The 144,179-nt window shown below is 32.9% G+C and overlaps 5 protein-coding genes and 1 long non-coding RNA gene across 9 annotated transcripts; 5 read left to right on the forward strand and 1 right to left on the reverse strand.

Annotated features, from left to right (window-relative positions):
• The first annotated feature begins 16,426 nt into the window (after positions 1 to 16,426).
• LOC114175614 (uncharacterized) lies at positions 16,427 to 19,797 on the forward strand. The gene is made up of 2 exons (XR_014993670.1): positions 16,427 to 16,737; positions 18,771 to 19,797. It is a non-coding gene; the product is annotated as an uncharacterized LOC114175614 (long non-coding RNA).
• Positions 19,798 to 36,011: 16,214 nt separating this feature from the next.
• LOC114178978 (protein BASIC PENTACYSTEINE2-like) lies at positions 36,012 to 37,988 on the forward strand. 4 transcript variants are annotated; one of them, XM_028065146.2, is made up of 2 exons: positions 36,012 to 36,178; positions 36,812 to 37,988. In XM_028065146.2, exon 2 carries the CDS (start codon positions 36,817 to 36,819, stop codon positions 37,654 to 37,656), a length of 840 nt encoding a protein of 279 aa, XP_027920947.1. In that variant the 5' UTR covers positions 36,012 to 36,178; positions 36,812 to 36,816; the 3' UTR covers positions 37,657 to 37,988. The 4 variants fall into 4 exon arrangements, with proteins under 4 accessions (XP_027920947.1, XP_085527854.1, XP_085527855.1 ...); XM_085671728.1 differs by having other exon boundaries at positions 36,047 to 36,178; positions 36,360 to 37,988; XM_085671729.1 differs by lacking the exon at positions 36,012 to 36,178 and adding an exon at positions 36,185 to 36,579.
• An 11,784-nt stretch (positions 37,989 to 49,772) lies between these two features.
• LOC114176567 (oxoglutarate-dependent flavonoid 7-O-demethylase 1-like) lies at positions 49,773 to 54,541 on the forward strand. The gene is made up of 4 exons (XM_028061646.2): positions 49,773 to 50,186; positions 50,304 to 50,554; positions 52,392 to 52,716; positions 54,101 to 54,541. Exons 1-4 carry the CDS (start codon positions 49,953 to 49,955, stop codon positions 54,407 to 54,409), a joined length of 1,119 nt encoding a protein of 372 aa, XP_027917447.1. The 5' UTR covers positions 49,773 to 49,952; the 3' UTR covers positions 54,410 to 54,541.
• A 15,477-nt stretch (positions 54,542 to 70,018) lies between these two features.
• IAR1 (ZIP metal ion transporter family) lies at positions 70,019 to 93,824 on the forward strand. The gene is made up of 11 exons (XM_028064648.2): positions 70,019 to 70,579; positions 71,446 to 71,529; positions 71,644 to 71,693; positions 80,496 to 80,547; positions 86,692 to 86,805; positions 89,408 to 89,655; positions 89,938 to 90,072; positions 90,157 to 90,264; positions 92,530 to 92,631; positions 93,126 to 93,170; positions 93,252 to 93,824. Exons 1-11 carry the CDS (start codon positions 70,240 to 70,242, stop codon positions 93,405 to 93,407), a joined length of 1,434 nt encoding a protein of 477 aa, XP_027920449.1. The 5' UTR covers positions 70,019 to 70,239; the 3' UTR covers positions 93,408 to 93,824.
• A 416-nt stretch (positions 93,825 to 94,240) lies between these two features.
• LOC114178634 (uncharacterized) lies at positions 94,241 to 96,290 on the reverse strand. The gene is made up of 3 exons (XM_028064650.2): positions 96,132 to 96,290; positions 95,765 to 95,959; positions 94,241 to 94,690 (listed from the first exon to the last, which is right to left on the reverse strand). Exons 1-3 carry the CDS (start codon positions 96,162 to 96,164, stop codon positions 94,424 to 94,426), a joined length of 495 nt encoding a protein of 164 aa, XP_027920451.1. The 5' UTR covers positions 96,165 to 96,290; the 3' UTR covers positions 94,241 to 94,423.
• A 38,932-nt stretch (positions 96,291 to 135,222) lies between these two features.
• LOC114177632 (putative clathrin assembly protein At1g25240) lies at positions 135,223 to 136,884 on the forward strand. Its single transcript, XM_028063057.2, has one exon. It carries the CDS (start codon positions 135,444 to 135,446, stop codon positions 136,614 to 136,616), a length of 1,173 nt encoding a protein of 390 aa, XP_027918858.1. The 5' UTR covers positions 135,223 to 135,443; the 3' UTR covers positions 136,617 to 136,884.
• The last annotated feature ends 7,295 nt before the right edge of the window (positions 136,885 to 144,179 follow it).

Here is a 144,179-nt window from a genome sequence, read left to right on the forward strand (position 1 = left end):
CCTAGAAGAAGACATTTATGTTAGAACTAGACACTACATATGTATAACCTTATAAACCACCTTCACACACTTACTCTTCATATATTACCATCACATTTGATTCTTGGCCTTTACAAAAATCCAAAACCTTCAAGCCCTCATAAGCTAACTAGAAATTACCCTACAACGCCTTTATAATAAATGAACCTCCAAGTAGGAAAAGACCTGTATATCCTAACCTTATTTGTCTTCCCAACACATCCACACAATGTCCACACCTAAACATTATAACTGTAAATGGCTAAATAAAGCCCAAAAGTGAAGTACATTTTCTAATGACAACAAAATATCCAACATATAATTTTCATGTCCCTAGTTTTCCTATCACCTAATTTTTTTTTTTGCCCAAATAGGAAAATACCTCATAAATTTTGTTGTGTTTGGAACTCCACTTTCTCTAAAAAAAATAAAGTTACTCTGTCCAAGAATAAAAACTCTGAACCTGGGAAGAAAAAGAGTAAAGAAGACTTCATCCTCTATCATCCATAAAAATTAGGCTATAAGACCATTGGTAAGAGATTGATCAGTGGTTTTCTGTCATGAGAAGAAATTCTTGAGAGAACTTATCAAGGGAGATACCAACGATACCTAGAATGAGCTTCTATATAGACACAATTATGAAGGTTCCTCATCTTATGTCGACAATGAAATAGAGCCAAGTGTAAAAAGAGGTCATTGCACCAAGACACACATCTCCTTTGTTACTCCAACATGTATTTTCTCTCTTGATGATGTAACAATTATGTTTCTCAAGGATTAGAATTTTAGTGTAAGTAGTTATCAACAATCATGACCAAAAGGAATCAGAGGACACTACAAGGTTAGAGATGTTGCTTACAAACAGCTATTTTTCTGTTGAGCATTGCCTTTCTCAATTCCTCACCAAAACTATTATTGACTCCAACCATTGTTACGCCATAAAACTTCTAAAGAAGAAAAGAAATGCTTTGTGCATTATTCAAATGTCGTTGAAAAATAAAAGTAAGCAATAACCACCCACTTAAGAACATATAGATGAGATTATGGAAGTTGATCTAAAGAAAAAAGATGAAAGAAAAGGGAACATCGTTAAACAGAGAGATTTCAAATATTTGTTGAATCCTTCACCACTCAAATGCAGTCCACTCTTGTCCATCTACTTCAAACCACAGGATTCCTTCCTCCTCTGAACAGACTCTACAAACCTCAAGCCTTGAAACATTTGTTTACTTTGAACACACTTTAATTTTTTAAAGCTTTTGCTTTTGAAGAACTAAGTTCACTTTGTTTAAATTTTTATCATTATGCAGTAACTCAATTAACCACAAATTTTCTTATCTCTGGTTGTTCAAATTCAATATGAGTGTTTATTGTTTTTCTTACTGACTTTATTTTGAATTATTTATTTCTCATTAATTCTTATAATTATTAACCTTTTTGTTGGTTGACAAAAAAGTGGAAGAATAAGACTAAAACATCTATGTTCCAATATTTTTAATTAAGATACTTAAGTACTATCATACTATATAATCTATACTTTGTTATGATTTATGCTCTATTATGTTGAAAAAGAGAGGAATTTTAAGAATTGGTAGTTATAATTGATATAGTCAAGATTGTTATAATTCAAAAAGTAGTGTAATTACAATAAGTGGTATAATTGGGTTAGTTCCCATTGAAAATCTAAATGAGTTGATGAAAAATATATCATATGGAATTACAACAATGAGCTACTTGTTATGTTTCATACTTATAGTTTTTTTTATCATAAATAATATTATGATTCTTAAAACCAGACGCTACAAAACCCATTAGACATTATTCACCAGTGCAGAAAGGGTAATTGGCAACAATTATTTTTGCTATTCTGCCTCGGTTTCAGAACTGACGCAAAAAAGGGTCAGTTTTTAGCCTCGGGTGTTACCCGAGGCGGAAACTGACATTTCTGCCTCGGTTCTAATGAGAACCGAGGCCATTTGTCCTGTTAACTTTTTAAATAAAATTTTTGTTTTTGGTTATTCCCACATTTTTTTAACCTGCATATTTTTTCAGAAAAGCAAACCAGTCAAACCAGAAACAAAACTATACATTTTATGAAACATGACATCATCCACAATCCAAATACATTTGAAAGTGTCTTGTAACAACAAGTCAATATCTTAATTAATACTATTGTACATTTGAATTATAAATTTGACACATGCTATCCTACCAAACTTTATGGATTTCACGATAATTGGTGTAGTACTCTTGAATGTCTACAAAATAAGAGATTAACTTAAGCAAATAATTAATCACATATACATACAATAAAACTAATACACAATAGATTATAAATTCATAGACTCATTACAAAAATAAGAACCTGGGAGCATGAAAAGCGAAGTGAATGAAATTGGGAGGATGCAATGATACTCACGTTCCCAAAAGTTACACAGTCCCACCACAATGCAACAATACCTGATAAAGAAAACAACCATAAAAACACAAGAAACAATAAAAAATAGGAGAAAAAAAAATAAAAACCAAGAAAATCCCAACAAAACCATAACAAAACGCAAAACAACTACTCAAATCGCAAAAGTAATTATACAAAACGCGAAATAAAAAGAGGGAATCGTGTAATTTTTCAAATTTCAACTAACCACCACACGTAGGGAGAACATGGCGAAGTGCGACGGTGGCTTGCCGAAACAGGAGTAATGGTGGTGCGAGAGACTAACAGACAATGGAGAAGCTTTGTTTGGGGAAAACGAAGAGTTGCTGATGGCATGGAATGGTGGCACAACGGAGGCTGTGGAACCCAAATGACTACAGCAACGTGGAAGGAGGCTCGACGGTGGCTGACGGCGTGAATGGAGGCTGGACAATTACCATTGTGGACGGCTGCGGCGCGTTTAGATGAGAGAAAACGTGAATGTTGCGTTGTAGAAGACGAAGAATAGTGCATTCGCGTTTTGAATCCCTAACTTAGTATATGGCCTCGGTTCAATTTTTAACCGAGGTAAAATAGTGATATTTGGCCTCGATTCAATTTTAACCGAGGTAAAATAGTGATTTTTGGCCTCGGTTCAATTATAATTGAGGCCAAATGTCACTCTCCTAGTTAATTGTTTGCTTTGGGTCAGGGAAACCGAAGCCTAAAAGGCTTTATGGCAGTAGGTCTACTGCAACCGAGGCAGAAAAGTAGATTCTGCTTCGGTTATTGAGGGAACCGAGGCAGAAAAGCTGGCAGGAATTGCAAAAATGCCATTGTGCCATTATATGCTTCGGTTTCCTAATAACCGAGGCCTACAACGCGAGTTAAATAGTCAAAACTGAACTGGTCATTACTGCACCAGTCAAAATTGCAAAAATGCCAACTGTCATTAAAAATAGCTTTTCCTTTTAAAAAAAAAATAATGTTTGGCATTTCATTTTAACCCAAACCTATCCAAAATTTTCCCCAAACCTCATCCAAACAGTTCAAAATCAACATCAGAGAGACATTCAAGTAATTGAAAAATATCAAAATGTTAACAAAAGGATAACTAATCTTCCAACTACTCTATATTCTAAAGTAACATTAAACTACTTTATATTCTTGTATCTAAGGAGAAAATAGGTGGCCCATGCTTGTTGAACACAATATAAGAATTTTGCATCCATGGGACTTTGGTCTTTTAAATTCTGCAAAAGTTAGATTAAGTTAATATTAGTACCTATGAAAGTTAGCATATTACCTCATCCCAACCACTTTCATAACTGGTTAGCACAATGGTCGTTGTCCATTGCATGACATAATAGCCACACTTGAAGCTCTCAGTTTGTTTATTGCACTACACCCATAGTAAAACTATTTAGATAAATTAACTAATAATACAAAAAGTAATTGAATGACACAATATAAATACCTTAAGGGAAATTGTAACATCCCGACCGGATATTACTGAAAAAAAATAACAATTTATATAAATAATACTTCATTTATTAATGAACCATTTTCCTTAACGCGGGAAATTTAAACTTTAAACATCCATAATAAATTATTAATAGTCAAACTATTCCAAGGTTCACCTTTACAATTTAAATAACCAGAAAATAGTAAAATTCAATAATTCGAAATTACATGAAATTTAAAAAACATGCTTTATAAAAATTCCCCATGTCACTGGCCCCACTATCCGCCACTATGCAGCTCCTGGCTCACTTGAAACATCATCTACTCCCGGATAAAAAGTTATCCGATCATCGCCACACACAAACAGATAGGGTGAGCTATGTACATAAATAATAATACATATGAAATTAAATCCCAAGCCCACTCATAAGTAATCATTTTTTTATTTTCAAAACACCTTCTTCCCCACACTCATAACCAATATGAGTTCATGCATGTACTCTAACTCTGGGATTTCATGTGCTTCCACGACCCTCCTCGCTCGTGGTCCAACCTACAAGCCTATCCCGCTTGTAGTCCTGCTTCACGGACTCTCAAGCCCGTCCATCCTAACTCCTCGCTCGGACCCGGACACGCATACCCGCCTTTCCTACTATGAACTCCCTCGCTCATACCATTCCCAAGTTGAGCATGAAATTAACTCCTTTGCTCATTCATCCCAACAAGGGTACCTCCGGTGAACTGAACTATTCACATTCCGCATGCGGTCCACCCATCACGAACTCCTCGCTCGTGACTCCAACCAAGCACATCCCAAATCCTAAGGACTTAGTCCTTCAAGTCCAAACACCACCAACACATGCATGTAACTTCCTATATTTAGGAAAAAGTAAACAAACCAGCTCATAAAGCACATACAAACATAGAAATTCGCAACAACTCGCTTAAGCAAGGGACCCAGCTAATCCATCAGCCTCGCTTAGGCTAGTCCACCTTGCTTGAGCGAGCATGAAACAGTGGTTGCACTACCTTGTCTCGCTGAGGCGAGCCCATCTCGCCCGAGCGAGACCCCATTCGCTCAAACACCCAAATCTCCTCGCTTGGACGAGGATTCGTGCTTAACCACATACATAACTCTTCGCGTCCTCGCTTAGGCGAGCTACTCTCGCTTGAGCGCTCGCTTAAGCGAGACTTCGTTTCACTCAACCCAAACCTTGGTCGCCTGAGCGAAATGCTTGAGCCTAACCTCTGAATGAACTCCTGCAACTCTCGCCTAGGCGAGAGGGAGTCGCTTGGGCGAAACATGCAGAGTTTCGCCACTGTTCAAGCACGAAAACAACCAAAACCATACCCAAAAACCAAAACAATCTCTACCAAGCACTCCATTTGATCAAGCAACCACAAGAACATGTTTTAAATAGGTTTGAATCACCAAATCTAAAGGTTTGGCCATAATTAACCAATACAGTTCTAAAACCCTCATCCAATTCATATAAATCACCCCAAAACTTTATGCACAATATCAATTTCTCCAATTCTCAATCATAGTGCCTATAATATGAAATTAACATTATGCCACTCCATTTGATCAAGCAACCACAAGAACATGTTTTAAATAGGTTTGAATCACCAAATCTAAAGGTTTGGCCATAATTAACCAATACAGTTCTAAAACCCTCATCCAATTCATATAAATCACCCCAAAACTTTATGCACAATATCAATTTCTCCAATTCTCAATCATAGTGCCTATAATATGAAATTAACATTATGCAGAATCAAATTGAGAATAACACAAACACAGAATCACAACAAAATTCGTATGCACATAAGGACAGCTCCCTTAACCTGGAGTTCTTGATTAAAATTGAGAAGAAAAGAATGCTTCTCCTCAAGCCTTCTCCCAATTCACCTCTTGTGCACCCAAGACTCACCACTCCCTCTCCAATTTTCGTTCTCCTCTCAAAGCAAAACAAAACAATTGTTGAAACCCTTCCTTCCACCTAAAATTTGCCTTTTATAGGTGTCTAAATGTTGGGTAAAAAGCTGAAACGAAATTGGGCTTGGGCTTTATTATGGGTTTAAAGCCTATTCAATGGTAATTACAAGGTGGTTTTTCAGACCCTATTGGTTGCCCCTTCTGCTAGGGTTCCCTCTACCTTTTCACATTCATTCCAAGCTAAAATTTGCAAAAATAAAGGTTAATTCTTGTCTATCAAGGTTTAAACTCGTGACCTTCCACTCATAAGGCCAAAGCACAAACATATTATCAAAATAATAATAAATCAAATAACACACAATAGTTATTGACATACATAGGACTCAAACCCAAGTCCTCTCAACACAATCAAATACTTTCAACCACTTGAGCTAGTACTTTTCCATGTCACATCAAACAAGATTTAATTCCATAAAGGCTCTTCATACCCGCATTTATTAATTAATTAATTAATTTTCACGGGTCTTACAGAAATCCATGTGACCTTTTTAGTATTGGCAATTGATCTACCTCTCAATATACTATGTCCATTAAAAACACTAAAAATAAAACAATCAATGTTAGAAAACATGATATTGTATATTCAAGGTGAATGTAATCAAAGACATCTCTTAAAATAGACTTACGTACTATACTTTTCAAACAAGGGAGAGGAGGTTTATGCAAACACGTTTAACAAATATTTTAAATCATGAACTAAAATAGACAAATAATAAATACTAATTAAATTAACTAAACATTATCTAAGAATTCATACTCAATACTAATTTAAAATACAATTTGCATGCATACAAACCCAGATGGACACATTTTATCAAAACTCAATATTAATACCAACACGTTCAATACGGATATACAAAATTTTAAATTTTAAAAATATTGAAAAGAAATATCCCTACCTAAAATGCAATACAATACTAAGTCAAGATAAACGAAAGACCCACAGTTCCCCAAACCCTATCAATGGAGAGTCGTGACAACCTAAAAGATTGAAGAAGGTGCAGGAAGAAAGGAGGGCGACGGTGCTGAGCGGAGATGGTGTTAAACGGAGGAAGAACAAAGCGCATTGTTGCGGCGACCAAGAGTGGCGATGTTGGTTGGCGGAAGAATGGAACGCGACGACGAGCAACTTTGCAGCGATGACGAGCAGCACCAATGGTTGTTGTGGCAACGAGGAGGGGCACACTACGATGAAGATGGCGAAGTGCAATGATGACGGTCTAGTGGTTCAGTGGAGGGAACGGTGACGATGACGAAATGGAGAAGAGAACATTGTGCATGCAGGGGCAAGTGGAAAGGATAAAACTTTTTAAGTTTGTATGAATTATAACGATGGTTGTGATTTTTCCAATTCAATGATGATCTTGCAGAAAAACCATCGTTATAAAGTTGAACTTAATTACAATGTTGTCACCACCAGTGACATAAACGTCATCATACAGCATCGTGGTATAGACTTTTTGTATTAATTATTCTAAAGTGTTTTATTTCAGAATTGTTTTTGAAATATGTAATTCATAATTTCTTTATATATTCATGATAATGTGTTTTCTTAGCAATAATTTATTTTGATAATGGAAATCATTTTTTTTCAATATTAAAATTTTCAAATGCAGATTAATTTTAAACAACGAATATCGGAATTTTATAATACGTAGAGATCAAATACTTATGAAATTCTGTCTTTTTATAACAAAATTCACTGAAAACAGTTCCGAAGCAGACAAAGATTTAAAAAAAATATATTTTATCATTTTAGAAAACAGAGGCATAAGAATAAATTAGGGACAAAACTATCAACAAATAAGAAGACACGGCTTCGATTGGGGGGAATGGACTTCTCTAACCTCAAGTCAGAAGTGGCCCAAACATGGGAATTGTTGGGCCTCGATATTCAGAGTGGCCCAACATCTCCGAGTGCTACCATTATAATTTTATGAAAATGATATCTATGAATCTGACATATAAAAGGGGAGAAATATTTCCAAATATTAATTAACGTTTTTTTCTTGGTAAAGTCCAATATTTTATAATCTCTTTACTGAGTTCAATGTGAACGGGTAGGGATGGCAACGGGGCGGGGCGGGGACGGGTTTCGCTATCCCACACTCATCCCCGCATAAAAAATTCATCCTCATCCCCATACCCAAACTCAATGGGTATCAAACTTTTTTTCCATCCCCATCCCCAGCGGGTAATGGGTATAATCTCGTACCTAGGGGTGGCAAAACGGGCTGGGCCCAACGGGCCAGCCCGTCAGCCCGTGCTAAAAGGAACGGGCTGGGTTGAAGATTTCAACCCGTCAGCCCGTTCTGGCCCGTCCCGTCCAGCCCGTCAACTTGACGGGCCAAAGTACGGGCTGGCCCGTCCTGGCCCGTTGGCCCGTTTTAAAAAAATAAAATAAAATAAAAATAATTAAAAAGATTAACTTTTTAGATTATATATTTTAAATGTAGAAATATATAATAGTATTGTAATTTAAATCATCAACACCTACAAATTAATTTTTGAATTATTAGTTATAATTGAATAATTTAATATGTAAATTTAATAATTATTTTAACTTATCTAATTAAAAACATTAACTAATCAATTAAAATTTAAAATAATATTTTATTTGATTAAATATGACTTTAATAATAATTTATATGTATAGATAAACAAATTTAAAAAATAAAACAAATTAAAAAATTTGAAAACTAATTAAAAAAATTAAAAAAAAAACTAGACGGGCCAGCCCGGCCCGGCCCGTTAGCCCGTCCTATACGGGACGGGTTATGATTATTGGCCCGTTTCTATTTGACGGGCTGGCCCGTCCCGGCCCGTTTTTTGACGGGCCACATACGGGCCGGGCCAAAACGGGCCGGGCTGGCCCGTTTGCCACCCCTACTCGTACCCATACCCGCACCCGTGTTCTAACTACTTCAATATTAATTTTTATAAAAGAAAAAAATTACAGTAAAGAAAACATAATATTATGAAATATTCAATATTAGGAGGATTTTCTTCGATGCCAAATACCTTAAAATAAATTATAATTGTTTACATTTTATATTAGAATACCAAATAAAATTTCATGTGAACCAAAACATTTATTAAATTTGCAAACTACAACATTGATGAACTTAGTTGATAAAATTAAAAAATATTTCAAAAAAATATAAAAGGAAAACAAATATTTAAATTAAAATATATTTTAAATGTTTGTTTACTTCAATTTTTTTAATTCTAATGAATCTCTTTTTTATACACTAATAAAAGTTATAATATATCACTTGATCAAAATAACACAAAGAACAAATAATAAACATAATAATAAAAGGAAAACAAATATTCAAATTAAAATATATTTTAAATGTTTGTTTACTTTAATTTTTTAAATTATAATGAATCTCTTTTTTATACACTAATAAAAGTTATAATACATCACTTGATCAAAATGACACAAAGAACAAATAATAAACATAATAATAAAATTTTGACATAGATTTTGTATCTTTTGAACTTCAATATATGTTGGATAGCAACAAAAAAATATTCATAGCAATTACATTAAATTTTTATATTGTAGTAAATAAAAGTTATTTATACAATTAAAGTGAAAAAAAATTACAGTATGATTAATAGTGAGTTATAAAATAACAAATAATTAGATAGAATATATCGAAATATTATTCTACATAATGAAAATAAACAATAAATAAAAATATTAAAAAACTAACAAATGTGTGTTTTAGAAATAATTTGAGAGACTATCGAAAGAAATCGCACAAAGAAAATCAAATGTATAATTAATGTATGATAAAATGAAAAATACCTTAGAGAACTAATTATTAAATTATGTTTGAAGTGGTTAAAATTAAATAGAAATATCATTAGTGACCAAAAAATTTGTCATTAAATTACAAATAAATTAGTAATTAAATTGGTCACTAAATTAAGTACGGATTCGATCATTGAATCGGTCAGTAATTTAGTCATTGATTCAGACAATAAATCAACTACTACCACCAATGACGAAAAATAGTGACTGATATGGGTTACTGACTAAATCAGTCACCATTTCATGTTTTTCTTGTAGTGAATTATCATATACTATTCCTAAATACCATTATATATATATATATATATATATATATATATATATATTTTTAACCATTTCAAACAGAATTTAAAGTGAAAAAATTACATTATGATTAATAATGAGTTATAAAATAAAAAATAATTAGATAGAATATATCGAAATATTATTCTACATGATGAAAATAAAAACAATAAATAAAAATATTAAAAAACTAACAAATGTGTGTTTTAGAAATAATTTGAGAGACTATCGAAAAAAATCAAATCAAATGTATAACTAAGGTATGATAAGACGAAAAATATCTTAGAGAATTAAGAAAACTTTTCAAATATCAACATATATACTTAATGGTTGAAAAATAACGAAAATTATTTTAATGAAACAAAAGAGTTCCTCAAATTAAACAAAAATTAATAATAATAATAATAAGTAAATAATTTTTTTATATTACCTTAAATTGAGAGTATAAACATTCTCATGTGAAAGGAAAATTTATAATAAATAAAAATATTAAAAAATAATATAAATATTCAAATGTGAGGCATAATTTTTTTTTAATTAACATACATCATTTTAACATAATTACATAAAGGTTATGATAAGATAAAAAATATATTGGAGATGAGAATGAGTTTCATGACAAATGAAATAATTAAAAGAAATAAAAAATAGAATATATATATATATATATATAGGGGTTACTTGATTAATTGTGAATATTTTAATAATTTAAACGAGAATGGAGATATGGCGGGGACGGGTATTATGGCGGGTATATGTACATCCCCATATCCATCTCCATACCCAACTGAAAAAATTGGGGATTCCCCATACCCATACCCATACCTAGTCAATGCGGGGATTCCCCGTCAAAACGGTGACGGGTTCGGACAATACCCACGGAGACGGATTTATTTGCCATCTCTTTGAACGGGTCTAGAAAAGTAACTGTGAGACCAAAATAACTTATATGATAAAGTTAGTGCAATGGGAATGTTTATTGATACTTAAAGTGTAAATGGTCAAAAATTGCAAAAGGAAATAAATGGCAACTAGTCACAAACTAATATATCATGGAATTTTGAATGATTTTTGTGAAGGTATATATTAAGTCTGTGTTTGTATGACCAAAATTAATTCTTATAATTTCTAACTCCATAAGTAAGGTCAAGTCCATAAAGGTTTTAAAAAGAATCCGAAGATTTGATGACTCCAATAATGATATAGAATCCAAAATAATTTTGTTAAATACAATTTTATACATGGATATGTTATAATGATCTTGTAAGAAGAATATCATCTTATTTCTTATTTTTAGTCCCATCATACGATTATTTTCTCTATGTATGTTTGATATTAGATTTTATGAATAAAATGTTAGTTAACTAGGAATAGCTATGGTTACTGACAAATAAACTCATCAATTATGAATCCCAACAAATATACAATTCTTTTGAATTAAGACAATTATTCAAAACCTAAAAAAAGTTTAAATTTTATTGAAACCCATGAAGAAATCGAGATCTAAGACGTTAGAAAAATAAAAAATTTTCCATTAACCATCATAATAAAAAGTAAATTTTATTTAAAATATACAAAAATAAATATTTTTTAATTCATTTAATACTTCTTTTAGGTCTAAATTGTTCAATATTTTTCTTTATTTTTTTACTCAAAATATTTATTAAAAGAAATCGATGCGATCATTTCCATTAGACCAACATTTGATGACATGAAAGAATGATATACGTTTGTGTTTCTACAAAAGCAAAAGTGTTTATATAATTCAAGTTATCACCATTTAACAATATTAATATTAAGATTAAAATATACATTTAGTTTTTATTTTTGTTCAGTTTTGTCAATTCAGTTTTAAATTTTTTTTTTCAATAAGATCCTAATTTTGCTCTATTTTATTCAGTGTAGTCATTTTTGTTAATGTCATTTAAATAATTAACGGATAGTGAACAATATAGGTTATTTGTCAGTTTGTGATTTTTTTTAATTTTAATTTTTTAATTTTTGTTTAATTTTTCCTATTTTTTTTATTTTAAAAAAATCTCCCATGTCAAGCAAGTATTATGCCACGTGGAAGTGTGAGAACCTAAAGAATCTTATTTTAAGAGTGACTATATTTTAAATAGTGAGATGTTATTATTATTTTAATAATAAAAAGTTCACATATAAATAGAAATTTCATAAAAGGATCTTATTATTTAAAAAGTAATTCATCTCTCTAAAATACGTCCTTCTATAACTCTTTCCATTCTCTCTAAAGTCTCTCACCGTACATTCATCTTCTTGAAAATCGAAGACCGCTAGAATGATCACTATGACAAGATCTTCATGTCTGTCCAGTCAAATTTCTAAATTGAGTAAGTTGTATTTTTGCTCTTTTCTTGGTCAATTGCTCCTAAAAGCATGCATGTGATCAATTTTGCATCGCATGTGAACTATGAGTTTTCCATGAGAATCTATGATGCTCAGTGGTTCTAATTAGGGATGAATAAAATACCCGTGTCCGTGCGTATCTACGAATAAAATCCGTAGCGGATAATAGTTTGTATGCGTAGGTATTTATTACTCGCGGGTAACAGGTATTTTTATACTCATTTCGAAACGGGTCAGATGCGAGTATCATATTATCCGTATCCGCGAGTATCCATTACCCGCAAAAAATTAAAATTAACATTAATTTATATTTTATTAAGTTAAATTTAATTAAAATTAAAATTTAATATAATTTTATTAGATAAAATTTAATTAAAATTAAAATTTAATTTATATTTTATTTCATTTTTTTTTGTAATTTTATTTAAAATTTAGTTTAAAAATTTATAATATATATATATATATATATATATATTTTAAATATTGGGTATCCACGGATTTTAAAAAACTCGCGAGTAATTTTTAAATGGGTACCCACGCAGATAGCGTGTGGATTTTTTTTGTTGTGGGTTGAGTTGGGGATAGACACTATCCGCACCCAACCTAACCCATTGCCATCCCTAGTTCTAATGATGTTCTCGGATCATGTTTTTGTTGTTCTTAGGTTGAGTTGTGAGCTTTGTTAATGAAAAAGGGAATTTTGGGTACTCTATAAGTCGTCTGAGTCATTTGTAGGTAAAGGAAATTAATTAGACTGTTTGAATTTCTGAAAATTATGAAATTGATAGACTTTCATATTGTTTGAGTTTTGACTGTTGAAATTGAGTTTTTGATTTTTAGTGATGAGTACGCATTTACAGGTTAATTATTATGTGAATTTCTTAGAGACCTTGTGAATTTACTATGTTCGGATTGTCTAAATTACACTAAATACATTGGTAAAAGTAGAATTTTGGTGTGCAACTAATATGTGTGAAAATCCACTATTTGGGAAAATTGAGTTAGGGAGAAGAAATCAACAGAATTATTGTTCTGCAGAATTATACAGACTCGCTGGGCGAGTAAATACTCATTGGGCGAACTATGAATCAAGGATACCTCTGATTGGGGAGTCATTAGGCAAGTAATTCTCGTTGGGCGATATCCAAAACAGAGATACCTATGATTTGACATTCACTGGGGGAGCATTTATCGTTGGATGATTTATTGAGGAATTATTCCCCTAGACTCCCAGTGAAATACTCGTTAGGCGAACCACCTGGTCGCTTGTCGAAATATGTTTTTCGCCTAGCGAGAGGATGTGTTCACTGGGCAAGTCTTTATGGTTCTACACTTATATAAGTTAAATTGAACTTAAATGGTTTATATGTTTTATATATTGATTTATGAAGATACGTGAATTTACTGGTGTGTGTATGAGAGCATGGATTGGTATGTGAATCATAGAATTTCAAGGGAAATTCTAGATGGAAGTGGTTAATGTATATATTGGCATAAGGGTTCTTTATGGTGATATTCATTCTCTAATAACTACTCATACTCAAATAGAGCATAGTAGTTTATGTCGTGAAGAGATGTAGGAGGTCCTAGCCACTGGACTTGATCAGGTCCTAAGCGTGAAATGGGCTTACCTTGTGAGTGGTTGGGTAATAACTCCTTGAGGCCAAACTGCAGAGTTTGGGAACTACCATAGCTACACATCACCATGAGTTTAATGTTTAATGCATGTATCCAGATAATCGAGTCTAGAGTCATCTATTTCATGTAAAGATGTATGCCTTGTGTGTTTTACTAATGAATACGATTATTCTAAATGTTTAATCTAGCTTACATTAACTTACCCTTTTACTTATTTTGGGTTTCTGTTTATGTTATCTCTTTTGCAATGATAACTTAATTGAGCATAGGGAAATATAAGTGAGAATATTCCTCTCTTGGTTAGCAGTGAGTTCACTTAATAAAGAGACATGATCTAGATATTGTCTAGTTTGTTAAAAAGTCTTAGAATTCTTGTTTCTTCCTCTAGTGTTTTAATTTTTCATATATATATATATATATATATATATATATATATATACATGTATATATATATATATATATATATATATATACATGTATATATACATATATATATATGTGTATATATATACATGTATATATATATACATGTATATATATATATATATATGTATATATACATATATATACATATATATACATATACATGTGTATACATATATATACATATATATACATGTATATATATATATATATATACACATGTATATGTATATATATGTATACACATGTATATGTATATATATGTATATATATATACATATACATGTATATACATATATATACATATATATACATATATATATATATATGTATATACATATATATATATATATGTATATACATATATATATATATATATATGTATATACATATATACATATATATATATATATATATATATATATATATATATATATATATACTCGTTTAACAATTTATTTTGTCTTATCAATGTGCAAAATTGTGTTTAGTAGTTTATGACTATTAAATGGGATGTTACAAGAAGTAGTGATGGTCAATGATACATGTTAGTGTCAATGTCACATGTTAGTATCTTATATTCAATCTTGTCTCTATATTTATTATTTTTCTTCAATTTAGTCTCCTCTTTTCTTTAAATTGAGCAATTTTGTCAATTTTTAAATTGAGACAAAATTTAATTTTTATATAAATGTTATACAATTTTTATGAAAATATTCCTAATTTAGAGTTAGAATTAGTTTAAAATTAGAATGAAAATTTTAAAGGTGGGAAATAACATCATTGATTTAAAATTTTAAGAGTTTAAAATTTATATAATCTATTTAATACTTTATGTGATTTTTAGGTTAAAAATCAATTAAACTATTTAATACTTTATGTGATTTTTAGGTTAAATTAAACTATTTAATACTTATCTGATTTTTAGGTTAAAAATCAATTAAATAGTCTAAAGTAAAAATTTGTATAACATTTATATAAAAATTAAATTTAGCCTTAATTTGGAAAGAGACAAAATTACTCAATTTAAAAAAAAAAAGGTTAGGGTTAAATTGAACAAAAACAACGAACATGAGAAGCAAATTGAACATAAGACATTGACATGTGACACTAACACTAACACGTGGTATTGACACTAACACTAACACGTGGTATTGACACTAACATATGACATTGACACATGTCATTGACCTTGACACATGGCACTACTGTTGCCACGTGACATGATGTTGGCTTGACATGTGCACATTGTTTTTGAATTAAGAAAAATTAAAAATTAAAATAAGATTTAAAAAAACCACAACCTAACAAGTTGTGTACACTATTCACTATCTGTTAATTATTTAAACTGCATAAGAAAAAGTACTAAATTTAATAAAATTAACCACAATTGAAATTTTATTGAAAATAAAAAACTAGAATTGTCAAAATTGAAAAAAATTAGAGAATAAATATGTATTTTGACCCAATATTAATTTAACATAAAAACCATATTGACACGTATTAATAAATATTGAGACCATATTAAATAGAAAAACATTAAACAATAATTACTCGAAAAAGATATTAAGCATTTTTTAATGTTATGGAATGTCTAATTATATTTTAAATTTGTGGTAACATATTTATATTATAGTACACGATTAGTTTTAGTTAATGATAACGATTTAAAATATTGAAACTTAAAAATTATAAATTAAAATAAAATAGAGGTTAAGATTTTTTTTAATATCTAATTAAAGATGTAAGGCCCTTTTATTTCAGCACTAATATTTAATGACTGCCCCAGAATCTAATGGGCCTAAGGGCTGACTCATAGAGTGTCCAAGACCCCTAAGGCTACATGTGTCATTTAAGCCTTTCACCCACGGGCTGACCTTAACCCCCTTTAAAAATAAACCTTATATTTTTAGCCCACTCAACAGGGGTTTTTTTTAAAGCCCCACCCCCTTGAACCCCATATAAAGTGGGTTGGGACAGGGTTACGGTGTGGCCGACCCTAAGACTAAATTAATTCATTTTCTCTTCCGCTTCTTTCCAACAAAACTCACTTCTTCTCGAATCATTACTCATTCATTCCTGTAAGTTTCGTCATTTTCTCTCTTTCACTCTCTTTCACGATGGTGTGAACTCGTTCTTGTAAGTTTCGTCATTTTCTCTCTTTCACTCTCTTTCACGACGGTGCGAAGGGCTCACTATCCTCCATCATCTTCGAGTGTTGTGGATTCCTCTTTCTTCTTTTCTCCATCATCTTCGAGGTTCTTCTAGAGAGTTCAAATTCTCCTCTGATTCTTGACTATACGGGTTCGTCAAATTCTACTCCATCTTGTTTCAATAATTTTTAGAACTTCTAAAAATGATTGGGAAAGTTATATATACTTTGATTAGAAAAATCAATTAATGGGGTTGTTATGGAAAGATGGGAGAAATGGGGCTACAGTTTATTTTTCCTCTTTTAATTAAAAAGAAGATGAGGATGAGGCCCTGTGTTATATTCATTCTCGAAAGGAGTTGGTATTAAACAGGGTGAGATGAAAGTGACTAACCTATAATGTTATCCTCATTTGCTTTTTGTACAATATACCAACAGATTTTTGAAGTACTTAGTTTTAATGTATATTTGTAACTTCCAATTCATAGGAGAGAATTACTTCATAGTTATGGATTTGAGCACGTAGCAATGCTAAACAATTTAGAGAAAGCTAGACTATTTAATGCTTAAATAGTTGGTCTAATTAACGATTGCTAATTTTGAATGTGTAGTCTCTGATTGACTAGCATCCAAGTCTATGGTATAGTCAAAGCTTGAGAATCTTCCTAGAGTACATTGTGAACCACCCTTAAAGATAATTTCAGTGCCTGGTTCCTATTATGAGTCTGATACACTATTATGAGTTCACTTGCTAATTTGACAACCATCAATTTTACTGTATGAATTAATATTCTTTTTCAAATATGAACAGTTTTGGTGCTTTCAACTAAACTTGTTTTGGAAAAAGACAAAGAGATAAATACTTAGTGATATTTTTTACACTGTTGTTAACTTGATCATCAAACCAAAACTCAAAGGTTGTAGGTATTACTTGTTCTACACTCTTTTCAACTTTTCAAATATGTAAAAAATACATCAACTGAGAATTAAACTCACTGATTTTACTCATACCATTCCTGCTTTAGTTCATATCATATTTATGGACTTTGATGTTAGTCCATGCTGGTAAACAAGAGTATGTGTTGGGACATTTTAGGACTTCAATTACAGAAGTTAAAATTTTAGAACAGATACTTTCTTACTGGGACCTAGAAGTTAACGTATAATTGCATTCTATGCCTGCATTCATAGCAATTTCAAATACAAAACATGGGAATTGCCAATTCTATCCCATTCACTCCAAAAGTAAATGAATTATCTGACAAAGTTAATGCAACTGGCTACATTCCATGTTGTTCACATAATCAGGGGTGAGACCCCTGAAAAATATTTAGCTAAAATTCCTTATTAAAGTGAAAGAAAAGTTTGTGTAAGGAGAAAGAGTGGACACCTGTGTTTGTGCATGTATGTGTGACTTTTGTTTATTAAGTTTTGAAGATACATTTATTTTTCTACTTTTTTTCCCACACCCATTTGTTTTTTTCTTTTACTGTTAGCCTACCTCTGAGATGAGTTTGGGATTCTAAATAAAACTGATGTTAGCTTGTTGAAGTAATTTCTAAGTATGGAGCATGTCTAATAATTTCCCTTGTGAAACACTGTAAATTAATAAAGTCCCCATCTTTCATTGATGATAACAGCTGCACTAAACTGGATATGGAAATCATTAACTCTCCCCATCAGATATGACACAAAACTATTGTATTTTGAATAACAACATCAATGTAAAATAGCAATTCTATAGGTTTAACTTACATGCTGCTACTGGCTTTCCTCCAAGTGAAGATCTACGTGACTTGCTTGGCAGTGGTGCTTGAATCCCAGTTAGAGATTTTATCCTCTTCGTTTTCTCAATAGTTGAAATTGGTGATTTTATAATGCCCCTGATGGGTGATTTTACATGATTTCTATGGCTAGTACCCTATAAGTTAAGAAACTAGAAGAATTAAACATTGCTTTTCTTTTCTCGTAATCCAAACACAAGAAAAAGTTATTTAATCGTGTCTTTGCATTGAAAATATTTTCTTTTCTTATGTTGATATCTTATCTTGATTTGCAAAATGTGTATTTGATTTGCAACATAGTGTTCTCTGGATATGCACCACTCAGAATTCGACTGGTCCAGCATGTCATTCGGTTTGGATGATCAATTAAAACATTAATGAATGTTATTGATCTTTTTTAGGCATCATGTTCAAGAAATTTTGAAGCTACTACCTGGACCACATCTAGAAACGAAGGTTAGTACCTGTGAACTCTAACTGAATGTTTTTTCTCATGTAATGTTTCTATTGTTGACATGAGAAGCCAAGGTGGTTTGCTTCTTGAAGATTTGATGAAGATTGAATGAAGCTCTTTTGAACTATCTTGAAGCCATAAACATTGGAATGAAGTCTACATTGATGAAGGAAAGGAGATTTGATGATATCCATGGTGATCAAGGCTGGAATGTGTGCTCTCCATGTACTTACATCATTAAGAAAGTGTGCTTGTAGTTTGTAATTCATGTTGTAGACCTTAAAGCATTAATTAGATGTAGTTTGGTCTTTGGTGTGTTTTTTAATCTGTTGAATGGTTTTTCAACAGGTTAAAATGTCTCTTTTAATCTGTTGAATTGCTTTTTAACAGGTTAAAAGGTTGGTTGTAGTAGTCTTAAACTGCAACAAATTCAATCAGTTGATTTAGTTTTTAATCGACTGATTTCACTTAAGTTAAGTGAAATCAACCGATTGATTTGAAAATCAACCTGTTGAATTTCGTAACAGTTTGACTATAAAAGCTGTGATTTTCTAAAGAGAGGTAGGTTGATCATTTTTAGAGCACGAATTGGTTCTGGAAACGTGTGGAAACTCTCTCCTTCGTGATCATAGGTGTTGCAACTGTTGAAGATTGATCTTGGATCAATTCTTGAAGCTTTTGGCTTAGTTTGAAGCTTGGAGAAAGTGGTTTGTGGTAGGCAAGGCTGTGCTACCACTAAGGTTTGATCTTTCTCAAGCTTTGTGTGTGTGCCTGGTGGTTTTCCAGGTCTGCAAGAGAGTTCTTGCTGTGCTGGTGTGATTCTTGTGTGATTCAAGAGTCTTTTGTGGTGTTTTTGCATATTTTGGAAGTGTAAGGGTGGATTCTTTGTAAAACTTTTGAAATAGTGCAAAGTCAAGCTCAAGTTGCCTTGACAAACTGGATGTAGCTCAAGTTTGAGTAAACCAGTATAAAAATTTGTGGTGTCCTCTCTTCTCTAACCTTTCTCTCTTGCATTTTCATTTTAAAGTTTCAAGAACTTGTGCTTTAATCATCTTTTTCATGTTCTTGCATGTTTTCATAGCATCTGAAGCATTGAGCATGTTTGTATAATCATTTGGAACTGATCTTGATCATTCTTGAGCATTGTTTCTGGTTTAAAATTCAAATTCATATTTCTGCATTTTTCCCAGTATTTCAGTCGACTGTTTTTCAATTTCAATCGATTGATTATACTAGAACATAATCTGTTTAGTAAAATCAATCTGTTAACTCTGTTTTTGATCGATTGAAAGTGTATAGTTCAGTACTGTTTGCATCCTAACTTGGTGATCTATTTGATTCAATTAAAGGAGGATTTTAGCTTGCAAAAATAGCCTAAAGTTTTAACTAGCCAATTCAACCCCCCCCTTCTTGGCTTTTCAACCATTTCAAAACTAACATCTATGCTATTTATAACTGTTTGAATCAAAGTCACATATTAATAATATTATCCCATTCACCTTTCTTAGTCGTTATATTTTATTGTACATGGCTAATTTTCTTAGCAATAAATTATTTTGTTTTGATTCATGCACATTAGTTTTGTAGATTTATTTATTTATCCCTTCTTTCCTGGGTTGGCTTAATGGATACATAAGATAATGATAATTTTTTTATTCTTTCAGATGCTTGCCTACCTGTTACATTTTTATTTGAGTTTTAGATAGTGGGTTGAAGAGAGTTTTAAATATGGACCACCCTAAGAGTAACCCTTTAGTTTTGGTTGATGATCTTGCATCTGAAACTCCTGGTCCATCTGAAAGTGCAACCACAAATAAAAAGGAAGTCTCAAATGTTTGGAATTTTTTCACAAAAGTAGGAAAAGACAAGGATGGCATTGAAAAGGCTGCTTGTAAGTATTGTGGCAATAACTATAAAGTTGGAAAAATCCTATTACTAAAAAATATTATGGGACTTCGCATCTAAGTCGGCATGTCAACGTGTGTAGAAGTATTCCAAACACAGATATGGATATGAATCTTTATCAAGAAGGAAAGTTTGGGACACGAAGAATCAATCAAAAGATTCATTGTAAGTTAATTGCAAGAGCCATAATCAAACATAGTCTTCCTTATAATTTTGTTGAATATGAAGGAATTAGAGAGTGAATAAAATACATTAATCCTAATGTTGACATGAAATATAGGAAAACTATTGTTTTAGATGTGGAAAAGGAATACATGGAAGAGATGGATAAAGTTAAGCAAAGCATATATAGGATTCCTAATAGAATTTGTTTAACTTCTGATGTTTGGACAGTAGTTACTTCTGAGGGCTATATTTGCCTAACTGCACACTTTGTCGATGAAAACTGAAAATTGACAAGTAAGATTCTTAATTTTTGTCGAATGAAACCACCACACACTGGTGTTGAACTAGAAAGTGTTGTGTTTGATTGCCTAAAGCAATGGGGTATTGAAAAGAAAATTTTCTCAATTACCTTGGACAATGCTTCTGCAAATAATATCTTGCAAGACATTTTGAAAAGCCATCTTTGTGTTCATAGAAATTTATTATGTAACGGTGAGTTTTTCCATGTACGATGTTGTGCTCACATCCTTAATTTGATAGTTCAAGATGGTTTAAAGGTATCTGACAAAGCACTTCATAGTATTAGAAAGAGTGTTAAGTATGTTAAATCATCAAGTGGAAGAACTCTCAAATTCAAAGAATGTGTTAGCGATGCTGGCATAAATATAAGCATTGGTTTGAGATTAGATGTAACTACAAGATGGAATTCAACTTATTTGATGCTTGAAAGTGCAATCAAATACAAAAAGCCTTTTGAAATTCTCAAAGTGGTTGATAGGAATTATAAAAATTGTCCATCTTTTGAGGAATGGAATAGGGGAGAGAAAATGTGTCAATTCTTATAACCATTTTATGAGATCACAAATGATGTCTGGTTCATTTTATCCCACTTCAAACTTGTATTTTATGCAAATTTGGAAAATTCAGCTTATCATTGAAGAGAATTTGTTGAACGAAGATGTCACCTTAAGGAAAATGACTTTGAATATGAAAGACAAGTTTCAAAAGTATTGGAAGGGGTATAATATTAGGTTAGCTTTTGGAGCTATTCTTGACTCACGACTAAAGGTTGATTTTATAACGTATTGTTATAAAAAATTGGATCCTTTGACCTATGGAGAGAAAACAAAGAAAGCGTTAGAGAAGTTCAAGAGGTTGTTTAAAGAATATGTAAAAAACTTGTCTATTCCTAGTGTTTCTCTTTCCCAATCACCTACTGAATCCATCTCAATGTCTCAATCTAATATTGAAGGGAGAAAGTTGAAGAGATCGAGGATTATTTCTGTAAGCATTTTATACCTAGTGTTCATTGTTTTCAATTTTTTCTTGTTTCATTTTGATAATTAATATGTAATGCATTGTAGGATTTTAAAATGTATCAAAATGAATCAAAATCTATCGTTGGCAAGAACGAGATAGATGCTTATTTAGATGAACCAACAATAGATGATGATGAAGACAGAGAAGATTTTGATGTACTCAAATATTGGAAAACTAGTGAGAAAAAATTTCCCATATTGTCTATAATGGCTCAAGATGTGCTTAGTATTCCCATTACTATAGTTGCATCAGAGTCAGCTTTTAGTAAAGGTAGGCGTGTACTCTCTAAATATAGAAGCTCCATTCTTCCTGATCATGTGCAAATGTTGATTTGTACTCAAAATTGGTTACATGGATTTTCTGAAAATCCTAGTGGTAAGTTTATATGTTGTTAGTTTTAAAGTCATTTTACATTAAATAATTAACTCTAGACTAGTGATTTGATTGTATCAATTGGTTATGTGATAAATGAAGTTATTGAAGATAATTTTGGCCATGAGGGAATCATTGATGAGTCTAAACTTCTTGAAGATGTTGAAAGTCACCAACAATGACACTTCTTCAGGTTCTCTTATATGCTTTGTCCATTATCACAATATATTTGGTGTTTAATTCTTTAAGTCAAACATTTCATTTGTAAAATAGATTAATGTAAAGGAAATGTTGAGGATCTTCCCAAACATATTAAGATTGAAGTTGAGAAATCACTTTCAGAATTTAATTGTCTTAAAAAGACAAATTCTTTGAATATCAATTACCTTTTACTTTTTAAATCCATGGTGTTTAATTCTTTGAGATAAACTTATTCATATTGTGTGAAATGTGTCTAATGTTGACATAAAACTGCACTATTTTTTAGATTATCACAATTGAACTTCTGGACAAGTATAAAAAAAAAAGTGAAGCTAAATTGGAAGTAGTGGATGTGTTGTTTTAAGCTATTTTTTCCTGTGAAGTTATGTAGAAGAGTTGGAATTTAATTTTGTATTGACTAATGTTGTTTACGGTGCAATAGATTATTAACATTTTTTTGCACTTTTTTTATCAGGGAGGAGGGATCTACCCTATGTCACATGGAATGGGGAGGAAAGGATGATTTTTTGTTTATTTCTTCACTTGAAATGTTGATTTTTGTTATGTGTATGTTGTTTTCCTCTGCAAATGTTAACTTTTGGTGAATTGGAACAAGACTAAAAAACAGTGAAGATGCATATGTTGTTTTGTTGTGTTTTTTATTTAGTTATTTCCATTTTTTCTTGTATTCAGAATGAATATTTTTTTCTAAAAAAAAGGCCCATGGGCTGGCCCTATACCATAGGACTTTGTGGGCTTTTTGATCTTGTGGGCTTTTCCAATGAGGGGCTTTTGGGCCCTGTGGGCTTTTCTAACCCCAGCCCATGTGGGTCAGGGCCAAACCATGAGAAATGGGCCAATTTGACAAGTCTACCTAAGGCAGCCAAACACTTCTCACTCCTGCCATTCTTGCAAAAAATAGTACCTTACTCTCTCCTTTTTTCCCCTCAATAGAAGCTCTGCTAGGGTTTGAATCTCCTCCATCTTCAAGCTAGCTCAACTCCGTCCTATGTCACATAAGTTGATCTCCAACCCGTATCCCCTTCCCTCTAGCTATATTTTTGTGTTTTCAGTTAGGGTTTACTGTAGTGAGCTTGTCTTAAATCTGTTCCTCTATTTTTCCAACTTCTTAGTCCATCCCTAGAGCTGTTGTGCTCACTGTTTAGCGTCAAAGTATTTTGCTAGCTATTTCTAGGTAAGGGAAGCTAGAGTTTCACACTTTAATATATATATTGTTTTATTTCAGTGTTGTTTAGTGCTCTTGGTGATTGTGTGATGTTTAAAATGATATGAACATGTACTGTGCGTTATTATGGGTGGATTTCTATGCTGGCATGCATGAACAGTGGAGCAGATTTGATAATCTCGCCCAAGCGAGTGGGTCTCACCTGAGCGAGAGTATCAGAAAACCCTCCCAAGGGTTGTGCAAGTTATCGCAGGCGACGAGCTCCAATCTTAAGCGAGAAGTCATCTTGCTCAGGCGAGGAGGTCTTGCCTAAGCGAGAGAACGCGACGGCACCACTGTTCCTTTTTCGAGCTTTCACCTAGGCGAAGGGAGCTCGCCTGAGCGAGACCTTTCTGCCTATGCGAGAAGCTGGGCGAAAGGCATGCTGGCTCTGTTTGTTTCTCTGTTCTTGGTTGTTTACCATATGTTTGGAATAAATAAACTTGTTAAAGCATGAGATGAGTGAACATGCATGAGTAAAGTGGTTTATGGGTTGTGGATGATGAGTATGGCATGATCTTGGCATGTAATGAGTATGGAATGGTTGGTTATAAAAGTAACATGGAATTGGTGTGAGCATGAATGTTATATTGCTTAATGAAACATGTTGTTGGTATGGTTAGGATGTAACATCCTAGCCGAAAATTACTTATTAAAATAAAATAAAAATAAAACTCAATAAAACAACCTTATTTATTAATCATCAATTTCGCAAAACGCGGGAAATATTTAAAACTTTACGTTCAACGCGCCAAAAATAGATAAAATGTTTCGCATTAAGACTGTATTACAATTGAAATGATCTATAAAATTATTACAATAACACCATGGTCCAAATACAATAAACTAGTGAGGAAATTTCCCAAGAGATCCCCACTACGTCCCTATGCACCTGTCCGCTCACCTGCATCAACATCTGCTCCCATGTAACAAGTTACATGATCATCGCCACACACACACAGATAGGGTGAGCACATTTAAATAAAACCAAGCAATAAAATATGAAATACAACATCAAAACAGTTAAACCCCGGGTTAGTATTCTTCTTCCTCTTTCTTTACTTCTCCACTTCCAATACTTTCATTAGATGTCTATCATTTCTATACCCTTTAGGTGAGAACGATGATCGATCTTTGCTGCACGAGTGTCTACTCGCCCCTCCGACTACAGGCCACCACCTGATAGTCCACATGTGGGAATAACTTTGCCACAGCATCTCACCGTGACACCAAGTGGAGCTCCCCGAAACAAACATAAAGTTTGTAACTGTTCCAGACTACCAAAACTCTATCAGAATCACTCTGAAGAGGGCAATCACCCGAACCTTGCCGTACGAGCCACAACTCGCACATTCCACTGGACTTCCTAAACCACTAGGCTACAACCTTGAGTGGTCACGTGTTACCCTAATACAAGATTACACTCGTAACTGGGTCCCCAGCCAAAGCATCGCATCATGAACATCCACCACGCCGCCAGGCACCACTCGCCGCCACCGCCTGACGCACCTGCCCGCGCCGCCAGGCGCCACTTCACCTTCAGGACCTCTGCTATGTCATACCGCCTGGCGGAACTACCCCTACCACCAGGCGCCAAGCGTCAACAGTGGCCACTGCCACTAATTTGTTTCCGTCCGCCTGGCGGCTCATTCACGCCGCCAGGCGCCATACCAATAGTGCTTTGTTACTGATTTATTGGCACATTAAACAGGTCCCAAGGGACCTCAAATCACACATACCACAACTCACAGCACATGTACAATTATCCAATTATGCTAAAATGACTCGATCAAAATGCTCACATCTTTGTCAATGCCAATAAATAATACTTTCATGTCAAGGATTACATTCTTTTACAAGTGCTATTTAAACATGTTGTAACACACTCCAGAACTCAAGTCACATACCTCAGTAGTTGAATACTAATTTATCTCATACCAATTCATATACCAATGTTACACATAATTCTGACATTACTACAAATAACGTGCCATAATAGCTACCCCTAATAAACATAATTCTACTTCGTACCATCTCTTCACGATCACCACATTCTAGTTCACATTTTTCATTTTTTTACTATATTATCCTACTTTCTGGAATATATCTCAGCACTTACAGCTTAACCTTTATGGCATCCATCTCATTATATCACTTTTCCCACCCTCGTTATCTCTAATCTTCCTTAATTCCGAACATACCATATTCATATAAATTTTTCCATTTTATACATATACATTTATAATGTATTTCTGATTGAAAAGCCAACACCACAAAACCCATATTAACCAACCAAAATAAGCTACACTGTTAGGCCGCCTGGCGGCAGCTCATGCGCCGCCAGGCGGTGCATGCCAATCTGGGTTTTGCCCAGAATTTCCAACACTGCACTATGCTCAAATATCCTAATTTTATGATACTTACCTTCGTCCTAACATTTTGCTATATGCACATGCCATACAGTGTTCATACAGTACTCATATTATCGTCAATTTTGGATAATCAATACACCTTTCATTACAACACTTCAACAATCGTTGTCCCCGATCCCAACATGAATTCCACAACCCCAAATTCACACAACATACACAACTTCAATATATCATGATCATCTGCAGACATTCACCATATAATATTCATGTTCGTGCATATAAATTATCATGGCGCATCACAGGAAACATCAAGAACATCAAAACAAAGAAACAGCGTCACAGTGCTTGTGCCGCCTGGCGGTTCATCCTCTGCCGCCAGGCAGTTCATGGAGAAAACCCAGAAAACATTTAGATTTGCATGTGCCGCCTGGCGGCAGTTCATGCGCCGCCAGGCGGTTTTTGGAAAAATCCAGAATACGTGAAAGAAAGCAGAAAGTGATGTTTTCCCCAATTCAAGTATGGCCCAGAATACATCTTCATATAATACAGAAATAAACATGTAATACGAACTCCCCTAACCTAGAATTCCTTCGCTTAAAATGGCACGTTTGTCTTCTTTCCTTGAACTCCAACAACTCCTCAAGCTCTCCCGCTGTCCAGCCCTTCAATCCCACTCTCTACTCACTGTTTCTCTCTGAATTCGTACAACCCTCAATACCCTAATTGTGCAGACTCCAAAACCCTCCTCTCTCACACAATTAGCCTTTTAATTGGGTCTTAATTATGGTTTAAAGGCATAAACGAAATTGCTTGTGATAAGTGTCATTCAAGACGATTATGGGATTGTTTTTCAGCCCCTTTGAATGCCTTAACGTGGCTGTTGGTGTTCTACCTCCTCTCTTCTTTGCCAAAAATCAAGTTTAGCAAAAAGAAAACTTATTTTAGGTCTCACCAAGGTTTGAACCCCCAACCTTGCAATTATTAAGTCAATGCTAAACCATCAAACCGATTCATGTTTCTTGCTAAACTAACATAACTAAATTACTATATTCTTACTTAACATGCACTTTCATAATATTAAAACAATAATTAAATAACACATAATTGGCATACATAGGACTCGAACCTAAGTCCTTTCACACAATTAAAGTACTCTCAACCATTTGAGCTAACACTTGTCCACATCATATCAACCATTATTAAATACCATAAAGGCTTCCACAACCCGCATTTATTAATTAATTATTTATTTAATTAATTAAATTTCACGGGTCTTACATAGGACGTAATTCCACGATAGTTTCGTGGTGGTGCCTCATTGATTAGGATGTAATTCCATGAATCTCTAGGTGAGATCTTATGGTGGTGCCTCATTCGGTCAGGATGTAATTCCATGACCCCTGTTAGTGGGTGTTCATGGTGGTGCCTTATTTATATAATTTAGTAAGGATTCAAGGTAAGGATTGCATCCTGACACTCTAAAGAGTCAGTTAGTCTCACATAGAGTGTACTGACTTAAGTGGTGAGAGTACCAGGAGGCCTGGAACACTTTAAGGGCTAACCTTGTGTGTGGGGGATGAAACACTGAAACAATCAGCTCGGTATAGCAGCTCGGTAGGGCAGTAAAGGCCACCACAAGTGCAAGCATCCGCTGAATCTGACTAATTATATGTATCCGGATGATTCGTGTCTTGAGTCTTAGTGTATTGTTTGCAAGTCATAACATGTGTGGTTGACGTGTGTATCTTGGAATATGAAAGTGTATGTAATTGTATGATAAACCATTTTCTACTATAGCTTACCCCTTTTGCTTGTTTGATTGTTATGTATGTGGTCTTCTCTTTTTGCGATGATCATCAATTTATTGATGTGAGCAGATGCGAGAAATCCTCGTTGTCAATAGGGAAATAGTGACTCCGCTGCATAGCCTACCTGGGCTGGATTCCATTTAATTGGGCTTTTCTTTTAGGGCTATGGCCCATGTATTGTCTTGCCTCTGGGCTTTATTTTGAATTACTGTTGATACTTTACTATACTTTATTATTGGCATCGTGGTGCGCCCTAGTTCATTCCTGGTTCCTTTTGGGATAACTGTAAGATGTAACGCTTATACTCCAGGTCCTTACTTATTATACTTTCCCGTGTGACATTTCTTTTAATTAAAGTTATTAATTAAATGGGGTGTTATAGAAGAATTTCGTTATTTAAAAAGAGAAGTACCATTATTAAGTAATAGGCTCCTAAAATACTCAACATTTTTAAATCAGTGTACTAAATTTTGGGTTCATGTACCTTAATACGATATAGTTCATAATTGGTATTGAGTTCACATTCAACATGACTTTGACATAATGAAAGCATGGCATATGTTTTGAATTTTGAACATAAATTAAATTAAAGTTCTTTCAGTGTATCTACTTATGACCTCATATTAGGGATTACAAATAAATTTGTCTTGTGGATATTATACCCATAGGGCTGTACGTACAAAGAAATATAATTTTTTTTTTTTGCAAAAAGCAGCATAAGTCAGGTACCACAAGTCGAGAAGTCAACATCCAGACGCACATGATCGTACCTCACAATCTTAAATATATAAACATGTTAAGATTGGGAGGCTGATGTGTTGTACAAAGACATGGTACCCCCTTCCCCTCCCAAGGTACACAACATAGGGGATTGATGGTAGTACATGACCTAGGGGGCTAATAGGACCAGGAACCCACCCCCATCCTTGATGTACATGGCGTAACCTAGTAATGTAAGATAACATGTACTCTGATCATGCTGATTTGCCAAGTCAGTATAATCACCTCAGATGAGGTAAATCCAAGGTTAATTAGGTCATTCTCATTAGTAGGTAATTTGGCTAGTTGAACTAAATCCCAACCAGGTAAGACCCATGAAACCTAGTATAAAAGACACATTTTACGAATTACATTATTATGTTTTATTCTGACATCTTACCCCATATATATATCGGACTAACTTTGGCATCAAAATGTCTTTTGAAGGCATATGCCCTCCTTCGTTTGAGACTAGAAGATGAGACACCCTTGAAGCTTGTTTAGGAGACTTTACAGGATATACTTTGACCTTGTAAGAACAATTGGCGCCCACCGTGGGGCAGAAAAATATTTTCTAAAGACAACTATGAAAGTTAGAAGATTTGAAAGATGGTATCTATAAGACCCGAGAAATTTATTAATTAAATAAATTATTAATTAATAAATGCGGGTAGTGGAAGCCTTTATAGTAATTAATGGAGTGAGCCTAGAGTAGAATAAGACTCCCTTTTAAACTCTCAACTCATATCAGGGCAGGCAGGGAAAGACTGAGACTATCGATACCAAGTCGGGGTTGATGAAAGATCACAGGATGGATACCCTATGGTTTGGTTGGTCTCTATGTCTGCTTCACTTCGTAGCATTAAGGGGATAATGCAATGAGGGAACTTTCCAGAAACCGCCTGGCGGCATTGAAGACCCGCCAGGCGACACATGTGACTTATACTGGATTTCTGGGTTTCTGTTAAGAATCGTCTAGCGCTGAAGAGCTACCATCAGACGACGTGTGTCAGTGTTCTGTTCATGAAAAATGTTATTTTTTTTTGTTTTCGTGTTTTCGCGAAGTAGGTATCACCGAACGCTGGTTTTGTACCGTCAACCGCCAGGTTCCTGACATTTGGGAGTTGGGTGCCACAGATTTTTCTAGTCTGCGCAGTTTTTATAAAAATGTGTTTCCTGATTCGTTATCTGTCTGATTTAGGTGAAATTTTGACAAGCGATTCATAACATGTTTTTCTTCACTTTGAACGTGGAGATTTGCATTGGCTATTTGCAGCTGGAGATATACGTCACTCATGATTGGTTGTTTCAATTCCCTAAGAGTGTGATTATTAATGGATGATTAAGTGTGCTTAAGTGCTAGTATGACCTTGATTGGTGAATGTGTATATATATATATATATATATATATATATATATATATATATATATATATATATATATATATATATAAGAGTATATAGATGTGTGATTTATGAGTATGTTTTTGGAAGTGCTTGTTGAGCCATATTGAATATATGAATCTATATATGTTAGCTCGAATGTATAATGTTATAAGTGTGTGAAAAAGGCCACTATTGATGATATCACTATGGTAGAGTATTGCATTATCATGATGGGTTTTAGGCAAGTATGGGAACATGATAATCATACTTTAAATGTAATGGAATTGCGGGGGCATGCAGAATAAGTATATAGCTTTGATTATGTCTTATGTGGTGTATGTGAATTGTATACATGTAAAGGGTTGGGAAAATGATAAGTAGAAAATAACATGGTTTGGACTTATCTATGAATGTTTTAAGGAGCATGAGTTGTGTTTGCTATCTTATAGTGGTTCCATGAAAATGTGTGCTGGTTGGCAAAATATATGTTTTAATGGGTGATACTTGTGTACATGTATGCTAAAGCAATCTAAATTGAGATTGTGCATGTGAGTCATGTTGATTTCTTAAATCCTATATTCTTGACTGTGGATATGCATAATTATAAGAGTAGGATTGATCTTACTCTGTTTGGGTGCTAAAACCAGTAAAGTTTCACTATTGATATAACGCTTGGCGGCATATGGGAGGCTGCAAGGCGATAGGACAATCAGAGATATCCCTAGAACGTGTGGTGCCTGGCGGTGAGGAGTGACCCGCTAGGCGATAGCCTTAAAAATAGTGGGTCAAGATCTGACTAGCGCCTGGCGGTGAGAGGTACCCATCAGGCGATCTGTGCTGTGATTTTTCTTGGCAACGCTTAGGCAATGCCAAGCGATAACATAGAGAGCATTGTGCTCTGTTGGTTTGCGTTTTGTGTGTTAATGATGTGAGACTCAGACCAGGAGATGCTTGTTTGTGTCATGAGTGGGTAGGTTCATGGCTGGTGGTGAACACGTGATAATATGAGCGAGGAGATTCATATTATGATGCTTTTGTTTGAGTATATGAGCGGGGAGGTTCGCATGTTTCATGCTCACACTTGAGGGCTGGTGTGAACGGGGAGGTTCGTAGTTGTTGGATCACGTGTGTTGGACTATGGGCAAGGAGGTCCGTAGAGTTAGACTACGAGCGGGAAGGTTCATAGAGGCAGAACCACGAGCGGGCAGGTTCGTGAAAGCATCATATATCCTAGGTCCATGGCCAAGTAATTGCTTGGTGATTTGGATGTGCGTGGCCTACGAGGCTTTGGGTGAAACCTTAAGGATGAACTTTGCTATAGCATTCCTTGAGTTGTGGCTCAGAATGGTATCCCTTGAGTTGTGGCTCGGGATATTGGGTAAACACGTGGCATTCCTTGAATTGTGGCTCGAAATGACATCTCTTGAGTTGTGGCTCGGGATGATGGATGAACACGAGGAACTCTTGAGTTGTAGCTCGGGGTAACGAGTGTTGCCGATGTGAGTGTATGAGTTGTGGCTTGTACGAATGGGTCCAGATAGATTGCCCTCCTCAGTATTTGGCTGGCGAGTTTGGTAGTCTTGAGACGTTACGGACTATGTTCGTATTGGGAACTCCACCTAGCGTTATAGAGTGTGGTCTGTAACAGGTTTCCCGCACGTCTTCTACAAGTTGTGGCTTGTAGGTAGAGGCAGCAAATGGTATCTTGAGGTTATCATCTAAAGACGTAGAATGCGGGTAACATGGTGGTGGCCATGTGATATGAAATCAAAGGATAGAATTCCTATGGTGATCTATGTTTATATATTTTGAATATATATATATATATATATATATATATATATATATATATATATATATATATATATATATATGTGTGTGTGTGTGTGTGTGTGTGTGTGTGTTTTTATATACTATTAGCTCACCCTATCTGCTTGTGTTTGGCGATGATCGTGTAATTCATTACACGGGAGCAGATGATGTTGCAAGAGGTGTGGGTGAGGCATATCATCAAAGAGAGGGTTAACTGGGAAAAGCTTTTATTGGGTGTTATAATTATTGTTTTTATGAACTTTGTAAACAATGTTTTACTGAGTTATGAGTTTGGATATTGTATTGGGTTTTATAAATTATGGATATTGGATAATTTCTGATTTAATAAATGTTTTAAAATTTCCTGCATTTTTGAAAAATGAAGTATAATAAATGATGTTTAATATTTATTTCTATTTTATTTTAGTTAAATTAGTAATATCTGACCGGGATGTTATAGTATCCACCATAAGCAGAGTTGTGGAAGCAAGATGGGTGAAACCCTTTACTAATCTGGCACTATATTTGAGGACCAAGCAAAGATGCAACAAGAGTTTGCCGACTATAAGAAACGCAATGATGAGAAAATGGAAGCCTTGAAAGAGATGAATGCTAGGCTAAAGAGAAAAGTCGAGGTCGACAGGCAGCTCAAAGGAAAGGAAGTCAATGACACTGTGCATGAAGGGCAAAGGATGAGTGCCCACGAGATGAAGGAAGAGAGCGAGTATAATCCTACCCAAAGGACCAAAGGAGTAACCAATAACTCCTTAGTCAGCAAAAAAAGTCATCGACACCCTTTCGTTGATGGAATCACCGAGACCACTCTTCCTAAACAATGGAAAGCATCCACAGTTTGCTATGATAGCTCCACTAACCCTAACAAGTACATATATGTGTATACAACTAGATCAACATCTACTCAACCAATGATGTCGTCCTATGTAAGGCATTTTCTTCTAATCTAGGAGGACCTGCCCTAGATATGTTTGCCAACCTACCACCATTCTCCAAAGACTACTTTGATGTGTTAACTTCTTCTTTTTCCACTTACTTCGAAACGAGCCGATGGCATGATGTCACCTCACTCTCCCTACTTAACATAAGACAAGAACAAGAAGAGTATTTGAGAGCCTACATAGATAGATTCAGAATGACCGTACTCAAAGTTAAAGATTCAAACTCTAATAGCACATTGCACTATATGATTAATGACTTGTAGGTTGGGCCATTCGCTAATGAGGTATGCATGTACCCCCTGTTAATATGAATGACCTAGGGTTGAGGGTCACTAGGTTTCTTGCAACTAGAAGACATGAAGAAGTACAAAGCTCAGGCAAAGATCGACATTGTCTGGTTAAGAAGAAAAAAGTCGAGAAGCCACAACCCCTAAAGGTAATGCATGGCCACAAGAGCGTAAACCTGTCCAATATATGAACTACACACCCCTCAAGAGGCTCTTTACAAGCCGACCTCATCTGATCCCCAAGAAAGTTTTAGAGCTCCCCGGATGCATACATGAACAAGTATTGCAAGTATCATCATAATAACGGTCACAAAACAAATGAGTGTTAGGCCCTTAGAGACAAAGTGGAAGAGTTTATCAAAGTTGGGCATCTCAGGCGCTTTGTCAAAAGAGAAGATGAAGGAACGAGAAGGCATGACGGGGTTGGGTACCGCAAGTACGACAATAGAAGGGACGATAAAAGAGGAGACGACAGGAGACAGGAATAAAGAGCAAAAAGGCTACCACAACAAGACAATAGGCAGAAAGATCACCAAGATGAATGCTTTACACACACCAAACCAACTTAATCCAAACAATAGCTAACAATTTAAAATCACATCACCAGTGAACCAACCAACCAAAGCACAATCAAAGCACAAGAAATTAAAGTTAACGTCCCTTACCTTAGTTAAACAACCTTTTCTCTCAAAGATGCTCTCTAAAGCTATATCTAACATAGGAAAGTCTAACTTGACAACAAAGATCTCACTTGGTAATCTAAGCATATCACCTAGATCATTGAGCAACATAGATTCACTAAGTGCACCTTTGAGTCACATGCATAGCCTTATAGCTCACATGCAACTTAGAGTAAAAGTACCTCAAAAGGGATATAAAAAAAGAACTTACTTTGTTCTATTATTTGATCGAGTGATTGTGTATATCTATTTGCTACGAATGATTATACAATCTTTTATCTTCAAAAGGATGAAGGTAGCGATCAAAAATATCGAGAGAGGATAGAGAAAAAATTTAAGGAGTAATGATTTTATAAAAATGAACTTTAATTATTAGAAAATCTATTTATAGTTTAAACCTTTTATTATTAAAATATTATAGGGTTTTTCTTTTAAAAACCTTTAATGAAATTTTTAAGTTTTCACGTCTAGACAAAAATTAAGAAATTTTTAAATATTTTCATATTTTTAAAAGCATTAAGAAGTATGTGGAATATAAAAAATAAAATAAAAAATCATATTTTTATTCTTCGATCCTTGTGTCACTTAAAATTAATATTTTTTTATGATATGTATTAATCCTTTTCGCATGTAAGATTATATATACAAGTTTTATCTCTCACATTGATCGTATTAAATTTAAACATGATTTTCTTCCATGTACGATACCTATGATTCATAACAAAACTGCAAAAAGAAATTATAAAATAAGATTTGTGTAGCTGTCTTATTCAAATCGTATTTTATAAAAAAAAAATATTATATTTAACAACATAAGTATTTAATTAACTTCTCAAATAGGAGATAAAGAGAATCACTGACAAAAAATGTTATATTTAAAAAAAAAGTGTTAAGAAATATAATATTTTCTAAGTACACACATTTCCCATTTGTTCTTTAGATTGTGACTATGTTGTTTCCTCACAACCCTTACATTTCCATTTTTGGTTCACCTTTTCTTTTTCTTTTCGTGTATTTATTTTTTCCCTCTCAATTGTCTATGTAAGTTTTGTTTAGGATTCTTCCCCATTTTGTGTCCTACTAATTTTATTTGCTTGTTCTTTTTCATCTTAATTTTGCTAAAAGTGTGTTTTAATTTTCAGTACTGTGATTTTTTTACATTAGTCTTTTGGTTAAGGTTTAAGATGACTATTACAACTTATTGAACTTGTCTTGTTCATCTTGATTCCTATTTAGTTTATTTAATTAGATATTGATTAGAGTTATAGTTCATTTTTGCGTCATACCTTTGCGGAGACTTTTTCTTTCTTTTGATTTTCTATAGTTGATTGCTGTTTTTGTTTTGTATTTGATTTTCCTTAGATGTGTTTGTGGAAATGCCTCAACTAAATTCTATTAAAGAAAAAAAAAATCACTACTTTATTTTTTTTCCTTTACTTTTCTAGTTTATTTTTCTGGTGCATATGATTAAAGACGAGAACAAAAAACTGAGAATTTAGTGAAATATAACTTAAAACCAAACATGTTTTGGTTTCTTTCTTTTTATGCTATAGTATGCTTTTTGATGAGGTGTGGAAAAATGGATTATCTTGTAATAAAACTATGATGATTCATCCCTAAAAGGGATTGAGATTGACATGAGATAGAGAGATACACGTTGAATGGATTGAGACAATGTGGCATGAAGAAGGCAACTTCTAAACAAAGCCCAACATTTTTTTTCTCCCAATTTATGTTGTCCACATCACCTTTCTCCCAAATTTTAAAACCCTCTTTCTGTATGCGTGCTTACCGCACCTCCCAAAACTCAAAAGTAAGTTATATACATAGGTAGGTATAAATGAATGAATTTTGGACTTTCAAATTTCTATTAATATTAATATATGTTTATTTTATTTTTCTTATTTAGAAGGGGGCGTGGCAAAGTATATTATATATGCCCATACATACCCTATTTTTTAGCACTCTTTCTCTCTCTCCATTCCTATTGCGACTCTCTTCTCTCTCCTCTCTCTTCGCCTTTCTCTTTCTCTCTCTTTCAGATTTCTGTCTCTCTCATCTTTCTCTCTCCGGAAGGGCAAACCCTAAAGACCGTTTGCACCCACCAAGTAAGTTTTCTCTCTCCTATCTCCTCTTTCTCTCTCTTTCTCTCTTTCTTTCCGCTTTCTCTCTCTCCCTCTCTTTCCTTAAAAATTTGAATATGGGTCCTCCTTCTACCGTTCAGCTTCTGCCTCAATATAAATCATTTGTTGTGTGAATTTGTTTGTCTTCGTCATTATTACAAGCCAGATCTGTTCCCAAATTTTGGAACCCTAAAATGGGAATTGGGGATCTTCAAGCCGGGCTCCACTTTTTTGTGTGTTCTCTGTGGTTTATGGAAAAATGTAGAAACGATGATGGCGTTCGGATCGTGGGGTTTTCATTTTGCGGCGATTAGATCGAGCAAGTTCCGATTTTTTAAAGCGGAAGCGGTAAATCTGGATTTGTTTGGGCCTGATTTGATTTTGGGGTTGGTAGTCTCGGACGTTTTTGTTTTTGTTGAGTTTGGGATTTTGGGTTGCCTGTATTTTATTTTCTCAGTTTTGAATTAATTTGCATGCAGTGGAGTTTTATTTATTTTTTGGTTATGCTTTAGTTCATTGTATGTTGCCTTGTTTGAGATTCTAATGACGGGCATTGATAGAAGAAGCATGAGGCATGTTTTGAAACTTTGTGATCCTTTTGTTTCCTGTTGTGTGTAGTTGCCATGGATGATGATGTGTTGAACATGCCCAATTGGGGTTATTATGAACCCTTCAGAGGGGGACATCTTGGTCTGCAGCTCATGCCTGGTATGACTGATCGAGACACAAAGCCATATCTGCCTGCTCGTGATCCAGCTGTGTTAATGGGTGCTAATGGAACTTTTCACCCTAGAGACTGCGTTGTTTCCGAAGCACCAATGCAGTTGAACTATGTTAGAGATAATTGGACAAGCCAAAGGGATAGGTATTTCAGTATGCAGCAGCCCACAAATCCTAATTATGCTGTTCTTCCTGAAACATCAGTAGCTCCGAACTTGCAAATTATACAACCACCTGATACATCGAGAGATGAGAAAGTGGATAGAATTGAAGAGTTAGTTGTCAAAAAGGAAGGTGGCCAGTCGAAGAAAAGGCAGACTAAGGGTGCTCTGACGACCCCAAAAGCTAAGAAACCTAGGAAGCCGAAGGATAATGGCAATGTTCCAGTTCAACGTGTGAAGCCCCCGAAGAAGACTATGGAGCTTGTAATTAATGGAATTGATATGGACATTTCTGGTCTTCCCATTCCAGTTTGTTCGTGTACCGGGAGTCCTCAGCAGTGCTATCGTTGGGGTTGTGGAGGTTGGCAATCGGCCTGTTGCACCACAAATGTGTCGATATATCCTTTACCAATGAGCATGAAAAGGCGTGGTGCTAGGATAGCTGGGAGGAAAATGAGCCAAGGTGCGTTTAAAAAGGTTTTAGAGAAACTTGCGGCTGAAGGTTATAATTTTGCTAACCCTATTGATCTGAAGACTCATTGGGCTAGACATGGCACCAACAAGTTTGTTACCATCAGGTAGATAGGCGTTGCCGAGGACCTGAGACACATGACAGTTGGTCTGTTTCACCTGTATATACACCTGTGTGGTCTTTCACACAGATGTTGAGTTATTTGTTATCCAAGAATTTTCTGTTGTGGTACTTCTACCTAAAATTTGGATATTCCAGTTCTTTTGTTCTTTTTCCCTCTTCAGCTTTTATGTGATAAGGGACAACCATCTTATATGGCATCAACATTTATGTAGATGAGTTATAACTAGGTAGACTAGTTTTGGATAATTCTCATTCACCTTTATTTAAATTTGTCAAGATTTTACAATGCTTTGAATTAACTTCTCTTATTCCTTTGGTTTATTGGTTTGTCAATTGCACATTGCCCTTGTTTGTTTGATTTAGTGCTTCAGTTTTTTTAGTTGTGTATGGTTCATTAACAATCCTATCTGTGGATGCTATATGAAATGTGCTGCATTAGGTGTGCATAATCTTTCAATTGAGTTCTAGTAGGCCATGGTTTAACCTGACAATTCCTCTCGAGAGTCCTTCAGGGTTTTAGAGGTTGCACAATTGGGGGTAAGACCTACTTCTCTCCTATAATCACACCCTATATGATACGAATGTGACCTGGACTCGTAGGATAGAGATCTGTGGTATTGTCCATTGAATTAGAAGGCTTAGTGAGACTTAATTGAATGAAAAGGATGTTCCCCTGAATCTTTTTGAGCAGTGTTTAAGTAGAGAATCTAAAATTTTTTCATCAGTTCTTTCACACCCTTCCAAAGCCTTTAACACATTTGGAAGAAAATAATCATGTCTGTGTTATCTTGGGTTTCTCTAGTCCATCACTTCTTTTCCCTGTGCCTCAAAATGCAGAGTACTGTCACAATGAATTGGAATAAATGAAGACAACAGTCATGATTAGATACTAGAGATGATCTTTTTACTCTGAATAGAATGTGTTATTCGCCTCTTATTTTAGTAGTGGCATTTAGTCAGTTATTACCTGATGTAGAAATTGGTCTACATAGGTTGCCTTGCTTCTTAATACGAATAGGTTACTTTCATGTAGAAATAGTCAGTACCTGATGCCAATAGTTAGCGATGCCAATATTTCACAATTTTTTTATTTGAATGATCTTCTATATTTTGCACCCTTACTTTCTCTCAATGTTTAATGTCTTCAAACATTTATATTCGTTCAAAGCGTTTACACTAGTTCGTCGGTTCGGTGTTACCTTAAGAGATGGTCCATTTTCACGAAAAGAGATTTGTGATTCGACCCGCGAATTTAAAATAAGCAAACCTTTGTGGTTCTGTTTTATTGATAAATTATTCTTTGGTTTTGTATGCTTTTTGTCTTATATATTACATCAATCATAAAAAGGTTTCTTTAAAGAGATAAATACGTAATATAGGGTTACTTTTACTTAAGGTCCATTTGCTCGAAAAAGTCACATGAAACATGGGATAAATACCCATGCCAGTGGAAATTATAATGCTAGGGAGGGGCCTTCTTCAGAAATAAAAAAAAGATGCGCAGCATTTGTCTCATTAGAAAAAAAGGTGAACCTATTTAAAGTTCATGATTATGATTAAAAAAAGAAATAAAGCATATGTTTCACTGGCTGTTTATGCAAAACTTCATAACTAACTTTAAAACTTGCGTTTAATTATTAAGCATGGATTTTGTTTTTTGAGTTCTTCCACCCATCAACATAATGGTTTACGGAGAAAAGTTTATACCCTTTGAGTATATATTATTTTGGGTCTACTTTAAATATGTTTATATGAAAAACCTATGAGGAAGTTTTCTTATTTAAGACCACATGAGTTGGAATTTGAAAAAAATGAGGGGAGGATAAAAATTAAGTAAATATTTACACAAATTTGATTTATTAATCTTTTGTTACTTTTTATAATTATAAACATTTTAATTTAGAAATGAAATATCTGTTATCCTTTTTCTTTCCTGTTAAATCCAGTTCTTATGTCGTTAAAAAGTTAATAAGCTTTTGGCGATAATTAAAACACATTAGTATCTGGTATAAAATAAAGTTAATAATAGAAAGAATTAAAAAAGGAAACAAAAATGGAAAGTAATTTTTATGTATGTTTTATTATTGATAGGAATCAAATTAATGGACGACCATTAATTTATAATACTCTAATTTAGGTGTCTATTAGTAAGAGATATGTCTCATTAAAACTTTATTAGAAAAAAAGTTTTGGGATAAAAACCTAAAAACCTAGTGAAGAAAAAATAGTATATCATTAAGTATTCTTTAATACAATATTGTTCATCTCACATATTCTATTTCTTACCCTGATATAAACTTACATCATTAGGATGGTGAAGTCCAATCTTATGAATTCGTTGTTCAAAAGTTCTTCTTTGGTAAAGACTTGGTAAATAGATTTGTTCAATTTTTACATGAACAAATCTTTTGGATATCTATATCATCATTTCCATTGAACAACGAACTATTATCTTCATATATGATTGTTGAATACATTCTTCTTGAGGATAGACCACAAGTTTGTTGCACATGTTGAATTATAAATCTTAACAAAACACATTCATGACTTACCTCATGTAATGCTAAAATTCTGCATGATTTGATGATGTTGTTGTTGTGGTTTGTTTCACATCCATTCTTCTCGAGGATAGACCAGAAGCTTGTCGCACATGTTGAATTATAGACCTTAACAAAACACATTCATGACTACCTCATGTAATGCTAAAATTTTGCATAATTTGACGATGTTGTTATGGTTTGTTTCAGAGATCGTCATAAAATTATTGTGCTACCACATGTGAACAAATATCCTATTTGTGATAAACCATTATGACATTGTGTGGATCTAATAAATAACATGCATCTATATGACCCATTAGGACTGATTTTGAATCATTTGGATAAAATAATCTAATCCAATGTCTTCTTGTAGGTGAAAACTATATCTTGCTTAAGAAATTTACAACAAGTGCAATATTAGGTCGATTATAATTAGCAAAATACATTGGTTCTTCTATAACACTAAGATATGATACAAAGAAGTTTCATCATTTTCTTGGGGTTTAGAATAGCCTTTATCAACATCTAACAACCTCACAACCATTGGAATGCATAATGGGTGTAGCTTGTCTATTTAGAACCTTTTAAGCACCTTCATTATATAAGTCTCTTCATGTACAAAAATAGCTTTATTTAAATACTCAATTCCTAATCTCAAATAAAAAATTTCCCTTCCAAGATCCTTCATCTTAGATTCTTTCTTTAAGCAATCAATTGCATTTGTGAGCTTATTAGGAGTTATAACGATGTTTATATCATCTACATACACAATAATTATGGCAAATTCATTTACTATATTTTCATATAAATACAAGGACAAATATGATCATTTCTATACTCTTCTTTAAAGAAGTACTCATTAAGACGGTTATATCACATACATCCTGATTCCTTTAATCAATAAAGCGACTAGTTCAATTTATTGAATAATACTCTTTAGAATTTGCCTTGTTGGGAAAATTAAATCCTTCAAGAATTTTCATATAAATATCATTCTCAAGAGAAATAGGTTGTAATATCATTCATTAAATGTAAATGCAGACCTTTTTGTGAAACAAGGATAATCAAATATCGAAATGTTATTGTATGTAATACTAGTGAATATATCGTTTCACAAATCCATTTATACCCAATAGGTTTTACACCTTCAGGTGTGTGAACTATAGGTCTAAAAATCTTTCATTTAGCAAGCAAATGTAATTATGCTTCTATTACATCTTTTCATTTTGGTCAATCATTTCTTTGTCGACAATCTTCAATGATAATTGGTTCTTAATCCTCATTGCCACTCATAATTTTCATCGTTTATAAGCAAAAGTCTCGTCAGTGTTGACTTCATTTTGATTCCATATTATTTTATCCATGATATAATTTATTGAGATCTCATCATTTTCAACAATTTCAGGTATTTGAGGTTCTTCTAAAACTGAATCTTTAATTATGTGAAATAAATCTTTTGGGATTTCCACCCCTTTGATTAAGTCACCTTATATTTTAGCTTATTTTCTCATTCAAAAGTTTTTACCTTTGGAACTAATAAGCCTACCACGTTTCAAGAGTGGCTTTGCAACCAAAAGACCTACCACGCTTAAGGCGTATTATGAATTAATAACAATTCTATTTGGAACATTAGCAGCTGATATTTATGATTTAATTACCCTTTTTCTGTCAGTAAAAACATATGATAATTGATTGACTAATTTTGTAAATGAATTAACCTTTGAACTTCTAGTTCCCATTCTTTTGTATGAGGATCAAGACGAGATAATGATAATTCATTTCAACCAATATCTTTTTCCAATTGTTTTCTTTCTCCCCCTAATGTTGGAAAAACTTATTCATCAAAATGACAACCGACAAATCGAACTGTAAATAAGTCTCATGTTGATAGTTCAAGGTATTTTATTATTGGTGGAGAATCATATCAAACATACATTCTCAATCATCTCTGAGGACCCATCATAGTCTCCTTTAGTGGGGGAAATTTGGAACATATACACCACACCCAAAAATTTTAAATGAGAAATATTAGATTACCAACCAAAAACCAACTACATAACATAGTATTTTTGATAACTTGTTGGCTCGATGCGAATCAATATTGCAACATACAAAATTTCATATAGCCAAGTAGCCAATGGAAGATTATCTTTCATTAGTAATGATCTTGTAACTAGTTTTAAACGTTTTATGAATGATTTTGCAAGTCCATTTTGAGTATGAACGTGTGCTACTAAATGTTCAACAAAAATGCCAATTGATATGCAACACTCATGAAAAGCATGAGATATAAATTCACCAGCATTATCAAGACAAATGCTTGATTGCGAGTTGATAATAAACAGATGGTTAAAATATTTTTTTGGTCCCAATTTTCGTCATTTTTTGTCAAATAAGTCCTAATTTTGGTTATGTATTCTATTTCCTTTGAATTTATGATTAAAATATTTATTAAATATTTTTTTTTATAAATATTCACGGGTACCATGGATATCCGTGAATATTAAAAAATTATGCAGGTACCCGCATAACGGATACCTGACGAATATTGGAACGAATATTTATCTAGCGGGAGACCTACTACCTGTACTCTATCCGCCCTGTTGACATCCCTAGTTAGAGTTGAATTTGATAAACAAAACTAAGAACCAACTTAAATAATCTCAATTTATGATCCATTAAGGAAATCTTATGAAAATTAACCCCAAAGCTTTAGTAATTAAAATATTTCTAAAAGTATTTTACTTGTTTATGTGTTTTTCAATTATTTCTTTTCAAAAATAAAATTCACAATATTTAGTGGTTGTTATTAGTATTGTCTTTATGAATTAGTAATTGGTACTCAATTCGGAAAATACTTAGTTATTCCCAATTTTAATTATTGTAAATAAGCTGATAAACTATTACAATTCGGAAAATACTTAGTAAAATATTTTCATTTTTTTATTGTGCTGTATATTATAGAATATTACTCAATAATATATATGAACCTGTAATATTTATTTTATTGTAAAATACATTGAATTATACTATAATATTATAATTTTCTGATATATATATATATATATATATATATATATATATATATATATATATATATATATATATATATATATATATATATATATATATATCAAATAAGAAAAGTGACAAATACATCAAGAAAAGTAAAAAAGTTATATATAAGACTCCTCTATATTACAAAGTATCAATTTGAGATATTTTATTTTTTCTCTTTTTATTTTTCATATATATATATATATATATATATATATATATATATATATATATATATATATATATATATATATATATATCAATTTTAAAATTTATTTTCCGTGCACAGTATAAGTTCAAACAACGTTTATAACGAGTAGTTGCATTATGTTTTAGAGTGATATCGCGGCCTAACTCTTAACGAAAATATGTTTTTTTTTTCTTTTATACGTGTAGGTTTATTTTTCTAAAATTTTCATTGAATTCTAGATAGATTTGTAATGGTTTAGGCCTAGGAGATCTATTCTATGTATTGCCAAATTTGAATATTACCTCCTAACTTGGTAGGCTTGCGAGACAAATACATACACTTACATGCCACTCTATAAACGTACAATTTCTTACTCTATTTTTGTTGTAGTTAATGCATTGGGTGAATGTTTTAGGATATTCATAATTTCCTACTTCCATATTTATTGCTCCTTATTCATCTAAATTTGGATAACGGTTTGACATTGTTTATCCATGCTTACAATCCTTTTTAATCTTCAAAATATATTAATATTAAAGTATCAAAAATATTTTTAATATATTTTAAAATATTAAAATTAGTGTATTGTAAGAACGCAGTAGAATTATAACACCAAAACCTCATAAGAGAATTTATTTATTTTTTCTTTGTTTCGTCTCTTACTTTCCTAGTATTATTTAATTTCTGTTTCAACTACTAATTTGGAAACTCTAATAGTTTTAGTCTTCACACCTTTGCTCCACTTCGTAATATTTTCCGTGTGAGACGTTTAGAGCATTGTTCAAAACACTTTGCTTCTCCTCTTGCGTGTTGGGGTGGTTTTTTCTCCAGCAATTTGTACTTTAAGTGTCATTGGTTTCGATTCTTTTTTCTTTAACTTTGTACGTGGATCCCGACACAGCTTTCTGCGATAACACAACCACGGGGACTTCTTTTTGCACCCCTTGATTTCTTTCTGCACCTCTGTAAGTTTGAAAATCTCAAGTTTGTCATTGTGGTATTACATGGCAGCAAATTGGGATCGTGGGATTGTAATGTTGTGTTTTTGTGCTCTTGTATAGGATTCATGTGTTTATCATTGAATAAAAATAGAATGATATTTTCAGACATTAGTCTACATCAAATTATATGTATTAAATATGTACATGGTGCACATTTTGATTAAGTATTTTATAGTATATGATGTCATCTTTTACATGACGATTGTTCCATAGCAATTGGACATTTTGTGATCTAGTTATTACTACCTCGAATTATTTTATGGTAGTTGGATGCAAGCATTTTCGCAACTACTTGGAGTTACAAGTATGTTAGTCAAGCACATGATTAACTCGTATTGTATATTGGTTGGACTATGTTTGTTATGGAATAGCTTACAAATTTTTTTTTTCTTCATATAGAGATTACTTTTCGCAAAAATTATGAATATGGATAGATTTTAAAAAAAATTCATAATGGGTAAGTCCTAGGAGGGAGTAACGACTTTCAACGAAGAAGTCGTGTTGCCCTTGATGATTTTGATGGTATAGAAGGTCAATTTCGATCAAAAGTGGAAGTCATTGTTAATCAGGAATTAATTTGTCTTCTTAAATATTTTGATATGATTTTTCAATAATAAGCTACGCAATCATAAATTGATTTGTTTTCTCTAATTTTAGATTATAGGATATTTTGATATGATTTCCTAAGAATAAGTTAGGCAATTATAAATTGATTTGTTAATCATAATTTGTTTTATCAAGTAATATCTGCGTAGGGTGTTACAACATATCCGTTACAGAAATCCAGCTTAGCATCTCCAAATGTCGTTTGACTCAATTTAACAAAAAGAGCATGATTAATACTATTTTTCCAAAATGGAGACCCAATTGAGACACATAAAAATAAAGGGACCAAGTCGATATTTCTTTTTACAAAAATAGGAACCAAAGACATAATTTAACCAAAATTCAAAGAAGAAAAAGGTCCATTTCTAGCACCTGTATCTAATGAAGAGATCCTTATGCTGCCAATACTTCTAATCTTTATGGATATGTACCACCAACATATAATAAATTAAGAGCTCCTTTACTTTCAAAAGAAAAAAGTCACATAGAAAATCTTTTACAACCCACAAATTCATAGAATCATAAAGGTTTGGCAATTGTTAGTGAGGAGTGGAGTAATCCTCAAAGAAGATCACTTATAAATTTTATGGTTATCACTAAGAGTGGTCTAATGTTTTTTAGGTCAATAAATGGATCTGGTGAGATGAAGAACAAAGATTTTACTACTAAATACATGAGAGATGTAATTTTGGAGTTTAGACTGAAAAATGTGGCACAAATCATAATTAATAATGCAACTATATGTAAGGCAACATGTATGCTCATAAAATCAAAATTTCTTTCAATCTACTAGACTCCTTATGTAGTGCATACCTTGAATCTTGCATTGAAAAATAGTTGTGTAGAAAAAATTCTGAAAATATAGTGATACTTATAAAGAATGTTCTTGGATCACACAATTTTTTGATGATTACATTTATTAAAAACTTTATCATGGGACACCCTATGAGATTTTCAATGTTCAATATCTTTAACTCATTGAAGTTTCTTTTTGTTACTTCAATAAGATTTCCTTCAACCATTATCATGCTCAAAAGGTTTAAAAGTTTGAAGAAAGGACTCCAAGAGATGGTTATTAGTGATGAATGATCTTTTTACAAAGAGGATAATGTCGACAGTGTGCACAATTTGTGAAAGAAACTTTATTGACTGATAATTGATGCATGAAGATTGATTATATACTTCACTTTATTGCCCCTATTTATGATATTCTTATAAAAACATATACAAATATGATTACTCTTCACTTAGTATATGAAATGTGGGATTCAATGATTGAAAATATGAGAAAGATCATATATCAACATGAAAGAAAGACAAAAGTTGAACATTCATCCTTTTTTGAGGAAGTAAACTCAATATTAATTGATCCTTCGACTAAGAGTAGTACATATCTTCATTGTCTTGCTCATTCTTTAAATTCAAGGTAATTGTATAGTTAAATTATTTTATGTTAATATTTTATTGTAATTTTGACAATTCACATTTAATTTGTTTTTATTTTAGTTTATTTTATATTTTATTGTTATATTATTTTGGATTTTATAAATGTTTTCGCTATATTTTCAAAATAAGTGAAAATCTCAAAGATTTGGGAAGATTATCAACAAAATCAATGGAATGTTGAATAATCAAATATTATCAACTGTATCAGTTATCCACAAAGTTAGTTACTCAATTACAAGTCAGATGAATGGAAAGAATAATTCAAAAATATGAAGTTCCAGAAGATTAAAAAGATATATCTAACAAGATATTCCCGTATAAAACCAAGTACAAAGTTGTAGGTCCAATTTAGTTTTCACGCCATTCGCCCAGCAAATCCACTTGCGTAGCAAAACATGCTTTCTTTGCCCAGCGAGTCAGTTCGCTCAACGAATTGCCAGCTTCAGAAATTCTATAAATTGAGGGTCTAGCTAAGGTCAAAACACACACTTGGAGAGAAAGAAACTTGATCTAAATATACTTAACAGTAGAAGAACATTCGGAAGGTTGGAGGCACTCAATTCCATCATCAATCTAGTGTTCAATATGTTTAGGAGTAATTAACTACCTCTTTCACGGGGGTTAGGTGTAATGTATTATTAATTCTCTATGATTTCTTCATTCAATATAATTCTTTTTCATCATGTCTTATGTTTTATTCTTGTTTTAACTACATAGTCTATGAATTTTGCACATACGGGAGTACCAACTGATCCAAAAGATAGTCTGGGAAACATGATTATGATCTTCAACTTGCATGTTATAGATATGGTGTATATGTGGGAGTACCGACTGATCCAAAAGATAGTTTGGGAAACCTAAGTAGGATAAAACATCTAATTGATTTCACATGCTATACATAGATGTGATCATTGGTCATTCTTAAACATTAGCATATTGGTCATTAATGCAAACTTAATAGTAAAAATTGTTACACATAGTTTTTATTATTAAAGTTTAGGTTTGTCTGTGACAAAATCGAGGCTAGATACAAAAGATATTGTTTGTTGTTTTTACTTTGAATAGAATCATGAAACTCAATCACGGTGAAACTTTTATCTTATACTTTTCGAAATCAAGTTCATTTGTTTCCATTGTGAAAAATTCTGATTAAACCTTAATTTTATTTCTAAATTTATTTTCTTATATACACTTTTTTTATTATTTGTACCCTTGATTGGTAAACAATTCATTACTTATACGATTTGGTACACTTGTCAATTTCATAACAAATTTATAATATTATGTTAATATTTCTTTATGTATTTTTAATATTGTAAATATTATAGTCTTGAATGGTTAAGTGAAAATTTACAAAGACATGTCCCGAATCAAGATGTGGAACTTCCTCATGAAAGGAAGAAGTGTTTTAAGACGTACTTTGATGATGTGGATGTAAGGATACAATTAAATATAGAGTTTGCAAACTTTTCAAGTGGAATGGAATATTTTATGGATGTTGACTCTTTAAGGGATAGAGGAAAAATGAATGCAAAATTATGATGGATTGTTCATGGATCTCATACACCAACACTTCAAAAGATAACTCTTAAGCTACTTGGACAACTATATATGTTCTTTTTCTTGTTGTGAAAGGAATTGAAGTACCTACTATTTTATACATTCTTTAAAATGAAATAAAATGACGCCTTAAAGGAAAGAAAATTAACATTTTTCCATATTAATTTTCGTCTTTTCTCAATAAATTCCTGAAAATACAAAAATAAAAGTAAAATAAAGTGTGAAATATTGTCAAAGACAATGAAATTTTTGAAATTGGTAGCTTATCTTTTGAACCAGACTTAAAAATTGTAGTTTTAAATGAAAATGAATAAATATCAAACTCAAACATTATGATTTTTTTTATAAATGTTTCTCTTAATTTTTTTAATTATAAAGTATATATATATATATATATATATATATATATATATATTTTCGTATATCTGTCTTATATTTTGTCCATTTAACTGTATTTTTGGGTATATGTGTATGTGAATGTGTGTGCGCCATAGCTCTTAATTGTGTCTGGATCATTGGGTCTGTTCGGATCGTCGGGCCTGTCTAGGTCGTCGGCCCGTTCGGATCGTTGGGCTCGTCTAGTTCGTAGGGTCCATCCGACTCGTCGTGCTCGTCCGGATTGTCGGGCATGTCCGGATTGTCAGGCATGTCCGGGTTGTCCGGCCCATCTTGGTCGTCGGGCCCGTCCTTGTCATCGAGCCTGTCCTGGTCATTGGGCTCGTCCGGGTCATCGAGCCCATCCGGGTCATCGGGCCCGTTCGGGTCACTCGACTTGATCTTTGACTCTGGCTTAATGTAGTATTATTTGGGGGTTAACCCACCTTAGCCCTAACCCTAATAACCCACTAGAGAGAGGATTTTGGGGGCTCAGACTTTTTTTTTGTCCCCTCATTTGGAGACACCCTAAAAAAAAACTTTATAAAGAGTGAGTTAGAACTGATTCATGGACTAAATGTCAAATTGACACCTCTAGTGTAGATCGTTTTACTACCGTGTTAGCAAAGTCGCGTATCGTTCCCATAAGACTACCGTGTTGTTTTTATTTTTGTGGGTTGTGCATGAGAAGCTTCAAGGTCTGACTTTGACTATTGAAGCATTAGGTGACAAATCCCCCGATTTGATGGCTAAACTACAGAGTGAGGTGAAAGTTGTTCTGGAGGATGTCAACCAAATGGTTGAAGCTTCTCTGTTTTAGTCATTATTTAGCTATGACATGTGGTACTAATTAATTTTATGGACATCCACATCTGTAGACTTTTCATTCTCATGGCAGTAGTAATCAAACAACTTTTTCTTATAAAAAGGTTTACACAAATATTTACAAACATTTACAAACATTTAAAGAAATATATTTAACTCTTAAAATAAATACTTATTCAACTATGTTCAAATATTATATACAAGGGACTAATTGATCCTAAAGTTAAAGTACGAAAAATATAATTTAAACAATTATTTGTAAAACATTTTTTTAACAAGTTATTCAATTAAAGTTTCCTTAAGACACATTCATGGCTCGCAGCATATTAAGGATATGCATATGGACAACAAGATACATACAAGAAACTTGTCGGCACGCTTGTTTAGATTATTTTCGAAATTTCAGAACATACTAGTATTTGGCCTGCTTAAACATTTAGTTTAAAATTCCTAGGTTTGCCATCACACAAACTTACACAAGGAGGCATAGTTATTCTAAAGGAGATATATTATTTAATTACACTATTTTCATTCGTTGATGAAAAGTAAAGAACAGAAGTGATTTCATAAAAAAAGAAAATTACGCTATATATTTTGTAAACTTGAGGAATTCTGGTTTCTTCTATTGTGTTGTGAAGTAAGAAAACAACCCAAACATTCATCTTGAACTGTGTGCTCTGGTGATGGATTCAACTTCTCTTACAGTGCCCTTTGTCCAAGAAATTGCAAAGGAGGCGTTGACGAGTGTTCCAGAGCGTTATGTTCGTCCACTTCATGAACGACCAACATTATCATCTACCACCACCCCTTTACCCCAAGTTCCCGTCATTGACCTAAGCAAATTGTTCTCGCAAGATCTCAAGGAATCTGAGCTGGAAAACCTGCACTCTGCCTGCAAAGAATGGGGTTTCTTTCAGGTTTGTCATCAACGATTTGGTGCAAAGAATTGTCCAGATTAAAGAGTTTTGATTAATTATGTGTGCATAGTGGTTGCTCGTATTGATCATATAGGAGAATCCTTGTTCCACATGCAGTTGATTAATCACGGAGTGAGCAATTCATTGGTGGAGAAAGTGAAGAGAGGTGTGCATGAATTGTTCAATCTTCCAATTGAAGAGAAAAAAATGTTTGCGCAGAGAGAAGGAGAAGGTGTGGAGGGATATGGTCAGGCCTTTGTTGTTTCTGAGGAGCAGAAATTAGAATGGGCAGATATGTTTTTCATGCTCACTTTGCCACCGCAAGTGAGGAAACCCTACTTATTCCCCAAACTGCCCTTACCATTCAGGTTCCACTCTCTCCTTCTCTGTTCACTGTTATGCTTTCTGCTTTTCTTTTTGTTCATTATAATTGTTTTCCTCCGTTTATATCTTTGGAATTATCATGTTAAATCAGTAACTTAGTGCAGAAACAATTATTAACGATCTGATATCAAGAATAAACAAAGTTCAACTTCAAATCCGGAAATTTGTATTCTGTCTATGCCAAGTTCTAGTTTTCATCACGGATAAACTTAATAAGATTTAAGAGGCGAAACCTTGACGTTCAAGGAAACATTAAAAAATGTTAACATTGGTTTCAATAAACCAGTTTGTTTAATATTACTTAGTTTTTTACTCTATGAATTGTCTGATGGAAAGGGTCATATGCAGGGACATATATTGTCTTATAAACCATATCTATATTTTAAACTAACAGAATTAATGTAAAAAAAAAAAAAAAAGAGTGTCAATGTCATACGTTTAGATTAATTTTTAACCTGATTTATGTAATTATTTACAATTTTTTTCTATATATAACAGCGTTATCTAGAATGTAATAATAGCCTTGGTTGCTTGAGGGTTGATCATGATGAGAGAGAATAACATTTGTTTTTTTGGCTCTCTGACATAAAGGAATTTGAATTTGAATTCATTTACTTTGTTATAAGATGTAAATGTAAGTTTGTTAGGGAAAATGAAATAATTTTAAAATTGTATGGATAAAGATAAAAGAAAAACTGCTCATAATTAATATGATAAAATAGATTAGAGATAATATAGGCTGAGGCAAGGAGGGTGTTATCTTTAGAGAAAAAATGTCTCGATTACACGAGTGATTAAATGATTGTGTTTTCCTCTCCGATAAAAACTCATTAGATAAATCCAGTACAATTTTTAAATCTTACAAACACCAAAGTCTTTCAAATAGCAAAAATAAGGAGAGGACTAAAGTTTTTTTTTTTTTTAATGTATCTTGGTACTTTTTCTTGAAAGATAATATTTATTTTATGACTCAATAATACCTACTTTTTCCCACTCTTAATAGTCACTTCAAAATATGAAACTACATGCGACATAAACTAAATAGTAAATGAATTGTTACTTTGTTTTCATTGAACATTGAAGATACTAATTTGCATTTTTCTAATCATAATTACCATATTCTCCCACATAATTTTAAAAAATGGTAAAATAACTTTGTATTGCATTTTAGTGTAATAAACCTAACTTTATTTTAACAAATTGAATAAATATGAAGAACATGTCTCATGTGTCATGTATTATGTTAACGTGATTGAATTATCCTAGAATTTAGACAATCATTTAGTGTGAGAGAGTAGGCTTAGATTATAATATAAAGTTCATCTTATGTACTCTTATTTCTTTTTTTCTTGTTTCTTATTATTGGTTATATATGAAATTTATTGTTTGAAACGTTTTTGGTATCCATACTTATAGGTGTTTTTGTCCATAAATTCACAACAAACATAATTATTAACTTAAAAAGATTTTTTTAATATAAAAATAAAGTTTATAATAACGATGTATGCATTACAAGAAATGGGTGTTAAAAAAATTAGGTTAGGATTTATAAGTTGACTATACTTTGGTCGTGTATGGTTGGAAGTTGGAGGCAGATCACTTTCATAACATTTTTTGTCATAATAACTTTGGGTCGTTTTGAATTAATTTAATACAACTCACTTTCATTAATAGTGTACTTTTTTTTATATTAAAAGTAAAATATAAAAAACTGATAGGGCAAACCAAAAACTAGAGGCCAAATGAATGTGACTAAGTTGTTGATAATGGCGTCGCATTTTACTACCTTGAAGATGTTTTTTGTGTGGGTGTTGATTGCAGAGATGATTTAGAGAGGTATTGTGGCGAGTTGAAAAAGCTTGCTATGAAAATCATTGAGCTTATGGGAAGTGCATTGAGTGTGGAGAGAAAGGAAATTAGAGAGTTGTTTGGTGAAGGGGTTCAATCAATGAGGATGAATTACTATCCTCCATGTCCCGAACCAGAGGTAGTTATGGGACTGAATCCACATTCTGATGGTGGAGGCCTCACTATCCTTCTCCAAGCCAACGAAATGGAAGGTCTTCAGATCAACAAAGATGGAATGTGGATCCCTGTAAAACCCCTCCCCAATTCTTTCATCATCAACCTTGGAGACATGCTTGAGGTACTTAACTCATTCATCACCAAAACAATCTATCCTTGTCAACTACTCCATTTACAAATATATTCATCTATACAAAATTATAAAACATAAGAAAGGTTAATTAAAATAACTTTAATTTAAATATTTTGAACTAAATCGTTATTATACTATATAGGTGAAAATACATGTGTAATGCATGTGTATTCACTTTTTTATAGTAAAAAAATAATAAATTAATAATAATCTTTTTATTATTATAATTATAAAATTAAATAGAAATAATTTTGTCATAGATAATTTTTTTAATTAAAAAAATATTAAGTTTAAAAAATAGGTTAAATTGAGAAAAATTGTTAAATTAAAAAAAAATGGTTATTTGATTTGAAGGATAAAATTGGTAAAATAACAATTTTAATTTTTAAAAAATTTTATTTAAAGGGAGAAACCGGAAAAGAAGATGTGAATACCGAAAAAGTATAAATATTTTGTAGTTAACTTTTTAATTAAGAAATTATTAAGTTTCAAAAAAATGGTTAAAGTGAGAAAAAACGTTAGAAAAAACGGTTATTTGAAAGGTAAAATTGATAAAATAATAATTTTAATTTTTAAAATTTTATTTAAAGGGCAAAACTAGAAAGAAAATTTGGACACCAAAGATAAATTTTCTCTTTATAGATAGGTGTAGATAATTAAAAGATTTAATTAAAATAATTTTAATTTTAATATTTTCAATTAAGTTGTTATTATATTTTATAACAAAAATACTTAATTAAAGTAACTTCAATTTGAATACTTTAAATTAATTAAGTTCTTATTACATTGATTTTATCGATTAAATATTTTAAAAAAATTATATTTTATAATTGAGCGAGTGTTGTGATTTCTATCTTATGACAAGATTATGTCTTTCATGTTGACTTACAGCGACCAAATGGCATCGTCCTCATCACTATTAATATGAGTGTTAGTGTCATTTCCTATTTAAATAACATATTTATAATAAAAATAATATAAGTCATTCATCATTTTATATCATTCACAATATCTTATATTATTTAAAAAATCTCACACTTTTAACATTTGAAGTTAAGCAGAAAAGATGACAAAAGAGACAGGTCAACTAACATAAACTTAATATAAAAATATAATTTTTTTAATATAATAGATAAAAAAAACTAATAACAACTTGTGTAAAAGTATCTAAATTTACTTCTTAGAACTTAATAAAAAAAATCAAATTTATGACTTTAACCTTATTAACTTTTGACGAATCTTTCATTATTTCTCAAAATTCAATAAATCCTTTTAGCGTTTAACGAATCAAAGCTAATTCAATTAATTAATGATAACTAAGTTTTCGCAAACATGTTTGATCTTAACCTTATTATGAAACAATTGTGTGTAGATAATGACAAACGGGATTTATCGAAGCATCGAGCACCGAGCAACAGTGAACTCAGAGAAGGAAAGAATTTCCATAGCTACATTTTACAACCCTGGCATGGAAGTAACTTTAGGTCCTGCACCAAGTCTTGTTACTCCCAAAACACCACCACTTTTCAGGTCAATTAAAGTAACCGAATACTACGCAGGATACCTCTCCAGAGAACTCAAAGGGAGATCATACCTTGATACCATGAGGATCCCAAACAACGATCACAAAACCTCTTCTCATTGTTTTGATTCCAAACACACACATTCCACAAACATATGAAAAGTACACAATAGCTTCTGCTGCATGCATATTTATTGAGTTTCTGCTATACTTTTTTAGTTTCATGTGTGTTTCGCACATAATAACTTATGATACCTTTGACTACTATATGAATGATAAGCTTTTATGTCATCACAATTATCAGACATTATATTATTTTTCAGAGTGAAAATTAGAATAGAGATTTGTTTATGGTGGACATTGGTTTGTGAATTTTATTTATCTAAAATAAATATTATTTGTGAGTTTTTTCTTTTATCGGACTATTAATTCTAAGATTTTTTATTTATTTAGATGATATTACAAATTAATAAATTTTAGTTAGCTTTTTTGTTTCTAGTTTTTTGTCTTGTGAAAAGCATACATGTTATACTCTTGCTTTACCTTGGTACATCAGTATTTAATTGTCAATGATTTCTTTTTTTTCTTTCTTTCTTCTTTCGCTAGCATACATTTCTTTTTCTTTCTTTTTTTCAGTTTTCTATGTGATATCTTGTTTTAATTTCTTGAAGATGGAAATTCCCTCTCTATTATGATATCAAAGTTGTTTTTAGGAACCATTTTTTCTTGGCCTTTTTTGTTTCTGTTTCTTTTGTCTTGTATAGAGTATACATGTATACTCTTTCTTTACTTTTGTACATCATGATTTGATTGATTAATTATACATTTTTTCTTCTTTCTCTTTTCTATTTTCATTAGCTTTCTTTGTGATCTCTTGTTTTCTTTTCTTGAAGATGGATGTTACCTCTATGTTATGGTACCAGAGCTCTTCTTAAAGAGTTATGCGACCTCTACTTCTTTTTCTTGTTTTCTTTCTTCCGTTCTAAGCTTTCTTTTCTACTTTCTTCCGTGGCAGAAGAACTACCTCTCGTAAATATTTGTATGTATTTCTATCTCAGCGAGAATCTAGTTACCTGCCTTGTCTTATCCATCCTTGATGAGAATAATTATGTACCACTGATAGAGCATATATATGAAAATTGCATTAAGTGCTAAGAATAAGCTAAAGCTTGTTGATATATCCATGTCTGAGCCAAGAAAAGTTGATAAAACATATGTGGCTTGGTAGAGGTATAATAAGATGGTTGCTTCTTGAATTCTTCACTCAATTTCTAAACACATTCATTAAAAATGTCTTGTGGATGGATAGGGTGGTGAACATATGCAATGATTTCAAGTCCAAATATTTCTAAACTTGTTCCGCATTTCTAAATTAAACACGAGTGTTGTTGCGCTTAGACAAGGCAATTTCACTATTACTTAGTATTTGACAAAATTGTGTGTTAAATGGGATGAATTAGACAATTTGCTGCCAAATCCTGTGTGTATATACTCGACCAAATGTTCTTATGGTATATTTTATTGTCATTGCTTGAAGGAAACGTGAAGACGAAGTTTTGCAACTTCTGAATGACCTTAATGAGCAATATTCCAATGTGAACATGTGTTATTGATGGATCCTATACCCATCATAGCCAAAAATATTTCCTATGTCTTGTAACAAGAAAGGAAAATCAGTGGAAGTGTTCTTCAAATTATATAAAGATTAATGGTGTTGGTTCTATCAATTATCTTAACTCTCAATCGAATAACTGTAATTTTTCTTGGCGTGCAGGACACATGGAGGCAGTTCATTTCAACAAACATGGTCTTCTTCATCAAGAAAATAAAAGTGGTAAAAGCAAGAAGACGTGTGTGAATTAGGGAAAGAATGGCCTCACGGTTGATGTTTGTTACAAGAAACATGGATTTCCCCTTAGGTTGAAATTCAGCAACGCCATAAAACATGTAGGAAGTAACACAAACAACATTGAAACTATTTGTAAAAATACCAACGAGAATGCTAGAAATTCTATGTTGCACAGTGCCAATGATTTCAATACTTTTAGATTGTCGTAACAATAATATCAAACTCTCATCAACCTAATACAAAAATTTGAATCTGATAATAACATTTAGTTCTTGAACAAGTTGAGTCAATGAACACATGTGTCAAAGGTAAGCATAGAGGTAAAATCCTCTTTGTCAATACATTTAATAGAAATAAACATTGTTGGATTTTGTATTCGAGGGCTTTTGACCATGTTTCTTATTTTTTAGATAATTTCTTATCTTTTGATGTTGTTGAACCTATCATTGTTAAATTACTAATGGAAAATATGTTAACACTACTCGTAAAGGAGATGTTAAAATTAGTGGAAAATTGTGTTGCATATCCTAATTTTGATTATAATTTGATTTATTTCTATCAATTAACCTCTTCTCACAATCTTCGACTTATCTTCTTTTCAAAAACTTGTATTATTCATGATTACACCAAAGAAAGGATTGGTGTAGTTGATGTGGTATGCTATATGTTTAGATAATAATCTTTCATGGTGTTTGAATACTACTGCTCTAAGTAACATCATTGATATTTGACATCTAAGATTGGGGCATTTATTTGGTGAAAGACTATGTATTATGAAAAGACAATATCCTTTTATTGATAGTATAAGTAATTTAGTTTGTAAGACTTGCCATTTGGCGAAACAAAGAAAATTTTCTTTCAATAGTAGTAGCTCTCAAATTGAGTGTAAATTTAACCTTATATATGTTCTCACATTTTTATGAACGATAATAGATTTTTTTTCCTTTACTACAACACCCATTTTACTTGGATATTTATTTAGAAAAATAAATTTAAAGCTAGGAATTGCTTGGTTGATTTCATTGCATATGTTATGACTCAGTATCATAAAACTATTAAATGCATTCAGTCTGACAATGGCCTAGAATTTAACTTTTATGAGTCTCGTGGCATTGTTCATCAAACAACTTGCATTGAAACCCCCTAAGTAAAATGCTATCATGGAGAGAAAACGCCAATATATCATGAATGTTGCGAGGACTTTACTTTATCTTGCTAACTTAAGTGAACAATTTTGGTGTTTTTTTGTCAAGCATGTTGTGTACCTTATCAATAGAATCCCAACTACTTATCTAAATGAAACTTCTCCTTTTTGAAAAAAAAAAATCATGACTTTCTAATATTAAGGTTTTTGTTTTCTTATTAGCATTATCAATACTCACTAGAAAAGCTTGGGCTATAATTACAAAGGGATATTAGTGTTCAATCTGGTTAATCACACCATAGATGTTTCTAAAAAATTTTTCTTATATGAGAATGTTTTACCTTATCAAATTCATAATCAAAAGAATGATAATAAAGTATGTTGCCTTTGTTTGACAATTTTAACAATATGTTGCATAATGATCCATTTTCTATTATTTTTTATAATAATGATCAACAAGTTGTCCATACTAATCATAACAATGTTAATGATTTGGTTCTTGTTAATTATCGTGTTGCTCGGGTGAGAAGTCCTCTTTCACATATTAAAGATCATTAGTTCCCTATAAGTTTTGTTAACAATTGAAAGACTATTCATAATACATACCTCATATATGATTTCATGACTTATGAAAGGTTATGATTGAAGTTTAAACATGTTATTCTTGCTATTGATATTGGTCGTGAACCTAAAACTTATCATGAAGCTTTCAATTATCGTCGTTAGGAGAAAGCTATGAATGATGAGATTGTTATCATGAAGAGTCTATAAAGATTTGATTTGATGAATCCATGAGCAGCACTTGAAGACTTTTTAAAGACCAATGGTAGAAGGCTCGTTGGTGATTCAACTCTATTTAGGTCCTTGAAAATGTATTAGGGTCTATTAATATGCTAAAAAGGTTTTTTTTCAAAAGATTAATTCTATTCTCTAAATAAGATATGTAATGATCATATCAATCAGTTGAATTAACTAACAATCAACTTATTTCACCAGTTAAGTAAAACAATTGATAGGTAGTCAAAAAATTGATTAAATATGCCAGTTGACGTATCCCTAAATTAGAACCTTGGCTCAATGAAAAGTGAAAATTTTGAAAAACACTTTTAGAAATTTTATGAAGTACTTTTATATTGAGAAACCTTTGTTCTCTGATCTAGGGGGTGTTTGTGATTGTATGAGGTTGTGGTTGCTCACACAACTAGTTTCTTTAGGTAAGATCACATATCTTGAAAAATTTAGGGGAATTTTTAGGTTTGATCGTTTCTTTCTTGTATTGTGTTATGTTTCCCTTTTCTAGAGGGTGTCCAAATTGCAACATGGTGTTGCATAGGTAGACTGCTTCTTCACTAACACGAAACATGCTTTTTACGTCTATTATTTTTGGCTTTTTACGTTAAACCAAGATCATATCAATCGGTTGAATTAACTAACAATCAACTTATTTCACCAGTTAAGTAAAACAATTGATAGGTAGTCAAAAAATTGATTAAATATGCTAGTTGACGTATCCCTAAATTAGAACCTTGGCTGAATGAAAAGTGCAAATTTTGAAAAACACTTTTAGCAATTCCATGAAGTTCTTTAATATTGAGAAACCTTTTTTCTCTGATCTAGTGGGTGTTTGTGATTGTATGAGGTTGTGGTGGCTTACATAACTAGTTTCTTTAGGTAAGATCACATATCTTGAAAAAGTTAGGGGGATTTTTAGGTTTGATCATTTCTTTCTTGTATTGTGTTATGTTTCCCTTTTCTAGAGGGTGTCCAAATTGCAACATGGTGTTGCATAGGTAGAGTGCTTCTTCACTAACACGAAACATGCTTTTTACGTCTATTATTTTTGGCTTTTTACGTTAGACCAAGATCATATCAATTGGTTGAATTAACTAACAATCAACTTATTTCACCAGTTAAGTAAAACAATTGATAGGTAATTAAAAAATTGATTAAATATGTTAGTTGACGTATCCTTAAATCAAAACCTTGGCTGAATGAAAAGTGCAAATTTTGAAAAACACTTTTAGCAACTCCATGAAGTTATTTTATATTGAGAAACCTTTTTTCTCTGATCTAGTGGGTGTTTGTGATTGTATGAGGTTGTGGTGGCTCACACAACTAGTTTCTTTAGGTAAGATCACATATCTTGAAAAAGTTAGGGGGATTTTTAGGTTTGATTGTTTCTTTCTTGTATTGTGTTGTGTTTCCTTTTTCTAAAGGGTGTCTAAACTGCAACATGGTGTTGCAGGGGTAGAGTGCTTCTTCACTAACATGAAACATGCTTTTTATGTCTATTATTTTTGGCTTTTTACGTTAGACCAAGATCAAACTTAAATAAAGGAGATGTAAATTTATGTTTGTTGTTTGACCAAAAAACGTAAAAATTGACCAAATTAAAAAAAATGATAACACGTGATCGTCCCTTTCTTCCTCTTCAAATAACCCATACCAGATCTTCTTTCTTCCTCCTCCATTCTTTGCATCACTATTAGTTCGTAATGGTGAAGTTTGGTGTTTGTTGTAACTTATTGTGGTTTGATGGAGATGTTTCAATGAGCTTTGTGATTGTGGGATAACATTTTTGGTGGTTGCTTTGTGATGCATCTAGTTTGGTTTAGGTGTGGGACACAGTGGTTCACACCTTTTTGCAATGAAGTTGCATGGTGTTGAGCATGGAGGGGTTGTGTGGTTTGGTGGCTATTGGTAGGGCGTATCTCCAAGCAAAATGCAAAGTTGCAATGATAGAGAAATAAAAAATGTACCTTGTGATTGAAAGTCTGCAACAAGAAGCCCAAACACAAAGCTACAACGATGAGTATCACAAAGGCAAACCCAAACGTCTTTGATGCAAATATTTTCTTCATCAGAGTGTTGGATCGTTGTTGTTGAGAGGGATGAAGAAAAAATCGCAAGGGAGAAAGTGATTTCTAGGTGGTACTACAATGCTAAAGTAAACAAATTTATGTCTTATCTGTTGACATCAAACATAAAAGAAACTTTTTTATGTTTGACCTATGTACATCAAACGTAAGTTTACACTTGTCATGATTAGTCAAATGTAAATTTATGTATGACATGCATATGTTAGACATAAGAAAATCTCTTGTATGTCAAATGTGCACAAATCATACGTAAATATTGTCCAATTAATTACAAAAATGTCATCGCATATTTTCTTTTATGTCTAATGCCTTAATGTCATATGTAAACTTGGTGACGTGGAAGAAAACTTTTGTGTCGGTGCTTGTAGGTTTCAAGAATTGTGTTCGATATTGCAAGATATTGTGTAATTGTGTTTCTTGTTTAGTGGAAAGCTATGCTAATTACATAGTTAACCGGATTTAGGTCGCAAGAGTGAACCAATATAAAAATTCACATGTCTTAATATTTTCTTTTGTTAATTGATCAAGTTCTTTTATCTCCCTTGGTTTAAATCAAGACTTTCATTTTACCACATTCAATGATGTTTAGCGTAGTTGTATAAATACAAATTGAAAAAATAGTTCATTGTTATTGTTTTTTTATCAATTTGCATTAAGTGGTAGAGCTTTGACTGTTTAAAGTTTGAATAACATGAAAAGTGTGATATTGGTCCAACCTTTTAATCTAGTGATTGTATTTTGGAATCAATTAAAATGTTCATACTTTATAACAAAGGTTCTGGAATTCCATTGATCAATTGGATTGAACAAAAGTTTGTAAATTTTTTCAATAAACAATTGATTTATCAAGTCAAAATTCAACCACCCTTTTTTTGCCTTAAACATTTTAATTCAATAATTGGTTTCTAGAGCTAGTTCTTGTAATTTTCTCAAGAATAAATCCTAAAAATTTGTTTTCAAAACCATAGTCGAGAATAAACTCCTTTTTGTTGAATGTGTCTTTATTCATTGACATCCTATGTTTAGTGATGTTAATTACACATTTTGGAAATTAAGGATGAAATTTTTTATTTAATCTATTGACCAAGGAATTTGAGATGCTATTATGAATAGGACATTTGTTCCAAAACATAGTCAATAATAAGCAAGGATGCAACTCGTGGAACCTTTGGACCAAGGAGGAGAAAAAGAAAGCACAATATGGTTGCACTACAAAGAACATCGTCATGTTTACACTTAATATAAATGGGTTTTTCATAGTATCTTAATACATTTGTGCCAAAAAAAAAGTGGGACATGCTAGAGGTAACTCATGAAGGCATGGGTGATGTGAAAAAAAGCAAGAAAGCATGCACTAATTCAAGAATATGAGTTATTAGTTCTTGTAATTTGCTCAAGAATAGATCCTAAAAATTTGTTTTCAAAACCATAGTCGAGAATAAACTCCTTTTTGTTGAAGGTGTCTTTATTCATTGACATCCTATGTTTAGTTATGTTAATTACACATTTTGGAAATTAAGGATGAAAGTCTTTATTTAATCTATTGACCAAGAAATTTGAGATGCTATTATGAATATGACATTTGTTTCAAAATATAGTCAATAATAAGCAAGGATGCAACTCGTGGAACCTTTGGACCGAGGAGGAGAAAAAGAAAGCACAATATGGTTGCACTACAAAGAACATCATCATGTCTACACTGAATATAAATGGGGTTTTCATAGTATCTTACATTTGTGCCAACAAAAAAAAAAGTGGGACATGTTAGAGGTAACTCATGAAGGCATGGGTGACGTGAAAAAAAGCAAGAAAGAATGCATTGATTCAAGAATATGAGTTATTCAAGATGCAATTTGGAGAAAACATTACTAATCACTATAAGAAAATTCTTCATTAGTAACCAATTTTAGTGACCAAAAGTTGTTAGTTACTATAATTACTAATTGAGATACAAGTTTACAAAGCAAGAAAAGTATTGGTTACTAAAATAGTTACTATTATGGATAAAAAATTATAATTGGTCACTAAATTGGTTTTTAAAATTAGCTACCATAGTTTTGGCTACCAAAGAAAACTGGTCACTAAAAATTAGCTACCTAAGTTTTGGCTACCAAAATAACTTAGTTACTAAATTGTTCTCTAATTGATTAGTGACAAATTTAGTGACCAATTATAATTTTTTATTTATATTAGTGACTATTTTAGTAACCAATAAATTTTAATTTTGTAAATTGGTATCTAAATTAGTCACTACAGTGACTAACAACTTTTAGTCACTAAAATTGGTTACTAATAAGACATTTTCTTGTAGTGAATGTGTAAAAGAAATTTACACATATTGTAAATCATTTTATTGGTCTAGGGAAAGACTTTGATAAGGAGGAACTAAATATTAAAGTGTTGAAATGTCTTGATAAAAGCTGGTAGCTGAAAGTCACAACCATTTCAAAGTCCAAGGATCTTTCCACCATGATTACAACTTCATTGTTTGGCAAACTCAAAGAGCATGAAATTGAAATGAATAACTAAATGAGCATGGGAGTCATGAGAAGAAAATGAAGAGCATAGCCTTGAAAATTAGTGCTCTTAAAAATGTGGGTTCTGATGAGGAAATAGCAAAAATCAATGACAGTGAGAAGTTGAATCTCCTAGTCAGAAAATTTGGGAAATCCCAAAGGGAGAAAGGTTAAGATAGAGGTAATCCAAATAAGTATATTTCTTAAAGAACATATGCTAGTACTTCAAATTTTACTTGTTATAATTGTGGAAAACAGGGATACGTTAGAGTTGAGCGTCGAAACTTTAACCAAACAAAAGATATGAATGTTGACAAGAGACAAGAAACTAAGATAAGAGAAAATGGTGTTGGAAATATTCAATATAATTTAAAAAATAAATAATTAAAATAAAATCATATTGTTACTCATGATTTTATGGACTATTGATTTTATGGATAAATGTCATTTATGGGTAAAAAAAATTAACTTTATTAATTTATTTTGTTTTAAATCAGATTTATTCCAATTGACTCGCAAATATCTCTCTTATACCAATAATACCACTTATTTGCATAGGAAAAAGACACAACAAACACGCTAGCTCATTAAAAATTGTTTTTAGTTTTATGCTCTATATTGTCTTTTAAGACATTGGTTTTCATAAGGTTCAGATATCATTCACTACATTATTGTTATTATTATTATTATTATTATCATTATTATTATTATTGTTATTAATATTATTAATTGTTGTTTAATTTTATGAATTTTTTGTTATCCATATCTCTTTCTTATTCTTATTATCATATATAATAATAATAATAATTGTTATTTTTATTAATATTTTCCTAACAAAGAGAGCCTTTATAGTACGGGGGATAATAATGATTCAATAAGTTGTTCATCACAAGATGAAGATGAAGAGACAAAGTTGTCTTATGATTGGATGTGAATCATCATCTAGTCAAACAAGTTCTATGTCTTCAAAAGATAATATTCTTATGATGAGAAAGATGATGTTATCTTATGTTGGGAAAAACGCATCATCAATTAAGAATACTACCGTCTTTACCCCCAAGAATCACCTATTAATAGAGAAATAAGATTAATAAAAAGAACACAAGAATATAATTTGGAAACTCCGAATACAAAGAAAAACCACAATCGTAGAAAATAATCACTATGTGTAAATTTGTACAACACATAAAAAACACTCTCAACCTTTTGACCCCAAGTACACCCACACCCTCCAGAGCAAGAATTTAGCTACACCTCACAACACTCTATTACAAGAGAATAAGAAAAGCCAAACACTAGCTCAAAGTGTCTTTGACTTGGGGCAAGGAACATCATGGACTTAAAGTTCATTATATAGTCACTAAGACCCATCCCCTAGGTTATCCTAGGTGATATGAGACTTATCAAGACATGTTATTTTCATCATCTCAACATTCTCCACTTTGATTAAAATAAACACATCTTCATTGCATATATCAACAATCATACTCCACTATATAGAGTATCACTTGGAATCAAATCGTCCCAAGAATTTTCATTTGGAATCAAACTATCCCAAGAATTTTCACTTGTAATCAAATCATCCCAAGAATTTCCACTCGGAATCAAACCATCCCAAGAATTTCCACTTGGAATAAAACCATTCAAAGAATTTTCACTTGGAACCAAATCATCCCAAGAATTTCCACTTGGAATCAAACCATCCAAAGAATTTCCACTTGGAGTTAAACCATCTCAAGAATTTCCACTTCGAATTAAGTCATCCCAAGAATTTTCATGTACCTTGCATCAATTCTAACTAATGCTCGTGTATAATCACTACGCATAAACACCATATACCCTTCGTTGGAACCATGCCACATACCACGACGCAAAACCACAGAACCTTGCAAAATCCCACAGATTGAACGTCTGCATTTCACAACCACCGTGCCGTTTGACTCCCTCGCCAGAGACGCAACACCTGTCGACGTAACACTTATTGACATAGCACCACTATTGACTCCCACCAGAGCGGATCTATAAACCGCAAAGCACTTCCTCCACACATATGTCGTAAACTGTGACTCACACAAATCATCTCTATTGTACATCACTCACCGGGCCATGCAAGCACCAACTATAAGATCCGCTAAATTTAATTAATTAATAAATGCGGGTAGAGGGAGTCTTTATGACATTTAATTTTGACAAGTATGATGTGGAAAAGTACTAGCTCAAATGGTTGAGAGTACTTGATTGTGTGAGAGGACTTGGGTTCAAGTCCTATGTGTGTCGTTTATATGCTATTTAATTTTGCTAAAATTAGTTTTGGCATGAAGGTGAAAGGGTAGAGAAAACCCTAGCTAAATGAGCCTCCAAGGGAGGCTGGAAAAATAGTCCATAATGACTAATTGAATGACAATTATCATGAACATTAAGCCATTTTCGTTTTAGCACATTAAACTACCATTAAGGCACCATTAAAAGTCAAATTTTGAGTGGGAAGGAAGGTTTTCTATGCTGCCATAGTGAAAAGAGTACGAAATTGGAGAGTGTTATGTGATAATTGAGTGAGAAGGAGAGCTAATGTGGGAAAACAAAGGGCGTCCATTCTTATCAAAGAAGAAACCAAGAACACCAAGTTTAAGCGAAGGAATCCATGTTAGGGGAGCTTTACGCGTTAAGATTATGTTTAAGTCTGATTGGCATGTAAATATAGTATGATTATGCTTGAATTATTTTATTCCGTTTAAGCTAGTATTTTTGGAAATTTCCAGAAACTGCCTGGCTGGCGATGAACTGCCGCTAGACTACTCCTTCTTTTTCTAGGCCATTCTGGGTTCTTGTAAAGGAACCGTCTACCAACAATTATCGTTAAATAGCCTTTTTGACCAACATTGACCCGCCCTTGCCCATAGTTGACTACTGACTAGTTTTGACTCTTTGACAGTCCATTGAGAGGCTGCCACGTGTTAGAGTAGTCTCTCTCTCTCTCTCTCTCCATTAGGGTTTGGCTGTCGTGAGTGGTTCAGGCGAAATTATGGCGGTTGTCGCAGTGGCTACAAAGTTGACGCAGAAGGTGTTACCAGGTTCGCGGTTGTCGCAAAGAAGTGGCTTCAAGTTCGCGTTCTCAAGTAGGGATGGTGGTTGCACGAGGGGCTCGTGGCTACAAGTCACGGTGGTGCTGCCATTGAAGGATCGAGCAGGGTGACTTCATATTCGTGAATGCAGGTGCTGGCATGAGCGCGTTCGTGACTTTGAGTTCATGACTTCGTGTTCGAGCATGGTGTTGCCATGAACGTTGCTGCGATGACGAAGGTGCAGACCGTGAATGGTGGCTTCGACAGCGTGCTGAACGAAGACGGTGGTGGCGCGAAGACGACGCAATGTAGCTCCGCGTTGGTCGCTGCACGTATCGTGAGCAATCTTGGTGTCGCAGTGGTGGGCCTCGACGTGGTGCGATGATGGTGCAGCCATGGTGATTCAGGCGGGAGAACGACGATGGTGGCAACGTGATGAACGGGGAAGATGAGGCGCGAGTGCAGGGCTGCTAAAGGTTCTCGTGCCGGAGATGTCATGCGAGAAGATGGTGGTTGGCGCAAAGGTGCTGCCGGAGGTTCGCGTGCCAGAGATGTTGTGCGATAAGATGGTGGTTGGCGCGAAGGAGGCAGGTCAACGAAGGTGCGGTGGCGACCGACGGCAAGGGCGACAGCTGCGACATGGAGATGGTGGGAGAGAAGGAATATTAGGGTTAGGGTTTCTGAGTGTGTAAGGAAGAGAAGGTTATGAGGTGTCAAGTTGTAATTGGTTATTTTAGTGAGTGGAGGATTGATGATGTGACAATTTTTAGTGGTTATTTTAATGAATGGAGGATTGCCATGTGACGTAATCTGGTTGAGTGGAGAGTAAGTGGTATGAGGGGTGCAAATTAGTCAAAGTAGGGGTGCAAAACAGAGTTAGATGACCCAATTGCAGGAGGGGTGTGTAAAATGAAAATTGGAGGTGTATTGAGCTCCTGAAATCTTCTTTTCCAGAATTAGATGGCCCAATTGTAAAAGGGGTGTGTAAAAATGAAAATTGGGGGTGCATTTAGCTCTTGAATCATTCCTCTCCAAATTTCTGATTTGGGTCTTATTTTGTAACTTGAAATATTCCAAATTCACACTCTTAAGGACTTAATTAAATTTTAGTTGCATTATTAAATGATAAGAATATCCAATAATATATTATGCAACTAAAATGAATTCTTAAGCGCAAAAATGATATTAAATCCCTAAAATTTAAACACTTAATGAGGGCAAAAGTTCAAACTCATCACACCCTTCAAACGGTTTGGAAGTGGAAAGTGCATGGCGTCTCATGAACAGTGCCAAGTGATATTGTCGCAGCAGAATCATGTTTTGCTTATTTTGATGTGCGTGGTCTACAAGGCTTATAAGATATCTTAAAGGTCGGCTTGTTGGTGTTCATTGAGTGGTGGCTCGGAACATATCCCTTGAGTTGTGGCTCGAGATAATGACGTGTACGAATGGGTCCAGTTAGATTGCCCTCCTCAGTAATTAACTGACGAGTTTGGTAGTCTTGGGACGTTACAAATGTAATTCTTATTGGAAACTCCACCTAGCGTTACAGTGTGTGATCCGTAGCATGGTTTCCCGTACGTGCTCTATCAGTTGTGGCTGATAGGTGTGGCAGCAAGACATCTTGAGGTACTTCCTAGAACATGTAGAACATGGTTGACATGGTAGTGGCCATGTGTGTGAAATCAAAGGATGGATTTCCTTTGGTGAGGTTGTGATATGTATCTGTTATATATATTTGTTTATTCTGTTAGCTCACCCTATCTGCTTGTGTTTAACGATGGTCGTGTACGTGGTACACGGGAGCAAATGATATTGTAGGTGGATCTGGTGAGGCCTAGAGACGGAGCAGGGCTAATATTGGGATAATATTTTATCAGAGTTTTACTAATTATGTATTTTAAGAATTTTGTAAACATTTGGAGTATTTGAGCATGGTTTTTATATATTTTGGAATTTTATGAATTATGAAGTTTGAGTTACATTATATCATAATAAAGTTTTAATTTTTCCACGTTTTTGGGAATCTAAGTTATAATAAATGAAATTTTAATTTTTATTTCTTTATTATGTTAATTAAATCCGTAATATCCGGTCGAGATGTTACACCAACTACGACCTCCTCCGCAGATCTAGGAACATCTCACCACACATAAACTCCATTGCAAATCCAACACGACTCACAGTCCTTGCACCTCCACGAACCCAACTGCAGATTCAGTGTGTCAACACAACACTGACAATGATCCTTCCATCAAATTTCTTGTTGCAACTTCAAGATGATTTTCCAACAACAAAGAATTAATCTTTTTTGATGTGGAAGATTAAAGTAAGCTACAACCATAGAGCATACTAAGAAAAAATCCTACCGAACCATAACTATTGATACCACTTGTTGGGAAAAACACATCATCAATTAAGAATATTACCGTCTTTACCTTCAAGAATCACCCTATTAATAGAGAAATAAGATTAACACAAAGAACACAAGAATATATCGTGAAAACTCCAAATATGGAGAAAAACCACAACAGTAGAGAATAATCATAATGTGTAAATTTGTACAACACAAAAAAAATACTCTCAACCCTTTTACTCCAAGTACACCCATACTCTCCAGAGCAAGAATTTAGCTATGCCTTACAACACTGTATTACAAGAAAATAAAAAATGCCAAATACTAGCTCGAAGTGTCTTTGACTTTGGGTAAAGAACATTTTGAACTTAAAACCCATTATATAGTCACTAACACCCACCCCTAAATTATTCTATCCTATACAATGTGAGACTTTTCAATACATGTTATTTTCTTCATCCCAATATCTTATCTTATGATTAGTCATAGTTACAATCCACAATCTTGTGAGATACACCTTACTTTTATTTATTTAGAGACACAATCTTTAAAATAATATTTACCCGGCAAAAATAAATAGACAAGTTAGTTAATGTTTTATAATTTTTAGGTTAAAATACTCCGTTGGTCCTCGTTTTTGTTGCAGAATCTCAATTTGGTCCTCGTATTTTTATTAGTCTCAATTAGGTCCTCATTTTTGTAAATTAGTATCAATTAAGTCCTTTCCGTTAGTAGATAACTAACACCATTAAGTAGGTGCCACGTGTTAGCTCCTTGTTTTTTTGAATTTTTTGAATCTTTTTTGAATTTTTTTTAAATTTTTTTTTAAAAAATATTTATGCCACATGTCACTTATTAGTGTGCCACGTGTCAATCTAATATAGTGACACGTGTCAAATTATTATATGAATCTCAATTTGGTCCTTATATTTGTTAAATTGATTTGATTTGAGTCCCAATTTTTTTAAAAAAATTTCAATTTTAGGCACTCCAAATTTAGACCAAATTTTACTTTTATATAATGTTATGATTATTTTTATTAAAATTGATATTTTTATTAAATATTTTAATAATATTAATTATATTTAATATTAAATATATTTATTTTAATTTTTTATAAAATTATTTTAAAATTTTACATTTGAATTTATAAAATTGTTATTTTTAAGCCAACTCTAAAATATTGTTGATATTGAATATTATACAAATATTTCGAATATAAATTTATTAATCTATATATTTATAATTTTAAAATAAAATTTAAATAAAGTTTAATGTAAAATATAAATTTAAATAAATTAAATTTTGTTAAAAATATGTAATAGAAATATCACTTGTAATAAAAGTATCATCATTAGATCTATAAAAAAATTAAATTTGTTCTAAATTTGGAGCACATAAAATTAAAATTATTTTAAAAAAATTTGGGACTGAAATCAAATCAAATTAACAAATATGAGGACCAAATTGAGATTCATACAATAATTTGACACGTGTCACCATATTAGATTGACACGTGACACACTACAAACCTGACACGTGGCATAAATATTTTTTTAAAAAAATTAAAAAAGAAATTAAAAAAAATTAAAAAAATTGAAAAAACCGAGAAGGTGACAGGTTACACCTTAGTTCTCTACTAATGGAAATGACTTAATTGATACTAATTTACAAAAATGAAGACCTTTGAAACTAATAAAAATACGAGAATCAAATTGAGATTTTACTACAAAAACGAGAACCAACGGACTATTTTAACCTAATTTTTAAGAAAAAAAAATACCGATTTACCTATTTTACCCATATAAAAGTATAAAATGTCTTCTAGAATTACCACTTAAAACTTAAGGTAACTTATAACAAAGACACAAGACAGTAAAAAATAAATAAAGGTAGGGGCAGGGCAGTCTACGGTGCACCGATGCGTTGTCCCCTGCAGCCTCAACCTGAATCAGGAAGGGAAGGGAACCTGAAATTAATGCCTAAAATTTTGAAAAGAAAAAGAAAATGTTAGATTGGTAGCACACACTCTAAATATGGATGTCGTAACGTTCGGAATCATAGTGGGCATTATAATCCTTTTTTTAGTCATTGTTTGCTTCATCACAATCGAAGGCACTTGCAAGTCCCGCTCCTAATTCAACTCTATACTAACGTTCTCTTCTTCAATTCTTTCCGATTCCATGGCATTGGGTAAGAAGAGTGTGGATTATTTGGCATTCCTTTTCCTCTGTTTGGCTCTTCTATCGTGTTTGGATCTGGGAATAGCGCATCAGTCTCACTCCCATTCCCATTCCGGGTTCTGTGGATCCGATGTCCATCATCACTGTGAAGAGCACCATGACCATGACCATCATCATCACCATGACCATGCGCATGACCATAAGGACAAGATTGAAGGCAGGTCGAAGCTTCCCGAAGAGTTAGCGGAGGAGGAGGATATGAAACTATACGGTTTTGGCTTTCCGCATCAACATGACCATGACCATGACCATCTCGATACTTCAGAACTATCGGGTTTGAGTATGTTTATGGATTTTAACTCACGTCTTTCTCACCCTTCCGTTACTTTTTTTTTTGGGTGTTTTCTGCTGTGCGATAAGCCCTATGTGACGATTTGAACATTCGTAATTTCAAAGGCAACTCGTGTGAAGTAGGTCAGTGAGATTATTTGATTGCCAGATTAAAGGAATTAGATCTTAGAAGCTTCGAGGGGAGATGTTGTCCTAGCTGATGTAGCTTTTTTACGTGCAGAGAGTATAGAGGGTTTATAGACTGATGTAGAATGCTTTGTTGTCATTGTAGAGTTGAAATGATGAAGCCTGTGTTTAGTGCAACTTGTGATAGTATTTTTAATTAGAATGACGCAATTGGGATTCAACAAATGTACGGCAGAGGCTTAAATAACATGTATAAAAGTCACCAAGTTAACGTAAATATTTCCCTACGAAACTTGGAATTTTTTTTTGTTTGTTTAATTTATGTTGTATAGTGTGGTTATTCAGTGAGAAATGACTTTATGGGATGAGGGACTACCAGCCGAGACCTCCAATTAGGGGAAAACTGTCTGTTTATCTCAGTCCTGTTATGGCAGATCAGTATGGTTTCACATGTTCGACAGAAGTGCAATTGGATCAGTTCAAGTTGAGACACATACACTTTTGCAATGCACATAGAAGTGTAATTGGATCAGTTCAACTTGAGACACATACACTTTTTCAATACACATAGAAGTGCATAGTTCTGTCTATTAAAAACAGATTTCTTTTAGCTAACTTGTCATCTCAGTAACAGGAAAAGAAAAGTCCCATTCATGGTATTTCTGGAAGGTTGAATATTCAGATTGTTTCAAATTTGATGTTTATGTAGTTCATTTATTTTTGTTGTAGGCCTTTGGTTGAATGCGTTGGGCTGTTCATTTCTGGTGAGCATGGCTTCTCTTACTTGCCTCATTGTCCTGCCTGTAATTTTTGGTAAGTAGCTTTTGTATTTTTCCTTTTGTACAGTATAAATTATTTATTTCTCAATATGAAAGGCTTATCTACAGTAAACAAAACTGAATGCTCTGGATCATTCATCTATTTCAGTACAAGGGAAACCATCAAAGGCTGTTGTTGATTCATTGGCTTTATTTGGGGTCAGGTTTCTTCTACCTCTTTCTTTGGTTTCATTATCTTGAATTCTCTTTTATTACTTTTCTTTTACTATGTATATCAATTGTCACTTTCAGTTAAGTGTCTACTGTCTAGTTTGTAAATTGATTGAAACTGGATCAGATCTAAGAAAGAAAAAAACTGTATACGATGTATATTTATTGCTTCTGACTGAAGTCAGTATCATCAATTCAGGTTAACAAAAAAATGACACAATCTATGGAAAGAAATACAGATAGCTACTAGTCAATCAAGGGACCTTAATCCCTCCAATTCTCTCTACATAGTTCTTTCTTGACTTCATTCTTTCTCCTCGTTTCCCCTTTCATTGTCTCATTTCCTTCTTACAGAATTCTCCCCCTGGGTATCTTATGCTGCCTGCCTCATGTGCAGGTGGTTATTCCCTTTCCCACCAGTTGCATTTCTCATGTCAGCTTCTAATCCTCTGTTTTGTCGTCCTTTCTTCCTGTGTTATGCCTGTTATAGACAGTCTGCTGAAGAAATGTATTTGTTTTACCCTGTGGCAGATAGGATACTTACTAATCATTAAACTGCACCACAAAAGGCCCTGTTTTTGGGAGATCAATGGAAACTCTTTTGATGCTTAATAACTTCTGAATATTATCTCTATTTTAGCAGAATTTTGGAAAAACAAGAAGAGCCTTGGTACTTCAGATTTCAAACATGTTGGATTTTAAACTGAAGATTGATTTTCTTTCAAGTATGTCATGGGAGCAATTTGGGGGTAAAATTAGGCCTGATAAGCTATTGTAGTTGCCTCAAGCCTATACAAATAATGGGTTTCCTCTCTAGTGTAGTATAGAGTCAACCAAGAATCAATCCAAGGATATAACAAGCAATTAAGTAATCAAAGTGTACGTGATGTGACTTGAGTGGGGAAAATTAGCTAAATCTAATATAACTGAACCATATACTATCTAAATGCATAGTGGATGATATCCTAAGAATGATAGAAATGAATGCAAACTAAATCTGACCTATGCTACTGTCCAAAATTCTAGATGAACTAATTTCTTCTATTCTAATTCCAATGCGAATGCAATGTGTTGAATAACATGAAAATAGGTTAGGATTAATTTCCCTTGTGTAAAACATACACAAAGGATAGTTTTATTTATAATCAATGGGCCAAACCCAGAAATACATAATGGGCTGAGCCCAACTACTAAGAAATACTACATTATCTAACATTCTTTCTCAAGCTGGTGCATATAAATCGTATCTACGAAGCTTGTTACAAAGATAGTCAATTCTAGGTCCTTGAAGAGACTTAGTGAAAACATCTGCTAATTGATCACTCAAATTGACAAACCTAGTCTTGATGTTCCCAGATAGAATTTTTTCTCGAATGAAATGACAATCAATTCAATGTATTTGGTCATCTCATGAAAGACAGGATTGGAGCTAATGTGAAGAGCAACTTGATTGTCACATATGAGTGTCATTTGAGTGACATCTCCAAATTGTAATTCTTGAAGCAATTGCTTAAGCCAAACAAGTTCATAAGTGGCTGAAGCCATAGCTCTATATTCTGTTTCTGTATTGGATCTTGCCACAACACTTTGTTTTTTGCTCTTCCAAGAGATCAAATTACCACCAATTGAGACACAATATCCGGAAGTAGAATCAGAGTGAGTTAGGCCAACGAATGATGTACCTGTGCGTGCAACAGAGACAAATGTAGTGGAATTAGAATTCTGACAATCCTCATACCATCTGAGAAATTCGTTGAAAATAACAAAGTTTCCTGTGGTATCAGATGAAATACGATCCACAGTTGCTGATCTAGGAGGAGGATCAGAGTGGATCATCGTAATAGACCGAGTAGGATGTCCATGAAGAGTGTTAGTTAATGTAGTATTTTCCCTAGTAGTTGGGGCTTAGCCCATTCTGTATTTTTGGGCTTGGCCCATTATCATTATAAAGACACTATCCTTTGTGTATGTTTTACATAAGGGAGATTAATCCCTAAACCCATTTTCATGTTATTCAACATGGTATCTAGAGCTTAGGTTAGTTTACTACTGTAATCGTTTTCCTAACACTCATCGTTGCTGTTTCTGCTGTCGCTGCCGCCGACGCCACTGTTGCCGCCGCCGTTGCTGTCCTTCGGAGTTTCTGTTTCTTCCGATGACCACATGGTTCTATTCGTCTTGGCCAGGCAACCCCAATGCTGTTGAGATTGCTGCCATTAAGCTCTCACGCGCCGCCGCAAGCTTTGTCAGCAATCGCTTCTTTGCCACGCATGACGGCGTGTCACTGGCCGTTTGCCTCTCAATGGCTTCTTCCACTGCCTCTTCCAGTGTCTTGTCTTCAAGCACCCCTGTGTTTGACCCTTTCGTCTATACCAATTACGTCAATGTACATTTATCCATTGACAAGTTGGATGGCACGTATTATGTGACGTGGGTGTCCGACATCAAACTTTGGCTCTAGAATCAGGGGTATGAAGATCATCTCACCCAGGTGTGACTACTATTGCTGCAGATGAAGTTTCCCACTAGACGAAAATTGATGCCCAGTTATGCATCATTATCAAGTCCACCATTAACTCTTTGTTGAAACAAATGTTTCGTTCATATGAAATATGTTCAGATGTATGGACACAGGCAAAGTTATTATGTACCAATGACACTCAACGTCTTTATGGTGTTTGTGAGGATCTTCTCACTGTTGTTGCTCCGTGAAGTCCTAGTCCTGTGGCTGAATATTTGGGCAAAATTCATGCCATTCTTCATGAGTTTAATTAGCTATTACCTCCTATCTCCACTCCAGTCGAAGAACTTGAGCAACAATCAAAGTTATTCATGTTGTTGGCATTACATAGACTTTTTGATGAATATTCCCATGTTCGTGAGCTGATTTTGGGTTCTCCTGTTGTGCCCAACTTTACCGCTACTAGTTCTGCCTTTCTTGCGTGTGCCAAGAAATCAAGTCATTGATATACTTGCTTACGCTGATGATTCCTCAGTCTTGGCCTCTCAGCGGGATGATTGCAATGTTTCTCGCTAATCAGGGAAGGGACGCCCCAAGTGTGACCATTACGGCAAGTTAGGCCACAAGATTGACAAGTGTAGAAGCGGAATATATAGTTATGACTTTAGCCACTTGTGAACTTGTTTCGCTTAAGCAATTGCTTTAAGAATTGCAATTTGGAGATGTCACTCAAATGCCACTCATATGTGACAATCAGGCTGCTCTTTATATTAGCTCTAATCCTGTCTTTCATAAGAGGACCAAACACATTGAAATTGTCTGCCATTTCATTCGAGAAAAAATTCTATCTGGAGATATCAAGACTGAGTTTGTCAACTTAAGTGATCAATTAGCACAGATTTTCACTAAGTCTCTTCGAGGACCTAAAATTGACTATCTTTGTAACAAGCTTGGTACATACGATTTATATGCACTAGCTTGAGGGGGAGTGTTAGATAATGTAGTATTTTCCCTAGTAGTTGGGGCTCAACCCATTCTGTATTTCTGGGCATGGCCCATTATCGTTATAAATAAACTATCCTTTGTGCATGTTTTACATAAGGGAGATTAATCCCTAAACCTATTTTTATGTTATTCAATAAAGAGCATAACACTTGTCAATCTTGTGGCCTAACTTGCCACAATGATCACACTTGTGATGTCCCTTTCCCGGCTTGCAAGAACGAATGCGATCCTCCCCATTGAGAGCCCAAGACTAAGGAATCATCAGCATGAGCAGGTATATCAATGACTTGTTTTCTTGGCACATGCAAAAGTGCAGAACTAGTAGAAGTAAAGTTGGACACAATAGGAGAACCCAAAATTTGGTCGCGAACATGGGCATATTCATCAGAAAGTCCATGTAATGCTAACAACATGAAAAACTTTGACTGTTGCTCAAGTTCTTCAGTTGGAGTGGAGGCAAGAGGTAAGAACTTACTAAAATCATAAAGAAGGGCATGAATTTTACCCAAATATTCAGCCATGGGACCAGGATTTCGCGGAGCAACAACAGTGAGAAGATCCTGAGAAACACCATAAAGACGCTGAGTGTCATTGGTGTATAATAACTTTGTCTATGCCCATACGACTGAACATGTTTCATATGAGCGAAACATTTGTTTCAACAAAGAGTTAATGGTGGACTTGATAACGATGCATAATTAGGCATCAATTTTGTCCTGTGGAAAACTTTGTTTGCAACAACAGTAGTCACAGTTTGGGTGAGATGATCTTCATACCTCAGACTCTTGAGCCACAATTTGATGTCAGACGCCCACATTGAATAATTCGGGCTATCCAACTTGTCAATGGACAAATGTACATTGACTTAATTTGTATAGATGGAGGGGTTAGACAAATGGGTGCTTGAAGACGAGACACCGGAAGTGGCAGTGAAAAAGCCATTGAGAGAGAAACCCTAAAAATTCAAGGTTCTTCGATTGACACAACAACCACATATCTAGAAAGAGGGCAAATGTCCTGCGACACGTTGTCATGTGCGGCGGAGAAGCGACGGCTAGTGAAGCTTGCGGCGGCGCATAGAGGTGTGTGAAGGCTTTGATGGCGACGATCTCAAGGGCGTTGGGGTCGCCTGGCTGTGACGAACAAAATCGTGTGGTCGACGGTCGGAACAACAACTCCGGCGGCGGTGGTGACGGTGGAAACGACTGTTGTGAAACTAACCTAAGCTCTAGATACCATGTTGAATAACATGAAAATTGGTTGGGATCAAATTCCCTTGTGTAAAACATACACAAAGCATAGTTTTATTTATAATGAGTGGGCCAAGCCCAAAAATACAGAATGGGCTGAGCCCAACTACTAGGAAATACTACATTATCTAACACAATGTATAAAATAATGATATGAATGTATAGAATATTTATATTTATATGAACTATTCCTAAGTTGTTCTAGCCTCTAACAGCACCTAAAATATATAGAAAAGTAAATTTTACAAACGGTTTGATAAAAGTTTTAAAAGAAGACCTAATTCAATGCAAGTTTTCGATGAAATGTTTATGAGAATTTAAATGGAATTTTACAGTGCTGAGCTACAAGACTATTCACAACACTAAATGCAACTAAGACCCAAATTCAAAACCACTGAAACATATATACATCACTGAATTCGAACTAAAGTGCAGACACAAATATGAAAATGAGCTATGGTATGGCTCGTGCATGAACGGGATGCAATTTCCTATGTATGAATGGTCAAATAGGTGGAATGAATGATGAGGAACACTTTGGTACGAACACAATCACAAATTAGAACTGGAAATATAAGAAAATAACATGTAAATAAAAGATCCCTAATTCCAGAACCCAAATTAATTGAATTAAGTACCAAACTGAAATTTATCAATTCCTAATCTTAACTTGTTCGTATTGAGTTTTAGAAGCATGTGAAACCTTGCAAAGCCTAGGAACAACACAATTTCGCAGATAGAATACATGAAACAACGAAAAACATAAATCATGAATATAACAGTGCACGTTAACTGTAATAACTGTCAAACCAGTTTTCATCTTCAATTTGACTGCGAATTTATTTCTGCTTTTGTTGTTCAAGAGTCTCTTTGTACATCTTGAATGAAGAAATGGCCACTATGTGCTCACCGAATCATAGCATTGACTATGCATGTGCTATAATTCAGCATGTTACAAAAGAAAAGTGTCATTTACTATCAAATTGAAGATTAAATCTGAGTTGTGATGAAGGAATGAATAAGAAACAAGATTAGACATTGGATTGGATGAGATTAATCGGTGTAAAATAAAGGAAACACATCATATATGGATTGCATCACGAAAAATACAGAAACAAACACCGAATTCCCAATCTAATCACTCACTATGTAGGCTTTAGATCATGAATCAGCAAAAAAAGGTTAAAAACAGCAAACCTTAATTGCAATTCCTCCTAGCTAACTGTGTACTCCAGACATTCTTGCAAACTCAGAAAAATGCACTGATGAAGGAAAAAAATGGAATCTGCGAGTTGTGTGCTCTAGTCTTCGTGTTCCAACTCTCTTTGCATATAGCTTTTTGTCCAAGCTTCCCAAAAGCTCCTTACAAAGTACAGAAAAATCCTATATATACCTAGCTACCTCTAAACTGGTTCTATCTATAATTACAAGTAATTAAAACTTCCTATAGCAGGTCAGCTCTAGTGCAATTTCCTCCCTTTAGTTCAACTTATTCTTTCGCTGCAGCAGGTTAGGAGTTCCTAGGTCAGCTATCTACTTTTAGAAATGACCATTAGAGTTCTTGACTTGTTGCAGCAGGTAGCATCTTTCGGTCCAGCCCTTTACAGGGCATATAACAGCAGGTTCAGCAGCTGGTACTTCTTCACGTAGGTGCAGGTTTACGTCCTGGATTCCTATCAGCTTAAGTGCCTTGTTCACTTTCAATTGTAGGTCACTTTTCTAGCTTAAATGCACCTGAAGACTTGGCAAATGTTAGAAGAAATTCTTGTGATAAGGACTAAACATGCTGCTGTAATTATGTAATAATAATATAAAAGGAAGTATTAACTAAGGAAATATGCTACATAATACTAAAAGGATAACAGCATAACCTGTAAAAGAGTAAAAGATACTAAAACTTATTTAACAGCAACTATTACCAAAACTAGAATTCACATTTAACTACGTAAAGCTCGATAAAACCCTAATCTAGAAACAGCAAACGGATTTAACTACTATATATTCAAAACAGCAATTAAAATGAGAAAATAAATCTGCACTAAACCAAACAAACACTGCTTAAACTACTATAGGCTATGCTAGGATTAACTAAAACTAGACTAATAATGCAAATTTAGTAAAACTAATACAAAGACAAGAAAACTTAAGGAAACAACCTATTCTATTAATTAAAGATTTGACTATAACAAATTAAACTAAGAAAGTTAAGGATGATACTACTCTACTCTAGATTACCGCTAAACTAAGCCTAAAAACTACCAATTACGAGAGAATACAAATAAAAGTCTATCTATCTAATCTACACAAAAAAATGTCCTTAAACACTAAGACTCACTATCAAGCCCTTAAAGAACTGATTTTAACTTGGAAAAATCCTAGCACTTGGGAACTCATCAAGGTCCTACTATAATTCTTTACATGTTAAAATTTAAAATGATGAAATATTCTGCAAATATAAATTTGATAGGATATTCTTTATTTTTTTAGCTAAACAAAACAAAAAAATTCTTTGATTTACCTGAGAACAAAACCTTCGTACAATTACTATATGCTTAACTTAACATTTGTTACTGCCTGGGCTTGGGGTTGCATTATTTGGCATTGTGCTAATCTTGTATGCTGTTATTTTATGATTTCATGTATAGAAGGGTGTCACTATTTTGATAGATCAGATTTTTCAGCTCTATTTGAAGAATATATTGATGTTCTTACTTCCTACATGGGGGGATCTGCTTTTGGCTATTGAGAGGGGTTTCATTGAACATACATAAAGGCTGACAAGCTTTGGCTAGCTGGATGCCTTTCTTGATTGTCACTGAAAAAACAAAAAGGCTGACAAGCTTTAGTTTTACTATAACTAGTTAGCTTGATCTCTTCTACTTTTCCTTTTCTTTCTAATTATTGCTTGTTTCTTATTTTATCTATTAAAGTAGTCCCTTAGAGTTATGTCATCATTCTAGAAAGCTCCTTTAAGCTGTCCCCAATGAAAACTATTTTCCTGAATTCTACATTGACACTATTCATTATGTTATTTCTGTGCTTGATATGACTGGAGCCTGGAACTTTGAATCTTGGCTACTTCACCACATGAAACAAGGACTGTAATTGATGGCAAACCAAAACTGAAATTGCAAAAAGGAACATAGAACATATGAAATATGGTAATACTGTATTATTGGATTGGATCAAAAGGCAGAAGGGAAAATGCAGGAAACAAAATTCCTATATGTAGAGCAAAGCTTCTACATATAGGTATTTCTCTCAATCCGTAACCAACTCCAAATAAATGATTGGATTCCTCTCTGTCGTTACACTCCCTTTCCAGCTAATTGGTCCCACATACAATGTGTGCATCACTCTCCCCAGCCAGCTCATCATTACCTCACTCTGTCATTCCTCGTTTCATACATTGTCCAAATAATAGACTTACTAGCAATTTGAGGAAAAGATACCGGTCTTTGGGCCTTAAAGGTTTATTTGGGCTGCTAGAAATTATGAACCATTTGCTTTTTTTGTTTTCTTTTTCACAACAATGACAATAATTACCTGTTTTCCAAAGCAAATATATAATAATTATGTTCGCATTAAGTGCATCCTGCCCAAATTTATTCTATAAGAAACAAATCTAATCATCCCGATGTATTCTCCATAACATTTACATTCCTATTTCATTCAGTTCATGCATTCTTATATACATGCCTACTACGTTAAAGGACATCTTAGTGTGTGTTTTCTATGTTTACTGCACATCTTTCTCTGTGGTGTTGTTGATGACATTTCTGCTACAGTACTCTACTTTCTAGATGCATGATATGTGGTTGTTATGGCACATCTCATGGTTTTTGTGTTTAAATTCTTGAAAAATCTGCAAATGACACTTTTTTTTGTTTCTGGTTATCTTTGGTATTATTCTTCCTTATTTCCTTGTCATGATATTTTATACTTTTGTATGGTTTGGAAATTGTGACTGCCAGCACAATGGAAAAGTTACTAAATCACCTTCTGTCAATAACTTTGTTAAATATCTTCTTTGTTTCTGATTCATTTGATTCTCATTGTCCATATCTTTTGCAGGCAGGAGCTATGTTGGGGGATGCATTTCTTCACCAATTACCACATGCTTTTGGTATAAAACACATCAGAACCTGTCTTCTGTTCAAGTTTTTGTCTTTGTTGATTGGTTTTGTGTTGTACATAGGGGGATCATTAGAATAAAAATATTTTAAAAGTCTCTTAAGTAATTAGGAAAAAAATATCCTTAGAATCTTCACATTCATTTCACCAGATTTTATTTCCTTTTTCAATAGATGTGATTATTACAAATAGAGGAGTTGAGAATGTAATTAGCATAATTGTTATTAATATTATATTTCTTTATGTCTTCTCATTATTCAAGTTGGTACCAAAACTCCTAATCTTGGGGGGTTTGTTTCTGCTGCCTCAGTTGTTGCCATGTCTGCCATTGTCCTTAAAGATGTACTTCATGTACCAAAACTTATGTGTCAAACTATTTTAGAACCTTTTTCTGTTCATCTCACTATGTTTTTCAAGATTTTGCCATGAGTAGGACGACTGAAATTGCGAAGGAACAAGTAGGGTTATATTGCCTTAAGAACTTGGAAACCAAGGACAATATCAGTAGACAAATGACTTCCTCGTATCTCCAATCTTGCACTATTTTTTAGTCCTCTCAAATCTGACTTCTCCTTCGAAGTCTAAGACATCCATCATTTTATATTCTAAAGTCTATTTCTTTATTTCAGAAAGTTTGTTGAGTCATTCAAATGTAATGTATGTCAATTTGCAAAGCATCACTGAGCCTCATATCATCCTAATAATACAAAAAGATCCTTTTGATTTGGTTCATTATGTTGTATGGGGGTTAGCATAAAATTCTATAATATTTAGCATGAAATAGTTTGTCACTTTTATTGATAATATACTTGTGCCACATGGATTTTTCTCACAGAAAAAATTGAAGTTTTTGTTATATTTGTCAACTATTTTTCATGATAAAGTCAATTTGGAAAGTCAATTAAATGTTTATGTTCTAAAAATGGAGGGAATATGTAAGCCATGACATGCCTAAATTCCTTTTGAAAACATTGTTCATGAATTCACATGTGTGTATACATCACAACAAAATGACATTGCTGACTATTTGTTTGTCCCTAAATGACATTGCTGACTGTTAGAAACCTTTTCTTTCAAATGTTTATCCCTAAATCTTATTGGGGTCTGGTTTTTGTCATTATCGTATGAATCCGGTTATCGTCTCATGTTCTAGATGGAGTTAGTCCTATTAAATATATTTCTTCTTTCTTGCGCGCATGTTCCCTTTCTATCTTGGTTGTATAGAAGGGTTGTTGGGTGTGTTACATTTGTCTATGTTTTGTCTTCACGTGTCTCACATGGATGCTTTTGATGCTACTCTTGATAAGGGTAACTTTGTTCCTAAGTGAGGATCAACTCTAGAAATTAGTCGTCCAAAGAATTTCTTCCATATACAATGTTGGATGAGATAGAAACAACCTAACTTGATCCAAAGACAACTTCAATTGTTTGAGTCAAGGGTAAGCATTCATACTTTTGATGCTTTAGAACCTTCTGAAGATTCCTTAAAATATAATTGTGAAATTGGACAAGATAGAAAGGTAGTAGGATGCATACATATTTCTAATGTAAAGTATACATTTGAAGGCACATTGAATCATTAGAAAAACGATGTTAGTACGAGGAGACATTTGCTCAAACAAAAAAGATAAATACCATTAGGATCATTCTCTTATTGATAGCTTATTTTGGTCGGCAATTGAAATGATTTGATGTGAAAATTGATTTCTTGCATAAACATCTAAAGGAAGAAGTTTACATGGAGATTCCTCTAGTTTTTTGATCTCTTGGAAGGGAATAAAGTGTGCAAGTTAGGGAAAGCTTTGTATGAATTGAAGTAGTTACCTTATGCTTTGTTTGATAGACTTACTCAAGCTATGATCTCCTATGGTTACCGACAAAGTCAAGATAACTGTACCCAATCCATCAAGCATTTCTTAGAAGGAAAACTTACTCTACTCTTGAAAGAAAATTTGTTGCTCAATTTGAGATAACAAATCTAAGAAAATTAAAGTACTTTCTTAGGATAGAAGTTGCCTACTCAAAGAAAGACATCTTTATCTCCCAAAAAAAAGTATGTTATTGATCTTCTCAAAGAAACAAGTAAGATTGATTGCAAGGCCACTAGAAGGTCCCACATAACAAAGTCATAATATGAAAAGTGATGAATAAGGGCCAACCACAAGTAGTGGGGAAACTTAGCCCACACCACACCTAACATATCTTATGCTGAGTGTAGTTTGCCAGTTCATGCATGATCCAAGGGACCAACATTCATAGGCTATGAACATAATCCTTCAATATTTGAAGACAAGTCCAAGAAAGGAATTGTTGTTAAAGAGGAGTGGACAAAGTCAAGATACCGTACCCAATCCATCAAGCATTTCTTAGAAGGAAAACTTACTCTACTCTTGAAAGAAAATTTGTTGCTCAATTTGAGATAATAGATCTAAGAAAATTAAAGTACTTTCTTAGGATAGAAGTTGCCTATTCAAAGAAAGACATCTTTATCTCCCAAAAAAAAGTATGTTATTGATCTTCTCAAAGAAACAAGTAAGATTGATTGCAAGGCCACTAGAAGGTCCCACATAACAAAGTCATAATATGAAAAGTGATGAATAAGGGCCAACCACAAGTAGTGGGGAAACTTAGCCCACACCACACCTAACATATCTTATGCTGAGTGTAGTTTGCCGGTTCATGCATGATCCAAGGGAGCAACTTTCATAGGCTATGAACATAATCCTTCAATATTTGAAGACAAGTCCAAGAAAGGAATTGTTGTTAAAGAGGAGTGGACAATTAAATATGGAGATCTATAATGATGCAAATTATACAATGTCTGTTACATATAGGAGGTCTACCTTAGGATATTGAATGTATTTGGGGGGAAACTTGGTGATTTAGAGAAGCCATGACAACTGGGGGTATGTGAATTGTTGTGGTTGAAAATTATTTGAATGATTTTAAAGTGAAATGTGAAGAACATATGACTCTTTATTGTTACAATTATAAGTTATTTGCATGCTTTCACTCCAATCCAACATGACAGGACTAAGCACATAGAGATATATGGAGACTTCATTAAAGAAAAAAATGAGATATTGGCCTTATTATTACTTCTTAAGTCCTATTTGGGTTTTAGCTAGGAGATATGTTTACAAAGGGTTACCCCGAAAGGGTTTCGTAATCTTAGATGCTAGTTGGGAACTATAGACATTCATTAAACAACTTGAGGATGAGTGTTGAGTTAGAAGAAAATATTTTATTGAATTACAAGGACATTTTAAATTATTAAAAGTGTGGTGTTGTAAGATATTAGAAATCATTGTAATCATTAGTCAATGGGATAGAGTTCTCTCTATATGTCCTCTTTTATTGGTTTATGTTGGAAGTCTCACATCGACTAGAGATAAGGAAATTTCATAGTATATAAGTGGTGTGCAAAACTCACCTTACAAGCCAGTTTTGTGGGATTGAGTTAGGCTTTAAGCCCACTTCTAAGATGGTATCAGAGCCACTGTTTAAAAAGCTTATCCTAGCGAGATTTCTTGGACATTCTGTTCCACCCGCTATCGAACCGCTAACATGCCACCCATTTCTAGACCCACGTACGAGATGTATATACCTCGGCGTTAGGGGGGTTGTTGGAAGTCCCACATCGACTAGAGATAAGAAATTTCATAATATATAAGTGGAGTGAAAACCTCACCTTACAAGCCGGTTTTATGGGGTTGAGTTAGGCTTTAAGTCCACTTCTAAGAGTTTACACGAATCAATTCAATCAAGGTCTCTTTCCCCTCATATAGTTAATCCTTTTCAAGTCATCTAATAGATGATAATACTTCCATCTTTGTTCATTTCTATTGGACGTTCTTGAATTGCCTCTTTCAGTTGCTATTGGGATTGCTTGTTTGAAAATAAATATGCATAGGCCTGTTGGAAAATAAATGTGACTATTTGGGTTGCTTAATAGTTATTGAGCATAAAAGAAGAAAAAAAGTTGTGGGAGCAAGGCAAAAACATAGTAAAGAAAATAAAGATAAAAAGGGAAGACAAACAATAATGGGTGGATGGTGGCAACATGATGATGTGACAGAGGCAATGGTGAAGTTGATCTCCTCAAAGCTAGATTGGTGGCCAAAGGATATACTCAGATATGTGACCTTGATCATGGTGATATGTTTTCTCTTGTAGCCAAATGACTACTATGTGTTTCTTCTTTGTCATGATAGTTATACGTCATTGGCCCCTCTATTAATTAATATAAAAAATATTTTCTTTCATGGTGTTCTAGAAGAGGAGATTTTCATAGAGCAACTTCTTGGTTGTGTTGCTCAGGGATTGTTTAACTTGGTTTGTAAGTTACATTGGTCTTTATGATTTCAAGCAATCTCCTTATGCTTGGTTTGGAAAATTAGTCTCATTGTTCAAACTTTGGAATGTAACATAGTGAGTCAGATCATTCAATTTTTTATTGTCATACCTCTTTTAAAAATGTGTTTGCTTAATTCTCTATGTTGATGACAAAATTATCATAGGAAATGATGCTATTAGAATCTTGCAGCTCAAGGAATGCTTATGTAATCACTTTTAGATTAGATGTCTCAAATAATTTCTAGGCATTGAAGTGGCTCAATCAAAGGAAGGCATTGTAGTTTCTCAAAGGAAAGATGCTTTAGATATCTTGGAAGAAACAAGTATGACTAACTATAGACCAACAGATAACCCTATGGATCCAAATATAAAATAAATAGTAGACCAAGGTGAACCTCTCTCAGCCTCAGAGAGATATAGAATACTAGTTTGGAAACTTATTATCTCACTATTACAAGACCTAATCTATATTTTGCTTTGGGTGTTGTTAGTTAGTTTATGAAAAATCCTTGTATTGATCATTGCAATGCTATGACCCACATCTTTGGATACCTTAGAAAGGCTCTAAGACAAAGTTTGCTTCATGAAGATAAATGGAATACCCAAACTTTTGGCTATTGTGGTGCTGATTAGGAAGGATCTTTTATGGATAGACGCTCCACTACAAGGTATTGTGCTCTCATTGGAGGAACGTTGTTTCATGGAAAAGCAAGAAACAAAATGTGGTTTCCTAATCTAGTGTTGAAGCTGTATATAGGGCAATGGGATCTCTCACTCATGAACTTGTATGGGTGAAACAATTTCTTCAAGAATTAAAATTTTGTGAGATCTAACAAATGAAGCTGCCCTCCACATTGCTTCTAATCTAGTGTTCCATGAGGGAATTAAACACAACTCGATTGCCATTTTTTCTAGAAAAAATTGTACTGAGTGTGTTAGATCCAATGATCAACTTGCAGATGTGTTAACAAAATCCTTAGAGGGACCTCAGATTGAATTTATTTGTTCTAAGCTTGGTACATATAATTTGTATGATCTAGGGAGAGTGTTAGAATTGGTATAAAATATAGGTAGTTAGTAGTTGTATTGGAAAATATGTTGTACTATGAGTTGTTTACTTATTAGCATTAATTACCTAGATATAGCCTTTTTCTTGTACCTATGGGTATTCTTGATGTAATCTTCATCCATAAATAATAAATCTCTTAGGCTCTTTTTATCATATTTAGTCTTTGGTCCTTGTAGGATGTGATGACATTCAAATTCAAAAGTTCTGCACTCTCCTTTGTACTTGTGGATGTGTTTGATACATTAAGGTACAATACAAGGAGAATAGCACAAAACGAATACCAAGTTACAAGACAACTTTTTGTACCTTTCATTATTTGGTGTGTTTACTAATGTAATGTAATTTATTTAATGGGGTGAACGTTAGTTGATAGATATTAGTTGTGCTTGTTCCGTGTACGACAAATTTCTTCATTTTAAAGGTTTTGAATGAACAGATTAAGGATGTAAGATATTTGATGTTGTTTACTTTAGTCCATAATTTATTGTGCACTTGACTTTAGAAGCAAGTTTCTATTTTATGATTTGCATAGAGATGCCTAGGCTTGTTGTGTTGTTGGTTGATTTAATTCCTTTCGGTTATCTTGTTTTTTCTTTTTGTTTTTATAAGGATATCTCATCCTTTACCTAATTCATCTGTCCCTTTCTCTTTGTAATATTTTTTGTGTAAACTATTATTATTCTTTGACAAGATATGATTCTTTTATTGTAGGTGGAGAACACTCCCATTCCCATCACAACCATGAAGATCATGACCATCATGGGAGTTCTGGACATGGTCATTCACATTCTTTGGCCGATCTCTCCATAGGATTATCAATCCTTGGTTAGTAATGATATGCTTGATGTTCTTATCGATAACGTTGATTATTATTCACTTTAAATTATTGGTCTTCTTTTTCTTTGACAAATTAGTTAAGCAATGTAGTCAAAATTGAGATCTTACTTAAGACCGGAAATGGAAGTATGCATTATAAATTGGGTGATCATAACATGGATAGTAAGATCCCAGAAAATTTATAAAATTCATATATACACACACTATATCGTTATATCTCACTTGAAACTCGTATTTGAACATCAATTCAACATGACAAACAAAAAACAATAGAATAAACATATAAAACACTAAGTCAGTATATGTAACTGCCCCATCTTAGTTATGTAAAGAGTGACCCCTTCCTAGTTACAAAAGGTAAATCGATAGCTCCATCCTACTTCCAAAATAGGAATACTATTCTAGTTGCAAAACAATAATCCATCTAAGGCAAATAATCTTGCAAGTTAAAATCATAATCGCAATAGAGACCTTTAACTCATTTCTTTCTAATTCCATCTACTTCACCATTCAACTCAATAATGTCTAAACCATGTTTGTCTATAGGTTCACCCTCCTCAACTTGGTACTTAAGCTCAATTTTCATCCAAATCCATGTTGTCTACTTCCAAACCGAATACAGCCAAGGGATAATGATAAACTCCCCCTGTTATTTCTGGCAGTATTTTCATTGAAGTTTCCTTGTATCCCCATTGACTAAAATACAATGCTTCCCAGCTATATCACTCCTATTTCCTAGATGGGACCATGAGAACAGCAGTTTGAAATGGATTTGAAGTCATTTTAATGACTGGGCAAACTGAAAATCTGACAGGGATAAGTAATTGGTGATGCAGTGCAGATTATTGTGAAGGAAGAGCATCACAGTGAGATGGGAATAAATAAAAGGAGAAAGATGAGAGTGAGTGGAAGTGTTATTAAATAGCCAAATGGAGAGCAAAAGTCTCTTTTCTTTGGGTACAGGGAGAGCGACAAACATGACATTTTTTGGCTAACGGGTGCATGAGGTTATGTGGTGTTTTTAGGCAACTGTGAGCATGGGGTTAAGTATTTGGGTTTTGAAGGAATAAAAGCTCGGGCTTAAGTTTCGAGTTATAAAATTTGGTCATGTGACCCAACCATGCAATAACCTAAAAACAGAGAATGGCTGCAGGAAGCATTACTAGGAGCGCCTCTGTGAGGAATGCCATGAGGACTGCCGCATGAAACACTAGTCCCATGCTTGCAAGGAACATTGGTCCGAAGCCCACTAGGAACATCACTCACACACTCACAAGGAATGCCCCTTCAAAACACGATTTTGACTACCTTGCGATTAAGTGTGTATTTTATCTTGTTCAAATAACTAATAATTTTTGTTTGAGTGAAAGAAAGCTTCTTGTAGCCTTTTAAAATGATGGTTGTGTTAGGAACCAAGAATTGAAAAGGGAAAGAAAGAAAAATTATATTGGATAGGATGAGAGCACTATCTTCTCCAAGGGTTTCTCCTTCACAAAGGATGTTTCCTTTCACAAAAAGCCAATGCTTAATTTATAGTAACAACTCTCCTGCATTTACCATAGCATCCTCCTATTTATGATATGACGGGCCTGACCTTGATATCCCTCTAAATGTTAACTACTATAATTCCCTTTATTCTATATGCTAAAAATACCACTCCCTCATAATCAACCTTGCTCTCAAGGTTGTAACTCGGAATAGTTTCTTCCAATACAGTAGGATTTGAAAATAGTTGTCTTCTCCCAGATCCCACTGTTGGAAGCAAAATTAGCCAGCTCTTTTTTCATGAGCCACCATGCTGGACCACAGGTATTGCAAAAGATTTGCAAGCTTTCCCAAACTTGCTAGAATTCTCATTTTGCTGTGTTTTACAATTGATATTCTCATGTAGTTCATCAAACTTTCCTGTAGCATCTTATCTATCATTCTTGAATCTCTCCATTATATTCTTGAAATCTTTATCTGAAGTTTGCATTCTTGGGTGCACCATCAATCGCATCCCAAATTCGTCGGCTATGATTCAAATGTAAAGAATGAGTTGAATATAAAGGAAAGTATTTAATAAAGAACTAATCTTTATTATTTTACTCAGTTGGGAACAAAATATCCCTACTGCAGTAAAAAGATTGTCGAATGTTTTATAGGAACTTGGGAGCCTAATGTCTCCCTTACAACAAAAGAATACCTCCCTCTCCAAACTTTCATTTCTCCTCCTCCCTATTATTATATACAGTTGGTTTTACTAATTACTGGACTTTGGGCTTTTTGGGCCTGAATGCCTTGCCTTTCTGCCTCTTCTTACTTAAACTCTACAAATGGGAGGTCTGTTGCTAACAGAAACAGTAAAAACAAACAACTTCCATAGCTGTGAGGAAAAGGGTTTGGATGGGGAATTCTAGGTTGAATTTTCTGCTTAAAGCTATGCGTGTAGCTGTGATTGATCACTTTCTTTACGTCTGTTTTCATATTATTCTCTTTTTCTTTCATCTATATATTTCTCTCTAGTAATTTTTAGTGTTAAAAAATTGGGGTTATGTAGATGGGTTCTTTAAGAACCACTGTTTCTTACAATGTTTTATGGTTCTTGCAGCTGGAATTGTACTCTTTCTTCTTGTCGAGAAGGTAGTGAGGTATGTTGAAGAAAACTCGGGAGAAGCTAATTCATGGACACATGGACACCATCACCATAACCACAATAGCAAGAAAAAATTGAAAGACGATAACTTCTCTAATGATGCAAAGGAGGACAGATTGCTAGATGAGAGAAAAGATGATCAAGTGTCATCTGATGTTTTAAAGGGAGATAATCCTTCTCAATCTGAAACCTTGCTCAGAAAGGTAAGATGAGCAATGGAATGTCACTTCAGCACCATTGGTTTGGTTTGAAGCATTTTGATGTCACACACGCTATTACTTTTATTTGGAGACATTGATGTTTTACTCTTCAGATGTTTGACCAGTTGGGCTGGCAATGCAATTTGTAAAGGGAATAAGATAATAAATATGCAAAACCTGAACAGCTGTAATAGTTTGTTTACTCTTGTATAATTCTGTATTACACATTTAGCTTGAACGGGAAAATTTCGTCTAATAGTTGACATACACAAACTTGTATCACAGAGAACTGGAAGCAATGTGACCAAAAGTACTGTTGATAGTTCCTCAGATGATATAAAATCTTCAAATGTTGAGGAACCAGTTAGATTACCAACAAGCCTTGTGTTTGGTTATCTCAATCTTTTCTCAGATGGAGTGGTAAGCTATATAGTGACCTTTTATTGGCTGTAAAATGAAGGAAAGCTTTCAAGTGTATTTATGTAAAATATGTTAATATTGCAGCATAATTTCACAGATGGAATGGCTTTAGGAAGTGCATTCTTGCTTTATGGATCTGTTGGTGGCTGGTCTAGAACTCTGTTTTTGTTGGCACATGAGCTTCCTCAAGAGGTGCAAAATCATCTTTGTTCTGTCACATGTTCAGTATTATGTTATCTGCATAATATTTTCATCTCATTTTTAGCCATAACTTTAAATTGTAATGTGCGGTTTATTGTTTGTTTATGGAATTTATTTTTGTTGATGGAGTTTATTTTTCTTATTGCCTAATATTGGCTAGAGGTGATTAATTCATTTTATTACTCGATTTTAATAAGAAAAATTTAGGATTTACGTGCTAAAACCTGCAAGATTATTGGCTCAAAATAGCCAAAACACATGATTCACATCATCGCACTAAATTAAATTATATATTTTTTTATAATCTTCACTGTTTTGTATTTCTTACAGGCACAAGGTACTATAAATTTTTTTGAAAAATGTTATACATATTTTACCTGGGGATATACATGCACATATATGTGTGCATAAATATACATTGCCGGTTTATATTCAGATTTGAAATATATGTCTAAATTTCTCACCTATAGTCCTTGTCAATATTCATCTGGTTACTTTTATGAAATATATGTGTCATTTGACTTGCTGTGCATTGTTATTCAATACTATTCAGTTCCATGTTATGATTCTGTTTCTTATATGATTCTTTTAAACTAGTGTTTACTTGAATCTTGGACATTTTTAAGCAATGTTGACATTCTAGTTTCTCGGGAGTCTTCAAACTGTTTGAGTCTATGAACAAGTTCAAGAGCTAACTAGGTGCCAGTATAAACTGTGAGAAATACTCATACTAATTGGGAAAAATAATTTGGGGACATCAGATGCATTATTCATTGTTGTTTTGCAATGCTCTTTACGGAGTTCCATATTATTGTCAAATAATGATTACCTTTTCTAGTTTATCTCTTTAAAGCAGTTACAAGTCTTGAAATAGCTCCAATGTTTATTAGCTCTTCATTCTTGATCTTATGTTGACTCGATTTTATTCACTCTGTTCATGTCGGCTTGTTTTGTTTACTTATTTTATCCCTGTGATCCATTTTGTAAAGGGCTAAAGAAGAAGATTCTTTGTATAATTTCAATTTAAATGTGTTTATATTGAGCATTACTTACTGATGCTGTCAGCTTTGAAGAAAATTAAGAGAAAATATGAAGCTGGCTTCTTCATGCCAAGGAGGTGCACTAAATATTGCACATCCTTGCTGGGCACATCAAAGGCATATTTTAATGTTGCTCGTATATGTGTACTGCTTAACTTGTGGCCACGGAGAGAAAAGCATTTCTGATGCATTTTTGTTCTGTGAACTTCGAACTATAGCAATTTTATTCCTCTTGTTTGTGGCACACAATGAACACATAATTTCGGTGAAACCCTTTTTTTAAAGCTTCTAGGGTTCTCTTCAGAAGTTAAAAACTAAAAAGAAGTGTATTTTGTAAAATATATTTTCTTCCAACTTCTGAGTTTTATTAAAGTTGATGAAAAATAGTTGCTTTTTTTCCTGTGAATGGTTGAATATTTTCCTTGCTTTGCTGGCCAACTTCCTTCTCTATAACAGATCCGTTTTTACATAGATTAGCAGGCCTAGTGCTTGCTATTGCTTACTCGGATCATTCTCGCTGCTTAACCATTAGTGATTGTTAAGAATTGGACTTTAAGTCTAACTCAATCCCACAAAACCGGCTTGTAAGGTGTAGATTATACCCACTTATATATTGTGAATTTGCCTTATCTCTAGTTGACGTAGAACTTTCAATGTACCCCCTCACACCGAGGTATATATATTTCGTGTGTGGGACTAGAAATAGGTGGTCTGCTTGTGATCTGATAGCGAGTATAACAGAATGTCCAAGAAATCTCGCTAAGATAAGCTCTAATCAGGTTCTGATACCATGTTAAGGATTGGGCTTCAAGCCTAACTCAACCCTATAAAAACGGCTTGTAAGGTGATTATTGTACCCACTAATATATTGTGAATTGGCTTTATCTCTAGTTGATGTGGAACTTCCAACAGTTACAAATTTACATACTCAGATCTTAAGCATCATCCATCAATGACACATTTAGGGAAATATAAGTTGAGCATTCAGTATAAACATTTCCTAATTGGTGAAACAAAACTGATGCAAATGATCATATTTCTGCAATTTTGAGTTTCATGCTTTGTTATTGTCATTTTATAATGCTTTCAGCTTAGTTTTTCTTTTTCTGTTTTGGTTTTATTTATTGTTCATATCTACATTTCATTGGTATTATTGGTTTGAGATTTTACTTTTGTCACCCAAAAGTTTTATGCTTTTACTTTCTTTCACATACAGATTGGTGATTTTGGCATTCTCATTAGATCTGGTTTCAGCATACCAAAAGCTTTGTTCTTCAACTTTCTGTCAGCACTTGTAGCACTTGCGGGGACTGCATTGGTGAGTGTTGTCTTCATTAATATTTGTCATGAGTGAATTATTTTGTGGATCCTCAGACATCTTTTCCACATAATTAACATTGATTTTTTGTTGTTGTTGTAACTAAGTCTCACTAAAGATTATATAGTCTGTACTGAATTGGCGATTAGAAGAGAGCATAGAAGTAAATAAGCACAGGAGAAACAAAAGGACTGGCTAATTACATATTTCTGAAATAAAAAGTTCTATTTATTTCTCTTACTAAATTAAAATGAGCTAAAATCGAATAGAGAGATTCATTATGCCTTAGATTTCTGTACAGTAACGTTAAAGCTGTCGAACTTTTATGTACTATAATTCTGCTGAATCGTGCTGTTGAGGAATTTGCTGATTGAGTTAGGTCTTGGATAATTGTCAGTATAGTTTCTACCATACATTTCAAATCCCCAGTTCCCTTTATTTTTATCCACAATGAACATAGAATGAAATAGAAAAACTCACTGTTCTTGGTGCAGGCGCTGCTGTGGGGGAAAGATCCTGGACAGTCATCTCTAATTGAGGTAAGGAATGTCTAGTAACGTATTTGCAGGTTGATTTCAAATTTCATTGATTTTAGCAATAACTTGTCTCTCTTTTGACAGGGATTTACAGCAGGTGGATTTATATACATCGCAATTGCTGGAGTACTTGCAGAAATGAATAGCAATGGGAATACAAAATTTTCAAGTACAGTTGTCCAAATAATCTCGCTGGCAATGGGCATGGCTGTTGCCCTAGGTATTTCTCTTATAGAATGAACGAAATGTTGTCACTTTAGGACTTTCACCTCTTCATTCCTGATGTGCCAATTATTTTTAAAAAAATGTGACCGAGCTACAAATGTTTTCTTTATATTTTGCTTTATGCTAAACGGTGAAGCAAGAAAGAAAAGGCTTTGTAAGGAAGGCGAATTGAGAAAATGATGCATCAATCAGATGGTCAGGCTTTAACACCAAATGATTCCTTACTCCCTAACATAGTGTAAACTTTGTACAGTAGATGTAATTTTCTATCGTCATTAATACTAACCTATCACAAGCCGATTGTCTTTGTCAAACTGTATTTTGTGACATTTTTCTCTCTTTTGAGCTGTATAGCAGTCAAAATGCTTTACTCTTTCCGATGCACATAAGATGAAGACACTAATTGTGTCTGATTGATATTGTACCATTTTCCATCCTTGTCTTTATATTTTTGGTTTATGTTGTCTTTTGACTTTATTCTCATTCAACGGAAATAGAGCCTGCACGCCTTCATTTGGACAAGGGTGGTTGATCTTTATAAAGTTCACTGCACATGTTATGATGGGTAGTAAGTATGTAGGTATTTTGAATTCTTAAGCTGAAGACTTTTGATTTGCAGTTATTGACGTGCCTAGTTATGGACAATTTTCTTTACAAATATCAGTAGTATAACACACTTTCAACAGATCTGTTAGAAATCACAGAATAGTGTATGTTTTATTCATGATTTAGAATTTCATTTTCGATTTCGTAGTCTTCCATAAATTTTAACTGGTATGAAGATTAGGAAGAACTTATCCAACATGCCACTGGACGAGGAATTGTATGATATGCACATTTGCAAACACTGAAGTATAAAAATATCTGGATATAGTAGAAAACGAGGTACATTTTTTTTCACGACCCACACAAGATGAATACTTGGGATCTTGCTTCAACGTTTTTCCTCTTGCTCTATTGAATCTTACTCAGCTTATAACCAAAATGCATCCTTAGTTTCATGGATTGTTGTGATAGAATTTATTTCTCTGTTAAGACTCAAACTTGTCCACCTGTTGCAGCACCTGAAAGATGGTGATATTCTGGGATGGTAGGGGAGGGAGAGGTGGCATTCTCATCAATGGAGTCATCACAAGATCTCCGCCTCCGTTTGTGAGGTTATGATGCCTCTTTCGTACCCCTCGAGCTGGAGGTTCTGCTTCCATGGAAGTTGTTCTTTCCCCATCTCCGACGACCCTTGTTGTTTCTGTTCTCTTCTTTAAGCTTTCTGCAAACCTCTTTTCATGCATCCTTTCATCCTACAAAAATCACATTTATGTCAGTTTCTTCCCTCAACTTCCCATTCAACTTCAAATATGGAAGTACTCCTCATGCTCCGCGTTTCCTGAGGGCCTTTGGAACAATCAGTGAAACCAAACATAAAAATTAAAACATTCTGGTTCTTAACTTCCTTTTTTAACCTTTTCTACAGAAACCAATAATTAGATTCATCAGGATATATCTAGTTTTCATTAACTTCAATTATTTATCGTTTGCAGAATAATTCTGGATGTGTTTTAATAAATGAATAACTAAATGTGTTTTATTTATTTATTTAATACTCGAAAATATACAGCCCTTCTCTAACTAAAATAAACCTCTAAATCTTTTCCACTTGACATGGATATTTAGAAAATAAAATTGAGAAATGTTGTATAATACTTTCTTACTAATTTTTTAAAAATGTTATAACTATCTTGAGAGAATCAATATTAAAAATGTTTTAGGACAACTGAAATTTATTTGATAAAGGTCAAATATACCTTTGACGAACATCTTGCTAGATGAGAAATACATTATCTCCGTATACAAGATTTTTCTCCTTCTTTTCCTTTATTTTTCTTTTATGTTTCAAAGCAAACACCTGTGATACATTATGAGAAATATCTGCACGTACTAAGGGTCAATTAAGATACAAGTTCTTTTCTTTCAAAAGCTTCTAGCTTCCTGTTTTTGTCTTCGCCGTACTAAACCCTTAAAAGACATTCTCCACATCTGTATTCAGAGCTAGAAAGAGAAGCTCAGAAGGGTGTACCCCTACTCTAGTATATACGTCTTCCAAATATTTCAGGCCAAAAAATTTTATGTTTAGTATACCAAATTCTTGCGATATATAAAGTACATCTCCAGAAACTTTACATGTCGGTCCCTTAGCAAGCAAGAGACTATTACGAGCACAAAACTATAAGACAAATGCAGAAACAAGGAATCAACATGGGCACAAAACAAACATTAAAGCGAAGCTGCATTGTTTTTCCTTACCATGCAAAATCCCTGTTTGTCATGCCATCATATGATAAAATACTAAAGAACCAAAAAACATGTATGCTTACATTAATAACGGAAGACTCCGGCATTGGGCATTTTACCGGACGATCTTCATCTGGTGGCTCCATAGGGTGTTCAACTGGGAAAAAATCAGTGCTTTTTTCAACCCCTTGAAGATGATGAACTTCCATGATGATACTATTTTGTTGTTGTGTTGCACTGGCTTCATCTATCAAGCGAAACTCGCTCTCCTTTTGGTCCTAATATTTAAAAAGTTGTTTTGCGTAAGCACCACATGCTGAGTGTCACAAGAATATGGAAGAAGAAAGGAAGAAAAAAAAAAGAGCAAAGATTCTTCACCATTAACACATTCTCCAAATACCATTTTATGAGGGAATAGGTTGGAGAGAGAGAAGGTTTAAGAGCACTTACAAAATGATCCCCAAATGAAAATCCCATCAACATATGAGCTCATGCCAGAAGCTGAGAAAATGTTGGTTTGTCTGTCTGTTGTGTGTGTTTGTGTCTGTGAGAGCGAGAGAAAGAGAAAAAGATAGGAAAAGAGAAAGACAGCATAAAAAGGTGTAATAGAGCAGAATGAAAGAGAGAGAGAGGTGGCAATGTGGGATCACCTTGTACAGTTGAAGGGGAAGAAAGATTCCCATTGGGATTTTGCTACTGCTTTTAAAATTTTAACCTTTCGCTTTCTTTTATTTTTATTTCATTTTTTTAATTTTCATATGGGTCCTTGTCTCTTGGCGAATCAGAGGCATGGCTTTTCTTTTCTGCTTTGCTGCTTTTTAAGAAGGGTAGCAGTGTAGTTGGGTTGAAAATGTTGGTGTCTCTCTCTCAGTTTCTCTCTCTATCCCACACACACTTTCTGCTTTACTTGGATATTGCAAGAAGCAAATAACCTACAGATTTTGTGCTTGCTGCTAAGTTACATTACACCCATCGTAAAGAGCAAAATCAAAGCTTAGAAAATGAGATGTGGAGAAAGAGAAAGCGAGAGCCGAAAGCAAAAATATCGCGTCATTGCCATGACTTTAGTCTTCACACTTTTGAAGTAGCCGTTCGTTTATTTCGATGCATGTAACATTCATAAAGTAGTACGTATCATGTAACAGTTTCAATGTCAAGCTACAGCTTATTATGTACTATTCTTTTGAACATGTATAGTATTAACTCAGGAATACTTTGAACATCTTCAAGCTTCAACCATGAAAGAGAAGCTCTCATTAAACATAAAAGAATATACATTAAGGTTAAGTTGAAAAACAAAAATGAATTCAGGAAGCAATGAGAGCATACACCTCCTTAACCTTAAGATAAGAATAAAATGTAATTTCATGTAGATGTTGTATGAGATACTCTACTTTTAGGACGTCTTTCCTAATGTATTCGTTTCAAAAGTCGCATATCGTTAAAAAGATATATTGGGGTGTCATAATTTTTTTTATAAGTATATATAAGTTTGGAAGGATCAAATATATTGAAATTTAGTAAAATTAAAAAAATACTTTTATTTATATACTATTTTTTGTTTATGAAAAAAAGTTTGCGAGGGAAAGACCTTGTAATTAACAATGAAGTTTCTTCAATGTGTTTCAATATATGATCTATTATCAAACCATCATCACATAGATATACTAGTGAAAATCACTTTTTATAGCGAGTTTTTATACCAGGTCAACTTTTGATTTCTTTGCAGGACTTAGTAACAACAAGAGTGAGTGTTAAAGCTTGGTTGAAGAAGCTATTGAGGTTAAACACAAATTTGACCATATTCAGTAGCAAGAGATATTCAAGCTTTGTATAGAGTCTTTCCTAAGCCAATACTTTGATTTGTGAGTTCATTACTCATTACCCATTGTATTGGAATTTTGAATTTTGCATTGTAGAACTAAAGAAAAGGGTAACATAATGTAGGCTTGGGTTGCAACATTCTTGAGCCTTCTCTTGTGTTTTCCTTCTATTAGAATAGTTAATAGAGAGAAAAATACTAAGAGGCAAGAAAAAAGTATTGTTTATTTCTATTTTCAATTTTTTTAATTGGTTTATTTTTAGTTCTCACAAACAAACTTAGTTAGAATAATCATAACTTTAGATCTTTTATGAGACGAGATTCTTCCGTATATAATGATGATTTAAATATGTACTTGACTTACTTATTCATAGATGTCTTATATGTATTTCAATCCTACTTGAATGAGAATCTACTATATTTTAGTTCTTGAATGAATGCAACTTATCTTTGTTGAGAAGTTGTATATATTGTGAAGCCTCTTTAGAAGACATCTTCTAACTCTTGCAAGAGTGATCTCATTCTCAGAAGATTAGGTTGCAGTTGCATTTCATTGTCTTCTTCATTCCATTTTCACATACTCCAACACTTATTGAACAAATGTGCCACAGTGTATGTCATATAGGGTGAGGGAATTTAAAGTCTAGGAAGATATTCATCTTCCTAAAGAATATATAACATATTAGATTCTCATCCATTGTGAAGTACCCAATGAGATATTCATCTTTTCAAGTCTTATGACTTTTAACTTGTTAGCAACATAGAATATAATGACAATGAACTTCGGAGAACTTGTTGGCCTCAAAAGGTTGTATGTGAAGTTGCCACCATTGTTGCCCTCGCATGAGTCAAATAATGGAGTGTAAATAAAACGCAACACTTAGCCTCACCTCGCTCACTTCTATTTCTTTCAAACTTCACCTCTCCCCATCCCTGCATAAAATTGAAATCTGGGATTCCATTTAAATATTTTGAATTGAGGTGTAAACACCTCAATACATGGATTAATTGTTTGGGTTGTCGTGTGGTGGTAATGTTGAGTTCATAATTGAAGGATTGTGTGTTTGGCTATTTCTTAACACTAACTAAAAGCAGAGGTGTTGGTTTATGCACGCATCAATGGATTGGAGTTGGATAAATTTTATACACACAACAAATGAATATCAAGAGTGGAGTAGAACAATTTCTTGAATTTGCAAAGATGAATGTTTCGAACAATAATGGAAGATTCTATTTCTCATGTGTTAATTGTTTGAATGAGCGAAAACTACCAACTGAAGTTATTCGGAAGCATGTTCTTTGTGATGGTTTCCTAAAGAGCTACACAAAATGGACATGGTATTGTGAATTAATAAACATGCCGAGTGTACATGTGTTTAAAGCATAACTATAAAAAGTTGATTTGGAGATCGATGTCGGCTAGAGGAAATGACTCGTGATGTTGGCGATCATTCCTTAACGTGCTCATGTGTATGCCAATTTGTGTAGTGACACGGAAAAACCTCTGAATGCACTCAATATATTCGATTGTTAGTGATATTAAAATTGTTCAATGTGAAAGCATGAAATGGGTGGACTAATAAAAGCTTCACATAATTACTTGAGTTGTTGAGAGATATGATTCCTGAAGGTAACACATTGTAAACACACAATTATGATGCAAATAAGATATTGTGTTTGATGGGTATGTAGTAAAAAAAAATGCATGCATGCTTAATCATTTGCGTCTTGTACAAGAAGGAATATGCTAAGTTAGATCAATGTCCACAATGTGGGGTATCAAGATACAAAGAGAAAGATGAAAATTTTGAATATAATAATAAGGGTCCTTTTGCGAAAATCTAGTGGTATCTTCTTGTAGTTCCATAGTTGAAATGATTATTTTGTAATGCATATGGATGTACCATCAAATGGTTTTGCAATGGAAAAAAAAGTGATTTCATGTTCCCGATTTTCTCTGATGATTCAAGGAACATTAACTTTTGACTTGCTATATATGGAATGAATCCATATGGTAACTTAAGCAGTAAACATAATTCATGGCCTGTCTTGTTAGTGATTTACAATTTACCTACGTGATTGTGCATGAAACGCAAATATGTGATGTTATCCTTGATGATCTCAAGTCCAAGACAACAAGAAAATGACATTAATGTTTATTTAACCCCATTAGTTGAAGATTTAAAGATATTATGAGAGGAAGTTGTTGATATGTTTGATTTGGTGGTATGGTTCTTACGTAAGTGCATGGCATTGTTTCTTTAGTCGTGGGTCCCACTCTTTATTAGAGAATCTTTATCCATGGGTCCCACTCCTTATAGAGGTAGTCTTCATTCCTTTGGACAAATTACATCACGTGATTTTTGGGGTGTAGCCATTCCTTTCTTTAGTTTTTTTATGGGGTGATTTCAAGAATTGGTTTGTTGATTTTATAATTATAGTTGAGTTATCTTTGGGTTATTAAGTGATAAAAAAAATAAAGGTGGTGATATTATATAAAAGGTTAAACTTAAATATTCAAAATTTATTTTAGAGGGGTATAAATTATATTAAAATATTATATATATATATATATATATATATATATATTTAACGTTATATTTTTGTCTCATAAATATACAATTTAGGTGACTAATATGAAAGTGTGGTTTTGATATTTAGGATTAGTGTTTTAGTTAATTTATTATGTGGTGGCATAAAAAAAGTTACAGGGGCATGTTTTATTATGTATTGGCTGCATGTAGTTGACTACTTAGGTTGCTATTTTTCTTGTGTTGTTTTAACAATGGAACAATTAATATATTTCATATATGTATATATAAGAAAAGTAAAATAATATAATTGGTAACTAGGAGTGTTACCTTTTGATATGAAGTGAGATTCATGTAATTGGATAATTGAATATACTTGAAATTAAAATAAGATGCAGGCGATAAGCCACAAATAACAGGGTCACTAGGTGCATAGCACCTGGCGGTAGAAGAACACCATCAGGCGATCTGGAGTACGATTTTGCCTGGCGGCGCTTAGGCAGCGCCAAGCGACAATGTAGGGGTAGGGGTCCATTGTAGATGAATTTGCATGGATGATCTTGATAGTTGGTCAAGGATATGCTGGATTAGTTACGAGTAGGAAGGTTCATAACAGAGATTGGAAATGCATGTTTTATGCGGGCGGGGAGGTCCATATCTTTTGTACTCTTGTGTGGGGATACGAGCGGGGAGGTTTGTATGTTCCGTGCTCACACCTGAGGCTACTATGAGCGGGGAGGTTTATAGCAGGTGTTCACGCATGTTGGACTACGAGCGGGCAGGTTCGTAGAGTTGGACTACGGGTGGGGAGATTCGTAGAGTTAGACCACGAGCTGGTAGGTTCGTGGAAGCATGATAATCCCTAAGGACCAAGGTTGTGAATGGATCTTTGATCGAGATCGTACTCGACCAAATTAAACATGTAAATGTAATACTTAGTAGTTGAACCAATGTTGTCTCTTAGTGATCATCCTCTCATTCAAAGCCTTTCAGAATTACAATTCAACATGCGGTGGGGGGTTTGGCTGTTTTACAACTTCAACACACGATTAAAACGTAATTGCAAATTTGATTAAACAGTAGCAAAAACGACATTTATTCCTTGCACTAAATAGAACTTCACCCATCCCAGATTATAAACTAAATTGGTTTTGTTATCCCTCATGAAACTCGTCATTAACTAGCTAAGCAAACGTTAACCACGACTTCAACATGCAATTAAGCAGTGGATACATTCATGAATATGTCACAATTAAGCATGAACACAATCAACAAATTTCTCACTCTGAAAATTAAGCAAAAACAAATTGGATTCTTTAAACGCAAACGCAAATCCAAAACGAAGAAATAACAAAACCCAACCGAACAAAACATTAATCTCAAGGTTTCATTTCATTCAATGCAAGGAATCAATGCATACTAAAATTAGTTGCCCATGAAGGGGAAGAGAAGAAGACAAAAAACACAAATTTAAAGAGAGAATGTGCAGAAAATGTTACTATTTGCTCCAATGTGTGGAAGATTCAACAAAATGCATAAACCCTAACAATGGTGCTCTGCCAAAACGCAAAATCAGATTGTGGGAGAAGAGAGAGTTGCTACTACTCTAAGAAAACCTAAAAACACGTGGTCACATCACCACAATTGCTCATAATTACAAAACGGCCATTATACCACTCAGAATTACAAAAATGTCACTATGGGCTGAAAAATGGTGGCCTAGTGATGTGGACAAGCTAAATGACAAGGCATAGACGTGGCAATGATGTGAAAACTCTATCTTCATCTTAAGATTAATGTTCAAGCTACAAAATTTGCTCCACAAAATACCTAAAAACAATTAGAAACAAAAATTAGACCAATTAATGTCAAATTACTCAAAATTCATAATAATGAACCAATGAAGCTCAATTGTGAAAAATGCACTAACAAAAGATAATTAAGCATTAAACAACCCTCAAGATGGGCACAAAAAGGCAATGAAATAAGGAAAAATAATGAATCATCAATCTTTCTCATATAAGTTATGAGATTGGGGTGAAACTTCATAAAGGAGTTGATGAACTAAAATTGGTTAACATAACTGGGTGAGGGTTAAATTCTTATTATTTATTTATTGTGTTATTTTTCTTTCTCGACTCACCCTTCTTGTTTGTGTTTGGCGATGATCGTGTGACTTGTCACACGGGAGCAGATGAGAATCCAGGTGAGAACGTTGACGCTTAGAGATGGAGCAAGGAAAACCATGGGGGTTTCCTTTATGTTTGAATTATAGACATTTTGTAATGGGTCTTATTTATGTTTTATTTTCTATTAAGGATTCGTAGCGAGGATGAATTGCACGTGTTTGAACTTTTGCGCTATAAGTTTTAAATTTTCCCGCATTTTGGAACTTTATATATTATTTCAATTCCAAAGCAATTATATGATAATTGCTTTATCTAGTAATATCCACCTAGGGTGTTACAGGTACATTGTTGATTCCTTCAAGTTGCATGCCATGTTATTTTGTAAATCAATGACTTTCCAGCATATGACAATTGAAGTGGCTACAATACTAAGGGTTACAAAACATGCCCTATATATGAAGAAGGCATATGTCACCATCAATTACAACCTAGAAGGAAAACAATATTCTTTGGACATCAGAGATTTCTTAGTACAAACTATGCATACTATAAATTAAAGAAAGCATTTAATGGGTGTTAAGAAAATGAATTAGCTCTAATGGCTTTAAGTGGATTACAAGTATATGATCGTGTGAATGACATTGGGTTCCAACATGTTCTAAGGCATTGCCTTCATGTACCTTTATAAAATCTTCAAGCACCAAATCATCCAGACTATTTGTGCCAACAAGACCATCAAGAGATTACACATTTGAGGAAGCGTAGAGCGTAGATAGACACATGGTAAGGAACTCGAACTAATCTACTTTTTGAATGTTTATCAACATATTTTTCTAATCTTAACTTTAAATGTTTGGGTTGTAGGATTAGTTGGTGGAGCAAAGCACATAGGGATCTTTCACTCCCCAAGGGTGTGAGGACATATTGGTGGTTACCATTGGTTGTCCAGATTTGAGCCTCGTGCCAGATCTAGAATCTTCCTTGGTTTTTCGCCTCATACAAAAGGTTATATTGTTTTTTATCTGAAAAGTCATGCTATTAAAGTTTCCCGTAATGTTTTATTCTACGAGGATGTCTTTCCTAGTTGTTACAACATTAATGATACCATCAATGATGCTAATATTTGTCTCCATGTTAATGAGCCATGTAATTCTATTTTTGATTGTGATGACCATATTAAAAACTATGACAATTGTGAACAATCTGATAACAATATTTCTACTGAACAAACCACCTGTCCTGAAATACCTCAAAGGAAGTCTACTAGAACTAAGAGCATACCTTCATATCTTAAGGATTATCACATTGATTTGGCTTGCATAAAGATAACTAAATACCCTACTCAATCATATATATCTTTGTCTAGACTATCAACTCGTTTTCAGCAAGTCACTATTAGCATTGACAGTAATCATGAAACTAAAACATACAAAGAAGCTGTTCTCAACTGGAAGACTGCCATGGGTGAGGAACTAGCAGCTCTTGACCATAACAAGACATGGACCATTGTTGGTCTTCCAACCAACAACAATACTGTGGTATGTAAATGGTTCTACAAATTAAAGCACAAAGCTGACAAATCCATAGAAAGATATAAAGCGCGATTGGTAGCATAGGGATTCACACAACTTGAAGGTTTAGATTTCCATGACACTTTTGCACTAGTTGCGAAGATTGCCACGATACGTTTTATTCTTGTCATTGCTGCTATTATAATTTGGAAGTTGACTCAATTGAATGTCCACAACGCTTTTCTACATGGAGAGCTGGATGAAACCATTTATATGGATATTCCTCTTGGATTGCTCAATACAAAGCCTGGACAGGTTTGTCTTTTGCATAAATTTCTTTATGGTTTGTGCCAAGCTAGCCGACAATTGTATGCTCAACTTGCCTCGTTCCTTCTTAAAAATAATTTCAAATCATCTTTTGCTGACCATTCATTGTTTATACACAATATGGAAGGCAGGTTGCATAGACACCCGCAGGTCTGTCACAAGGTATTTGATTTACTTTGGAAACACTCTTATCAATTGGAAATTAAAGAATCAGAATACCATATCAAGAAGTTCTTCTAAAGCTGAGTATCTGGCCTTATCCCAAACTGTTTGTGAGGTCTAGTGGTTTGCCTACCTTATGCATGATCTCAACATACCCATGCTCCAACCTGCTGTGATTTTCTGTGACAATGCCTTAGCAATAAAAGTAGCCAACAATCCAGTTTTCCATAAGCATACAAGCACATAGAGATAGATTGTCACACCATCAGAGAGAAGATCCAACAAGGATTAGTGAAGCTCCTCTCTATCAAGACCAATCACCAACTTGTTGACATCCTTACAAAGGCTCTCCCTCTTGGTTTATTCACAAAACTCAACTCCAAGCTTGGCATATACAACTTGTTCTGCCAGCTTGCGGGGGGTCTTAGAGTTTAGTTTAGAAGTTCTTTGTTTGCTTCTTGCTTTACATGTGTCCGCTTTTCCTTGTGCCTAATGCTGAGTTAGCTTTTTTTGTATTGCTCTTATATAAAGGAGTTTTATTTCCCCTTTGTAACATTCAACTTTAATCAATACAATACCTTTTCACCTTCACAAATTCTCTGTTGCTTTCATCTATTATCATCTTCTTTTTCCCTGGTGCGAATATCATCACGGAGGATCATGATCCCTAACAAAAGGTTTCTTTTTTCATTAATAGAAAGGGTGCTATGAACATAACTATGATATGAAAGGAAAAATTCTGGTTTTGGTAGGATAAATTTGGAGTAAATGATTTAATTTGGTGATTGGCGATTTTATCACTCAAATGGGTTTTTTTTAAGGAAATTGAGATTTTAGAGTTTAATTTGACAACTTATAGTATTTTAATGATTGGAATCATGAATGGATACTTTTCAGTGCAAGAACCTTGAGAAAACCAAGTCGATAGGCCAAATTTTGTAGAGTTTACGTTTTGGACTGTATTTGGATTACATGGGGCGAGTTTATTTGTCATTGACCGACTAGAATAAAGTGAGTTCCTAGGTATATATTCGTTGGACAAGAAGAAAATAGTATTTTTCGAATCTGGTTCTTGTTGGGCAAAAAAAAATCTAGTCACTGGGAAACTACGTATGTTTTCTAGTTTGCGCAGTTGCGGTAGAATTGAGTTCCTTGCTTTGTTAGTCATTGTATGGAGCTGAAATTTTGAAAGCATATCTATAACATGTAGATCTTCAGTTTGACCATTTTGATCGTAGATTGGAGATATGAAGTTAAAGATAAATGCCACGCACGATTGTTGTTTTATTGAGTTATAATGATACTTTTTCTTTGAAATTTTGGTGCGATTATGTGCTAAGTTAGAGACGTTAGGCGTCGTCTAAATGGTATATTCAATGCAATATTTTAATGACGTGATTGTGATTTATGTGGAAGGTTGATAGTAAATATTATGAAATTGAATGTGTGTTATGGTGTACATAATGTATGCATGTTGAGATGATGATTGTGAAGTTTGGGAGTTACCACGAGTTTGACTTGGATTGGGTTGGAAAAAAGTAGTTTTTTTTTTTCAAAATGTAGATTAAATTGAACACAACTTACTTAATTCATGCTTAAACGAATTTGAGTTGGGTTGAAAATGGGTTGACTACCCATTAATAACAATCCTTTATTATTTTTTTACTATTTTTTAGTAATTTTTTTTATTATAACTATTTACTACTTCTAGTTATATAGATTGATAGTTTGATAATTTTAAATATAAAAATGTTGTTAACAAATATTTGAATAGTTTTGATGTTTAATTCATTTGTTTGTAAAATTATGTAGGTTGACATTTTAATATCCACCTACTATCTTTATAATAATGTTTGGTGAAATAAGTGCACATTTTATTGTACTACTATTAAAAAGTAAACTTAGTTGAGTAAAGCCTCTTTGATTATATTGTAATAAATATTTTTATAATAATGTTTGATGAGATAAGTGATAATTTTTATTTTATTGCGTTGAAAGAGTGATTTGAGTCAATTCAACTTAATTATGTTGTAATAAATATATAAAATAAATTTGAAGAATAAAATATTTTAAAATGTGTTAATCCACTAACCCATAACAGAGTGAACCATTATAAAATTTTTAATCTAATGAAGAGTTTATCTAGTTCAAAGTTTTAATCTACTAAAGAGTTTATCTGGTGAAACTGACTTGTTTTTAACTCAATTTGGAATGAGACAACCTATATGTAAATTAAGTCGACTCACTTTGACATTTTTTTTTAAGTTTTATCAATTTTGCATTTAATTCTATATTTTTTTCTAAAGTTTTAATCCTTAAAATATTTACATATTGTATATTTAGGTTTTTTAAAAGAATATTATTTATATTTTTCTCTTATTACTATATTAACTCTGAATTTTTTCCTAACATTAAATATATTTTCATTAGATAGTAGTAATATAACCAGAGAGACCAAGGGTGATGGCTATTTCTACTATTTTTTAATTTTTATTGTATTATGTATAGAATATAATAGGACTCATTTAATATTTCAAAAAAAAAAGTTTTATTTAATATTTTATTTTAAAGATAATACTTTATCTTTTCTTTCATAAAAATATTAAGTTTCTTACAAATAGAATCCATATAATTTTTTTTTTCTCATAATCATCATTTTTTTTTAAATTGGTCCCGTAAAACTTTTGGCTCCGCCCTGTGTCTTAGTTCTCAACTAATTTTAATATCAATTAAAAAGTAGATAAATCACATGATCTTTTTGTATTTTAAATAAATTTTAATTAAGATAAATAACTTTTTCAATGTAGGATCTGATTGCATTTTTTTTACCTAACACTACTAAAAAAATTATATTTCCTGTTAATTTTGTTTTGAATTTTTTATTTTTGTAAGAAATAATTATAAATTTTATTATGAAAAAAATTTGCAAAAAATTAATGTCAATTTATTTTTTCAAAATATTTCGTATAAAATATTTTTCATAACAAATTTAGTAGAAAATACTTACTAATCTTATAATTTTGTAAAAAATAATTACTTACGAAAGAATTATTTGTCAATTAAGATTTTTAGAAGAAATAATAAGAAAAAGTTTTCTTTTTAACAAATTTGTGAAAAAGATCTCATATAATATAGTATTTTTAATAGTGTAATATTTAAAATTGGATAACTTCGTATTTTTCTTTAATCTTACTAAGATCCAGAGAAATTTGGGCGCCTAAACTATTTGTGATGTCTTATAATTTCGATGATTAAGGGTGTGTTGTTGTTGATTTAGATTCTTGCTAATGACGTTTTCTAATGAAGGCGATGTTAAGTTTTGGATTGACGTTAAATGAATGAGAAACATACATCAAACCCGATAAAAGTTGCCTGTCGTAGCTTTGTTACGCCGCAGGTTGAGGCTTTTTGCGCAAAAGAAAGATGATAGCATCATCTCACCCAGCAAAAATCATGTCAATTTTCTTTTAACATCTCGCCAAATCATATGCAGTTAGGGATGGCAACAGGGCGGGGTGGAGCGGGACAGAACGGGAACGAGTTTCAATATTCCATATTTATTTCCGTAAAAAAAAATCATCCTCATCCTCATACCCAAATTTACTGGATATCAAAGTTTTATCTCATCCCCATCCCCACCGGGTAACGGGTATAATCTTGTACCCATACTCGTATCCGTTTCCTTACTAACTTCAATATAAATTTTAATTAATTTTTATAAAATAATAAAAAAATACGGTAAAGGAAACATAATATTATCAAATATTCAATATTAGGAGGATGATTGTTTCTTTGATATCAAATACTTTGAAATAAATTATAATTGTTTACATTTTAGATTGGAATACCAAATAAAATTTCATGAGAACTAAAACATTTATTAAATTTGCAAACTGCAAAAATTAATGAAACCTAGTTGATAAAATTTAAAAATATTTTTAAAAAATTTAAAGGAAAACAAATATTCAAATTAAAATATATTTTAAATGTTTGTTTACTTTAATTTTTTAAATTCTAATTAATCTATTTTTTTATACACTAATAAAAATGATAATACATCACTTAATCAAAATGACATAAATAACAAATAATAAACATAATAAAACAAATTTAACATGATTATTGTATCTTTTGAACTCCAATATATGTTGGATGGTGATAAAAAAATATTCATGGCAATTACATTAAACTTTGATATTGTAGTAAATAAAAATTATTTATACAATTATAGTAAAAAATTACAGTATGATTGATATAATGAGTTAGAAAATAAAAATAATTAGATAAAATATACTGAAATAGTATTTTACATGATGAAAATAAACAACAAATAAAAATATTAAAAAATTAACGAATGTATGTCTTAGAAACAATTTGAGAAACTATTGAAAGAAATCACACAAAGGAGAACGAATGTATAATTAAGGGTATGATAAGATGAAAAATACCTTAGACATCTAAGAACACTTTTCAAATATCAACATATATACTCAATGGTTGAAAAATAATTGTTTTAGCGAAAAAAAAAAGTTTTTCAAATGAAACAAAAATTAATAAAAATAAGTAAAGAATTTTTTTTATATTACCTAGTAAATGAAAGATTTAGGCTATTAAACACTTAAATTGAGAGTATTGAACATACTCATGTGAAAGGAAAATATACAATAAATAAAAATATTAAAAAATAATAGAAATATTCAAATATGAGATATAGTTCTTTTTTAATTGACATACATCATTTTAACATAATTACATAAATGTTATGATAAGATGAAAAATATATTGGAGATGCGAATGAGTTTCATGACAAACCAAATAATTAGAAGAAATAAAAAATTGAGAAATAAATAAATAAATATATATATATATATATATATATATATAAGGTTACTTAATTAATTGTGAATATTTTAATAATTTAAATGATGACGGAGATATGGCGGGGACGGGTATTATGGCGGGGATATGTACATACCTATAACCATCCCCATACCAATTAAAAAAGTCGGAGATTCTCCATACCCATACCCATACCCAGTCAATGCGGGGATTCCCTATCAAAATGAGGACGGGTTCGAACAATACCCACAAGGACTTGTTTATATCTCTATATGTACTTCATGGAATTAATATTACCATAAATATTTTAACATAGATGTTTCTTTTATTAGCATAATATATATAACATAAAAATAGTTAAATAAATAAAATGTTACAACGTGGAAAAATAAAATAATTAATTAGATTAAAATAATTATTAATATGAGAATGTAAACATTTAAGAAATACAGTAATAAAGTCTTTAAAATATGATAAAAAGAAAATAATTTCAATGTTATTAATACAAAAAAAAAATACTTCATTAACAATGAATTTTAGTGAGTTTAAGTTGTTAGTCACTATAGTGACCAATTTAAATACCAATTTACAAAATAAAAAATTATTGGTTAGTAAAATAGTCATTATTATCATTAAAAAATTATAATTGATTGCTAAATTTATCACCAATTAATTAGAGATAATGTAGAACGTAACGTCCCATTTAATAAATAAACTTAATTAAATGAAACATCACGGAAAATAATATAAAGAGCAAAGTCATGGAGTATACGTGTCACTCTTTACAGTTATCCAAAAGTTTCTAGGAAAGAAACCAAGGCACACCACGATGCCATTAACAAAACGGGATAAAAGTTTAACAGTATCCAAAATATATGCTCAAGGAGTAAGATAATACATAGGCCACAACCCTAAAAGAAAACTCAGAGTAAGGGGATCTAACTCAAGATAAGCTACGCAGCGGAGTTTCCATCACCCTGATGACCACGAGGGGTTCCTACATCTGCTGACATCAATAAATTGATGATCATAGCAAAGGGAGAAACCACACACAAAGCACAAGAGCAATCAGAAAGGGTAAGCTAGAGTGAAAAGGGTTTATCATACAATTGAGCATACAATTTAAAAGCCAAAGATACATAAATCAACCAAACATGTGATAGTAGACAATGAAAGACTCTAAGACTCAATTATCCGGATACATATAATAAGTCGGATTCACCGGATGTTTCCACTTGTGGTGGCCTTTACTGCTTTGCAGAGCCATTGTCAATGGGTTTCACCCTACCATGCATAAGGTTAGCCTTCAAACATCTAAGGTCATTATGCTGCCAAAGAATAGGGCCTCCTACTACTCTCACCACTTGAGTCAGTACGCTCTACATGAGACTAACTGACTCTTTAGAGTTTCAAGATGCAATCCTTACTTGAATCCTTACTTAATTATATACTGAGGCACCACCACGAAACCTTACCAAGAGGGTCATGGAATTACGTCCTAAACCATGAGGCACCACCATGAGACATCACCAAGAGATTCATGGAATTACGTCCTAAACCATGAGGCACCACCGTGAGATCTCACCAAGAGGTTCATGGAATTACGTCCTAAACCATACCATAGCCATGTCTCACCAACCAATCACAAAATAATCATGCATACCAATCTCATGCCAATTTATAACCAACCATCCAATCATGTTTCATACGCATAATCATACAATCTTATCAATTTTAGCCCATGAACCATTTAATACATGCATAATCACCCAATTCATGCTTTAACAAAGTAATTCAATCAAACATGTGACCATTAACCAAGAATAGAGGAGAAAACAACACATGAGCACATCCTTGTCCAATTCTCGCTTAGGCTAGAAGCCCTCGATCAAGCGAGCTCCTTTCACCTAGGCGAGAGCTCGAACAATGGAACAATGGCACTTTCACGTTTTCTCCCTTAGGTGAGACCTCCTCGCTTGAGCGAGATGGACTCTCGCTCAAAACTGGAGCTTGTCGCTTGAGCGACAGCTCGCGCAAGTCCCAAGGAGCACTTCTGGTACTCTTGCTTGGGCGAGACTTGCTCGCTTGGGCAAAAACACCAGGCAAAAACACCAAGCTCGCTTGCAACAGCCAGGCATTTGAAGCCAAACAATGTTTTAACATATTCCCAAGCAATTATAACAGCAACCAAGCCATACAATCCCGAAACATAACCAAAGCAAGCAAAAAATCGAAAGAAACAAGCAAACCCTAGCTTCCCTTACCTGGAAAATGCTAGCCAAAGACACCGACACCTAAGCCAACGAGCACTACAACTCCAGGAGCATATTCGAGAGTTGGAAAATAGCGAAACATATTTAAAACGAGTTCACCAAGACGAGCTAGCTGGACAAGGAAGTAGAAGCCAAACCCTAGCAGTTGCTGCAGTTCTAAGAGATAGTGGGGAAGCTATTTTCTGAGAAGTGATAGAATTAGAGGGTTAGGGCTGGTTTAGGGGTTTTGGACACCCTATGGGCCAGCCTTAGACCCAACAGATTAGGGAAGGCCCTTAAACTTTAGGACAGAAAAATAAGTGGGCCTTACATAGAAACCATTTCCTTTGGTAATAAAAACCTTGGTAGCTAATACTTAGTGAATAATTTTTTTTAGTAGCTAAAACCTTGATAGCTAAATTTTAGAAATTAATTTAGAGATCAATTATAATTTTTTATTTTGTAAATTGGTATCTAAATTAATCAATTATAGTGACTAATAACTTTTGGTCACTAAAATTGGTTATTAATGGCCATTTTCTTGTAGTATATAAATTGTCCTAGTAAAAAAAATGGACTCAAGGTTTACTAATTTTTTAATGCAAAGATATATGGAAAAGTTTATATAGTAGTGTACATAGAGAAAAAATTAAAGTAAAAAAAAAGGTGAAGATTGTGATATTTAAGTAAACCAGTCAATTTGGCCTAGTATGCATGACTTAGTCCTAATATATTTAATCTATATGGGTCAAAGTGAAAAAAAAAATACTATAGGGTCAAAAAGTTTATAGGGTTAAAAAAGAAGCAAAAAAGTCTGATGGGTTAAGGTCGATATGTGAATTAATAGGTGTGAGTCAATCTCACATCAAGATAGATAGGATAGTCATGTACATCGTTTGAGTTGGATTCGGGTTACGCTGCATCCAAGTTAAGTCAAGGTTGATAGAGTCCATATTGTTATAAGTTAAATTGAGCCCACTTTGGATATAGTTGAGTTGGGCCGACATTTGACCGAGTTGAGTCAGACCAACAAAAAGGTCAATTTGAGTCGGACCCATATCAAGTTGAGTTGGGTGCATCTTAGCTAAGGCGGGTTAGAAGCACCTTAGACCAAGTTGAGTATGGCCATTTAAACCTAATTAAATCAGGTTTGTCCCTTGTTTGGCTCAATCAAGTTGGGTCCACCTTAGACCTAATGGATTCGAGCCCACGTTATATCGAGTCAAGTTAAGCCTACAGTAGGTCCACATTATACTGAGTCAAGTTAGGCCAAAGTTGACAAGTAGTGTAAAGTCATCCAAGATGAAGAGTCTATTCGAGCTAAAGAATAGAGTCAAATCAATAGGGTTGAAGGTCGAGCTGTGTCAACCAAGAGTCAATCGAAGGTAACACAAGCTAAAGAATTAAGTTGAGTTGACTTGGTTGAAAGGTTATGCTGAGCTATCTCGTGACCAAGGTCGAGATTAGTTAGTAGTAGAAGCCCAAGTTGAGTCAAGTCGATTTCGGTTTAGGTTGAGTTTATTCGGTCTTGTTCTAGGCCAAAGTCGAGTTGAGTCAATCTTAGTTCAGGTCGAGTCTAGTTGGTCCGAGCCCATGTTTACTTAAGTTAACTTTGGCCAAGGTTGAAGTGAGGTGATCCAAACCCAAGGCAAGCAAATTGAAATAGACATAGGTCAACACAAGTTTGCCTTGGTCTAGGTCAAGTGGAGTCTACCTAAGTCCAAGTCAAGCCGAGCTTACACAATCTAGGTCAAGCCGAGTCGACTCAATTCTAAGTCAAGTCGAGTCGACTAAAGTCCAAGCCAGGCTAAGTTGGCCAAAATCGTAGTTGAGCCAAGTCAACATAAGGCACATGTTTAGCCAAGTTGAATCGGGCCCATGTCTAGTCAAGTCAGCTCTGTCCATGTCTAATAGACCTAATAATCAAGCCTAATAAGTTGATATGATTAGATTTAATCTAATTGATAAAGTAGATTCAATCAAGTTAATCTAATTTAAATTGGATTGAAAAAAAAAATCAAATCTAATTGATTTAGGTGTAATGGATGTAGATTATAAATCCAACCTATTTTATAGGATATAGAGAAATGTAGTGAAACTATCGATATGATAACTTGAGAACAAACTAATACAATTATATCAAAAATAGATAAATTAGAAGATTCTTCAGGTTAGAAATGAATTCTTACAACAATTAAGTAATTTAATAAAAAATAAATAAAGAAATTTATAATAATTTAAAGGCCTGAATCATCATATAACTATGAATAATTTACAATGAAGAAATTAAAAATTATAAAAAAGAAATTCAATAATTAAAAGAAAATGACATAGCATTAGAGTATAAATTATTAGAATTAAAAGGAAAAGAAATAACGAAAACCAAAAAAGAAAATATAAAAAATAATGAAGAGGCTAATCCAAGTAACAGTTATATTAATTTATTATATTTAATAACAACTTACCAGAATACATTAATAATTAAAGAAGAACGATTTGAAATATTAACATTAACATATTCATGATATTAATTGTATTCAAGAAAGATTAATACCCACAAAATACTATGGAAAGTTAGTAGAAAAAGTTAAGTTTAATTAATCGGATGGTACCCACTTTCGTTTAGTTTAGATGTGTCAGTTTGGTACTCTCTTTTAAAAAAATGTCAATTGAGTCTTAACTTTTGAAAAGATGTCTCAATTAGGTCCTTTTCAGTAAAAAATTATTAACACCGTTAACGGTATTGATATTTAAAATGACTTACAAATTTAAGTATTGATATTTATATTAAAATTTAGTGGTAAAAGTCATTAAATAAGTTAATGACTTTAATAATTTTTGTTTGAAAGAGACCTGATTAAGACACTTTTACAAAAGTTGGACTTGATTGACATATTTTTAAAAGCGGATATCAAACTGACACATGTGAATAAAAATAGGTACCATCCGACTAATTAAACCAAAAAGTTAGTGGTGCAAAAATGAATCCAAAATGAATATTAGATATAAATGATCTAGCGCTAAGATATGTAAAAATAAAATTTGTTAAATACCTCTTTTGTATTAATAAAAAAATATTACAATACCTACGATTTTAGGAACACCTATTTTAACCATATTATATCCTTTTTGGCTTAACTGACAAGGGGTTAATAACCAATACAATGGGAAGAGAAATATGTTTTGAATTTTTAAAACCACCTATGGAAATAGAATTAAATTTGTTAATGGAATCATATCAAGAAATAAAAGAAAACAAATTAATATGTTGAATAAAGAAATTAAGCACAAAAAGATATAATTAAGAACAATTTAAAAATACTAGTTTACAAGATATTATAAACCAATGTAGATGAATCAAGAATATTTGGGATATTGTAAAAATGAAATACAAGAATTGGTAATTAATTATAAACCATTAAATAAATTATTAAAATGGTTTACATATCCTTTACCTAATAAAAATTACTTAATTAAGACAACACATAATGCTGCAATATTTTCAAATTTTGATATGAAATCAGGATATTATCAAATAGAAGCAGAAGAAAAAGATAGATATAAATTACCTTTGTTGTACCATTTGGACATTATGAATGGAGCATAATGTCCTAGGGACTGAAAAATATTCCAAGTGAATTTCAAAATATTATGAATGACATATTATATATATATATATATATATATATATATATATATATATATATATAATATGTAGATGATGTATTATTATTTTTGAGAAATTTAAATGAACATAGAGAACATTTAGATATATTTATAAAATTAATAAGAGAAAATGGATTAGTAGTTTCAGTCAAGAAAATACAAAATTTTCAAACTAAAATAATATTTTCAGGATATGAAATATATCATGTAACAATTACACCAATACAAAGATTAATTGAATCTGCAGAGAAATTTCCAAATGAAATGAAAGATAAACAAGAATTACAAATATTTTTAGATGTGTCAATTATGTAGAAAATTGTATTCCTAATATTAGAACAATTTATGCACCACTATTTACAAGACTTAAAAAAAATTCAAAACCTTGGAATGACGAAATGGCACAGGCAATAGTAAAAGTTAAAGAATTAGTTAAAAAATTACCTATTTAGGAATACAAGATCCAGAAGCCTTTTCAATAGTAGAAATAGATATTTCAGAATTAGAATATAGTTTTAAAACAAAAAATACCAGGATCTTCAAAAGAACAAATAATTCGTTATTACTCTGGAATTTCACATTCTGCCCAACAAAAATATTCTACTGTCAAAAAAGAAAATTTTCATTTTATTCTTGCAGAAGTTTCAAGATGATTTATGGGTTAAATACGTTATTGATCTCTTAACTTTTAGTGAAAATTGAAATTAGTCCATTTTCGAAATTTTGCTCAATTTAGTTCCCCAATTTTAGAAATAGGTGGATTTAGTTTTTTTAACTAAATTTGGTTACATTTATTTAACGTTTCAAACGCATTTTATGATAGCATCTGAGTTTTTTACGCTGTTTGACACATTTCTGTTTCAATGTTAGTTGAGAAAACATGTTTGAGGCATCAAATAAACTTAACAAAATTTGGTTAAAATGACTAAATCCATGTATTTCTAAAGTTGGGTACTAAATTGGACCAAAGATTTGAAAAAGAACTAATTTCAATTTTCACTAAAAGTACATGGATAATTACATATTTAACCTATGCTTTATTTAATAAAAAGAATTTAATTAGAACTGACTGCAAATCTAACACCTAGTGTTTTGACAAAAGATGTTCAAATATTGGTTTCGAAACATATTTTTGCAAGATGGGAAGCTCTTTTATAATTTTTTGATTTCGAAATAGAAGATATTAAAGGAAAAGATAAATATTTACCACACTTTAGCCAATACTCTTAAAACTCCCTTGACATTAGCCAAAAATAGATATACCACTAGTACAATCAAGGGTTTTGGCACCCATTTTTTATATCATTATACTTCGATTCTAAAACCAAAGCATATATAAGTAAAGTAAAAAAGGTTTTGTCATTGAATTTTTTTTCTAACCGAAGCCTATACTTTAGAAATAGGCTTTGGTTGGTAAGACAACCGAAGCATAAAATGATTAAAAATATAAATAAATTAATTAATTAATTAAAGCAATAGGCTTCAGTTAAACACGAGTGAGAATGAGAGCAAGAGGGACCAAGACCAACCGCTCAAATGCGAACCAACAACCAAGACAATAAAAATGTTGTGGTGTCCCAAACGCAATAGACCAAGACCAACACAAACCTACAATGCTGCTATGCCCCAACGCAAAAAGATGACAATGACCACCAAAATGCAACGGTAGAACCAAAGAGAGAAGAAAAATGAAGTTGGGAGAAGGAATAGAGAAACAAGAACGAAAGGAAGAGATAAACGAGAAATGAAAAGGAAGATAAACGATAATGAAGACAAAAATCAACCTCAATGAAGGCTATAATGGAGGAAAACGTGAAATTGTAGTGACGAAGGAGAAGAATGAAACGACATTATTCAATAAGACCTTTTGCAACTTGTAAAAATTCACAAATTTATCCTATGCAAATGGGTATAGCCTTTGGTTCTAGATTAAATCGAAGCCTATACTTTGACATCTAGGTAAAGCCTTTAAAAAACGTAGTGGCATTTTTAAAAATATTTACAGAGTTATATGCTTCGATTCTTTAAAGAAATGTAGCCTATAGTTATGCAAATATTTTTAAAAATGCCACGCGTCATTATAGAATTTGATTATTTAAAGAACCAAAGCATCAAAGCTTATACTTATGCGGTCGGGGTACAAGTTTCTGTTATCCTTGAATCATTGCCTATATTTGTGAAAATATATTAAAAAATGTCATCACATCACTATAGGCTTCATTTTTCTTAAAAGCGGAGCATATTAGGCGATGTCAAATCCTACTTTTACACTAGTGTACCCCTTTCCAATATGTCAATACTCTTATTGGACTAAAAGATTTCACCACTCAAACTACCAATACTTCCAATTATACAAAATACACGACAAAACCCGACAAAATGACAATCATCCCTTTAGATAAAGAATGGATAGGAGAAATTCCAACCAAATAATAGAACATATATTTCCCTAAGACTTTCATTATCTTCCAAGAGACCTTTTAAATGTAATTATTGAAATGGTTGGTTGAGCCAAGAAGGAGAGTTGAATTGGCTTTATAAAACTTTAAAAAAATTAAAGAATCATTTTCGTTGAATCAAACTGACCACAAAATCAGTAAACAAATGTTGCAGGAGAGTACACTTTCAATTGATTAAAATAAAAAGCAGCAGGCTAATTTGATCATACATTATGACTCAACAAATTAAAATATGAAATCAATTGGCTAATATTCTGGAAAATTATGCAGAAATGCGAAATGCATGAAACTCACTCAAACAACATGCTTTTTCAACAAGATACGTTCTAATCAATATAACTTGATTACACTATCAGATAACGTAAAAATGCATGCACACCTAAAAAAGTTTGATTTGTTTGGTTTTCTTGAGATTTAAATCATGAACAAGATAAGGAAAAGAAGATCACAAATTTGATTTTATACTGGTTCACTCAAGGAGCTACATTCAGGTTACCAGAATAACTTGAGTCTTATTTTCCACTATTATCAAAAGTTTTACAAAAATCACACAAATATTACACCTTTGAATACAACAAACACCAATATTTTTGAATCCCACAAAAATCCTATCCCTAACACTGTAAGAATCCCACTCACAGACTTGGAATCACACCAGGAACACTACAGAGGCACAAGAACAACAAAACCTGATGAAGGATCTTCCTAGGCAACCAAACATGTGTTCTTCAAGCTCCAACCAAGCTAAAATGCCTCCAAGTTCAACCAAGTTCAATCTACAACTACAACTGTGTGATTCAGAGGGAGATTTTTCCACATATGTATGACTGTTTTTCGCGCTTAGAAAATCTCAATTCGTACCTCATCTCTTTAAAAACCATCTTATATAGCTTGATCATAAGTGAATTCAACAAATTGATTTGTCCGTACAATCTATTGATTTCACTTACCATAAGTGAAATCAGTTGATTGAATAACAATTCAACTAATTGAATACATTCATACCATAACTATATGCACCATGCCTTTTAACTTGTTAAAAACCTTTTTAACAGATTAATAAGGACAAACCTAAGACAAAACGACATCTAACCTATGTCATATTGTCTACAAATATAATACAACACATAAACTTCATGGTCTTCACATAATTTCCATATTTAATAAACCAGAAGCTTGATGATCAATTCTTCATCAACCTCATGTGATCTGATGCACTTACTTCATCAAATCCTTGCATCAAGGCCACTTGCACTAACATTAAAGACAAGAAGATTATATGAGTTTATACTCATAGATACCGATTCAGTAGAAATCTTACACCAAAATGACAAAACTAAAAAATATCATCCTTTTTTCCAAAATGAAAATTCTAAAAATAGTATCACCACAAGAATGGGGAAAACCTTTGCATCAAACCCAGTCCTTGTCCAGAATCTTTAATCCCCAAGAATATCATTATTATGATTATATAGATGCATGGTACAATACTTTGTATCTATTTCCAAAAAAACACTCATGGTTTATTTGGTTTAGAATAGAAATCCTTTTAAAGTTTTCAAAACGGATCATTAAATGGTTTGTATATTTTCGACTTCTCACGACAATATTTTCCAAGCCTATTCAAGACATTTATACGTATTTCAAAGAAAATTCGTCATTCAAACAAGGATACAAACTAATATCTCCTGTAGCATCTCAATCAATCACATATATACTAGCACGGCAATATGTAATTATGCAAATACATGAAGGAGTGGATATAAAAGAATAGTCAAGACAAATAAAATTGAGATGATGGAAAAAGTTTAATCTTAATCTTATTAGTAAAGATAAGATCACAATTTGGTTAAAGACAAATGGAGTAATGAAAGAACTTCATATATGACAACTCAATGAAGAATCTCCATTTTTATCAGAAAAGCAAAAATTAATGGAAGAACTTGTTACGACCTCTTCAAAAGAAGATTTGAAAAAAATCTTTCAAAAGTAGCATCAATACATGGATATGACAAAAATGACTCAAAAGAAGGATCATCTAAATCCAATCCTCTAGTTGATTTAGAAGATTTTTATTATAAAGTCAAGAAAATAATTTAACAATAGTAAAATGGGAGACCAGGCGAGATGCAAGAGTGTTGAAAAGCAAGAAGTAATTACAACTATCATACTTCATCTTCACATACCCCATTCATTAAATGAGTCACCTATGAAATTTCCATGTATTCATTCTCATCTTTTCATTCATTACTGATACACAATTCCCTCTTCCTTCTAAACATAACTACATCATTATTTCCACCCTACTACATTCTTTCTTAGTCTCTTGCCACATTGTACCACATTTTTACTACTTGAATTGAACCATGACTAACTCGGCCACCCAAGAGATACCACAATTCCTAAGTCTTGTGTTATTGCCAATCCATTTCATACTACTGGTTTAATTAATATTCTGGACTATGATTAATATCACAATTTCTCCCAATTATCATGCAATCATAGATTAATTCATAATAGTTGCCATGTATTTTATTCTCCATTTTCCCCTACTCCAAATTTCCTAATTCCATTGACGTAAGTAACATATCACCACCGAGTCCCCAGGTCCTCGTTGCATCTCACAGCCACGCATTGCTAAATTCATTGTGTTGGCGCTTGACGACTCCATTAGTACTACTAGGTGATGCATAGTATTATGGGAAATTCCCAGAATTTCCAACACCTGTGAAGACCACAACAGCCCTAAAATCCATCCCTCTGAGTATTTCCACGATCCAACCATCAATTAGGCTGCCAAGGAGGTCTAATACTAATTTAATTATGAAATTCCAGTTTCCTTAGGGTAATTCCTGCATCCTTTAATCCTAAACGCAACATTCCAATCCTTTCCAAACCCTAAAATATATCCATATCATTATTTACTCAATTCTCTTAACCCGCTGCAAAATTTAACAACCAAATACATCTAATATTCAACTCATAGTTAAAGTTACTTTTCCCCCTGATCAAAATCAACCCAGAAAACCCAAAATAGCAAAAACTAGTCAATATGATTCGCGTCGCCTAGTAGTTGGGTTTCGCCGCCAGGCAGTTCATGTCAAAACCCACGAATTGCCAGCCAGGCGATTTCTTGCAGAAACCCATAAACATCCATATATTAGCATGCGTCGCCTAGCGAGCCTTCAACGTCGCCAAGCAGTTTCTGGAAAATTTCCAAAAAGCCAAAACAGAATCCAAAATAGCATAGCAAGATATTCATACAGTCCATGCAATTCATATAATTATTTTAATCATTACAAAATGCGAGTTCAACACCCCTAACCTTGATTCCTTGCTACACTTCAAGAATTCTAGAGTTCCTTCTTGGTCAATAATGGTCTCCTTTTGCTTTCCCTTCCTTTCAGCTCCTTATCTCACTTACTAATATAGTGTTTACTCTAAAACCTCTCTGCTCTCTGTATGCACCAATGGCAGTCCAAAAAAAAAACACTCCCTCACCCTTAACTGCTCACTTAACTATGCTTAATTAGCCTTAATGAAAATAAAACGAAAATTCAATTAAATTTAGCTTAATGGTCATTCAATATTGGTTCTATAGTGGTTTCACAAAGACCGAACCCACAACTTTGTCAATGTCAAGTCAATGCATAACCATTCAACCAATTCATGCTTTGTGATAATTCCTAAAATTCTAGGATTATATTATCATTCATCATGATCAAGCACTTTATCATTAAAATAATAACTAATTAAATAACACATAAATGACATACATACAACTTGAACCCAATTAACATTTGAGCTAGTACTATTCCACATGATAACAATTAACATTAATTTTCATAAAGGCTCTCACTGCTCGTATTTATTAATTAATTAATTTCCTCGGGTCTTACAATAGGCCCATAGAAATTTTATCCATTGGAAATTAGATTAGCAAAAGCAATTATAAAGGAGGTAATCACATATATGGATTTATTGACCTTGTTGTCATTCAAGGATTTGGGAATAAAGGTGAAGAGGTGCCAAAATAGCTATTAGAGGCATTTGATATGGGAAAAAAAGAAGTGTACTTAGCACCTTATTTGCAAAAATAAGTATGTATTTTATAAATTAAATTTGTTTATGTAAAACTTAATTGAATCTAATGTTATTTGAATCTGTAGGGGTCATCGGCAAATGCTAGTAATTCCTCCTCAAAAGTCTCTTGTGGTTCTCTTATGTTCATTACACAAGAAACCTAACACTTTGATAGCTAAAAGTACACTATAAGCGTAAGTTCCATACTAAGCACAATTTCAATGTACATTAACTTTTATAGAGCGGTTGAGGCTCATTTGAGGTTGTAGGGACAACAGATCGCTTCTAGAAAGAAGTTGCAGTTCATTGCGCCAACTGTAAGTAGTTAATCTTTAGACTATTGAAATATGATTGTCAAATTTATGATATTATATGAATTTAACTTATAGTGCTCATGTCAACCGGGGAGCTATGAGTGTGTATATTATACCATGAGGCATATGCATAAAATCATATCCTCAAACATTATTGACTAATGGGATATGGTAATATGTACAATTTATAAATCTAATCTTAAGTATCTGTCTCTAAAAGATTGTTGACTCAAACTATTCATTGTGTAGATTTTCAATGATGCGTCTTCAATGGAAGCAAGGAGTCTTGAAGGAAGTTCGTGAGCAGTGAGCATCGTTTCTTCTAAATGTTTATAGAATATTATGTTAGGTATTTGATGAGTTTTCATGTGAATCTTAGATGTATAGTCATTCGGTTTAAAGTTGCATTATATTTCATATAAACATTAGATTATATTTCATGTAAAAAATTAAATTGAATGAAATTTTTTGTGTGGCTATTTTTGGTAATTATATACAAATTTTGTATGCGGTAGGAAGCATAAATGAATTTTTCATAAGAAAATAAAAGAAAATCGCTTTTTATACCGATTAAGGTCACAATCGGTATAAAAGGTGGAACTTTCTATGTCAGTTAAGTCTTTAAACAATATAAAAAGTTCCATATTTTATACTTGTTGGAACTGTAACTGTTATTGTAAGTCACTTTTATTATAAAACTTTCCCTTCCCAAGTGGACTTTTATATAATTGTTATGAAACCGACATAGAAAGTTACCTATACTGTAATGTCCCTACTGGAACTTACTTAATAAAACATATAATTTATAGTTGAAATTTAATCGTCATAATTTATTATTCCCAAACGCGGGAAAAATCAAAAAATTGTTCAACGCGCTCACATTTAAATAAGCCGCTCCAAAAATGTACTACAAGTTCTGACAAAACCAACTGAAAATAAATAACATAAACTGATCCCTAGCCAAAAGTCCAATGCTAGCCCTCTCTCCGTTTCTAGGCATCACTAGCATTACCTGGAATATCATCTGCTCCTGTGTGGCAAACCACACGATCATCGCCAAACACAAACAGAAAGGGTGAACTCGTAATAATATAAACATACAAATCAATAAAATAGATATTCACCCCCAAGCTACGTTATTTCATTTTAAGCTTAACCATAAGCCTTTACTACCCAAAGGTCTCCTGATCATCGTCTCATTATACAAATGAAACTACTAACCCAAATACTCTATACAAATACTCAACCATGGACCCAAGATATATCATGCTTCGACGAACTTGCTCGCTCGTGGTGCAACCTCTACAAACCTCCCCACTCGTAGTCCAACTTTACGGACTTCTCCGCCCGTAGTCTAACACGCGTGATCCATCCAGCTACGAACCTCCCCACTTACAGCAACTCTCAAGTGTAAGCACGAAACATATGAACCTCCCCGCTCGTATCCTCACACGAGAGCATCATTAATATGAACATCCCCGCTCATATTAATCACGTGTTCATCACCAGTCACGAACCTACTCGTTCGTGACACTGCCAAGCATCTCCTGGTCCAAATTTGACATCTCAAAACACACAAATTGCAAGCAAAAGATCACCCTGCCCTCTACGCCTACACTATCGCTTAGCGCATCCAAAGCGCCGCCAGACGAAATGGTGCTACAGACCGCCTAGCGGTCTTCTGGACTCACCGTCGAGCACCACATGCTCTTGGATCCTCTGTTGGTAGCTATCGCTTGGCGGTCCAATCCGCACCACCAAGCGTTACACCAGTATGCGATTTTACTAGTTTAATTAATGTAGAATCCATGTTTTTACCACCCCAATCATCACATGCACATGTTCAAAATACCAAATTGCATATTTTTACCTTTCAACACCTCAAATTACATCATCACCAATCATATGCATCAATCATGTTTTAACACCCATAAATTGCCAATTTGCACCCTTGAATTTAGCCAAACATTCTATTATCTCAAATAACAACACATTTAAATTAAAAACAACAGCAGCAACATTGCAAATAAACAACAACAATAGCATTTGCTATAAAAAAACAGCAGCAGCAATGAAAATAACAAACAGCAAAATTTGCTATACAAAAACAGCAGCAGCACTAAAAATAAACAAACAACAGTAGTAGCAGCAATAAAAATAACAAACAGCAGCAACATTGAAAATAAATAAACAGCAACAGCATTGCTATATAAAAAACAGCATCAGCAACATTGAAAATAAACCAACAACAGCAATAACATTGCTAAAAAAAAACCAACGGCAGCAGCATCGGAAATATTTAACATTTTTCACAACCACATATACTTCTTATTATTTCTAAAATCTTACAATATACCTTAACTTTTATAAAGTGCATATTATATCAATTCAATCAAATAAACTTTTATCCAAATAAAATAATCATTTCCTTTTTTTATAGCCTATATCACCACGCTAAAAAATATCCCTTTATATATGAAACAAGGAATATCATCTATATATTAATTATAATATACTATAAATATATATAAAATATATTATAATCAGAACTTTCCATTCCTGCACACACCACTTCACGTATTCTACCACGTCAATAATCAAGAGAATTGAAACTAATAAAAACAAAAAAATAAAAGCTAACCCCTAGACCAATTTGCTGCAACGTAAAAGAGAGAAAGTTTCCTCCCTGGACCCACAAAATACTATAGTGTTACTAGAAAATATTTACAATGTGTGGGAAGTCTTGTAGAGATTATTAGATTCCTATAATTGATTTTGATAAAAATAAAACAAATAAAATTGTTCTGCTATTTACTTTTTGTAACCAAATAACTTCTCTTTCATCTTATTGTTCTTTTTTTTCAGTCCTTTCACTTCCTTTTTCTATGTATGAACCGTATCGAAAGGAAGAAAAGAGTTGCACCAGAGTGGTGTTAGAAAACAAAATCTGACCGAAAAGATGGAGAGTTGTTAGTGCAGAAGGAGGGACCAGCCTCTCTATGTCAAACAATCAGATTCTACAACGACTCTTCCAAATCCCATATATATCTTCTTCCTCCTTCGAGGCTATTTAAAGACCCCAAAACATATACGTAACAGTTTATGACCCCAACTTCAATAAATAATAATAACAATAATAGCTTTGCCTTCTGAAAAGATGGATTATCTTCAACAGGACTCACCCAATAAATGAAAAGGCTATTTTTGGGGAATTTGGGATATGAGCCTAGTCCTAGGACCACACTACACTTCGCATTCTATTCCCAATTCAATACAAACTATTGTTTAAAAAGTCTCTAATTAAAACATGTTTTCAATATAAAAATTCATCCTGAATGTTGGATTGAGTTTTTCAAATCATTGATAAACTCTGCTTCATATATAGTCCAAACAACCTTTTTAACAAAAATTTGTTGCAAATGAACTTTGTCATTAACAATTTCTCCAATTTCAAGTATAATGTTCCTGAGATCTTCTCTCCTTAAGTTCATAGAGCAACTCATAGGATAGAGATAAAGGAATAATCAAATGATATTTTTCCTCCAAGTGCTTCAAAGCATGCCTCTTTATGTGTTTTGTTTTAGTGGAAAGTGAAATTCAAATCTCTTCATTCTTGCACAAAACATTCATCTTGATTCTCCTAAGGTTAAAACAACTTTCCATTGAATTTTTAAATTTTTGCAAGTGATGATACTTATCTTTCTTTTCAATTTTCTGTGCAACGACTGACAAATTAAGCACGAGAAAGAAACAATACAATAATGGTCATGAACCACACTCGAAAGAGATGAAAAAAAAAACAAAAGATCCAAAGCCAAAATAGATATGAAAAAAATGTCTTGTAAGTTCAAAATGAAGTTTGTATGTCCAAGTGTCACTATTGTACTTCGAAATTATAGTTTGACAAAAAATTTTTTACAAACTTTGACAAATTACTTTTTTAAGTAAAAAAAGTATTACTTTATTATTTTATTTCGATTAAAAAATAAAAAATTAATCTATAGAAACTTTTGTCAAATTTGCTAAAAAGAAAGTTTGTCAAAAGATATTTTCCTTATACTTCTATGTATCCAATAATAACTGGTATAGACAAATTTTATAAAGGACAAGACATTTAAAAGGCAGTTATAAATATTTAAGGAGATCCTAACAAACTTAAGAGAAAACAAGCACAGGTAACTAGTTCACGACACAATTTACATCTACATTACTGCACGTTTTAACCTAATAAATACTCTAGACTTCCCATGGTATTAGACACTATACTATCTTAAATTAATGAACACAGAAAAATACTTCTAATTCTTAAAAATGTTACCATACGTTTTCTATGTTATTTTTTCCTACCAATACAGCATGTGTCAAATAAATCTTTCTTTTGCGATGATGCATACTTTTGCTAAAAAAATTTAGCAATGTTGTGAATATGTACATTTTGAGCACACAACTAGGCCTTTCTCTTTTTCTCTCGACCCGCGTGTCCATATGAGCATTTGGCTAGTCCAAAGAGTAAATCTTTACCTTAAATTATCAAAATAAAGGTTAATTAGATTATATATATATATATATATATATATATATATATATATATGTATGTATGGATGAAAAAAATATTCACAAAAATATGTTATAAGTAGAAAACGCATATACTAAATAGATACTCCCGATGGGGTGATGGATAAATTAATACACACTTAGGTGATAGATAAATCAGTACTCCCTTATTAATGAGGCAAACTAGATATTACGCGAATATCCGTATTGTAAGGCCCATATATTTTACCGTCTCTTTTTAAAGGGGTTGTCCCAAATTTGTTGGGCCTAGGGCTGGCTCATAGGAAGTCAAGGATCCTATACTGCCATAACCAGTTCATTCTCTTCACTTTCAGAAAACTTTCTCTTTTCTCTCTTAGAGCTGGAGTAGCCTTTCTCTACTAGGGTTTGATCTTCGTCTCTGTCAATTTCGTACAAGCTCATCCTACTTACGTAAGTTGTCCCTCATCCCGTACTTGCTTATTTCCAGCACTGTTGTATTGGTTCCAGCCATTGTTCCTCTGAGTAACTTCAGTTCCACTGTTCCTTTAATTTTTTTCCAGCTCCTTAAGTTTTTCCTTGAGCTGTCGTGCCCCACTACTTAGAGTCGAGGCCCTTTTCTAGCTATTTCCAGGTAAGGGAAGCTAGAGCTCGCTTATTTACTTTGATTTTTGACTTGCCTTGTCTCTGTTCCATGATTTATGGTTTGTGTGCTGTTATTGAACTGTGAAATGCCTGGTATTGTTATTGGAATATGAAAATATGGTTGTTGCAGGGAGAACAATGGTGAGATCTGATACTCTCGTCCAAGCGAGCTTGTCTCGCCTAGGCGAGACTTGCAGAAACAGGCTAGGTTCGCACTCGAGCTCTCGCTCAGGCGGAGAGCTCTCGTTTGAGCGAGGTGACATCTCGCTCAAGCGAGAGGGGCTCGTCTAAGCGAGAACGCATGGGAACCTTAGCAAGTCGCTGCACTTCTGGCCCAGGCGAGGAACCTCCCCTTTGAGCGAGGGGTGGTCTTGCTCAGGCGAGATGGCCTCGCCTAAGCGAGCGTGCGAAAAACCTCCCAAGGCCGCTGTCGCGATCTTGCTTAAACGAGAGTCTGCAGCTTGAGCGAAGGCTTCTGGCTTGAGCGATATCTATTGTAGGCCACGTTATTTCTTCGCTTGGTTGTTATGGATGGTTTTGGATTGATTGATTTACTCTATTTAAAGTATGAGGCTTGTGAATTTGCATGGAATATATGTGGTTATGAATTGGATTGGTGTGATCTTGGCATGTAAAACAAATGAGATGGTCGGTAATTAAAGTGGCATGATATTGGTATGAGATACGAGTCTAATATTATTTTGTGTGACATTTCCTTTAATTAACGTTATTAATTAAATGTCGTGTTACACGTATCGATGGTTATTCATGACCAGTTAAAAGTTAAAATTACAATTTAATAATTTATTTAATACTTTAGGTTCTTTTATTAGGTTACATTAGTGTCTATGCCTCCATTCTACTGTCAACCGTGTCTTCATTTTGCTGTCAACTAGATTTTCTTTTGTTGTTGTTTTTCCCAATATTTTTGCTCTCTAGATTTGTGCTAAACTCTTACGGCAAGATTTTCTTCCATGTCTGTCATCATCATTGTCGTCAAAATGATATAAAAAAATTATGAAGTTGGCCGGCGAAATGACAGAACTCATCGTCAGAAACAAGCTTGTGGTCTCCACAACCTTTGTGCCCCGTGGTTGCCGTCAACGATGGAGAAGAAGACATTCAAAAGTGTGATCGAGGAGGTGCTAAGGAATGCGAGAATGGTCGTGATTAAGGCTGTGAGAGCCTTGATAAGTAAGGCATTGAAGGAGGCGAAGTAGTTGATCAAAGGGTTATTACGGAATACCATGCCGTAATTTTAGGTTTCCTTATATATATATATATATATATATATATATATATATATATATATATATATATATATATATATATATATATATATATATATATATATATATATATATATATATATATATATATATATATATATATTAATTTTATTTATATTTTTCTAAAAACATTATAAAATAATTTTCCTTAAAAATATTATTAAATTTATAAAAACATATTTTTAAAACATAACTATAAACAAAAAGATATAAAATTTAAAAAATAAAATAATTTATATTAGTAAGAATCTATGATGCACCGATTGGATCATGTATCTGCGTCCAATACTTTAGGATACTTTATCGATACTTATCAATGAAGTATCTAATTTACAAAGTCATAGTACACTATAAGAAAATATTTGAATAATGACTAATTTTAATGACAAAAATTCATTAGTCACTGACCAATTTAGATACCAATTTATAAACTAAAAATTTTTGGCAAGTAAAATAGTTTCAAAAATTATAATTGGTCTCTAAATTAATAATTAAAATAGTTTTTTATTATGAATTGGTTTCAAAAATTGGTTACTAACATTAACTACCAAAGTTTTGACTACCAAAATAATTTGTTTCTACATTAGCTACCAAGGTTTTGGCTACCAAAATAATTGATCTCTAGATTGGTTTCTAAGTAGGAAATTGGTCTCTAACATATTTTTGGTTCCTAAAATTGGTCATTTAAGAGTTTTCTTGTAGTGGTACTTTTATGATGACAATAATTTATATTTTTTATGTTGACAACTTTAGTACATATACTTTTATTTTGGATTCACACAATAACAATCATATATTTATTATGTTTTTAAGAATTATTGTAGATTTTTCAATATTCATATATCACGTATCGTATCCTATTACTTTCAAAATAAACGTATCGATGTATCGGATACGTGTCGTATCCGATACTCGTATCGTATCCGTGCATCATAGGTAAGAATAAAATCGACAACCTGATGTGTTTATAAAGAATTAGTTATTGAACATTACACAATTCTTTTTATATATACTAGCGTACATATATACATTATCGCGCCGGTGTATACGATTTTTTAAATATGAATAATAGTATATTAGTAAATGATAATAGTGTAATGTTATTAAGTTAATATATAAAATAAATTTATATTTATTAAAAATAAAATAAAATGAATAGAGAAATTAATTGTTGATGAATAAAAAAAAGAAAAAAAAGAAAAATATTTTTATAAAAAATAGGTAAAAATAACCATTAATTTTAAAAAAAAATTATAAATAATTATATTATAAAGGATAGACTTGACATTATGAAATATGGACACAAAAGAGGGAATCATCTTTATATATTATTATAGATATATACTCGTGTACATACATACGCAATCACGTCTATGTACATGTATTTTTTAAATATGTATACTATTATATTAATGAATGATGATTTTATAATATCATTAAGTTAATATACAAAGTAAATCTATATTTATCCACAATAAGGCATAATAAATGAAAAAAAAAACTATTGATGAATGAAAAAAAAACTGTTTTGATAATTATATAGAAAACATATTAAAATAATTGTTAGTCTTTAAAAAATAACAAATAATTATAAAAGATAAAATAAAAATAAATAATTGTGAAAAAAACAATCTCTTCACATCTAATTATAAATAATATATATATATATATACCACATTATTTTTAATATCTATTTAAATATTATTATTATTCAATTTTCAAAGACCAGATTTTGAATTAGATTTTAATTTATTATTGGAAAAGATAATATTAAATTATGGTCCCCGTGCAAATTTTGTTTTAAACTAGAATTGCGGAAAATTTTGAAAAGTCTTAATTTGATAAGTTTTGCATTTAAATATGTTTTTATCCCTCAAGATTCAGTAAAATTTAAAATTAGGCTCCCTTCAAAATTTTTGATCAATTTAGTCATTCATATTTAAAAATGCGTGAATTTAGTCCTTTTAACCAAATTTTATTAAGTTTATCTGACGTTTCAATCGCATTTCATGGTAGTATTTGAATTGTTTACACCATTTAACACATTTTCGCTTCAATGTTATTTCAAATATTACCATAAAATGCGTTTAAAATGTCAAATAAACTTAACAAAATTTGGTAAGAAAGACTAAATCCACACATTTCTAAAGATGAAGGACTAAATTGGTATAAAGTTTCGAAGAGAAACTAATTCCAAAATTCACTGAAACTTGATGGATCAAAAACATATTTAACCCTTTGCATAAATTGAGATAAATTATTAAGATAATTAATCGATGTTCTATTGTTAATAAATTTATGAATTTATTTATCTTTTATGTATTTATTATTAATCAATTTTTAATTTCTCAAATAAGTTCATTATAGATATTACATTGTCGTAACACGAAGATTTCATTTAAAAAATAAATAAAGAACATAAAAATATGGGAACTATACCAAACTCATGATAAAATTATATCGTACACATAGACAAAAAATACCTATTATGAAAATACTATGTAAATACATATATGGAGAAAAGTAAACCAATGCAACACGTGTAAAGTCCTTCATATTAAGAGATTTATTATTAACTCATAATCCACAAAAGGATTTTAAAACTCATTAATACCTTTTAGAAATCCTTGCTTTGGAAGACTTAAACTAGTACAAGGGCTTTGGCACCAAGTTTTTTCGCCGTTATATACTTTTGTTCCACAACCGAAGCATACTAAGTGAGGTAAAAACTAGAGAGTTTAGACTTCGATTCCTAAACGAAGCCTATATTTCAGGAATAGACTTCGGTTGGTAAGACAACCGAAGCTAGACATGTTAAAGTGAGCCAACCCGGCTCACACGGGTTGGCTCACCACGAGCCGGGGTTGAAAATGAGTGAACCCAACTCGGCTCACTTTCTGGTGAGCCAGAAATTTTGTAACCCGACTCAACCCACCACAAGTTGGTGGGTTAAGTGGGTTGGCTCACCAACCCACCTAATTTTTTTTTTAGTATTCAAATATTTAAATAAATTTTTAAGTAACCCATGAGATGACAATCATAGTAAAATCAAGAACCAATGTTTTGATCATGCTCACCACCAATATATGAAGAATTATTTCCAAAAAAGTATCCATTAGTCTAAGAAAGCATGGCTAATATTACAAATTTTCTGTCATACTATTCAACAAAATATAAATAAAAAAACTATACATTTTTTTCATGCTAATTTAGAAAAAAATTGTTTGTAAGACGGTTACTTGAGTAATTTACTATAAAGATTATAGTTAAAAATTAAAGTATCAACATATATATAACTTGACAATCAAATTAATTAAACATTCAAACTATCCAAAAATAATTAAGCAATATTCTAGCATTTAAAAATATAAAATTGTGAACAAATATAATAGGAGTAGTAAATAATTATTAAAAAAATTTAAAAAAAAATTAAAAAAATTAAAAAAAATTAAAAAAAATTGTAAAAAAAAAAAATTGGTGGGTTAAGTGAGTCGGGTTGAGTTCAACCCACTTTTAAAAAAGTTAAATTTTTCTTAACCCAACCCGGCTCGAACCCGTGGTGAGCCGGGTTGGCTCACGGGTTGAAACCCATTTTGACATCTTTAACCGAAGCATAAAATTATTAAAAAAAGTAAAAAATATAAGTAATAAGTTTTGGTCAAATGTGAGCAACAATGTGAGCAAAGTAAGAACAAGAGAAACCAAGATCAACTACTCAAAAGCGAGCCAACAACCAAGACAACAACAATGTTGTCGCGTACCAAACTCAACAGCTCAACACTAACATAAACATACAATGTTGCAAAAAGATGACAATGACCACCAAAATGCTGCGAAGACACCAAAACCAGAAGAAAGGACAAGGTTATGAGTTGGAATAGAAATATAAGAACGAAAGGAAGAGATAAACAAGAAATGAAAAAGAAGATAAATGATAATAAAGACAAAAACGAACCTCAACGAAGGTTATAATGGAAGAAAATACAAAGTTGTAACGACGGAGGAGAAGTATGCGGCGCTATGCAACATGACCTTTTGCGGGTTAAGAAAAATTAAAAAATTCATCAAATGTAGATGGGTGTAGGCTTCAGTTTAACCTAGAATCGAAGCCTATACTTTGACACCTAATAAAGGCTTTTAAAAATGTTGTGACATTTTTGACAATATTTGCACAATTATAGACTTTGGTTATTTAAAGAACTGAAGTCTATAATTGTGCAAATATATTTTCAAAAATTTCACTACGTCATTATGGATTTTGTTTATTTAAAGAACTAAAGCCTATACTCATGTAATTAGGGTATATGCTTCAGTTATCCTTGGACTGTGCAAATATTTTTAAAAATGCCACCTTGTAATTATAGGCTTCATTTTTCCTAAAAACGAACCACATTAGGCGACATCAAATCATATTATTACACTAGCTAGTGTTAGTATTAAATTTCTTTTGCCTAACCGATCAAGTTTCTTTATAGGTTGAACTGACTCATCATTCTCCTCAAAATTATAATCTTTCATCTCATCAAGTATATTAGCCTATTTAGAGGCTATTTTCAATTCCCCCACAAAACAAGCTTTTTTAGACGTCGAAAGAGTGGGAATTGCCTTAAAACTATCAATAATGAGATAGTAAAAAAATGAATCTAGGAAAGACATATCAACGTAGGAATCAAAATCTATTAGCACACCACATTGATAAAAAGATCCTTAACAATAGAATATCCATGCATAACACAAACCTTATCATGATTTGACTCAATCTTTGACTAAGCAACAAACAACACCACTAAAGGAATCTTCTATAACAAGTTGAACCATAGAATCCACTAGAGACTCCCCCACATAATCCACCATAAGAACCACGTGATCCAGAGGCTCATCTCAAGTTCCACTAAAGGCTCCACCATGGACCTAAATGCAATTAAAAATTAAACTATAAAAAGACTAAATGCATATTCAATACCAAAAAGATGGTTAATTATATATTAAAATTAAATGCATATTTACCATATTAAATTAATAATTAATTTAAATTATAACCTACATTTCTAATTTAACACTATAATACTTAAAAAATAAATAATTGTAGCATGTCATCTAATAAGTTCCTTTTCTCTTTTTTAAGATACATCTTTATTGTTTACTTTAATGGAATAAACTTTACGAATGTCCTTATACCAAAATTAAAAATATATTTTCAATCTTTATCGTCAAATTGTTTTCACACAAATTGTATTTGAAAAACAAAATTTAGGAAACTAGTTATTACTAAATATATCTTAAAACTTATTTCATTAATTTAAATTTATTTTATTCAATTTTAAAATACTTATTAATGTTAAGAAAAATACATATATCTAACATAAATTAATTATTTTTACAAGATATTACAATAAACATTACTCCATCATTGATACTACTCTCTGAATAAGTAGAGTGAGGAGTCTATCATAGGCCGAAAATTTTTCTACTAAATAAAGTACTTAACCTTAGCCAAATGTTGGCTTTTTTCTGTATTTCAGGTATGTTCGACCACAAAATTGTAAAATACGGTCCTTTGAATATATATATATATATATATATATATATATATATATATATATATATATATATATATATATATAAAATTTGGTTAAATTGTTAGGGTGGAAGACGATATTACAGGTGAAGTCGTCCTCCACCCAGCTGGTTTCTTTTTTTTTTTTTTTAAAAAAAAGCAATGTCGTCCTTATAGAGAACGATTTCTGTTATTTGAAAAGTGAAGTCGTCCTCTAACATGATGACTTCACTTTTCCTTGTTTTTTCAAATTTTTTCAGTTTTATTTATTTTTTGTACCATGTAGTTTTTTATATATGGGTTAAATATGTTTTTGGTCCCTCAAGTTTCAGCGAAATTTGGAATTAGTCCTTCATCAAAACTTTTGACCAATTTAGTCCTTCATCTTTCAAAATACGTGAATTTAGTCTTTTAACCAAATTTTGTTAAGTTTATCTGGACATTTCAAGCACATTTCATGATAGTATTTAAATTATTTACATTGTTTGACACATTTTTTCTTCAATGTTAACTTAAATACTATCATGAGATGTGCTTGAAACGTCAGATAAACTTAACAAAATTTGGTTAAAAGGACTAAATTCACGCATTTTGAAAGATGAAGGACTAAATTGGTATAAAGTTTTGATGAGGGACTAATTCCAAAATTCACTGAAACTTGAGAGACCAAAAACACATTTAACCCTTTATATATATATTTTTAATTTTCACTTTTGTTCCATTATTTTCTTTTACTATTTATTCTTCCAATCAGTTTAAATTAAAAAGTAATCAAAATTCATTAATTACGTAAAAAAAAGAAACTGAAAAGTGATGTCATGTGAGGACAACTTCACTTTTCCCTAACACAGAAACCGTTCTCTATAAGGACGACATTGCTTTTTCAAAGAATAAAAAATGAAAAATCGGCTTGGTGAATGACGACTTAACCTGTAATGTCATCTTTTACCCTAACGACTTAACTCTATTTGACAAAAAGAAAATTAACAAACCCATTTTTACAAAAATTTAACTTCAAATAAACCTTCAAATAAAAAATTAAAAAGTCCCAAATGTTAGTGGTTGGAGAGAAGCCGGCAACATCGTACATATTCACAAAAAGCAACCTAATGAAGACATGCACGTAGACTCTTGCATGGTGAGGCGACAAGCACAAGAATGACAAAAATTCCTTCTGGCACCAGTTCACGTTGCAGAATTAAGTAGTAGCTGTATCGTGGGGCCACAAAAAACTCTTGATCCCTTTCATTTAGCCAACTCACTCCAAGAGGCATTTCCAAACATGGCAACTCAACCAAACACGAGTTTAAGGTAACAACTTTGACGGATTCCAACACATGAAGTCCAAAAATACGCCATGATGCCAGGTGGATGCGTTGTAGAAAACTGAAACACATGAAACCATCTGCGTTTGCGTTGTTGTCTCATCACCCACTTTTACGTCCCAACCACACAGAATTCTCAGAACATACAAAATCTTGGAAACCAAGGGAAGCATTTAATACAAGTTTTCCCTTCAGAAAGAAGGGAAGGTTGAAGGTGGTGAAGAGATAACATCCTCACCACCATCTCCCTAACCTTTGTTTATACATCAATCTATCACCTTTGTTCCCAAAGGTACTTACAAGCATCAAGAAAAGAAAATGAGGGTGTGGGAGAGAGCCGCTGGAGCCATAAAAGACAAGAACAGCATATGGGTTGCAAAGTTCGCGCGAAAGAGCGAGTACCACAACCCTGATTTAGAAGCTGTGGTGATCAAGGCCACAAGCCATGATGATCAACGCATAAATTCTAAGAACGTGCAGAAAGTGTTCCATTGGTTACGAACCTCACCCGTGTACCTGAAACCTATTGTGTGGTCTCTCTCCATGCGCATGCAGAAGACTCGAAGCTGGGTGGTCGCGCTGAAAGGCTTGATGCTCATCCATGGCATTTTCTGCTGTGACATCCCGATGGTGCAACGCATGGGGAGGTTACCCTTTGACCTCTCAAACTTTTCTGATGCCCATTTGAGCGCTGAGAAGGCTTGGGGCTTCAACGATTTCATTCGTTCTTATTTTGCGTATTTGGATCAAAGATCGGCGTTCGTATCCTCCGAGGTTAAAAAGCTAAAGAAGAACGACAAGGAGATGGAGGTGGAGGAGACGTTGATGGAAGAGCTTGAGGGTTTGCAAAAGTTGCAAGGGTTGGTTGATATGCTTCTTCAGATCAGGCCTCAGGACGAGAACATTAATGTTGGTTTGGTTCTTGAAGCCATGGACTGTGTTATAGTTGAGGTTTTCGGTGTGTATAGTCAGTTTTGCAACAAGATTGCCAAGGTTTTGTTGAGGATATATGAAATGGGTGGGAGGATGGAAGCGAGTATTGGCCTCAAGGTTCTTCAGAAAGCATCGGTTCAAAGGGAGGAGTTGTCTTCGTTCTTTGAGTTTTGCAAGGATATTGGTGTCCTCAATGCCTCTCAGTGCCCCCAAATTGAAAGAATTTCCCAGGAAGATATTAAAGATCTTGAGAGAATAATCAATGGTGCCTCTTCCAACAAAAAGGGTGGTGTTGTGGCAAATGATGAGGACAAGGCCATTGTGATAAGAGATTGTTCTGCCATTGTACCTGTTTCACACCAGAAGGGTTTGATGACCGTCATCACTCACCAATGGGAGCTTTTTGATGATGACTATGATGTGATTGTTGGTGGTAGAGGAATGCATGCTGTATCTGGTGAAAAGAATATTCGCAACACAACCAACCCTTTTGAGGAATCATATCACATTGTGCCTTATGTTCCTGCTCAACCTCTTCCTGATCTAATTAGCTTTTAGCATTATAGAACCGATGTTTACGTGTTGTTCACTTTTTTTCAGTTTGCTAGATTCATTGTGCCATATGTATATTATTCTTCTGGGGTAAAGGAAAATATGGGAAAATGGAATCCAAAGGGGTAACGTTCTTCTTATATCATTCTCTTCTCCATAACTGCAGAGGAACCTGTGAATGACCCCTTCTTCTGCATTAGGAAATAATTCATGACATATACTTCTGTTTTTAATGTTGTTGAAAATATGATAATTAGATATTGAAATTGCACAATATTTGCCGTCATCTATTTTTGTTTTTCTGCCCATGATCGATTTTAACTAGCCTTTTAATTTGAGTATTTTAAATTTGACACGCATGTTGATCATGAACCTATTACACCACTTTATTTTTATTTTTTTTAGGATTTTCTGCAAAATGTGATAGATATTCTTGGGCTGGTTACCATTAATTAGGTGACAAGATTGCTGGGATATAATCAAGATTCATCTAAGTAAGATTAAGATAAAGATCCTAACTAACTTAAGCGTAAAATTGTGTTTCACTCTTCTCATATTAAGAAACCAGAAGAAGATATATTAGCTCACGAGCGGCACAACCTTAACCTCAAAAAACAGAAAGAATTGAAGTGGACAACAATCAATGGAATGGATCCTGCGTACCACACCTCTGCTCATACTTCATCGAAAATAGGAGGATTTTGACGACATCCTTTTGACATTGCTGGCATTCTAGAAATTATGGCCACGCAACAAAGGACAGTATCTTGAAGACAAGAGATAGGAGCTTGTGAAAGTTAGTCACCTATAAAGGTTCATCTGAAAAGATAACCATTGTAATTCGTTAGAAGGAGCGAAGACAAATAGCATTGGAACGAGAATTGTTGACTAGACCCAGCTAAGAAAAGAAGAATTGTAAAGCTGAAAACAAGATCATCCTCAGAGGAGTCTTTAACATAATTGTTAGAGTAAACTTAAATTAGAAGTTATTAAGCATAGTTGATAAGTGGTTATATTTGTAATGTTTTAAGAGAACAAAAGTAAAAATTTTAATGTATTATTTTTTGGATTAATAATGATTAGTGTTATGTTTTTGTAATTGGAGACATTATGACTTGGAGATGAAAAGCCAAATATGTATCTTGTTTATATAAAATACACAAGTAAATCATATTTTCATATTTTCAGAAAGAGAGTGACTTTGCTAACAATAATTGCAAGAGGCTTAGGAGGAAGGGGAGCCTGGATCTTGTTTCAATAAAAGCACCTATATGTGTTATGCAGTCGGTGAATGCTGTAACACAGTGGCCATAATTTCTTTCTCCTTTCTCTCTCTACCAAGGGTTTTAAAGGGAGAAGAAAATCTCCCTTCTTCCTTCTCCCTCTCTCCAACTCCTCTCCATTTATATTTTTTTTTTTTTTTCAAAATCCAATCACACCAGGTCACAGCCGAGGAACTAGAGAACGTTTTGAACCAATCAAATTTCGAAACATAATAAATTTCTTTTTGTTCTATAGAATCATTTTTCGCTAATTTTTTCTGTTGTTTTAGTATTCAATCTTAATGGGTCAGTTGAGAGAAATAGTTCTCTCAACTTGATTAATAATGTACTAAAATTTTATCTTGTTTGCATAGCATGCTCTAGGTAGGGATGGCAACGGGATGGGTGGGACGGGTTTTGCTATCCATATCTATTTATGTAGAAAAAATTTATTTCCATTCTCATATCTATATCGAAACCCAACGGATATCAAATTTTTATTCTATCTCCATTTTCATCGGATAACGGGTATAATCTCGTACCCATATCCGTACCCGTGTTCTAACTACTTTAATATTAATTTTTATAAAAGAAAAAAATTACGGTAAAGAAAACATAATATTATCAAATATTCAATATTAGGAGAATGATTGTTTCTACCATATCAAATATTTTGAAATAAATTATAATTGTTTACATTTTAGATTAGAATACCAAATAAAATTTCATGAGAACTAAAACATTTATTAAATTTGCAAACAACAAACATTAATGAAACTTAGTTGATAAAATTAAAAAATATTTAAAAACATATAAAAGGAAAACAAATTTTCAAATTAAAATATATTTTAAATGTTTGTTTACTTCAATTTTTTAAATTCTAATGAATCTCTTTTTTATACACTAATAAAAGTTATAATACATCACTTGATCAAAATGACACAAAGAACAAATAATAAACATAATAATAAAATTTTGACATAGATTTTGTATCTGTTGAACTTCAATATATGTTGGATAGTGACAAAAAAATATTCATAGCAATTGCATTAAATGTTTATATAGTAGTAAATAAAAGTTATTTATACAATTAAAGTGAAAAAAAATTACAGTATGATTAACAATGAGTTAGAAAATAAAAAATAATTAGATAGAATATATCGAAATATTATTCTACATGATGAAAATAAAAATAAATAAAAATATTAAAAAATTAACAAACATGTGTCTTAGAAATAATTTGAGAGACTATTGAAAGAAATCCCACAAAGGAAATCAAATATATAATTAAGGGTATGATAAAATAAAAAATACCTTAGAGATCTAAGAAACTTTTCAAATATCAATATATATACTCAATGGTTGAAAAATAACGAAAATTATTTTAACGAAACAAAAGAGTTGTTCAAATTAAACAAAAATTAATAATAATAAGTAAAGATTTTTTTTTATATTACCTTAAATTGAGAGTATAAACATTCTCATGTGAAAGAAAAATACAATAAATAAAAATATTAAAAATAATAGAAATATTCAAATGTGAGGTTATTATGTTAAAAAATAGAAATATTTAATAGAAATATTATGTCAAAAAATAATTAACATACATTATTTTAACATAATTACATAAATGTTATAAATAGATGAAAAATATATTGGAGATGCGAATGAGTTTCATGACAAACCAAATAATTAGAAGAAATAAAAAATAGAAAGTATATAATATATATATATATATATATATATATATATATGATTACTTAATTAATTGTAAATATTTTAATAATTTAAATGGGGATATGGAGATATGGCAGGGACGGGTATTATGGCGGGAATATGTACATCCCCATACCCATCCCCATACCCAATTGAAAAAGTTGGAGATTCCCCATACCCATACCCAGTCAATGCGAGGATTCCCCCTCAAAACGAGGACGGGTTCGGGCAATACCCACGGGGCGAGTTTATTTGCCATCTCTAGCTCTAGGTCTTTAGTATTGAATGATAGTGGTTGTGGAGCTTTAGGTTTGTGAAAAAGCCTTTGCAGGTAAGGGAAACTTATTATTTTTATTAGTTCAATTCTTAGTAGTCTTGTGTTTTGTTGATGCAAATGATTTGTTGTACTTGTATTTGTTTGTGAAATCTTTATGATTGAAATGATTATGCGAAATAAGAATGAGTCAGATATTTTTTTCATGAATTTATATGGTGAATGGATATATGTTGGTTGGTTTGTCAAATAATGAAGTTATGTATGATTTGATTGTGAAATATGTGGTTGTTGGAGTTAATGATCGTACGTAACTTATGGTAGCATTTGTGATGAGGAAGGAATTGAAAAAGTTCAGTATATATGGTTGTTTTGGCTTGATTTATATAAATTAGATAGTGATGATTTAAAGATGGGAGAACATACGATCCCTCACATAGGGTAGTTTGAAAGTTTTGAACTAGTCCAAGGGAAAGATGCATCCCTAACCAAAGACCAAATAAGGAGGATGGAAAAGAAAAGAAGTGGAACCTATTCTTCATCTAAGCCAAAGGCCTCTAGCAAGAAGAAGCTAAGTGCAATTGAATTTACTGATGAAGTTGTTGGACTAGTTAGGGTACAAGGAATTAGGAACATGAGAAGCTACAATTGAAAAACCAAGCAAGCCCTTAAGCACCAGTGCAGAAAGGGCCTTTGGCAGCGATTGTTTTTAATATTCTGCACCGGTTCGAGAATCGAAGCATATTGGGGCGAGGCCAAAAGGTCATAGCTTTTTGCCTCGGTTAAGAACCGAAGCCATAGAGTCCCCTTCTGCCTCGGTTTTACGTTCCACCCGAGGCCATATGGGCTTCTTTTTTTTTTTTAAATTTGATACCCCTTTGGCCTCGGTTTTGGGTACACCCGAGGCCATATGGGCTTTTTTCGATACCCTTTTGGCCTCGGTTTTGGATGCACCCGAGGCCATATGGGCTTCTTTTTTTAAAAAAAAAAAAATTCGATAACCTTTTGGCCTCGGTTTTGGTTGCACCCGAAGCCAAAAGTACACTTTTTGCTTCGGTTCTGGTATGAACCGAGGCCTAATACGCTGTTTTTTTTAATGTTGTTTCTGATTTGTTGTTATTCCCACATTTAAACCTGCAAATTTTATTCAGCACCCAGCACAGATCAGAATAGACCAGAACAGAATATTTTAAAACACATCCACAATTCAAATTCATTTAAAAGACAATTACAAATCATTTACAATCAAGATACATGTTCTAATCAATAGTATTGTACATTTCAATTATATATTTCGCACATGCTATCCTACCAAACTTGATGGACTTTGCGGGAATTGCTGCAGGACTCTTGAATGTCTACAAAATAATAGATTAAGTTAAGTTAGTATATAAAAAGGAAATATTGCAAAGTATTCATTTTAATTCAAATATATATTACCGTTTCCCAATTTGTTGTAATACGAGCACGCACAGTGGTTGTCATTCATTGCGTTATATAGTAACCGCACTTATATGAGCCGGTTTGTCTATTACACTGCATTATATTAACAACGTTACAATTAATTAAGGAAGAAAATCAAGCAAACAATCATGAAGATATGGATAGAAATATCAAACCTGGAGAGAACACCATACAAGACCTTTTGCCTTAGTCGTTGATCTCCCTAACAACATGTTATGTGCAGCAATTGAACTATGATATAGGGAATAAGTTAGGATATTTTTATATAACATGTCATATTCATAAGATTGATATTGAGGTTCTTACCAATCTATCACTTGTCTAAGATGGTTGGGGGGAGGGCGATGCAAAGAGCAAAACCACACAGCAAGGTTCTCCCTTAGGGAAACCACAAGTAACTGCCAATGACGCCTGATAAGAAAATAAATTCATTGTTATGCATTAAAATGACTGATTATATTCATAAGTTAACAAAAATGACTTACCCAGCAACATAAGGGACAAAATAAATTTCTTTTCCACGTTGAAAGCATTTGGTCACATATGCTTGGATGTCATCAAACTTGTTGCCTTCATAGGTGAGTTGGGGATCTATAAACCCATATAGATCATTCAGCCCCATAGTTTCAGTGACACCAGACAGATACCTAAACCAAAAATTGATTTGATATAAGTAAATACATAAATATATCAAATAACTATATATAATGACTAAAAGACTTACATCATTCATAATTGAATAATGGTAATATTGAGTTCCTCTTGTCCTCGTGCAAGCTCCAAGACATCTTGGGAATGCAAGTAAAATGGGATGTCAAGATCTCTCCCAAAAATGTTAGCATCCCAAGGAACCTGCATCGGCTTATCAGCTATGATTTCTGCAAGTTGGAGCAATGCACCAAAAGGATCGTCCAAAGAGAGAAGAGTCTTCTTTGATTGAGGTTTTTCCTATATTGATGCAATTTCAATTAAAATGGAATATAATTTAAGTTTGAATATAATAAACATGTCAACTTTAAAATGTAGTATATTTGTGGGTTTAAGAGTCTGTACCGGGGGGTCAGTATCAACCAAATCTCTAGGCCAGGCGAGGAAACACTGGAATGCCTGTGCCACAGTATACACTTCATACGTTGGCACAAGAACTAAAGCATACGGCATGAGAACCTCCTCTACCATGACCTTAACCTCATCCTCTGATAACTCCATGCCATGAAGAACTGTGGCTGCCTCAAATATTTTTCCACGAGCCACTAGTGTCTTCTCTGTACCATCCCAAATATATAGCTGACATGGATGAGTGTCATCCATGTCATCCCCAGGTGGAGCTGAACAACTCCCCTTTTCCGCTTCTACCTGTTAGAGCCAACGATTTATTAAAGTTATTCAATTACTTTATTAAATATCATTTATTAAATTCATAACTTATAGAAAACAAATTTACCCGTGGGAGGCACAAATGGGTCTAGTTCTGGCGGATGATCCACTAGCGAACGAATGCCATAATGCTCAAATTGGCGCATTAGTTCTTCTCTCACTTGCGCCGTGATCATTTCCTTTAGTCTTTGTTCATAATCAGCACCATGACTGCATGAAGACTGACGAGAGGAGGAACCAAAAAATTGGCATATGCTGACTCCTGATCCAGCACCACGCACACGTCCAGGGTGCTCAGGTCGTCTAATTGCAGCAGCAAGTATGGCAAGATATTCAGATCGAGAAACAGTTGGAATGTGTATTAATTCGCCGTGCCATGTCCATATTGTATAACTTTTAAGGAAACCATCACAAATAAGATGTTCCCTAACTTGAGTTGCATTCAATTTTCTTCCATTCAAATAGTTGACACAAGGACATCTAAACTTCACCTCATCACCACTTCTCCCCTCATAACGTTGCGCAAATTTTATAAATTCTTCTACTCCATTCTCATACTCAGCGCTAATACGTGATAAATTAATCCAATCTCGATCCATACTGAAATTGCGTGAACAATTTCAGTAATCTTTGAATCAATGCTCACGTCGTAATCAAGGTGTGACCCTATCCCATTTAAGAAGATTCACTTTCTTTATTTTATTGGTACATATTACTTTTAAAATACATATCTTAAATTTCACAAAATTTTGCCAACATTTCGCATTGGCCTTCAGGATACACGAAATGAAAGTGATTATAAACCACAATCAAATATGCACCCGAAGATCAATACAAAACACAATTGACAAATATTCATGAATTTTAAGATATGTATTTTAAAATATATATATATATATATATATATATATATATATATATATATATATATATATATGCACTAATAAATTACTAGAAAGTGATTAATCATCTTAAACTGTCCAATCGGACAATTCAAGATTCAATACATTTAAATTATTAGTATTGTATCCCCTTATATCTAATTTTAAAAAAATGTAGTTTTTTCAAAATAAAAACTCGGGGACAATACATAATTTACGTATTGAATCTCAAACGGGAAACTAAGGCTAACTCACATATAAGAAAAACAAACAACATGTTTTAACAAATAATTAATAAAATATATAAAGCAAACAACATATTGGCATCATAGGAAAATATTAGAATTAGGAACCTGGGAGCGCGTAAAAAGAGCAGATGACAGTGGAAGATGATGCAATTCAACGCGTTCGAAAGCTACAAGAGATAACAACAATTTCCTTAACATCATATATTACCTATTTAATTATAGCATTTTTACAATTCTCTTAAATTTAGATTTAATGCTCTACATCTGAAGACACAATGCTCTTAAATTGAGACTCAATCCTTTCACAAAATTAATCAAAACACTCCAAAGAATTTCAATCTCAATCC

Source organism: Vigna unguiculata, chromosome 3 (genome assembly GCF_037176805.1).
Source record: "Vigna unguiculata cultivar grain cowpea cultivar isolate G323 ecotype 2 chromosome 3, ASM3717680v1, whole genome shotgun sequence".
NCBI classification, from domain to species: Eukaryota; Viridiplantae; Streptophyta; class Magnoliopsida; order Fabales; family Fabaceae; genus Vigna; species Vigna unguiculata.

Coding starts and splice junctions, on each gene's coding strand:
- LOC114178978 (XM_028065146.2), top strand. CDS start 36,817: ATGGATGATGATGTGTTGAACATGCCCAATTGGGGTTATTATGAACCC.
- LOC114176567 (XM_028061646.2), top strand. CDS start 49,953: ATGGATTCAACTTCTCTTACAGTGCCCTTTGTCCAAGAAATTGCAAAG. Junction 50,187..50,303: donor AAGAATGGGGTTTCTTTCAG/GTTTGTCATCAA, acceptor TTCCACATGCAG/TTGATTAATCACGGAGTGAG. Junction 52,717..54,100: donor ACCTTGGAGACATGCTTGAG/GTACTTAACTCA, acceptor AATTGTGTGTAG/ATAATGACAAACGGGATTTA.
- IAR1 (XM_028064648.2), top strand. CDS start 70,240: ATGGCATTGGGTAAGAAGAGTGTGGATTATTTGGCATTCCTTTTCCTC. Junction 71,530..71,643: donor TGTCCTGCCTGTAATTTTTG/GTAAGTAGCTTT, acceptor CATCTATTTCAG/TACAAGGGAAACCATCAAAG. Junction 71,694..80,495: donor ATTCATTGGCTTTATTTGGG/GTCAGGTTTCTT, acceptor TATCTTTTGCAG/GCAGGAGCTATGTTGGGGGA.
- LOC114178634 (XM_028064650.2), bottom strand. CDS start 96,164: ATGTTGATGGGATTTTCATTTGGGGATCATTTT. Junction 95,960..96,131: donor TTTCATTTGGGGATCATTTT/GTAAGTGCTCTT, acceptor TTTAAATATTAG/GACCAAAAGGAGAGCGAGTT. Junction 94,691..95,764: donor CGGAGTCTTCCGTTATTAAT/GTAAGCATACAT, acceptor TGATTTTTGTAG/GATGAAAGGATGCATGAAAA.
- LOC114177632 (XM_028063057.2), top strand. CDS start 135,444: ATGAGGGTGTGGGAGAGAGCCGCTGGAGCCATAAAAGACAAGAACAGC.